Source organism: Grampus griseus (assembly GCF_964374135.1).
Source record: "Grampus griseus genome assembly, chromosome: 13".
Lineage (NCBI taxonomy): Eukaryota > Metazoa > Chordata > Mammalia > Artiodactyla > Delphinidae > Grampus > Grampus griseus.
In genome coordinates, this window is record NC_139007.1 from 56,981,126 (window position 1) to 57,125,304 (window position 144,179).

Here is a 144,179-nt window from a genome sequence, read left to right on the forward strand (position 1 = left end):
AGACAGCGACGCGCCCCCCGCCCAGAGGCCGCCGCCGCCACTCCCCTCCGCCGGCCCGCACACCTCGCCGCCCGCCCCCTCGCCTGACTCATCCGCCTGCCGTGGCAGCGCCGCGCCCGCTGCCCGAGCCCCGCCGGGATGGGGAGCGAGACCGCGGCTGCCCGCGGCTGCCGAGCTTCCTGCTGACGCCCCCGACCCCGTCGCCTCCTTCGCTCGGCTCCGGAGGCGCCGGACGTCGCACCAGCTCCGGGAGTGAGAGCCGCGACAGGCGACCGGACCCCCGAGGCCCCGAGCTCAGGACAGGTGAGGGGGAAGGAAAGGGTGCTGCCGGCGGTGGGGAGGTGGGTGGGCAGTCAGTGCAGCTGAAACGGGGCGCTGCTTTATTCCCCCTCCCCCGCCCCGCTTGGGACCCCGGAGTTAGGGTAAACACTGTCTCCTGAAGTTTGCGAAATAAACCAAGCCCGCCGTCAGTTCCGGACTCCCCAGTCCTCAGAGCGCAAGAGGAGCCGCGAGGGGCAGCCTCTCAGAACCCGGAGCCTTGGAGCGCCTGGCTGGGTTTCTCCAAGCTACACCCTCCTTTGTCTTCATTCCAGAGACTCAGCATTCTCTGTAAAGATGTCCACAGCGTAATTTATGGTAGTCCTTGGCAAGAGCAAAGTGTGGTCAGGGTTTCCTAAAGCAATATCTGTATGTGGTAGTATCTTCGTAGGCGACATGGAGACGCGAAGCAATTGTTTGCCAAGTTCAGCACTATTCTTCTCCCTATGGAGTCTGTCCTTAAGAGAAAGGGCTGAGGGTTTGAAAGATTTTCTCCATTAATCATTCTTTTGCTATAATTAATTGCCCAAGCCAGCATTTCACATTGTGTAGGTACAAGCTCTCTGTGTGTATTTGCTGCTGCTAGATTTCGACTAAGAAGTATGTGTATGTGTGTGTGAGGTGATATTTGTAATAAGAACAGTTCACTATTTCAATACCAGTTTCAGGCATTGGTAATGCCAGATAGTCAGATGCTTCACATTTATGTAATTTACTCATTGAAGTCAGACCAAGTACACCTGAGTCTGGTGTTGGACTAAGTATGTTGGGCTAAAGTGTCTCTTACCCGGATTTTTCTTCTAAAGACCTTCAGAAGTACTTGTGGACAACTGTACATACAGAAAACATTTCAAGAATCAACAACTATTCTTATTTGTCAGTAAGAATATTGAACTTTTAGGTTTTGCTGTCAAACCGAGTTCTGAGATACACTTTCTGTAGTGCTTTATGAATAAATTATTACCAGCTCCTATGAAAGCTATTTACTTTGCTGGTTTGTCACGTCTTGCGTTATGGAAACTCTTATAAAATGACCTTCAAGTTTGTTATTTGGCTACTGATACTAGAATGTATTACCATTTTGTAAAAAGTAGGCTAAATTTCAAAACTTCTCAAATCTTACTTTATTTTTCCACTACTTTTTCCCCATACAGAAGCATCTGCTTTAGTTTCATGCTTTTCAAACAGCTTAAGTGAAGAATAGGCATTCTTCGTAACAGAAAGTAATGCTTCTATTAAGTAGAAACTATAATTAAATGCTTTAGTAAAGTAATGTTATGAGATATTTTTCACTCAAAATATATATACTGAAGGGTTAGGAATGATTTTCTCTAATGAAGTCCTACTACAGAGCTCATAATTGTGAGATGATTTAGGTATAATTTGTAACCCTGGTTATAATTAGCTTTGTATCCTAGGCTGGGGAATCTTTCAGTGAAAGAGAGTTGTGTGGGGAGCTTCTGTATGCAATTTCCAGGCAGCTGGCACATAGAGATTCACCTGCTGCTTCTGAGTCAGGTCCAGAGAAACACATGTAGTATTCCAAAGGCACCCACAGCAGAATGGATTCTTCAGGAAAGATCATTGTAAAGAATGATGGCTGCACTTGTATTCCAACTTGGAGGAATTATTAGTGAAGCTTTTGAATCTTCCCAGAGTGAGATCGCAACACCTGGACTTTTGTAGTTTCAGAATTTTGACAATAGCTCATTGGACAGAGAAAGATAACTACTGACATACAGAGGGAGTGGATTTGAACGGTTTGTTTCCCATGATAATTCTCAGCATAAAGGAAAAGAAATTCATTTTAATTTAGGAGAATAGATAAGAGCAAAAATAAAAGCAGATGTCACTTTTTACATTTCTTAAACAAAATTAGTAGAAGATAAAATAGTCTTCATGGTAATGCATATTACTTATCAATAGAATGTACAGTCTAAAAGAGGAGGCAGTTTTAAAATAAATTTCATTTAGTGTTGGTCTCCCTAAATGAGAGGCTGCATGGGGAGTTCGGTCAAGCAGAACACATCTGCAAAAAGAACTTGTGTAGAGATGGAAAAAACAAATCTGCAGTGAGAGGGACCCCTCATTTTATGACGCAAGATATGATTTGCAGTTTTATCAAGTGTATTCATTTCAGGACTTAAGATATGTTTTGTCTGCTAAGGTCTGATATGTGCCCAAGCATTCAGAAAACATGGGTGAACCCTTGTTATGGTGCCAGGCTTGCTGAAGGACAGCAAAGTAGCCTCTCCTATGGGAGCTTACAGGCTGGCGGGGAGGGGACTGGAAAAGTGCCATAGATCGCGGAGCACCTGGAGGAGTCCTTGAGCATCAGGGGACTGCTTCATACTGGGGAGCAGGATGGTGGATTTCCAAGGACACTGGATGGGCAGTTGGAAAAGCCAAGTTGTTGTCCTGGCTGAGACACTAATGATGTGGCCCTGGGTATGTTTCTAGGCTTTTCTGAGCCTCTCTGCTTTCATCGACAGACCAAGGACTTTGGACTGTGATCTTTTCATCCTCTTTTTAAAATGCTGCATTATGAGGAAAAATCAGGATGAGGTGTGGGTGGTGGTGGGGTGGGTGAGTAAAGTCTGGGTTGGGGGAAGACAGGCTGTGCTGTACACAGGGAAAGAACAATGACCATGGTAATAGAAGGTCAAGGAGATCTGACCTGGGGCATCTGGCCCATCGTTGATTATATGAGTTTAAAATACATAACAGGGGCTTCACTGGTGGCGCAGTGGTTGAGAGTCCGCCTGCCGATGCAGGGGACATGGGTTCGTACCCCGGTCTGGGAAGATCCCACATGCCGCGGAGCGGCTGGGCCCATGAGCCGTGGCCGCTGAGCCTGCGCGTCCGGAGCCTGTGCTCCGCAGCGGGAGAGGCCACAACAGTGAGAGGCCCGCGTACCGCAAAAAAAAAAACAAAACAGAAAACAAAGTAATAAATAGCAACATTCACTTAGTACCTGATGGTTTTCGATGAATTTTCACACATAATGCCAATCGATTTTCATTACAACCACAAGAGTTTATTCAAGCAGAAAGGTGATGAAACCAGGACTAATTTCTCAAAGCACGTTTGCACCAGTACACTCCATTGCCTTTCTGTAGGAACAGGAAAAGCTAGAACACACTTTGGAAACCCTGTGTAAATGGGAGAGAGATATAAGGGTGGCATCAGATTTTAGTGGAGTTTCAAATTTCTGAGTAAAAATTTAGGTTACATTCTGGAAGATAAGAATCTCCAATTGTGAGATCAAGACCTGACACATCTGGAATTCTGATTGTTAATCTTTCGTTTGATTACTCCTGTTCTGGGCTTCCTCCTGATCTCATCTCCCTCCCCATTCCCAGCAGGAGTTCTGGTGATTTGATTATTACAGTCATTGATAAGACTTTTCCAAGAGTTTTGAGTGCAATTGGAAAAAGGAAATTCTCATATGAAGCTGGGGATTCTTGGACCATTGTACTGTTAATTAATGGGATATGTTCCAATAGCAAATTATGCTTTGGAAACTGTGACCAGAGGTGAAATTACACAAAATTCATGGGAATGTGAGCAAAGTGTGAAGAGGTGGATGTGTGCATTCCTTCCTACAGTGTCCTTGTCGCTCTGCTCCAAGCACTAAAGGGGTGTCAAGTGCACTAAAGGGGGTCAAGTCCCCTCCCCCTCCCCCTGTGTTCCTGTGGAAGGGAGCTGATCAGGATTCATCTGGTTATACACTCGAGGGACCTACATTTAACTGCGTTAGGCAGAAAAAGTAGATTTATTGGCTCATGTGACTGGAAAGTCCAAACATGGACTTTGCTTTAGTCATGGCTGGAACCCAGAGCCTCACATGACTTTGTTAAGGTTCGTTCTGTCTCTCCTCATTTCTCAGCTTCTCTTCTTTCTGAATCAGCTTCATTCTGAGGCCTCTTTCTACGTGCTAAGAAAGGTGACCATTGGTAGTTCCGAACCTGCATCCTTTGGCTTTTGATCCATAAGAAAGAGAAGTCTTCTCTCTTCCAGGTCCCATTTATAGAATCTCCTGAAAGGGCTATGGTTGGCCCTGCTATGGAGGTCATTGAATCAGTCTCTGTGTCCAGCAGAGAGTGCTACTGTGATAGTCTTGGACTGGATCATGTGCCCAACCCTGTATATATGTGATGCTAGTGGTGGGATGGGGAAAAGGAGACCGGTAGAGGCACCATGATTGACATGATCTCTGTTAAGATCATATAGATCTCCCAAGACAATGAGGCTGCCAATCAAAAACAACATGTCTATTATTGCGGAGAATTGCCCCCTCCATTTTGAGACAGCCACTTGCACAACGATGTGAAGTTTGCACATGGAAGCAACTCAGGTGACCACGGCCATGCAAATTCCAGAAGTGGGACCTTCCTCCCAGCCAAGGCAAAGCTAGGTGATGAAATAATTCCCTCCATGTCTAGACTTTGCTAAGAGGATCTAGAATTTTTTTTTTTTTTTTTTTTTTTTGCGGTACGCGGGCCTCTCACTGTTGTGGCCTCTCCCGTTGCGGAGCACAGGCTCCAGACGCGCAGGCTCAGCGGCCATGGCTCACAGGCCCAGCCGCTCCGTGGCATGTGGGATCTTCCCGGACCGGGGCACGAACCCGTGTCCCCTGCATTGGCAGGCGGACTCCCAACCACTGCGCCACCAGGGAAGCCCCCAGAATATTATTGAATGAGGAGCCCACCATTTATCCATGTCCATGTGCTTTTAGCAAATACCCCTGTGCCTTATTTCCAGCCTAGGGATTTTATTTCCTGAAGGCCTGGTCTTCTAGGGATCATTTGATTAGAGACTCCTACTTTGGGCATTATGAGATTAGAGACCCAGTGACACAGTGACAGTTTGAACAAGGAAGTAAAGTGATGAACACAGAACTGTTGTTTATAGAAGTTCATTGAGTTTGTGAGAAATGGGCAGAGAGGAGGCAGCAGGCACAGATTAGGGTTACCACTTAGGAGACCTAAGGTAATAGGTCCTAAATTAGAATACTGGCATGTGTGAGCAACATTATTAAGGTCTGGTGAGGATGAAGGAGCGTCTGTGTTGACAAAAACATTGGTAGGTTGAAACAGATCAAGGGGAACCAAACCAGGAAGGTAGGCTGGGCCAGTAGGTGAAGTGGCTGTGTGTTGCAGGTAGATTCATAGCAACTGGACTGTATCAAAAGGAGGCCTGTGGCCACCACGTGTCCTAGGGGCAAAACCTTTATATGTGTAGCACTGACATTTATTAAAGACCTACCTAGTATGCCAAGTACCATGTTAAATGCTTTACATTCATTATGTTATTGAAATCTCAAAAAAGCCCTCTACTGTGAGAAAGCTGAAAGTTAGGGAGGTAAATAAGTTGCTCAAGGTTATGTGGTCATTAAGTAGTAGACCTGGGATTCAAACCCTGGCAGTCTGAAACAAAAGCCTGTGCTTAAACTACGCAACACCACCTCTCAAGGTCAAGGTCAGAATCTAGTATATCAGGCCAAATTGAAGGGTGGGCCCCATATTGGGCCTCCCAGTAGGCAACCAGAGTGCCAGGAGTCCAGGTCAGACAGAGGGGATGGAATAGAGGCTGTCAGGGTGAAGGTGTAGAGCATTCGTGCTCAGTGGCAAACTGGACAAGAGTGCCACAGTAAGAATAGAACAGGGGTAGATTCTTGGTTTGGGGTTTGGGTACAGGGAGGAAAGTGAGTGGGAACAGCATCAGGAAGTTGAATAGGTGGGCAGATCAATAGAACTAGAGCTTGATTGTTGATCTGAGAACAGGAACTCTGCCGTCTGCCCTGCTTTAGATATCCTTCGTGGTGTAAGTCAGTAAGAATACGGCATGGGCAACGGGCAACTCCTTAGAGGGAGACGGAGTTCTATTAGTTGTCAGGCACTATTAAGGGGAAAAAAGCTAACATTTGTAGAGCATCTGCCATGTGCCTTAGATACATAATCTCACCGAGTCTTCATTAGACTCCTGGGAGGAGATATATCTCGGCTTTTTTTTTTTTTTTTTTGAGCAAGGAAATGAAGGCTTAGAGAAGTTAAATTACTTGCCTGAGCTCCTGGAGCCAGACTGGAAAATCAAGGAGCTGTCATGGAAACCGAGATATATCTGTATCTCCACCTCATCCTGGATCTTCAGGGAGACATCCTGGTCCTGGCAGGGCAAGGTCAATTTCAAGTCTGGGCCATAGACAGGGGGAAGTCAGCAGGGTTGTATGGTTGGGAAGGGACATCGTGAGTGAACGTTTAGACATCTTAATGTGAGCTGAGAGCAGGTCACCTGAATGGCGTTGTCCAGCAGGACTATATCCAGCTTTGGCAGAAAACTTAATAACCTAGTAGGTTTTTCCCCCTCAGCGCAGGCTCGCTATCATCATGCAGGATAGATACGTCAGCAAGTCAGATGTTTGGAGGGCTTAATTTTAGTCACTGACTTCAGTTGAAGAGAAGGGACCTTTGCCAGCTGCCATGGCCTGAATTTACCTTTATACACAAAGGTACTTTTCCCAGAAATATGATAAATAAGAAATAGATACATATATGGAGAGAGTTGGAGAGAGAGGAAGAGCATTAGCACATACTGAATGTAGCAGGTATGTGGAATACACTCCAGCTATAAAGGTCTATACTGGAAGATGCTCTAAATGAAACTATTTCCTGATGAAATATGAGTGATATATCATTCCCCAACAAACGCAAGGTCAAATCGGTCTCTGTGTAATTTATGACTGGATGTAGATGTTCGCTGTGTGCAGTGAACTGTGTATACATATGATAAGAAGAAAGGGAATGAAAAGGTAAGTGAAAAGAAATATTTGAGACATAGTTTTGAGAATTCATAGCCTGTTTGGGGAGGTAGGACAACCATGTGTAAACTTTTAAAGCAGCACGATGGAATAATATGATTTCAGAGTTGGCAGTATTTTTCAGAGAGTCATCAGGATCACAGTGCCAGCCAGTATTATAAAATACAAACTTAATAGTAGCAGATGAACGTAAATGTTATGGAAACTAAAAGGAGTGGAACCATCTGAAACCTGGAAGGCTGATCAGGGGAAGCTTCTGGGAGTTCTGATAAGTATGTGTGGGCAGAAAGAAGAGACAAGCGTGTTCCAGGTAGGATGACTAAACTTCTCAGTGAGCCAGAGACCACTGGGAAATGACTTGTAGTTGAACAGGTTGGGTTTGCTACTTGTTACAGTGAGGGAAAAGGTACACCACAGGAAAACATGGGGTGTCGCAGTAAAAGGGTGTTAGAAATGCGTGATTATAGGATTTGGTCTTGTAAGTGATTTGGGAGAGGGTTTAAAGAAGCAGGACTGGGCTTCCCTGGTGGCACAGTGGTTGAGAGTCTGCCTGCCGATGCAGGGGACACGGGTTCGTGCCCCGGGTCCGGGAAGATCCCACATGCCGTGGAGCGGCTGGGCCCGTGAGCCATGGCCGCTGAGCCTGCGCGTCCGGAGCCTGTGCTCCACAACGGGAGAGGCCACAACAGTGATAATGCTATGAGTTTGTATCTTAATAAGTCTTCTCTAGAAGGAGCAAGACTAGAGAGGCTGACACTATAATTGGCAAAGATGCAGCAAATACTCATTAGCCAGATTAGGGGAATATTGGTCATTTTGGGGGTTGGATAATATTTGTGTTTTTGTTTGTGTTCAGATAGGATTACACAGTGGTCTTGTTTCTGTCCTGATTCAGCACGGTCACAGAGTGGCCTTGTCTGGTGCGGATGCTCTGTGAAATCATTTCCATCTAACAGGAGGACCCCAGGGCCAGCTCCCCGATATAATGTCTACTGTGCTCTTTCATAAACTGCAAATGATATTCCAAAGTGTACCTGATTTCATGCACCAACTGAGATTCCCATTACAATATGATGCTGTTAGTGAATTCTTCTCTTGGAGTTATGGAGGTGATTTTCTTCCTATTTTGTAAAATTTTATTTAATAGCATTTATTAAGTTCCCACTGTTTACCAGGTAGCCTGTTAGATTCTGGGGAGGTCAGGATGACAAGGATCTCAAGAATCTCATAATCTAATGAGAGAACTGCATGCAAGTCAGTGACTATGATGCCTTGAAATAAAGCTGGTAGAGATATGAGAATAGGTAAAGAAGAAAAGGGGCTCCTGGGATGAAAGTGATGGTGAGAAAAGTGATCCTCTTTTACAAACAGTGAGCTCATCACAGAGGTGCTGATAGGTGGGCAGCTGCTAAGGTATGTTTGCAGTTTTGAGAATCAGCATCTTTGGGCTGAAACGCAGTATGAACCCCAAGATTCTCAGTCCTCTCTCTAAGCTGATCTTGGTATAGAAGAGGCATGCATTTTTGGCTCACTTGGCAAGGCAAGTATCAGATCAGCTCAGTGCAAGTATGAGAACATACATGTGCAAGTATTTGTGATACAGTAGACTTAGCATTTCTGAAGGGGTGTTATTATTTCTAATAAAAGCAATACATGCTTCTAATGAAACTTTGGAAAATACAGTAACTATAAAAAAAAATCAGGGAGACAATTTGCCTATAATCCCATGACCCCAAAACACCCATAAGAGTCTGGCATTTTTCTTCCCCTTTATATTTAATGAAGTTTTTCCATAGTTAATAACATATTACAATGAGCTCTGTTTGCTTAACCTTGTGTCCTAAATATTTTCCAGCTTCTCGGCAAGCTTTATTAATGTTGTATAATATTTGATTGTATGATTTACCATAATTTATCAACTATTCCCTTAAGATTGGACCGTTAGGCTGTTTCCAAATAACTGGTCTTATAACTGGCATTTTGATGAAATCTTTGTTCATATTTCAGATTACTTCTTTAAGTGAGATCCATGGAAAGGTAATTCCTGGGTCAAAGAGTTTAAATATTTTAAGACCTTCGGTACTTAATGCCAGACTGATTTTCAGAATAAGTGAACTTGTGGTTGACAGTGCAGGGGAATCCCGCCTCACCGTGCCTGCACTAGGGGTTTATTTATTTTTTTCTTAAATGAGAAAAGCTACCATTTCAAAATGAGTAACAGTTCCACCAACTGCTGATTTGGTTCCTTTGTACCCAAACCTCTCTTTTAAAGTGGAGGTTGGTCCAATGTTGTGATGAACCACTCGATTTAAAAAAATTTACTCACGAAGTGGTCCTGAATATTCAGATAGGGACCCATGACAGAGAGAAAATTAGCTTGTGAATGACTTTTTAAAGCCAATGACAGGCAGGCACATCGTGCGAGGGCACACTTCAGACGGTGGCGTGGAGAACCTGTGAGTGAAGGTGATGCTGGACAAAGGCCCCACTTTTGGGAGCAAACGCTCTACCAAGCCCGCCTCTGTGGCCTGGCAGTCAGGTTCTCGCAGTCCTGGAACTGTGGAACATTTGGAACTGTTGAGCTCGTGGTCCCTACCCTGTGTGAAGGGGCTGTCACCCAGGGAGCATGGTCTGTTTTGTTCAGGGCCGTGCTCTCAGCAGGCGACCCAGGAGCAGTTAGTGCTGATGGGTAGAATCTGAGGTCGGCTGTGCCCTAAGGTAGGATGTGAACACCTGGGAGATCGCTCCTTCCCGAGGCCCGAGGCCCTCTTAGTCACTGATCCGCGCAAAACGAGCCAAACAAAGATCCTGAATGTGGAACCTTCTGGTTTTACTCCCTTTCCCAAAGGCAAGCCAACCATATCGAAGTGTCTAGTTTTTTGTTTTTGTTTTTTTTTTTTTTTTTTGCGGTACGCGGGCCTCTCACTGCTGTGGCCTCTCCCGTTGCGGAGCACAGGCTCCGGACGCGCAGGCTCAGCGGCCATGGCTCACGGGCCCAGCCGCTCCGCGGCATGTGGGATCTTCCCGGACCGGGGCACGAACCCGTGTCCCCTGCATCGGCAGGCAGACTCTCAACCACTGCGCCACCAGGAAAGCCCGAAGTGTCTAGTTTTCAGAGTGATAAAGCTTGCCTTATTGCACAAGAAGGAGGAACTTGGAGTTTATTCAGACCTCTGTGGGGTGTTTACTGCAAAGGAACTATTGAACTTTACCACAGCAGTCAATTCGAGGTGGTTTCTCAGTGCCTGTCTCAGTTTTTCCACAACTGCTCTTTTGCTGCAGAAATAATTCACAACTACAATAAAAATACTTCTGGTTTTCTTCTAAAAGTTGGAGAATATTATCATAGTGTTACGACTCCATTTTCTTCTGTGGATCTCAGTCAATAATTTTGAGCAAAATTATTTTCATTCATTTGTTCACCAAATCATTATTTACTGAGATTCATTCAGTAGTTGCTGTTGAATTATATTTATGACCCATTTTGTCAAATGTGAGGTGTGCCTTACACCATGATAGTGTAGAAAACCTGGTAGGAAAGTATGACCTATACATTTATTATTTGCTCTCTGATGAAACATATAAAAGTTCTCAAATCATCATGCATAACGTAGTAAATGCAAGCTCTGTAGGAAGTTCATTCATTAATAATTGATTCAATAAATGTTATGTGCCAGGGGCTTCCCTGGTGGCACAGTGGTTGGGAATCCACCTGCCAATGCAGGGGACAGGGTTCAAGCCCTGGTCCGGGAAGATCCCACATGCTGCTAAGCCCGTGAGCCGCAACTACTGAGCCCACGTGCCGCATCTACTGAAGCCCGTGTGCTCTATAGCCCGTGCTCCACAACAAGAGAAGCCACCGCAGTGAGAAGCCCGCACACTGCAACAAAGAGTAGCCCCCTGCTCGCTGCAACTAGAGAAAGCCCATGCACAGCAATAAAGACCCAACACAGCCAAAAATAATAAATAAATTTAAAAAAATAAATGTTATGTGCCAGGATCTGGGGATAGGGTAAAGATCAAAAGAAAGGTTGTGGTGGAGTGTACATCCTAAATGAGGAAGACAAGTCAGTTTCAGGAAGTAGAAAGTCCTATGAGAAAGGGAAGGAACCTGATGTAACAGAGTGCCTGGGGTTCTGTAGATCAGAAGGTCAGGAAAGACCTCTCTGGGTTTGTCATTTGAACTAAGGCCAGCCTTGCATATTGGGGAGGGGAGGTAGGCTTTATTTTCAGGGAACTGGGAAGCCGTTAGAAGGTTTTTCTTCTGGAGCATGATGTTTGAGGTCATTTATTAAAAATAGTGGTTGAGGTTTAGAATGCTAAGCAATATTGTGATGATGGTGTTGGAGCCGGGAATGAAAGCAACGTTCACGTTAGAAACTCCCTGTGTAGTTCCGCTCAAGATGTGCCCTGCATTATTATGTGGCTGAAGGCATCCCGTAAATAGTATATCCACCTTCAAAGGGTTTTTAATGTGACTACAGATATTCTATATTAATATAAGTATAGTTCTGTCCATAAAATATAAACAACTTAATCAGTCCACTGTGAAGTTTTTATGTAAAGCTTATATTTTTTTAACTGTGCCTAGCATAGTGACTTGTGTATTGTACGCATTCAGTTAATGTTTGCTGAATTAATTATATTGAATCTTCTATACTGTCAGTAAAATATCACCCTACGATATAAAATCACATTTAAGACAGAGTATTTTTATGAAAAGACCAAATTATTTCTTAGAAAAAAATTTAGATAAAATGTTAACTGTACTCTGAATATTAATTTTCAATTATAGTCAAAATTAAAAATTGAAATATTGAAAATAAAAATCTAATTCACAGCTATAATTATCTTCTTTATATGCAGTATAGGTGGAAGTCTCTGGAAAGTCCACATGTTAGATAAGGGTTTCATTAGCAACAGTTGGTTTTATCACACTCTATTTAACACATGTGGAAATTCCTTCTTTATTTTATGAGTCTCCCAATCGTTGAACCAACCTCTATTCAGAACTCTTCTACCAACACTGGCGTAGTGGAACGTAGATGATAATAGCATATAATTAGTGATGTTTGTTAAGCTCATTGTCTTACGGGAGACCGAGTTCAAAATATACTTATTGAGTCATCAGACATTTATGGAGAGTGGGCCAAGTGCCATCCACTGTGGTTGGTTCTGGAAGTTAACAGGCTTCTCGCAAGGAACTCACAGTCCAGAGAGCAATCTGGTACGTACTTAGAGCAAGGGTGAGAGTTTTGAAAGATGATCTTTGGGTCTCCCTGAGTCTAAGCTTGGGGAAAGGAGATGGTAATGAGTGAAACTGGGCATTATTTCACAGAAGCCTTCAATGTGGAATTTGGTTAGGTTTTTTTTTTTAAAGACAGATTACAAAAAGGAGACAAAGAAAAAAAAAGGCAGCACGTGCCATCCATCTTCTGGCAACAAGGCCATCTACGTCCCGATTCTCATTTCTACTGATATTACCCTGGGGGTTCCCCAGCTGCCAGTGACTCAGTGTTCACTTGGCAGGAGACCCAGGGACTGGCAACATCCCCCTGCCTCCTCCAACACACAACCCCATGAACCCTGCCCCCTTGGCTCACCAGCCTTGGGGTCTAGGGACCCAAGCTTGCCCTGCATGTCCTCGTGGGCACCACTCCTCCAGACCTTCACATACTCCTGCAGCTTTAGATCTGCTGTCTCCTCGGTTGCTAATAGAGCATCACTTATTCATTGCTTTATCCATTCACTCATTCAATAAATATTTTCTGAATACCTACTAATTTAGGCACTGGATATACAACAGGAAACAAAATGAAGTCCCTCGGGAGAGAGACAATACACGTATACTTCCTTGTGACAAGTAACGTGAAGAATGAAGCACAGCTCAGGGACAGAGAGCGCTGGGATGGGCGTAGTGTAGCCTGGTCACGGAAAGCCCCTGTGATCAGGCCTGATGTTTGAGCAGAGACCTGAATGAAAGGGAGGGAAGGACTCATTAGAACGTCTGGGGGAGAGGAGAGTGCCAGGCAGAGAGCAGAGGGTGCAAAGGCCAGAGGAGGCCGCAGGAGAGGTGGGAGTTGGCTTGGAATGTTTGAATAGCAAAGATGCCATATGGGAACATGTATATGTATATGTATAACTGATGCACTTTGTTATAAAGCAGAAACTAACACACCATTGGAAAGCAATTATACCCCAATAACTGTATATGTATAACTGATTCACTTTGTTATAAAGCAGAAACTAACCATTGTAAAGCAAGTATACCCCAATAAAGATGTAAAAAAAAAACAGAGCAGGGGCTTATAGAGGGCCTTGGGGCCACGAGGGAACTTTGGGCTTTCCTCTGAGTAGCATAAGAGGCATCTGCCAGGGTCCTGACCTACAGTGGGGGCTTTGCTGGGCTCAGTCCCAGTGGTCCTTGACTAGTCTCAGAAGGGAATGTGCAGCGAGTGGAGGCCTAGGTGTTCTGCCCCATCAGCTGTAGGCCTGACTTGATGGGCCTGAACTCCAGTTCAGGATTCTCAGCAGTGATGTGATCAAATGAAAGTGACACGGATAAGGACTTTGAAGCAAGAATAACCCAGAGAATTCCAAAGGAGATGTTTTACTTTGGGTGTGAGCCGAATTTTGCTGTAGATTGGAAACGGCATTCACCGATCCAGAGTGTGAGAGCCATGAGGAGACTTTTTCATACAACAGTAAGAAATCTGAAATCTGGAAAGGCAGTCCGCTTTTGCTAAAGTTCACTTACTAAGTATTAGGTGCAGATACAGGATTAAAATCCAGGCCTTCCGGGGCTTCCCTGGTGGCGCAGTGGTTGAGAATCTGCCTGCCAATGCAGGGGACACGGGTTCGAGCCCTGGTCTGGGAAGATCCCACATGCTGCAGAGCGACTAGGCCTGTGAGCCACAACTACTGAGCCTGCGTGTCTGGAGCCTGTGCTCCGCAACAAGAGAGGCCGCGATAGTGAGAGGCCCGCGCACCGCGATGAAGAGTGGCCCCCGCTTAAAAGAAAAAAAAAAAAAAATCCAGGCCTTCCTCCTCCTGACCTTGGCTCTTGAAGAATGGGGTGACATACATGGGTTAAGGAGGAGAAACACTGTGATATTTGGCCTGAGATTAGCTACCTAATAAGAACCAGGACTGTCAGGGTTAATGACTTGGAGCATGCCCAGAAAACCTCCTTAAATATCAGCATTCATTTGGTCAAGAGATGCTCATGGAGCAACTCCTGTGTTCTGGTTACTGACTGCGTGTGGTGCAGGGGGAACAGCGAGCTGTGTTCACAGGGTGGACAGGGAGCTTATGCTCTAGTAATGGGGGCAAAAAATTACATCATAAATAATAAGTGTGGGACTGCCCTGGTGGCGCAGTGGTTAAGAATCCACCTGCCAATGCAGGGGACATGGGTTCGAGCCCTGGTCTGGGAAGATCCCACGTGCCACGGAGCAACTAAGCACGTGCGCCACAACTACTGAGCCTGTGCTCTAGAGCCCGCAAGCCACAACTACTGAGCCCGCGTGCCACAACTACTGAAGCCTGTGTGCCTTGAGCCCATGCTCCACAACAAGAGAAGCCACTGCAATGAGAAGCCCACGCACCGCAGCGAAGAGTAGCTCCCACTCGCCTCAACTAGAGAAAGCCCGCAAGCAGCAACGAAGACCCAACACAGCCATAAATAAATAAATAAATAAAATTTATATTAAAAAAAATAAGTGTAATTCGTGGCATGAAGACACACAGGTTGCTAGGAGAGAGGTTCGTGAGTCAGAGGGTCAGTGAAGGCTCCCCTGAGAAATGTCTTGTAAGATGGGACCAGAGACGAGAGGAACTTGTCTGGAGAAGATGCTTGCCAGAAAGGAAAACCCAAGCAGGGAGGTTGAGGAAAGAAGGAGTTGGGTTGTTTTTGAAGGACAGAAAGCAAGCCCTGTTATTGGTCAAAGTGAGCAGGGGAGAGACGCTGGGCCAGCCATTATGCTGTGCCCTGAGGGAAGTGGTAAGGGTTTGATACTTGATCCAAAGAGCAGGCTTTGCAAAAAAGAGGAATGACATGAACTGATTTGCATTTAGGTATCATTCTAGGAGTTTCCTGGTGAAGGAGTTGGAAGAAGCAAGAATGCATAAAGGAAGAGATAACAGGGCCTTCGATCGGGTGGTGGCAGTGATGTTCAAGAGAAGTGGACAGAGTAAAGACAGGTTTTGTGGGCAGAACCAGCAGACATTGGTAACTGAGAGCATGTGGGAAAATGTGGTCCAAGATCCTCCAAGATTTTAGCATGGATGGTGGTAGCATTCATATAGGTGAGGAAGACTTTTCCTAAGTTCCGTTCATGAGTTCAGTTTTGGACATGTTACATTTGAGTTGCAGGTGAGATATCCCAGGGGAAAGGGCAGGTAGGCTTTTGGACAGATGAGTGTGGAGCTCAGATGATAAATTTAGAATGGAGACATAAATTTGAGAGTCCTTAGCTTGTAGTTGGTAATAAAGTCCTGGAGAGGATAGAGACCAAACAAAGAAGGTGACTTAGGAGCATGCTTTGGGGATTTCCACATTTAAGGGTGGTTAGAGAAACATACAGAGAAGTAGCAGCCCTGGAGGTAGGAGAAAAGCCAACGGTGTGATGTCATTCATGAAAGATATGTGTTATTAGCGAGAAAACTTTGTTTGCCTGCTCCTTCCTGAGCCCTTTCTGAAGATTTAGGTTCAATTTCTTTCTCCAATTAAACTTACAAGTGCAACCGTGATGTAGTTTAACCTATAAACTTTTGGGTGAAATGGGATTAGAAATTGCTGAAAATCTTTTTTTGAATTCTATGTCATAGTTGTTGATGCTAAATTAGAACAGAATAAATGCACGAATCATACCTTCACAAAAAAATCATGATAGAATAGCATATCTGAAGGTCATTTTCATTATCATGCTGGTTACTCATCTATTCCTACTATCAATTCCACTGCTGCCTTCCAATTTGGTAGGTCTTTGAACTTTTAAAAGCATTTGCATATACATTTTTTATTTAAATTTTTAAAAAATTTTATTTATTTTTAAAATTTTATTTATTTTTTAAAGATTTATTTATTTTTGGCTGCATCGGGTCTTAGTTGCAGCATGTGGGATCTTCATTGTGGCGTGCAGGATCTTTCGCCACGGCACGCAGGTTTCTCTCTAGTTGCAGCGTGCAGGCTTCTCTCTAGTTGTGGTGCACGGGTTTTTCTCTTCTCTAGTTGTGGCACGCAGGCTCCAGGGCGCGTGGGCTTTGTAGTTGTGGCGTGCGGGTTCCAGGGCTCTGTAGTTTGCAGCAGGCAGGCTCTCTAGTTGAGGTGCGTGATCTCAGTAGTTGTGGCACACAGGCTTAGTTGCCCCACAGCATGTGGGATCTTAGTTCCCTGACCAGGGATCAAATCCACATTCCCTGCGTTGTAAGGTGGATTCTTTACCACTGGACTACCAGGGAAGTCCCCATATATACTTTTTAAAAATTGAGACATAATTGATGTATAATGTATGAGTTAGGTATACAACAAAATGATTTAATATATGTATGTGTTGTGAAATGCTTACCACAATAAGTCTACTTAAATTAACATCCATCAAATTAACGCATAGTTACAAATTTTTTTTCTTGTGACGAGAATTTTTGAGATCTACTCTCAGCTACTTTCAAATATACAATACAGTATTATTAACTATAGTCACCATGCTGTACATTACATTCCCCAGGACTTATTTATTTTATAACTTTATTTTAAAGCATTACTAGGTCATATGTTATCTATGTGACAGGCATTTTAAAGCTATTTTCTTTTCCAGGACACTATAAGGAAAGTATATAATTTAAAAGAGAGTTGCTTGGATAGCTAGCAGAAGACTCAGAGGATTACCCTGGCTCTTATTACAATTGCATTTTAGCTCGTTAAAAGTGAAGAGAAAAGACACCTGTTATTTGAGGTTGCCTTTAGCCTCCCCACTTGGGAGCTCAGCTTAGCCCATTCCGTGTGTGACAGTGGACCCTGAGGGAGCATCACATCCTTGTTTTTGTATTTTCCTACAGGAAAAGACACAGTGGAAATTCACCAGTAGTACATGAAACTAATGTGCAAAATTAAAAATCACCCTTGTGTGCGCATTGTCAAATTAGAGGGGATTAACTACATTTATACTTTCTCTAATCTTCTAATGTAGTCTTTTCATTTTTTAACATTTTTCTTCATATTAAAAGATTATTTAAGATTCAGGAATGACCTTATTTATAGTATGAAGTTATCAAAACACTTAATAATGCTATTATGTCCATAGTACTTTCTTAAGTTATGATTGAAAAGTATATAATAAAAAACTCTCCTGGACTTTGAGTCCTTTGGGAGTTTGTACCTTGCTACCCAGGGTCCTCTGTGTCAATGAGAATCCTCCAGACCTCCTTCGGCACCTTTCTTTTGTTATTTGAATGCTTAGAAGGTGAACTTACCACTGGTTTTATCCGTCCTGGCATAAGTGTCCATCAGTTACATAAGACCTTCACAGCAATGTGTCCTAAGAAGTAGTGCCAGATACTGCTGGCTATATTTGATGATATGTCTTCTTGCTCGCTCCCAACCAAAAAACAATTTTTTTTCCCACATCTGTGCCTCTGCGTGAACCATTTCTGAAGATAACCTTTGAGGAGAGAAGTGGGGCCGTTTTCTGGTTCAGAGAGGACTTTTTATAAACTAGTCATGGAAGTTGACTTCCCTGTGGATAACTATGTCTGGTGCAGAAGATGAATGAGAAATAACTGTCAGCCCTGGATTACTGTGCTGGGGACTCCAGTAACTTTTCTGCAAGTGCAGTTCTTTTAGAATGTCAGCCATCTTTCTGTACAACTGCAGTACATTGAGTGACAGTCCCTAAGCTGCCTTGTGCTATGTCAGACACACATTATAGCATGATATTATTCCTGCAGAGTGGGAGAAAGCCTTTTTTTTTTTTTTTTTTTCTGTCGAGGTGCACATATAAAAAGCAGTCTGTGGAAAGAGGCAGAGTGCCATTTTTAAATTTAAGTGTAGGCACCAGAAAGGTTTATATGGTTCTTATCCTTTAGTTCTATAGTTTAGCCGATGAGATTTGAGGAATTGCTAATTAAAGGTTAACTTTTGAAAGGCTGGCTCCCGGACCTGCTGGACCATCTCTGAGTGGGATCCCATCTCTTACCTGCATTTTCTCTTCCATTCATTCCAGAATCCCTATCACCTGGCTGAAGTGGCTCCCCTTCAAAGATATTTTTTAAATATAGAGTCAACTTTTGATTATCTGGGCTATTTATGATTTAAGTGAGATTTTGTTTGAAAAAAAGAGTCCCATTGCCAGGGATAATTTGAAAATCACTGGAGAATTTGAGCTTTACACCCTAAAAGCTATGTGATCTTGGTCAAGTTACTTAACCTCTCTGAGCCTTAGTTCACTCTCCCTAGCGTGGGACAGCATGACTTCCTTGGAAGCATGGTTGGGTTATAAAAGGTCATGTAAGTAAAGGGTCTGGCACAGTGTGAGGCACGAAGTGGAAACAGTATGAGGTAGCAAGTCTGGGCGTCCTGTCATTCCAGAGCATAGCCAGAGGGGGAGTGTTCAATGACAGTAGATAATCGAGTCCTTTTCTTGGTCTTTTTCTCCACTGGCTCCCACCACCATGCCTTTGTTTTGCACACACAGTCTGTGGGATACAACTGTTATCTCTGCCTGTTACCTAAGATGAAATCCTTTCTTGGGGTGTCGGGGGGAGGGTGGAAGCACTTTTCGTTCTAGACCCACCTTGATTACACCTCTTCTGTGGCATCTTCCCCTGCCTCTCCTGGGAGAGTTGGTTGCACTTTCCTGCACCTTCAAGATGCTTTGCTTATGCCAGCAGTTAAGCCTGACCCACAAAGAGTGACTTTTCTACCTTCTGTCTCTGTTCTAGACTGAAGTGTATAAGTAGTGAAAGTGGACCTAATGCCTCCCCCAGGACAATAAAAAGAGTTGAATGGAGAGTGGAAGGGGAATTATTTTTTTCTATTGGTGGTGGTACCACCAGGAATGTTACCAAAAAATAGAACCACTTCAGCTTTTTGGAGACCAGTGGACAGGGGTCTCAAGAAAGGCAGCAGCCCCACAAGCAGTAGGGGTATAGGATGAAGAGATACAAACTAACTACTATGCATAACATAGATAAGCAACCAGGATATACTGTATAGCATGGGGAGTTATAGCCATTATCTTGTAATGAAACTAATTCTGAAACTAATATAATATTGTAAATCAGCTATACTTCAATAAAAAAACAAAAGAAGTACCTCCTCCCCACGCCCAGAAAGGTTCTTTCTCTGTCTTCTCGGGGCAGGGGCAAGGTAGACGCACCAAGCAGCCAAGTTTCTGCTCCTAAGTCTGCTAAGATCCTGCTATTAAGTTTCTTCTGTGACCAGGCTCCTCTAGACACCTGCTCTGGCCCCCTAGGGACTCCATACCGGAAGCAAGCCCTCTTACCTGATGAATGGTGTGAGCTCCTTATGGCCAGTTGTGGTGTTCTATTATGTTTAAGACTCCTCTCTAATTTTTGAATTGTCAAATTCAGTTGAATTAAAACAGCAGCTCTGAGGGGTTTATGAACCCCTGTAGTAGCATCAGGTGGGATAGTGTCACCTTGGTTGACGCACAGGTCTTATCAAGCCAAAGGTATTATCTAGTTCAGAGGAAGAGCTACCCTAGACTTAGTAGCTTTCTTCTCTTTTCTGTAAAAAAGAGTCCCATTGCCAGGGATAATTTGAAAATCACTGAAGAATTAGAGCTTTACACCCTAAAAGCTATGTGATCTTGGTCAAGTTACTTAACCTCTCTGAGCCTTAGTTCACTCTCCCTAGTGTGGGACAGCATGACTTCCTTGGAAGCATGGTTGGGTTATAAAAGGTCATGTAAGTAAAGGGTCTGGCACAGTGTGAGGCACGAAGTGGAAACAGTATGAGGTAGCAAGTCTGGGCATCCTGTCATTCCAGAACATAGCCAGATGGGGAGTGTTCAATGACAGTAGATAATCCAGTCCTTTTCTTGGCCTTTTTCATTTTGATGTTTTGAAACATCCATGAAGGTATCTTAATAAAACTGAAAGTTGAACACTTGAATGCCTGGCAGTGACAAATATTCGGCTTCCCAAACATAGTTCATAACTCAGCTGTGTATCTAGATATTACTCCCCGGTCTCTCTGAAAATACTGATCAATAAAGTATGAGCTGTCAGGCTCAAAACCCAATAAGTGTCTTCAGTTTCAATTTTTAATGTTTTAGCAAATCACATTTGGTTGGCATAGAGATAAAAATGAATATCAGAAAGTGGTGAATACTGTCTTCATTATGAGTACAGAGGATTATCATTCTCTTTTAAAAATTTTCTGAATAATTCTGACAAATATTAAAACTTTGAGGGCCAATGGACCCAAAGAATTTTACAGGAATAATATATTCAAATAATATGAAAAAAGAAGAAATCATTTCTTAAGTACTTTCTCAACATTGTAAGTTGTCTTTATCGGTACTTTATAAAAAGTAAATTTATTCTTTATGAATTATTTTTAGTTTATTATAAACATTTGTCATGGTACTGAAGTTTTGATAAACATACCTTTCTAAAGGCTGCTATGTGGTCTGCTACCAACGTTTTCAAATTATAGTTTTTAATTAATTAAAAAGGAAATATTGATTCTTGTGATATTTAAAACTTTCCTTTGCAATTTCTTTGCAGTCTTGGGAAAGAAAAGCATGTTTTTCAGATGTATCATTGGATATTTTGGAATTATTTTAATGAAGCTTAACATTTAGAGTGAAGATCGGGTCACACTTGTTAACTTGTCAAGGGGCAGATAACCATCCCCGAAAGTTTTCTGAAGGAATTTTTTTTCTCTTAGAAGCTTCACGGTGTCAGACACTTGGGGATTATTTTTGCTTTTCTTCTAATGTTACAACAGTTAACATCTGGAGTACATTTATTATCTTTTCGTAAAAGGATTTATCTTTATTAGCATCTCATCCAGTGGTAGAGAGAAACACAGGAAGACTGTCAGGTTTAATACAATCTTTTGGATATAAATATGGAAGAAAGTAGTCAGAAAAAAGTCTTTATCTAGAAAGGGGATTTTCTTTGTTAACATTTTGCTCCATGCATGCATTTTGGAGGAATTATCAGTTATGGAGACCACATGATAAAACTTTTAATTTCTTATAGCCTGAAGCTAGTGCAAGGTCTGATGGGGACCAGGGCTCCTTACTGGGACTCTGTGCCTGGAGGTGAGTGAGCGACAGTGTGGGATGACATCAGGGCCCTGGAGGACATGGTCACCTGGAAGGTGGCTTTCTATGATTATTTTTATTATCTGTTTATTCTTTCAGGGATCTAACAAAGTTCCTTTAAATTCCTAACAGTCTATTGTCAGGGATTTGGCAGGCCATTGCTTTTGTTAACCTGATTATATAAAGCAGTTGTCTTATTTTGCCAAAGCTTCTCCAGTAAATACTTTTAATGCACAATAAAGATAGGCTGCTACTCTGGTGAAACACTCACTGTAAAAAAGTTTGCAGATCACTTTGTTGAGGAGGCTCTTTAGCAGGATTGCCTCTCATTCCTCCAGGTCTTTGCTCTCCACCCAAATCCCCAAAAGGAAATGCCCTTAGTTAGAAGCTCATTGTCGAAAAGAAAAATTAATTTCTCTGCACTTCTGTAATTGTAAAACTACATTATGTTCTGCTTGGAATGAAAGGAGGTCTATAACCTTGCAACCACTGATCTTGCCTGTCATTTTCCTTTTTGAAAACCTTTTCTAAGAGTCTGAGCCTCAACTAACTCATAACGCTATGTAATCTCACATTATTATAAATAAACCATAAGAAGAATTTTCAGATGAGTTTTTCGGGGCGACATTTTGCCCTTTGGTCATGCTTTGAAATGCAAAATGAACAGCTGAGAATATTATCCTTCAGTTGAGAAAGAAACTCCTGTTCTTCTGAAATCATATTGATATTCTAAGGAAAATTGTTAATATATTTGCGAGCAAAGGGCTCTTACATTTACATTATCTAGAATTTTCCTGTATTCTTTATTTCACTCCTGTGTATGTATCAGGGTTTATACAGCAACTGTATAGTCGTTGGGAAAAATATAAAGTATGGAAAAGTATTTCACCCTTTTAGGGCAGAAAAGAAACTGTAGGTCTTTTTTTTTTTTTAACATCTTTATTGGGGTATAATTGCTTTACAATGGTGTGTTAGTTTCTGCTTTATAACAAAGTGAATCAGTTATACATATACATATGTTCCCATATCTCTTCCCTCTTGCATCTCCCTCCCTCCCACCCTCCCTATCCCACCCCTCCAGGCAGTCACAAAGCACCGAGCTGATCTCCCTGTGCTATGCGGCTGCTTCCCACTAGCTATCTACCTTACGTTTGGTAGTGTATATATGTCCATGCCTCTCTCTCGCTTTGTCACAGCTCACCCTTCCCCCTCCCCATATCCTCAAGTCCGTTCTCTAGTAGGTCTGTATACAGACTGCCAACAAACACATGAAGGAATTCTCAACATCATTAATCATTAGAGAAATGCAAATCAAAACTACAATGAGATATCATCTCACACCAGTCAGAATGGCCATCATCAAAAAATCTAGAAAGAAAAAAAAAAAAAATCTAGAAAGAAACGGTAGGTCTTTAAAAGCTACTGGAGGCCATTAGCATTGAAACACTTTTTCTCCCACCTCCCCACAGCCAAAAAAAAAAAAAACCAAAAAGAAGAAGAAAGAAAGAAAAAAGAAACTAGTAAAAATGTAATCTCAGCAGGTATGACCTTAGAACATTTTATAGTAAATTTGCTTTGCAAATTTTGCTTTGTTATTTTAAAACTTGGGCTCAAAAGTCAGTATTCCTTTTTCTTCAGCAGCAGCAGTTGAAAGCCAGATCCTTTAATAGATTTCCCTGCAGGACTCCCAGGCACTCCCTCACTGAGAACCTATTTCTAAATCGGAAACCTTTCAGCTGTGTTGAAGGCAGTCTCACAACATGGCTCATTCATCAATAATCGTCTGATGCTAAGTGAGTGGGTAGGAGAAGGCCCTTTAATTATCAATTCTAAGAGGATCTGACCTTTATGATCCATTCTAGCTCTATCATCTTGTGATAGTATGTCTTCCTTATGTGAAGTTGGTGGTGCAAGACTCTGAAATGCATGAAAAGAAAGAAGGAGGGGTTCCCTGTCGGTAAGTGTCCCCCAGCCCTATTGTGTTTATCATAAAAATATCAATCATATAACAACATTAAAGGCCTTTGGGAAAATTCCCATAATTCCTTTGTAGCAGAAAGGCTGTTTTGTCTGGGTAGTGTTGTAAAAGGATACGTCATTGGGTGTGGTCTTTTGAGTGTGGTCATGTGGACTCAACCACATGACTTTTCAAGTTTGTTTACAAATGGTTGAGCCAAGGGGACTCAAATCTGTAGAGGGGACTCTAGACCAAAATCATGGTACAGTTTCCATACCCTTAACTGTGTTTCCCTGGAACAGTCATAGGTGAGGCTCTTTGGCTACTGGATTTGGGAGTATTTAGGTTTAAACTTTTTTGTTTTGGAGATTTTCTGATATATTCATTGTTTTGTATATTTATTAGGTTTAAATTTTCTGATTAGAGTGACTCAGAGTGCTGTCCAATTGTTTTCTCTTTGGAAGTTTCAAAAATTCCGTTTCCCTTTGTGAAAGTAAGAAAGAATGCAAAGATGTGAAGGGTAGGTATTCCAGTGTCTCAGAGAATTGAAAATTTACAGTTAGTTTCCACTTCTCAGGATAATTTTCCCTTCACAGGTGGACATTTTCATAATGAGTATATGGGAGTGGAAGGGAGAAAGGCAAGTTCCACCCAGGAAAGAGGAGAGTGAAATTTTAAATGTCAGTAACATCCTTATACTATACACTAGTGGAGATCATCATGTCCACTTCAGTAATCTCCAAATGAAGAGGCCGTGAGGGAGTTAATGTTCAGGTGAGCAATAAGGCCTGCTTAAGATATTGCAAAATGTGAAAGGAACTAGGATTATTCTGGAAAAGAGAAAGTATATTAATAGCTTTCAAATGTAAGAATCAGATACCTCCCTCTTTATTGAAAAAACAATTCGAAAGGAAATGTGCTTAAATTACAACATTAGGAAATTAGCTATATAGACACTTCCTAAGTTGATAACCTACAGAATGAATAATCAAGAGAGGTATTATATCTGTCCTTAGGGAAAATGGGACCTATTTTCAGAGTATGACAATTCATTGCTTAGATAAGTTCAGTGTCTGTTGATGTTACATGTGCATTCTTGATTATGTGTGTTTTCACTCCCTAATCTAAACTCATATAGCCCTATTTTTTCTACTTCTGATAAGGTGATTGATTTAGTGAGTGGCATAATTAGATAACCATGCTTTCTCAATCTTGTCACTAGAAACAATGACTATTAATTTTTATGTACATTAAGTACATATTTGATTTTTTAAAATAATTCCAGTACTTAAAAAATATGTGCATCAATCAGTTCTAAACACTAAAATCACTAAGACTGAAAAAAAGAAGCATTTCAGTATCCTTCCAGAAAGCATATTTATTGCAGTTTATGTGAATTACATCAACCTCTGCAGGTATGTGTGCTTACAAAATCATATAGCTCATGGCACTCACTGAATGGTGGTAATTTTAACACTGATCACTACGTTAAAGGAGAAGACAAGAAAACTTATTAAAAAAGCAACAGCTCATCATTAATCTAATAAAGGTAAATTGAATATAAATATAAAATAAACATAATTTGAAAATACTACTATATTCTAGCTTCATTATGTTTAGGTAATTAGATAAGCCAATGATATCTTCATGGCCTCTCAACAAATTAGAACCTTAGGATAAAATTTTAGGTTATAACTATAGATTGTTAGATTTGGGTAGACTATAGAAGACCTTCTGATATAGCCCTCTGATTTTACATATGAGAGAACAAAGAGTTAGAATTGGGATCCAGTCATACTGCAAGATATTAGTGGAACATTAGTGGAAGCAGGAAGCAGATTGGGAAGGGCCTGAGGGGTCTCCTGATTCTCAGCCCAGGGCATGTTCTCCTGTAGTGCATTGTCCAGAATGCCAGGTGTAGACTTTGAAAAGGGCAGTGACGGCACAAGCTGGGAGTAGTTATGAGCAGAGTAGATATATCAGTGCTTGTACCATTAGGGGAAGAGGGAGGTGTGAGCCTGCAGAAAAGGAGTAAGGAAAGCTTGGAGCAGGAACTTTGATTCACCAAGCCAGCTCCACTGTACATGACCCCTGTGAAAGGTGGCCTTCCCAAATGGAAAGGTAAATATTACTTTAGAACTTGAATTTCATCTTTCTGTGAAGGAAAATACCTAACATTTGTTAGTATGTACTCTGTGTACCTTGCTAGGTACTTTGTCCATGCCTTCTCACTTGATTCTCACTGTACCATGTGAGGTAACAATTGTGCATCTAAGAATATTCTAGAAAAGTGAAGGAACTTGTCCTTGGTTGCTCATCGAGTAAGGGGTCTGTCACTGGAGCTCTTGCTCCTTTGACATTATGTTGCCTCCCTCAACGCACAACTGTATCATCATCTTATAAAAAATTGAAAGTAAACTTTATATACTTGAGAGTAATATATAAGGTTAATGTGGATCCCAGGGCCCTCCACCAAAAATTGTTGAGTATGAAGGAGGAAAGCAGTGATACAGCTGCAGAATTTTGAGAAACCGTTACTTTTAGATATAGGAGGTCACAGCCAGATTTTAACACCATCAATAGATTCTGATGATTCACTGAATTTCAGATTTTCCCGGAAATTTCAAACTTTCTCAATAAAATTTCCAGGTTAGTTGTGCTAAGTAAAGGACATATGTTCAAACTTCTGTGGGCTCATTACATGCGCCCACTTTGTCACAATAAAGCTATAAATTCTCCACCCAGTTCTTTGTGAATATGCGTCCTTAGGAAGGTTTAACCAGGTAAAAATTGCTCGTATTGACAATTGAGTTACTAATAAAAGTTATTCTGCTTACAAGTACATTAAGCACACCTCGAGAATGGCCAGAAGTGTTTTGATTTCTTGGGTGTTCTGCTTAACTAAAAATTACTCTGAATGCTTTATCAGTTTCCAAAAAACTGTAGGAAAAATTAAATGCCCAACAGCCTTCAAACTATTTTTGACTACATAATTTAATTTTTCTTTGATTATAAAATTTCAGCCCTAACAGACATAATTATAAATCATACAATTTTACTTATTTTATCTCAGTTATTTGGATTCTGGAGAAACGAGATCTTATTCTACCTCTCAGTCATCTAGTTATTTTTGTTCTTTCTTTTCTTTTCTTTTACTTTATTTTCATTGAAGTATAGGTAATATATACTGTTGTGATAGTTTCAGGTGTATACAGCAAAGTGTTTCAGTTATACATATATATATTTATTCTTTTTCAGATTCTTTTCCATTATAGGTTATTATAAGATATTGAGTATGGTTCCCTGTGCTATACAGTAGGTCCTTGTTGTTTATCTATTTTATAGGTCGTAGTGTGTATCTGCTAATCCTGAACTCCTAATCTATCCCTATCCCCAACCCCCCAGTCATCTAGTTTTAACCAGGAAGCGTTCTGAAGTTCTTCACTGTAGCTGAATAGCAAACTTGACTGAGTCCCGTTTTGGTGAAATGCCGGGTGCCTTGTGTCATGTCGGGTGAGTGTGAGCTGCGTTCTGCAGGGTGCTATCATGCAGAGGGCAGGAGAAGCAGAGGGTGACATCAGCGTTTGGAGCAACACCACCACGTTCTGTGTGGTCTGCAGTATGTCATTTAATCTCAGTGAGCCATTAATGAACTGACAAAGTGAGGCTCGTACTACCTGCTTCACTGGATTACTCTGAGGTTTATTTATCTTTTTTTTTTTTTTTTTTGCGGCACGCGGGCCTCTCACTGTTGTGGCCCCTCCCGCTGCGGAGCACAGGCTCCGGACGCACAGGCTCAGCGGCCATGGCTCACGGGCCCAGCCGCTCCGCGGCATGTGGGATCTTCCCAGACCAGGGCACGAACCCGTGTCCTCTGCATCGGCAGGCGGACTCTCAACCACTGCGCCACCAGGAAAGCCCTACTCTGAGGTTTAAATGATAAAGTATGTGAAAAAGCTTGCTAAGTTAGCTTTCTTTATACCCTTAAGAGTGTGAACCCTGCCTTTCTTATGAATATTTCTCCTCCATATCATGGGGGGATTGCATTGCGTATACTAGGTGCTTAATAAATGCTGATAATGGATTGGGACTGTGAAAAAAAATACGGCTCGGCAAGGAACACGGGTCCACTAAGATCAGATATCCACTCATTTCCTGGCAGATTCCTTCGGCTGGAATCCACTCCAATGCTGAGGTTGCTCTGATCCTCCAAGGCAGCCCCTTGAGTGTTCGGTCCCTCTGCCCTGGACTTTGCTCTCCTTCATTAGAGCAGGATTTCTCAACCTTCCCACTATTGATTGTTTGGACCGGATAATCCTTTGTTGTGGAAGGTCGTCCTGTGCGTTTTCGGATGTTTAGTCTCATCTGCCAGTAACTTCAGCGTTAAGAGCAGACCAAGTTGAACAGTAAAAAATATCTCCTGACATTGCCTCTTGGCCTCTGGGGACAAAGTTGCCAGCAATTGAGAATCACTGTATATCCAGCATCCCTGGATTTGTATGTAATAATCAGCTTGCCTGTATCTCCTCCCAACCGGACTGCCAGCCCCTAGGAGGCTGCACTGTGTCTTTCTCTGAGCCTCAGCTCCCACACAGGGCAGAGGTGCATTGAATATGGAAAGAAAAGGAAAAGACACTTAAAGAACTAATCAATTATAGTAACTGTGTTGGTTCATCATATGAATTTTTTGTTTTCTTCTGGACCAAAAGGGCAAGGACCCGCCATAATCTCAAGTCTCTTTTCTGAAACCATTAGTGCTACCACCTTCTCAATCTTCCTTTCCCCCATGCCCTGATAGTTGACGGAATTATGCAGTGTGTTCACTCAAAGTGGCATTGGATACTTGAGACTTTAGGCTTCAAGGTCCAGGCAGAGATCAAAGGTGCCTCTTTCTCTCCACCTTTTTTTTTAAACTTTATAACACTTTCTGCACCCAGTCTTCAAATACCACCTGTACCCTGAAGATTCCTAAAAATGTATCTTTAGCTTAGAACCTCCCTATTAACTCCAGAATCATGTTTCCTAGCCCTACTAGAGATCTTGTCTTATATATTTCACAAACTCTGGAAACAAAAACCCAGCGTGTATCCAGTTGAAATCATGATCTTACTTCCTTGCCCCTTTTCAACTTCCTTCAGGATTCTTTATCCCAAGGACTGGTGCAGGGCTCTGGAGTCAGAATCTTCCTTTTTTCTTTGATAACTCAGTGACCTTGGGCATATTATTTCTGCTCTTGTTGCCTCCTCTGTCAAACGGATACCAATCTTCCAGGGTTATTGTGAAGATCAAATTAAGTAATGCATGTAAATCACTTAGAAAATATTGCCTGGCCTGCTTAATAAATGGTAGATGTTGTTATTGTCCAAAAACATGCCTTCACCAGGTACCTGAGAACCGTCTCTTACTCCTTCGCTCACCATTTCCCTGGTCCCACCCAGCAAATCCCTACAAATCCCTTTTGTTAATCCCACCTGTCATTTCAGTTCAGTGAGGCCCATTCTTATCCATTTTAAGTGCAATGGCTGCAGTGAAGGCTTTGGGCCTTTCTTGCTTAGATTGTTACAGCAGTCCTTAAAACCAGCCTTTCTGCCTCTAATTCCACCTTCAGCCTATCTATTCGTTGTCTTGCTTCCTGGGTGGGGATACTCCTTAGTGTTTCCCATTGCCTTTATAATGAAGGTCAGCCTCTCAAGCATGACGTGGATGGCCCTCGGTGACCTGCTTACCTTTTAGGCTCACCATGGGTAATATCCCAACGTGCTTTAGCAATCAGACCCTAACATGCCAGGTTCACTGATGCTTGCATGCCTATGCCAACTGTTGCCTCCTCCTTGTTTTTTCTCTTTTCTTTGTTAAGCTAACATCTATTCATCTTTAAGTCAAAGTTCCACTGTCTCTTTATCTTAGAAGCAGTACTTGACCACCCTTTGCTGAAATAATTTGTCCACTATGTGCCTGTGCTCTTACCATAGTAACACTCTGCATAGGTATCTTCTGGCACTTACTATGATGACTTATGTTTCTTGATTGTGTTTCCCACTAAATTGTGAATTTTTTTTTTTTTTTGGCCTTGTCAAACAGCTTGTGGGATCTTATTTCCCCGACCAGGGATGGAACCTGAGCCCTCAGCAGTGAAAGCACGGAGTCCTAACCACTGGACGGCCAGGGAATTCCCTAAATTGTCAATTTTTGACATTGCATTCATTTTGATTTCTCATTCATTTTGGTTTCCCTAGTGAGTAGCTCATTTCTTGGCACAAAATAAGGTGACGACTGTAAATAACTACTATTTATAGTTGAGTAAAGCCAGGATTCTATAAGATTGAGTCAGGCAGTGTAGACTCACAAAACTGCAGGAACAAAACTGAATCAGAATAAATGGACAGAATTAACCAGCAAAATTAGGAATGAAGAAACCATGTAGGTATCTCTATTGGATGGAATCCAGCGGTCAGTAGATACAGAAGCTTAAAGCTGAGATCAGGTTAGAAGTCTTAACAGAGAAAGCTCATCTGTAATAGATAACAGAGGGAGGAATTCCAAAGGGTCTGGGTGTTCAGGCATGCTGCCTTCTCTTACTGTCGCTGAGCACGAGGGAGACACACCAGAAGGAAAAGTGAATCAATGCTTATAATAGAGTGCTATTTAAAAAGGTATACACCTAGTGTTATGGCAACAGAGATGAAGTACTTTTGCAACAAATGGAGTCATTGCCTGGGGGCCAGAAATGACCAGCTCAACCATCAAAGGCACATGCGCAGTGGGCAGATGTTATACAGCAGTTTCGAGCCTCCAGTGCCAGTAACAGCTGTGTATAAAGAGCTGATCAAAGATGGTGTTCAGCGGGCCACGCTGCCTTGGGATCACATGGCCCGAGCCACAAAAGGTACCAGTGTTTTGTCATTTTCTACCCAAGCGTTTTTAGACTAGTTCGCTGCCAAAAGCAGTAGTCTCAAGAGTCCTTTTTCAGGAAGACCATTTTTCAGTCCTGACATACAAAGTGGGGAAACGTGGTGTACAGCTTTCTCAACATTAAGGAGGTGACCAAAATATCATTTAGTGACATCACTAATTATTTTAACCCATGATTCCATCGAAGGAACCATGTTGTTTTCTGGTTGGGCAAAGGAACACATTTCTTTGTTGTTCAAATATGTGCCTTTTATAAATTACATTTGAAAATTCTCTAGTCATGTTTTATCGTTTGAAATGTCATCTCATCTTCTCAGGAAGGATTTCTCTCCCTCTTTTTGATTTGACATATCGAACAGCACATGTTGCCCTTCAATTAGAGTAATGAACAAGTTTCCACGCCCGTTATTTGTACATTGCTTTGTCACTGAGGTGAAATAGCAGTGAATTGCATCCCTGGTTTTATTTAAGGGATTCAGTAAACTGTATTTGTGAGTCAGCTGTTAGAGTTTGACGTCAAATTTCATCCATTTCTGAAAAACCTTATACCAACCCCAGATTTGGGTCTCGACTGCTCTGTGTGGAAAATGCCAACACCCTTCCTCTAAACCCAGCTGAGAATCTGTAAGCCTGGGACTGCTTCAAGGGAAATGCAGAACTGCTGCGCAAGAAAGACCTTTTATCAAGGCTTGATCTGATTTTGCTGTTTCACAACTGTCACACTGAAATTCCCTTCCGTTCCTGCAGAAGGGGATACTTCCTTCTGCCAGCAGGTTCCTGCCAGGAGCTGGAATGCATCCCTGTAAATACTCAGAGTAGCGGGGGTGGAAGAGCTTTCTTCTCTCCCCACGCTGCTTCTGCTTCGGGCAAAGGTTTGGGTATTGGCAGGGACGCCCCGCCTCTGCACAGTCTGCTCTTGGAGGTGGGGAATTCCTCTTACTTCCAATTACCAGTTTCTCTACACGTGGGAGGACATTTCTGGGCACAGATTAGCCTCTTTGCTTCATGTCTGGCTGACAGCGCTCTTGCTGATTTATTTTTTGGCATTTTTTATGCATTTGTTAAGATGTCAAATGGTACATACAGAGCATTGGAGTGAAGGCTGAATTTACATGCTGGAGCTTCCAGTAGGTATGGGATGTTAGAAGTTCTGTCTTGGGAATGAAAGTTATAGTACTGCGTAGACAGAGGGTAGTGGGTGTGATTTACTTGCCGTCTCGCAAAAGTCTCAAGACCCTTTAGTGAACAGTGAATCACAGAATCCTAAGCTTGTAAGTGGGTCAGGATTTGAAAGTTCATGTGATCTATTGCCACGTGATCTGTTGCCTTCATGGAGGCTGAGAACACTTAAGTGACTTACCGATGGCCACCCAGCTGGCCCATGCTAGAACCTACGCCAGAATACTGGTCTTCTCTCTTTGTCTTGCATTATTTTCACTATATCTCAATGCTTCGAAAGTAGTACACTGAGTAGAGCACTCAGTACATTTTATTAGGTATATCGAATACCTTCATGGTTGTTTCTGCATATAGGATGAAAAAAAAAACCCTCATCCCTTTCCCCCCCGAAACAATCCTGGCTAGCTGCATAGCCATACTGGATGGATTGGCTATAATTCTTGCAGCTAGATTGAGTTTCCTGGAAAAAGGGTCATGTCAGTAGTTTTCCCTTCTCCCAAGTGGTTGGAACCCCTAGCTGAAATGCCAGCCAGCTGAAACATGTCAAAATCAATCTGTAATTTTGGAGCAGTTCCAATCGCCTGCCCTGGACAGTCTGTTCCATTATACTATCTGAAACATTAACAGCACATTTGTGAAGGCATGCTCAGGAAAAACAGATCTCACAAACTGTTTCTTCAGAGGGAATGATCACATAAACAACTCATCTGAGTGAAAGTAGCTCAGAAAATATTTCAGGTTCTGGCTGAGAATCTCAAATGCTTAATTAAGTAATTTTTACAAAGCTCTTATGAAACCTGGCATTAGGAAGTGTTTTTTTTTTAAATAAAAGGTTAATAAACTATATATCTGTTCATAACAATGGCTTTTAAATTCACTGGTCAGCTGGGGAAGGTTTTGCTGGTAGTGATGTTAGAAGAGGCTCACCACTCATTTCCTTGACTGCATGGTGTTATGTATTCAAGAAGGTTACTAGCTGGATCAAAGTCTGATTGAATTTTTTTAAAAAAACACTGATCTTCTGACTTGCAGTTTAGTGCCCTTTACCTTAGAGCCCATGATTTTATTTTATTTTATTTATTTATTTCCTTTGGCCACTCCGCACAGCATGTGGAATCTTAGTTCTCCGACCAGGGACCGAACTCGCGCCCCCTGCATTGGAAGCACGGAGTCTTAACCACTGGACCGCCAGGGAAATCCCCTGATTGAATTTAAAGCAAATGCCGCATATAATGGTAGTTAAAATATAGAGACCATAATGGTGTGGCCTTTTTTGACGGCAGTTCTAAAAAGCGCAGGGATATCAATTTTGTGATGGTGTCCTTAGTGGCTAAAACTTAACACTTTAATGTCTTCATCTTCCTCCCTGGACTAAGTATGAAAATGCTAATAAGGGACATTTGGTGTTGAAATCATTTTCAAACAAAAGTATCAGACATACTTTAATTATGAACTTGGGTGCAAAATCTATACGGTTTACATTTTTAGGGGCCTTAAAAATATCAGCGAAAGCTTTAAAAAACGTTCTCTACTCTCAGACTTTATATTTATTAGTGTTTCTGACATTTATGGACGTGGGGCCAGCAATTTCTTACACATAGTGGGTGTTCTGCAGATACTGGCAGGTGATAATATAAAAAGATTTAAAAAATTTAAGGAAAATCTTTTGCACCAACTTTTTCTCTATGTATTTTCTAAAATTTACTTTATTGAAATATAGTTGATTTACAGTGTTGTGTTAGTTTCAGGTGTACAGCAAAGTGATTCAGTTATACACATATATACGTTCTTTTTCATATTCTTTTCCATTATGGTTTATCACAGGATATTGAATATAGTTCCTTGTGCTATACAGTAGGACCTTGTTTGTTTATCCATTCTATATAGAGTAGTTTGCATCTACTAATCCCAAACTCCCACTCCCTCCTTCCCCCACCCCCCTTGGCAACCACAAATCTGTTCTATAGGTCTGTGAGTCTGTTTCTGTTTTGTAGATAAGTTCATTTGTGTCATATTTTAGATTCCACATATAAGTGATATCATATGGTATTTGTCTTTCTCTTTCTAACTTACTTCACTTAGTATCATAATCTCTAGGTCCACCCATGTTGCTGCAAATGGCATTATTTCATTCTTTTTTATGGCTGAGTAGTATTCCATTGTATATATGTACCACATCTTCTTTATCCATTCATCTGTCAATGGACATTTAGGTTGTTTCCATGTCTTGGCTATTGTATTATTTATGTATTTTTGTTTGCTTATATCGTTATTGGAATTTTGAGGAAATCATCAGACATTTTGGGCTTTGACCAGTTTTATTTTTGAACTACGAATATTCCAAATTGGTGAGATAAAAGTTATAAAAAAAATCAAATTTCCCAAGAGGAAATGAGGGAGTTGGCTTTTGAGACTGTTGTTGTTGGTTTTGTGAAAATAATACTCAACTTTTCTCTTAAAAAACAAATCAGACAATTTAGAAAAGTATAAAGAAATAAATACAAGTCAGTGCAACCTTCATACTCCAAATCTGCAGTGGCTTAATGTCATATTATTTCTGTCACTGGCAGCCTTGCTTCTCTCCTTCTATCTCTAGGTACAGCTGCACCAGGTAAAAACATTTGGGAAAAGCACATGGATGAAACATTCTGTCTTGTATTCCTCACACTAATGGTCCCCCCCATGCTGAGAGGTATCTGACATGTGACTGCATTAGTGATCACTAATTACTACTTTGAATTCTGTTCATAAATGTAACAGAACATTCACAATAATTAATTTTTGATGACAGCAGATCACAGATTTCCTTTCCCATTGTTCAGACAGAATGCATGACCAAAGAAGATATCACTCCCATACCAAGCAAATGCTAGATATGTAGAATAATGGAGTCTTCTTTATTATTGTTATTATTTTGATAAATGGTGTTCAGACATAGTTCTCTCTTTTTTTACCTTTGAGGAAATTTTTCTGGCTAACTTACATTGGTGATCCCTTATATGATCACAGTGTTATTGGAAGAAGCAAATTGTATGTTTAATACTACAAAATTTTGAAAGAGAAATGTGTAATCTTTGATAGCTTGTATTTTTAAATCCAAAAGCATGAATCATTCTATGATTTTTGAGTGAATCATTCTTTTTTTTAAAAGAATTTAATTAATTTATTTATTGGCTGTTTTGGGTCTTCATTGCTGCACGTGGGCTTTCTCTAGTTGTGGCGAGCAGGGGCTACTCTTTCTTGCAGTGCATGGGCTTCTCATTGCGGTGGCTTCTCTTGCTGCAGAGCACGGGCTCTAGGCACGTGGGCTTCAGTAGTTGTGGCTCGCAGGCACTAGAGCGCAGGCTCGGTAGTTGTGGCGCACAGGCTTAGTTGCTCCGCGGCATGAGGGATCTTCCTGGACCAGGGCTCGAACCCGTGTCCCCTGCATTGGCAGGGGGATTCTCAACCTCTGTGCCACCAGGGAAGCCCGAATCATTCTTATTATGGAAACTTTGAAGAATTGCTTTACTCACTTAAATCCACTACTGCAGCAGTTTGTTTTGATTTCTTCTTACCATGCACTTTCCATTAGTTGATTTGGTGTCATGGTGGGAGAGTCACTTCAAGATGGAGAAATTATGTGCATCACATCCTTGTGAACAGTCACTCACCTCTGACAGCTGGATTGCTCAGGGCTGCTGGAGACAATGCCACAACCTTGCACATCACTGCCCTTACACAGTTGTGGTCTCCAGCCCTGGGTGTGCTTTCAGCACTGCTCAGAGGTCCTCTTGGGAGCCTTTTGTCCTCTTCCTATGCCAGCTCATACCGACCTCCCTAGGTTTCCTCACCCACTGCTTTCTGGTCCAGATGACAGACTTGCAATGCGTACCACCTCACTGGACCACAGCCTCTCCACGTATTGGACAGATCCATATGAAATTGTCAATGTTTGACTGGTTTTGACTTGCAAAGTCAGCAGTTGCATCTGCATCAAACTAATGTGTGCTTCTTTTCATATTTTCATCCTTCTGTCATTCCCTGACTTCTAATAAAGAATAGATGACCCTCTTTTCCAAGGTTCATTCATCCATCTCAGGAACCCATAAATCGTTGCTCTTCTGGGATCCACCTCCAACAGTTATGCTTGTCTTTTCATAACTTCCATTTCTAACTTTCACCTTGGCTCCTTTCCATTAATATATAATATAGCCAAGTCATTTCTGTCCTTTTATTTGATTTTGAAAACTATATACAACATACCACATGTATAAAGGAGAAATATAAAATGTATGCGCAGTTTAAAGATTAACACACACAACCTAGCTTAAAACTAGACCGTTTCCAATACATCTGAACCACTTGTGTGCTCTGATCCTCTTCCTTCTCTCCCCCAAACAATATCCTGAATTTTATATTATTTTCTCCCTTTTCTTTATCGTTTATTCACATGTGTGTGTATCTCTTAAAAATCTTTTTGCATCTGAAAATGCTTAAACATATTTTAAGTAACTTCTGAATAACTATGATAGAAGCAAAATTAATTGGAAAAAATCTTACCGAATGTTTCCTTTTATCCAGGGATTCAATCACTTTGGAATGTGACAGGTATCAAGATTGTGAAATATGACACATGTTTGGCACATGTTTGGCATCACGTGTTTGACTTCTTCTCATTTGGGCCAGGGTCTTACTATAGTAGGATTGCTGTACTTAAGAGATATATTTTGTCTGCATTAGCAAAGATTATTAAAATAATGATCTAGGTAATTCAAAACCAAACCTTTGTTGCCTAAATTATCTCTATTCAAATAATTATCTCAATAATTTAACATCAGTTACACCTTTACATGAAGATACTCTTTACATCTATGTACACCTATGTACATGAAGATACCTATGTACATGAAGATACTTGATTTGGCCAATATCATAAATGCCTACGATGTTTAAAACACTGATTCGGGCTGTAAGAAACCCAGCAATGAATAGGAGAGACAGCCCTCAAGTTGCCACCAATCTAGAGGAGAAAAAACCCAAAGTAGACAAATAATGTATATTGCAAATCAGCCTACAAATGGCATTTAATAAACAGAAAAGGTATATAAAGGTTCATGTGAAAAGGGAGCTTGACTCTCACAAACTTTGAGACAATTTTCTTTTGAAGCAGATTTAAGACTACATCTCAGACCTGATTTTTGAATTTTCTGTCCTCTATCCTTTTATTTTTATATAACAACTATGTTGATGTATTACTTACATACCGTCGGTATTCTAACACTTGTGATAAATTCAGTTCATTCATCAAACTTGTGTTGGTACTTACTATGCTCCACTACAAAGTGCAGGCATACAATGCTTGATAAGATGTGGCTGAGAAGTTCAGAGCAGTAAGGAGATAGATGTGAAAACCGTGGGATGGAGAGCGGGGGAAGGATTAGGAGTTTGGAATCAGCAGGTTCAAACTATTATATTTAGGATGGATAAACAACAAGGTCCAACTGTATAGCACAGGGAGCTATACTCAATATCCTGTGATAAACCATAATGGAAAAGAATATGAAAAAAGGATGCATATATGTATAACTGAATCACTTTGCTGTACAGCAGAAATTAAACACGACATTGTAAATCAATTATACTTCAATAAAATTTTTAAAAAAGAGACCATATTCCTAGTACAGTATAAGTGCCCCAGTGTACACAATACTGTAGTGACCCAGTGGAGAGAGGCAGGCGGGAGCTCTGATTAGATCAGGTTGCACAGGCTTCAGGACCCAGTGGGGCTCTTAAAGGATGAATAGAAACTTACCAGAGGGACACAGAAGGGGAGTGTTCCAGGTTTTCTGCCCAGGTGGACATTTTTCATGGATTTTTCTCCAACTACACCTGGGGCTGGCGAAAGTCTATGACAGACCTCTTCCCAGACATTTTGATTAGTTCTAGCCTTGCTCTGGTCTCCACCCTGCATCCTCAGATCCCGACCTCCTATTTCTTACCTACTTTCCTTGAATTCTGACTCTAGGTTCTGGATGCCTCCAGAGCCCAGAATGGATTTGTCAGGTGTTGTGGCTTAGATGGGGTTGGGGAATCAGACACAACAGGAAAGAAGGGAGCGTGTGAAGAGTCAGAGAAGCAAAACTGGCATGCGGCATGTGGGGCATGAGTAAATACGCCTGGCTGGAGCACAGGTAGGATGCTTATGAAGAAGAGGTGGAAATGGAGTTGACCAGAAAAAGCAGGATCCAGATCCTGAAAGAACATATGTGCTTTGCTGAGGAGTTTGGACATTATTAGGTCGAAATGGGAGAACCCTGAAAGGCTTTCAAGTAGCAGAATGACATGAAAGACTTGTGTAGTAAGTATATTCATACTGTTTAGCTAGTTTTATTGTTTCTGCATTGAAGCCGTTGATGAGGTTGCTGCTCTGACCTCCCTTCAGGAGGGGACTGCTGTAGGAGTAGTTAGCCAATAGCCTGCAGGTGCCACATCTTCTGATCTGACACAACATCCTCCTCAGGGCCACACTCTCCGTGGGCTGCTCCCAGGGTAATGACTGAGCGGAGCCTGGGGCCAGGCCAGTTCTGCCCAATGGGGACTCTTCCAGTGGGTGGTCTGCTTGAGGCTGGGCTGGCAGAGGCTTTCTCAGAGCCGTACACATCCGAGCCTCCTCCTATTCAATCCTTCTCCTTCTTTTCATGGGTGCCAGGGGTTTATGATAGTCTCAGCCTTCCTCTGTCTATTCCTGAATCCCTCGCCCTTTATCTTCAGGAGTTTCCCCCAGTGATCTCTTTTAGTTCTAATTCTGTCTTGACATTGGCTTTCCATAGGACATGAACTGACATATGATGCCTCAAAGCCTACTTTTAAATTTTAGCATGTACCTTTAAGCGGTTCTTTATATTTTTACTCTCTGAACTAGCATGCTTTCCTTTATATGAAACACACTGTTTTATGAAGTCAGAGGTAATCTTAAATAAATGATCTCAGGACAGTTTGGATTCCTGGGCATGCCAAGCTTCTCCAAACAAGTTTGTCATTACAGCTACCTGGGATCTGACAGGCTTCTGAGGAACTAGGGCAGAACTGGCAGCCTTGCTTAGTTCTACTTAGTAATATATTTCCTACATCCCATCGTGGCAGGATTGGCTCAGGTTCAAAGAGTTGATTAACAGGAAATGCTTCAGACAGAGAAGACTTTTTTCCTGACTCTCATTCTTATAAAGTATTTTGATATCTCATGACTAGCAGGTGGTTAGATAAAAGAGGAAGATAATTCAGCATCTTAAAAGCCCGTGACCTAGCATTTGGGAGGACAGGATTAATTATAGCAAATCACTGTATGATTTTTGAGGCAGTGTTTCTCTCTAGAATATGGTGCCTTATATATGAAAAGCACTACCTCTCTCTCTCTTTAATAAAAAAATCACTTTAAGTAAAAACAGTGAATCCTGTTCTTGAAGTAGGTTGTGATCTTCAAACATGAGAAATCTATGGAAGTTAATTTTTTGTTTTTAGAAGGTCTGTCATATTGCAGTTTATATAATATGGCTAACAGCAAAATTGTGTACTACATTTACTTAAAATGAAATGCTAGGTTGAGTATCAAGATTTTTGAAACTAAAATAAATTTGTTTGAGTTAAGTTGTAGAATTGAGCATTATCTAATCTCCTGGGCAGACTTTCAAGTGTTCCTGTGATCAGAGGTCTTTTGTGAATTCTCTGTGAACGGGGATTCCCTGTGTGGTCCAGGATTTAAGGAGGGATTGAGGACCAACCTCATGGTTTTAGCTGCACTACTTTGCTCTCATTTTACACACAGAATCTCTTCAGTAAGTGACAACTAAAAGGCTGACAGAAATTCAAATGGATTCAAACTATGCAGAATGATAAAATGCTAAATACCTTTAACATTAACTTTTCTATTAAAAAAATGTATATCTATTAAGGCCTAATGATGTAACTGGAGTTGTGGGCATTATCTAGTAAGTTTTCATTTAAAGATAATACATAGTAGTTGCTTAAATGTGAAAAGAACCATGTGAAGAAAAATCTCCTATTTCTCTGAACTTACTTAATAGTGCTAAGAAGTTTATCTGGTGAAAGGATTTTGTGTGATATAATTTTGCATTATTAAGACCCATGCACAATTGAGATGTTGCTCCTGTTCATGTGGCATATCCCTTCTTTAAAAAAATCTAAATGATAATCAGTGAACATGACAAGAGTGATTACTTCAAAAGCCCAAGTGAAATACTGATGAACTTATGTCTTAATTCTGATAAGACTGAATTTCGGGGGCATGACCTTCTTATTCAATTAAGAATAAGTTATTAATCATAAAGATCAGATCAGAAATAAATGAAAAAGAAATAAAGGAAACAATAGCAAAGATCAATAAAACTAAAAGCTGGTTCTTTGAGAAGATAAACAAAATTGATAAACCATTAGCTAGACTCATTAAGAAAAAAAAGGAGAAGACTCAAATCAATAGAATTAGAAATGAAAAAGGAGAAGTCACAACTGACACTGCAGAAATACAAAGGATCATGAGAGATTACTACAAGCAACTATATGCCAATAAAATGGACAAACTGGAAGAAATGGACACATTCTTAGAAAAACACAACCTTCTGAGACTGAACCAGGAAGAAATAGAAAATATAAACAGACCAATCACAAGCACTGAAATTGATTAATACTCTTCCAACAAACAAAAGCCCAGGACCAGATGGCTTCACAGGCGAATTCTATCAAATATTTAGAGAAGAGCCAACACCTATCCTTCTCAAACTCTTCCAAAATATAGCAGAGGGAGGAACACTCCCAAACTCATTCTATGAGGCCACCATCACCCTGATACCAAAACCAGAGACAAAGATGTCACAAAGAAAGAAAACTACAGACCAATATCACTGATGAACATAGATGCAAAATTCCTCAACAAAAGACTAGCAAACAGAATCCAACAGCACATTAAAAGGATCATACACCATGATCAAGTGGGGGTTTATCCCAGGAATGCAAGGATTCTTCAATATATGCAAATCAATCAATGTGATACACCATATTAACAAATTGAAGAATAAAAACCATATGATCATCTCAATAGATGCAGAAAAAGCTTTCAACAAAATGCAACACCCATTTATGAAAAAAACCCTCCAGAAACTTAGAGGGAACTTACCTCAACATAATGAAAGCTATGTATGACAAACCCACAGCCAACATCATCCTCAATGGTGAAAAACTGAAATCAGTTCCACTAAGATCAGGAACAAGACAAGGTTGCCCACTCTCACCACTCTTATTCAACATAGTTTTGGAAGTTTTAGCCACAGCAATCAGAGAAGAAAAAGAAATAAAAGGAATCCAAATTGGAAAAGAAGAAGTAAAGCTGCCACTGTTTGCAGATGACATGATACTATACATAGAGCATCCTAAAGATGCCACCAGAAAACTACTAGAGCTAATGAATGAATTTGGTAAAGTAGCAGGATACAAAATTAATGCACAGAAATCTCTTGCATTTCTATACACTAATGATGAAAAATCTGAAAGAGAAATTAAGGAAACACTCCCATTTACCATTGCAACAAAAAGAATAAAATACCTAGGAATAAACCTACCTAGGGAGACAAGACCTATATGCATAAAACTATAAGACACTGATGAAAGAAATTAAAGGTGATACAAATAAATGGAGAGATATACCATGTTCTTGGACTGGAAGAATCAACATTGTGAAAATGACTACACTACCCAAAGCAATCTACAGATTTAATGCAATCCCTACCAAACTACCAATGGCATTTTTCACAGAACTAGAACAAAAAATTTCACAATTTATATGGAAACACAAAAGACCACGAATAGCCAAAGCAATCTTGAGAAAGAAAAACAGAGCTGGAGGAATCAGGCTCCCTGATTTCAGACTATACTACAAAGCTATAGTAATCATGACAGTATGGTACTGGCACAAAAACAGAAATATAGATCAATGGAACAGGATAGAAAACCCAGAGATAAACCCACACACATATGGTCACCTTATTTTTGATAAAGGAGGCAAGAATATACAATGGAGAAAAGACAGCCTCTTCAATAAGTGGTGCTGGGAAAACTGGACAGCTACATCTAACAGAATGAAATTAGAACACTCCCTAACACCATACACAAAAATAAAGTCAAAGTGGATTAAGACCTAAATGTAAGGCCAGACACTATAAAAATCTTAGAGGAAAACATAGGCAGAACACACTATGACATAAATCACAGCAAGATTCTTTTTGACCCACCTCCTTGAGAAATGGAAATAAAAACAAAATTAAAAAATGGGACCTAATGAAACTTAAAAGCTTTTGCACAGCAAAGGAAACCATAAACAAGATGAAAAGACAGCCCTCAGAATGGGAGAAAATAGTTGAAAATGAAGCAACTGACAAAGGATTAATCTCCAAAATTTACAAGGAGCTCCTGCAGCTCAATATCAAAGAAACAAACAACCCAATCCAAAAATGGGAAGAAGACCTGAATAGACATTTCTCAAAGAAGATATACAGATTGCCAACAAACACATGAAAGAATGCTCAACATCATTAATCATTAGAGAAATGCAAGTCAAAAGTACAATGAGGTATCACCTCACACCAGTCAGAATGGCCATCATCAAAAAACCTACAAACAATAAATGCTGGAGAGGGTGTGGAGAAAAGGGAACCCTCTTGCACTGTTGGTGGAAATGTAAATTGATACAGCCACTATGGAGAACAGTATGGAGTTTCCTTTAAAAACTAAAAATAGAACTACCATACGACCCAGCAATCCCACTACTGGGCATATACCCTGAGAAAACCATAATGCAAAAGGAGTCATGTACCACAATGTTCATTGCAGCTCTATTTACAATAGCCAGGACATGGAAGCAACCTAAGTGTCCATTGACAGATGAATGGATAAAGAAGATGTGGCACATATATACAATGGAATATTACTCAGCCATGAAAAGAAATGAAATTGAGTTATTTGTAGTGAGGTAGATGGACCTAGAGTCTGTCATACAGAGTGAAGTAAGTCAGAAAGAGAAAAACAAATACCGTATGCTAACGCATATATATGGAACCAAAAAAAAAAAAAAAAAAACGTCATGAAGAACCTAGGGGCGGGACAGGAATAAAGACACAGACCTACTAGAGAATGGACTTGAGGACACAGGGAGGGTGAAGGGTAAGCTGAGACAAAGTGAGAGAGTGGCATGGACATATATACACTACCAAATGTAAAACCGATATCTAGTGAGAAGCAGCCACATAGCCCAGGGAGATCAGCTCGGTGCTTTGTGACCACGTGGGATAGGAAGGGTGGGAGGGAGGGAGACGCAAGAGGGAAGAGATATGGGGATATATATATATCTATAGCTTATTCACTTTGTTATACAGCAGAAACTCACACACCATTGTAACCAATTATACTCCAATAAAGATGTTTAAAAAAAAAAAGAATAAGTTATTAGTGATGTCACAGCTCTAGGGAAACCACAGTGGATTGTAGACTTGGCTACTATTGGGAGGCTGCCTTTGTCAAGTGGAATTTTTGGAAAACTCAATATGGCATCTCACATTGACACTCGAGATTTGTTTCAAACCAGTAATTGACTATGTTGGGATGACTGGATGGGGCACTAAATCAAATCAATGCCATTTTGGGAAGTGTTTATTTTTTTTTAAATCTCATGCTTACAGAAATTTTTCAAGTATAGTACAAAGAACATTTTTTCCTAAGCCACTTGAAAATAACTTGTTGGCATGATACCTTCACCTATAATATAACCATCAAATTAAAAACATTCCCATTGGCACATTACTACCGTCTAATTTTCTGACCCTATTCAAGTTTTGCCAGTCGTCTCTATAACGTAAAGGATCTAGTCCAGAATCATGTGTTGGATTCAGTGGTCATGTGTCTTTAGTCTCCTTCCATCTGGAATGTTTCTGTAGTCTTTCCTAGACTTTCATGATCTTGAAAGACCAGTTACTGTAAGATGTCTCTCACTGTGGGTTTGTCTGATGCTTCCTTGTTGCTACATTCAGGTTTGGTGGGAATATCACAGAAGTGTTGTTGAGGTGGAAAATCACTTCTCCTTTATTGTCTTTAGTTCAATGTTTGGAGGCCTTTGAATTAAACTAACAAAAGACAGATTAGCGAGAGGAAAGAAAAACAGATTTAATGCACATATGCACAGGAGTTCTCAAAGAAATGTGACTCAGAGAGGCAGTTAGGATTTGGGGCTTACATACCATCTTAATAGAGAATCGGAAGGGCCAGAGAGATACCTCTGGGAGAGCAAATAACTTCTTAGAAGGGAAGTGGAGAGAAAGGGCACTTAAGGAAAAACAAATGACATTTTGGAAAGATAAATGGGCCTTAGGAGAATAGATAGGATATGTAATAGTTTTGTGACAGTATCTGTTTGGCGGTAGTGCCAACTTCTCTTTCTGAAAGAGAAGATTGGAGTTGTTCCCAGGGATGGGATTTATGACAATTGAATTTTTTGAGTTCTTTTGAGAAGCTCTGCTTTTAGGCCGATAAGGGATTTCAGGAACTCAAATGGCTTTAGCTTAAAATAATTTTTATGCCACAGTGGCTTATTCTGGATCCCTTCATGGTGCTGTGTTGTGTCATTTGGTGTGTGATTTCAGTTCATCTCATGATAATGATGTTCACTTTGATCCCTTGATAAAGGGGTATGTGCCACTGTAAAGTTTCACATTGTTTTCCATTTTTAGTTAATAAGTATTTTGTGAGGGGTACTTTGAATTTATGCCAGTATCTTTCAATTTACACATATGTGAGTTTATATTATTGTGGTCTCATGGTTTAATGGGTTATAATCTGTTACTATCATTTATTTTGAGGCTCAGTTATCCCTTATTTGGCCAGTGGAAGCTTATTCAAGCTGACTTTTATGTTGACACACCCCCATTAATCTTTGAGCATTTCCTTGTTTTTTGGGAGGCACATGTTGCTCCAAGATCATCTTATACTTTCCCTGCCTTAGCTCTGAAATGAGCCATTTCTCCCAGAAGCCCTGATTCTTTTTAGTGGAGAATGGTATTTAGAAACCAAGATCTGGATGATAGGTGTGCTCATCGCTATCAGGGTGTTGCTGCTGCCCACAGACTCTCTCAGTAGGTACACAATCTCTCATCACTGCTGCTCCCAAGCCACCCCTTGGGGACTCCCTCCTCATTGTCAGTGCTCTGATTCCCTGCACTAGGCTACTGTGCAATAGCACTCCTTCCTCGTGCTGCCCAGGTCTCAACACCCACGTCAGGCCACCTTGTCCCCTCCCACAGGGAGTCCTATCTCACCTTGCTCAGGCTCTGATGCCCTGTGCTGGGCCACAGTCCCAGGTAGAAATGCTTCTTGCTTTGCTTGGGCTCTGAAACTCTGTGGCTAGACACCTCCCACCCCACAACCCCATGCCCTGCTCTGGCGATGCCTTCTTTCTTCCAATCAGATTTTGACACCCTGGTTGGAGCTGCCACCCCTGTGAGTGTACATCGTCCTCATCCTAGCCAGCTTTTGACACCCCACTCTCTGTCATCGTGGCTCCTCTACTCCTGTGTGGATTTCTGCCTTCCTTAGCGCCACCACATGGCTTCAGGGATGAATTGTTCATGAAGGGGAATAGAGCTCAATGCCATTTTAAAGTGTGGAGTTAGAAGTTACCTAATAATTTACCAAAGTCGGAAGATCTGTGGTCTTATTTTTTAACCAAGATTCTGGAACATATAATTGAAGAGAAATGATTTCTTGAGACTCCTTATGTCGATTTTTTTTAAGATTTATTTTTAATGTGAAAATACATATTTTAGTAAGGCAAAGGTTTGATGTTTGATTCTGCATTCAATGAGAAACTAACATATATTTATAGCATATCTTCTCCAAAATATACATGTGCATTAATTACTTAGGAGTAAGTTCTCTTCAGAGGATTCTGTGTCCAAAATCCATGATGAAAATTTTGGAATCCAAGTACCAGCAGTTCCTCATTTACATTCCATCAGATCTGTACTTTTTTTAAAATTAATTAATTAATTAATTTATGGCTGTGTTGGGTCTTCGTTTCTGTATGAGGGCTTTCCCTAGTTGCGGCAAGCGGGGGGCCACTCTTCATCACGGTGGGCGGGCCTCTCACTATCGTGGCCTCTCCCGTTGCGGAGCACAGGCTCCAGACGCGCAGGCTCAGCAGTTGTGGCTCACGGACCTAGTTGCTCCGCGGCACGTGGTATCCTCCCAGACCAGGGCTCGAACCCGTGTCCCCTGCATTGGCAGGCAGATTCTCAACCACTGTGCCACCAGGGAAGCCCAGATCTGTACTTTTAAATCAGACAAAAGGTCTAAGGTACTCTCTGTTCTACACGTGGGATGTATACTAAGGACCCTGAGTTTATATTTCCAGCCCAGATCTTGGCCCTAGAACTACCTTCAGACTCCCTCTGTTTTGGACTACCCTTTAGTCTCAATGGTGCTAAAACTTTGTCATTGAGATGGCTATGAGCTATAAAATGCAGATGTCAAGCAGGCATCCCCTATGCTTCATGCTCCTATAGCCAGTGCCTATGTGACATCTCCATTTTGATGTGTCACGGGCATCTCAAACTCAGCATGCCCACACCTGAACCCTTGAATCCTGATACTTCCCTCCAGAGCACAAATCTTCTACTTCTTCCCAGTCTTAGTTAATGGCACAACCATCCCCTCTTGCCCCCCACAGAGCCCCAGCCAGAGATCTGGAGATGTTCTTGGCTCTTCTCCTTTGTCCTTTATGTAGAATGGATCAGTGTATTCTGTGGTCTGTTCTGTTCTTTTCAGCACTTCCTGTCTCAAGCCTAGTCCAACCCACCGACATCTCTCGCATGGTCTATCTCTTACTCCATTCTTGCCACCTTGTGATTCATTATCCTCACAGCTGCCAAAGTGATGTCTGCATATTGGATCATGTCACTAACCTACTTAAACACACTTAACAAATTCTACAATTCTTATGTACACCTGCATGACTAGCCCCCTATTCATCGCTGCAGCCTCACCTTGTGCTATTCACCCCCAAGCACTTGGCCTTCTTTCTGTTCCTGGAACATATCAAACATTTTGCTACCTTAGAACTTTTGAATATCATCTGTCTAAAATATCATTAACTTCCCTATTCCAAATAGAACCTTTGAATCTTTACACTAGAGCCAAAGGCTTACTGATGAGTGTGATTTGGGGACTAATCTCTGTGCTCTTACAGATTATTTATTTTGTACTTGAAGGAGAATCTCAGTGGCAATTAGTACGAAATAATTGTTAAACTTAATTTACTATTAAGAAAACAACAAGAAAGAGTCTGCTTCCAACTGCTTCCAAAATAAAAATCTTAATAAAAATCAATGTAATTATGACATTTAAAATGTAAAAAGGAAAAAAAGGCACTATGTCTATAAAATATTCAGTATATGAAACACTTTGAAACCCTGGAAGAAAAGGGAATTCAAAGTATTATTGTTACCAAATTATTACTAGTTTACTTTTCACATGACTCATTTCAGTAAAGATGGTGAATTTTTATTAATGGTGTTTGTAAATACTATAATTCCTTACATGTACGTTGCACAGTCCAGTGTACAAGAATGTGTGCATGCATTGTTCTTCTTGAATTCCAACCTCTTGAGCACAGAGAAGTGACTTGTTGTAGCATCACTTGGCCAAGTCCAGTTCTCTAGACTTATCTTCATTCAAGAAATGTTATCTGAGAGGATATTGTGCATCAAGTGCTATGCTAGGAAGTTATGAATAAAAATGTTCTCTTAGAGCTCCTGGCCTAATGGAGTAGACGCATAATAAACAAGTCAGCCAGCAAATGCATACATGTGGCTAGAGGGGTATTTTTCCTTGTTCATACACACCGTTTTTCTGGAGCCAGGAATGTACTGAACTTCCAAACCAAACTTTGGATATTAAATACAAAAGAAGGGAAGAGTCAGAGACTCTTTTGGCATTATCAACTCATAGGAGGTAAATCATTTTATGGCATTATGAAAGATTTTATTGTTTTGTAAATTATTTGGGGGCATTATAAAAGGTTTTATTTTTTTTATAGATAATCTATCCATGAGAGCTAAAAGCCCATCCCTACCGCCCCATTCAGAATAGAATTCAGTGGAATGTAAGGGCTTGCAAATTTAGCCTCTGAAGAAGGAGGAGCAAGGGGAAGAGAGTCAAGGAGTTAGAGACAGTGGGGGATGTAAAGAACAGAGGTCTAGCCCAGACAGGGAGGGATTTTTTTCTCCTTCCAAGTGCATGATAAGGTGCCAAGTCAGGAGGATAAGCAGAAGAGAGTACTTCCCCCTGCACCCTGTAGAGACGACAAGATGAAATTGGAAGCTGAAGAGATGAACCATTTAGTACGTGCTTCTCCATTCTGTGTGCTTGACTTACCAACAGCAAGCTTCATTATTAATGAATTGCATCATTACTTGGTGAAGAAGTTAGCTCTTTATAACTTAAAGAAAACTACATGTCAGTAGTTAGAAAAAAGAGAACCAAAATCTCCATAACGTAATAGACCCTTAACTTTTGAAAGGACACTGGGACTCGTTTGAACACCATTTTTATAGTTTACTAAATAATTATGATAAATGTGTCACCCCTTTCCTGCTCATGAGATCTATTTCTCTCTACTGAAGTGTCATTAGATGCCTCCTTTCCTGCTGCCCACAAGACAATTTTTAGAGGGTGTCTGGGGTTGTGCCCTTATTTAAAAGAAAACTGCAATCTGATGTATAAATGAGTTACTGTGCTATATATGTGTAAGGAAGTATTATAGTATTTATAAGCATCATTAGTGAAAATTTATCTTGATTGAAACAAGTCATTTGAAAATTAAACCACAAATAATCTGGTAACAGTAGTACATTGAATTCCCTTTTCTTCCAAGACTTCAAACTGTTTCATATACTGAATATTTTATAGACATTGCTACTTTTTTCCTTTTTGCATTTTAAATGTCGTAATTACATTGATTTTTATTAAGACATGTATTTTGGAATCAGGCTTTTTTGGGTTGTTGTTTTCTTAGTAGTAAATTAAGTTTAACAATATTCCATACTAATTGCTACTGAGATTCTTTTTCAAGTTATAAAATAAATAATACTGTAAGAGAACATAAATTAGTTCCAAAATCACATTCATCATGTAGTATTTGACTAGTGTAAAGATTCAAAGATTCTATGTCACTAAGAAAAACAGCATCATTATGATTCAGTCATTAAGCCTCATGCTTGTTTTATCGATGGATTAAATTTTCAGCTTTTGATGAGTGTGTGTGTGTGTGTGTGTGTGTGTGTGTGTGTGTGTGTACATGTATCGTCAGTTAACAGTAAGTCTCTAGGAATGTAAGATCCAATGTTCAAAGCTAAAATTTCCCCTCCAACAGCTTCTTTCTATTTGTTCCTTATTTTTCTAAAAGGTGCCATTATCCACATCCAGTTGCTCAAGCCAGCAACTGGGCATCATCTTGACAAGTGTCTCTCCTTTATCTCCCACATCTACTCTAATGCCAGGATCTATTTATTCTGCCTTCTAAACTGCCTTCTCAGTTTTGTCCACTCATTGATCCCATAGCCGCCACCTTCATTCAAGTTACCACCATCTCTTACCTGGATTGCCACAGGGCTTCTTAACTAGTCTTCCTAGATCATTTGTACCTCCTTTCCGTATGGCAATAAGAGTCTTATAATAATGCAGATCTGATCCTAGTCTGTCTCTGCATAAAGCCCATGCATCTTGTCTCCTAAGATAAAGTTCAAAGCCCTTAATATGATCTATGAAACCTCATGTGGTCTTGCCCTTACTATCTTTTCACTCATCTCCTTGCCTGAGCCACATTGTTTCTGTTCATTTCTTTGAGAACCTGCTACTCAACCATTTCAGAGTCCTGGAACGTGCTGTTCTTCCCTCCCTTCTCTACACTATCGCAGTGTAAAGTCACTTCCTCATACTTCTCGGACTGAGATAGGTCACCTTGATATTCACTTCCATGTCATCTTACACTTTCCCTTCTTAACACATGTAACTCAGAATTATTTATTCAAAGTCTGTCTTTCCCACTCAACAGGTAGATCCAAGGAGGTGAGGATCAAGTTTGAGTTGTTCATCATTTTATCCTTTTTGACATTATACTTACTTTTGACATAATGACAGAGTTCAAAAAACCCAAATAATTAAAATTTGAACACAAGTGGGTAGTGCTTATTAAAAATTTGTTTGAAAGTATCATGAACAGTCGTGTTTATTCAGGTTCAAATTGACTTGGCAATGTATGGGTACATATGGAAAGAATCTTCCAGCTGAAGAAATTTCAATATATTGGTAAGCCCTGAACAAGTGGCCTCTTTATGAGAATGTATGTGGAATGTAAAATCTAGAAGAGATTTATTTTCTTGTAGTCATGCTGCATGTATCTAAACACATAAAAGAGGTTCCAGTATACTAACTTTACACTCACTGGAAATTTGCAGACAGATTAAGAGCAGCAAAACAGGAAGTAGACACACACCCCAAAAGTCAAGTAGATGTCATAAAGCCCAAAGCGTATGTATCCTCAAAGCCTTCACTCCAACTTTGCTTGCTCTTTATTTGTAGATAGTATCAATAAATCTATTTGCTTGGATTTCTCATTTCTAAGGCCAAAGCCCCAAACAAGAACTGGACAGGGAAAGACGGTTGCAGGAACCCACTGTTCCCAATGGCAGTGTCGGCTAACAGCAGGGTCATCTCGCCCTCCTCCAGACTTTGGTGGGACCTTACTTGTGTGACAGCACTAACCATATGCTTTCAAAAAGTGGCATGATTATGCTTTCAAAAAGTCACTTCCCATTCTTGATCATAAGCTCTTAAGGGGAAACCTTGACTTTTTACAAGACTTTCAGAGCATCACACAAAACCATGTCATAGTTGATACTCATAATTAAAATAAAGCAAAACAACTCTGAGTCATCAAGAGAAAATTGAATTATGTTTAATATTGTTTGAGGAACCTGGAATGAAATATTATATTTTAGAAATGTTTTCATACCTAATAATGGAAATGAAAAGCTTTTCTTCTAAAAGAACTGAATACAAAGTTATTACTTCCATTTTTTAGAGCCACTTATAAACCATGGAGTGTCTCAGAGCTGAAGTTTTACTATTTACTACTCCTAATTCTATTGATGTATAGTTTGCAAACCCTTTAAACAACCTAGCTGACAGCAACCTATGAAGAAGAGAGGGTAAGTGTTCTCACTTTACAAATAAAAACCCTGAAACTATAACATAAATTATTACCTCAAGATTACAGCTATTAAGGGCCAGAACTTTTAGTCTTTCTGGATACATTTAGCCATAAAACCAATGTAGCGCTGTGGTAAAATAACAAGCTTTAGTGTCAGAAACATCTAGATTTGTCTTTCCTTTAGCCACATACGAACTGAGTCACAGTGGGTGATGTGCTTAATCTCTTTAGATGAGGGCAAACTGAGCAATTATTAGTCATGTGATATATCAGTTTGGCAAAGTATGAACTGGAGCCACAAGGGGGAATCTTTGAGGAATCAGCTAATGAATTCCTTTGGGTTTTGAAGCCAGAGGATCAGGTATTAAACAAAAAGACATTTCCTGGTGACACCGACCCTCTGTGTGTGTTTTAGTAAGGTATTTTTCAGTCCATGTGACTCTCAGCTTCTCTGGGTATAACACTGGAATAACAGTAGTACCTATCTGTATCAGTCAGAATAGGTTATGTGCAGTAACGAAGACTCCCCAAATCTCAATGATTTAAAACAAGATGTATTTCTTACTCACTCATGTCCGTTGTGGGTTGCCCAGTAGCTCTTTCACATCACCCTTATATGAGAACCTGGGATGATTGTCTTTTTATTATCTGGAAGGTTGTCATTATGGCATTATGACCATTATGGCAAGGGGAAGGGATCACAGCAAATCACACACGGGCTCTTAAAGGTTTTTGCCAGGAAAGGACATACATCTCTTCACTCACATTTGACAGACCAAGGTAAGCCACCGCTCTTGCCTAACTTCATGGGGTTGGGAAAATGAAAACCAACAGTGGGCCTGTGAGCCTGGGAAGAGAACTGAAATATTGATGAACAGCCCTAATGATCACCACCTGGCCCTAGTAGGATTGCCAGGAGGGTTAATTTAGTGAATGTAAAACACTAAGCTTAATGCCTGACACCTTACAAGAACTAAGTAAATGTTAGGGATTGTTATGACTTACATTGGTTACAAACTTTATTCATAATGATGATTTGAACCTTATATCAGCTTGTTACATGTAGTGTGTCTTAGGAAAATAGAATTTTTGAAATAGAGCCTGTGTCTGGAAGAAAAATAGAGCTGCGTGACTTCCTAACCTTGCATGAGGGAAATGTCTCAGTGTGCTACACAGACACAGCATCAGGACTCAGCTGACTTAGATGGAACAGTAGTCAGTTATTCTTTTCTGTCCAGATGGGAAATTTGTTATTTATAAACTGCTAAATAACAAAGAGGATTGGAATTATACATTTCATGTTATAGAGCCAAGTTCATTATTTTTGAGTGTCCAACCCTGTTTCTGCACATTCCTTTGCACTGTGTTAACCTGCAAAGCCCTGCTTATGGTTCATAGGTTCTTCCAGGTTGATGGTAAGCAAGTCCTACTATAGTCAAAGCCATTTAGGCAAAAATAGGTCCTCTTGGTTTTTAGAGTCCTCTTTTGTCTTCCTTCTTCCTTGGGAGGAGACATTTCTCTTGCCTTATTTTTTCACTCTTTTCCGCTAAGCAGGAAAGAATCGGTCATTGGGTCATTGTGGTGGATGGTTGATTGATTACATTTTACCACAAGTGACTTCGTGTGTTAGTTGGCACTTTGATCTTAAATGTGTTATTCTGGCCTGTGAGCTTCTCTACAGTGAAGACCCTGTCATCCTTTAGCCTTGGGTCCCCAATGCCCAGAAGCATCTGGAACTTAGTTGGTCTTCATTAACCGTGAATGAAGGACAGAATGACAGTGCAACAAAGGTACAGTCCCCAATTAAAGGAATTTCAGGCATAAAGAGAGAACAAGGGGACATTTTCTCAGTGCAGGGACCCCTGCAATCCTATGCTAATTATCTTTTTCCTTTCTCCTCATTTCTTTCATCCTCACGGCTGGCAGTGACCACTGGGGAAGCAAGGAGGGGTCTCCCAGATCCTACAGCACTGCTGGACATTGTTGCCTCGAGCTATATTTCTCTAACAACAGCATTGCCTTCCCCACCTCCTTCCATCCCTGAAAAAGCATCCTGTTTTAGAAGAATACAGTCAGCCGTCCCCTCCCCACTGTTGCATCGGAGTAAAGACTGGGTCTGTTAAGGAAATTCCTCCATCTCAGTGGCTCTCAAACTTCAGTAGCATCAGCATCACCTAGAGGGCTTGTGAAAACAGATCGCTGAGCCCATCCCCAGGGTTACTGATGCAGTAGGTGGCAGAGGGCCCATGAATCTGCATTTCTAACAAGCTCAGGGGTTATACCAATGCTGTGTTACTTTGAGCAGCACTACTCCATCTGAACTGTTCTGCTGCTCCTTCCAGAAGGAGCACCAATTTTCCAGTGCTAGTTTCTTTCTAGGTACTGGTTTTGCTTCGTTTTTCATGTTGCTTTTGAACTGGTGGAATGTTCCTAATTATTTATCTTTCTGATATCATAATACTTGTCTTCTCTTTTATGTGTCTACCCAAATGTTGTTTTGATTGTTACGGATTATGAATTCCTACGCACGGGAGCTGTCTCATCCCAGAAGACCTTGTAGAGAGAGAAAGCTGAGGGAGTTGCCTGCCCAGCGCTTATGAAGGCTGTATTTGGTCAGTAAAGGGATGGTTTCCTTGTAGCAAACATTTGGAGCCTTTAACCAACTAAGAAATTCATGAGGTTTTTTCTTTTTTTATTATACTCCTGGTATCTAGCTAGTTAGCTGGTCAGCCTTTTTGAAATCATTAAAAAGGAATTACTTCAGCTATATTGGTAGGAGATAAAATTAATGTGTCTGCAGTGTTGCACAAGGAGTTTTATCATTTAGTTGACTGCTTCAAGCTTTAATTTCATGGTATTAGCTCTTAAGTTGATCTTGACGTAACAACAGAGTAATCTGACTTTTGAGAATAAAGACACACGTGAGCCTGAAGAAATGAAAGTCCAGATTTTAAGCAATTTTCTGTTTGGGATGTTTATTAATAGATGAGCAAACTAGAAATTACATTAGTTAGACCATAAAATCAGCTCTTTTCCAAATGGCTTATCTGGGTATTTTCTTTATGTATATCTTTTCTCTGTGTATATCTCTAGTTACAACAGGGGAACTTGTGTAGCTCAATCAGTACACTATAAACAGCTGTGTACATTTTGGTGTCTGTTCTCCAGCCATGTGTGTTTGGGGTGTGTGTGTGTGTGTGTGTGTGTGTGTGTGTGTGTGTGTGTGTGTGTGTGTGTGTGTGTGTGTGTATGTAAAATATAAATTTTCGAGTAAATGAGATTGCTACCACATTGTTCTTTTTATATTCAATTAGCATATTTATTGAACATTTCTTCCTGTCATTAAATGATTTTCTAGATTTGTAAAACTGACTACATGGTATTCCTTTATTTGAGTGTATCATAATTAGTTGATCAAATCATTGTGTTAATATAATTGAAAGGAAAAAAAAACCATGTTGTCAAATTACCCTCTGGAAAGAGAGAAAAAGCTTTTGTATAAACAGTGCTAACAAAAGCCTTTTGCTAACATTTCCTTAGTTTATACTTCTCATCTGATACTTTAGGTGAAAAGTGAAATCTTTAAGCTGATTGGGTTTTAAAATATTTTCTATAAGTTTAGGGTAACAGGAGTCAGTTTTTCATATCCTTAGTTTTGGAGCAAGATGGTAAAATCTGTAGCAGTAAAAAGATAAAATACCAAAACTTATGCCTCAAAGTAATAAGATATATAAGAAGCTAAATAGATTGAGTGTTGCCATCCGTTACTTGCTTTTGGGGATATTTGATCTTTCTTTTATCTATGTATTGGGTGATGTGGTATTTGGGTATTTGTGGTATTTGGTTTTGTTTTGTTTTTTGTTTTTTTTTTTTTGAGGAACTTGATTACTTCCCACATACTATCTTGAAAATTTTTATGTAAGTGGTTCTTGTAAAGGTTAGAAGCTGAACTCATTTTGTCATCACCAACAATCACAAGTTATTGAGGGCGTGGCACTATGCCATGCAATTCAGAGATGCATATGATTTTTTTCTTTAAATAATGTATTTTTTCTTTAGTGACACCTTTGTTTTTTCTATAAATAATGTATTTTTCCTCACTACATCCTAAATTCACGATGGTAAACTCTTCTTTCTCCCCCTCATCTCCTTGTTTACTCTCAACATTTCCAATTATGCCTCCTTCCCCTAATCCTATTTCTGTTAACAAGCAATACAATTGAAGGAGAAATCACATGATTTTAAGCTAAACAGATTTGGGCTTGAAATCTTGCTCTTCTACTTCCTGGCTGTGTGGTGTTGAGCAAATTACTTACCCTATCTGAGCCTCAGTGAAATGGTACAGCTTTTCCTCTCTTACAGACATTTTCTGAAGATTAAATATGATAATATGTATTAAGTTCCTAAAAAAAAAAAAAAATCAGAGCTCAATAAACACTAGTACCTTTCTCATTTTTAACTTTTTATTCTTTTCTCAATTTACATCCTCTCCCCCAAAGTCTCCAGATAAATCATTTGAACTTCTTGGCAGTTCTCTTGGAAAAGATTCAGGATAAAACTTTTTCCCTTCTTTCTGGGATTCATTAGTATTAAAAAGTCACCATTTGGGCTTCGCTGGTGGCGCAGTGGTTGAGAGTCCGCCTGCCGATGCAGGGGACACGGGTTCGTGCCCCGGTCCGGGAAGATCCCACATGCCGCGGAGCGGCTGGGCCCGTGAGCCATGGCCGCTGAGCCTGCGCGTCCGGAGCCTGTGCTCCGCAACGGGAGAGGCCACAACAGTGAGAGGCCCGCCTACCACAAAAACGAAAAAAAACCCCTCAGATTGAAGTCATGTGAATTTATAGGAAAGCTCATCCTTGGCATAAACTCATCTTAAATAAGCCCAGGGTTGTTAATGCCTTGAAGAAAAGTTCAATGTAAATATACCTTCTTTAGGTTCCGATTAAGCAGGGGAAAGGCACGTATGAGGTAATCCTTGAGTGCAAGGGTGGTCTCCTTCCTGCCCCTCCATCCAGCTCCTGCCATAAGGCCCTGCCCAGACAGACCCTCCCACTGGAATGACTCATGGGTCTCTGTAGACACTGGGCTGTGCTGCACACAAAGGATGAAACAGGGTAAATGGAGGGGACAGACAGAGATTTCACTGCAGAGCATGAAAATTAAATAAAATTCCGTCTTGCTCCGTCATCTTTACGAGGAGGTAAATATAAATCAGGCTAAGTGGAAGACCCCGTTCCGGAGCCCCAGCCCAGTTTCCCCCTCATAATGAAGCTGAAGATCTCTGTCCAGACTTGGTGACTGCATGCTTTATGAGAATAATAATTTTGAAGTTGCCAGATAATCGCCACAAGAAACCCATTTGCATAATTGAATCAAAGTTGGAAGGTGAGAGTAACCAAAGGCTCTCAGCAAGGACTGAGCTCTGGGGAAAGAAATCAAGCCACACCCCCTCTGAAAGCCAGAAGGGAGTTGTGTGAATAGGTCAGGATGACCCAGGCACAGAGAAAGCTGATCAATCCTGATAAAAGATTTGCTTTACAATATACAGCATTATCCTTGAGCATGTTTTAGATTATAAATTGTTTAAAGGCAGATACCAATTCTTAATTCATGCTTTATGTTGCCTTGCACCCAGTAAATGCAAGCGTTGCCCGGGTAGGTAAGAATTGTTTCCTGTGCTTCAAGATTATGATGTACCATAAGTAAATATTTCATTCCTGAATTTCTGGTTTAGTCTGGTTAGTGATTTTTGCCATTTCCTATTTTTTTCAAGTTCTGCATTTTTGCCTCAAAGGCTACATTACACCTGTTTTTAAATTAGCAAGTCCAACGAATTACCCAAATGTCTATTGGGTTGGTCTACTTTTTAATCTTATTTGACAAGTTACAGCATCCTTTTTTTTTGCTCTGTATTTAATTAAGAGTCCCAAAATGGAAATGAAATAAAATCAGTGCACGCTCCTTGCAAAAACGTGAATAATTTGGATATGTAGAAAGTGAGCGTTCTGTTAGGTAGCCCCCGCACTCCCACTCTTCAAACATAAGCACCGTTAACAGTGAGGTTGCCTCCTGCGTTACTTCAGTGCATATTCAAACACGGCTGTATGTTTGACACCAACAGGCCTGGACTCTTATTTCTGTTGTAAAATCTCAAAAATATGATGTGAAAAATTTTCTTTATTGGTCTATATCAATCATTTTTGATATCTGCATAATATTCTATTATACAGATGCAGCACAATCTTCTGTTGATGAAACTTAGTTATTTCCAAGCTGTTGCCATTACTGTAGCACTGAATGCATGATTTTATGTGTACTTCTGCAAGTCTTTCTAAAGGATGTCTTCATAGAAGTGAAATGGGGGGTGTGGCAAGGGGAATGGACAGTTAAACTTTGGAAAGTCATTCCCAAATTAACCTCAAAAAAGTACCAATTTGTCCTCTCATTGCCAGCTTATTAGAGTTTATTTTCTTCCACTTCACCAATAAGGGGCATAATCAATCCCTCTTTTTTTCATTTGTGTCAATTAGTAAGTGAAGTTATAACTTTACTTTTGATATTGCTTTAGTTTGCATTTCTTTGCTTGCTACTGAGTTGCCCTTTTCATTTGTTAGCTGGACATTTGTATTTTTTTCTTCTGTGAATTGACTATTAATGTCTTTTGTCCATTTTTCTCTTGGATTGCTATCTCTCACAGGAAATGACCAATGAAGCAAACCATTCTAAAGTATAACTGATATTTGAAGCTGAAAATATCTTAGCCATGCTCCCCAAATACCCTACCCTTGTAGAAAGTCGTAATGTGCCTGTGTAATGTTTTTAGAAACACAGTTTTATCCCCGTTGATGTTAGGTTAGGTCTCTCTTGAATCATTTTTACTGCCAAGCATTCTTTCCAGTCTTTTTCATATTGCTGACATTTCATACAGTCTATCATTCTTCTCAACTTTTCCCTTTTAGCTAATATATTTATTTAGAGTCAGGATTTGTAGAAGATTCAGTCATCCCAGCAAACCCAGGAGGACAATTCCTGTCCTTATATAAATGTTTCTTTAAAAGAAGAGATGAAAAGAAGTAAGGACCTTTAAGGAAATATACAGGAGTTGTTCATGCTTCCAGATAGTTAATGTTTGCACTAATAGCCCATAATTTTCTCCCCCAATACGTTTCTCCATCTTGTCCTCCACTTTTCCCACCTTTCCCTCTTCCTTCTTTTCTGCCCTTTGCCCATTTTCTCTGTCGTCCTCTCCCTCAGCAGCTCTGAATCAGTTAATTTTGTCTCCTGGAATTCTAGGTAAAAAGTCTTAGTTAAAACAGGCATTGATTGGTACTTTTTCAGGGTGAAACAGTAGGCGTTCCCATTCAATAGGAGCGAGGCAAGGATGTCCATGTCATTCCTGTTGTGTACTTGTTTACCTTTGCTCTCTGGGTAGTGGGGGATAGTTAGATAATAGCAATTGTAGGTTTAAAATTGGGAAAGGGGGGCTTCCCTGGTGGCACAGTGGTTGAGAGTCCGCCTGCCGATGCAGGGGTCGCGGGTTCGTGCCCCGGTCCAGGAAGATCCCACATGCCGCGGAGCGGCTGGGCCTGTGAGCCATGGCCACTGAGCCTGTGCTCTGCAACGTTAGAGGCCACAACAGTGAGAGGCCCAGTACCGCAAAAAAAAAAAAAAAAATGGGAAAGGGGAGGCAAAAATATATCTGGATGACATAATTATATTTCTAGAACTAAGAGAATGAACTGAAAAGTTTTTTATTTAAGTGAGCGAGTTCAGTAAAGTAGCTTAGTACTAAATTAATGTACAAAAATCAGTAGCCTTCCTACATCCAAACAACAATCACTTGAAGATAGAAATGATACTGACAGAAAACACACCAATGAGCAATAGAAACCCAGTGACAAAATACCCAAGAAATAAAAAGTAACACAAATTAAGAAAGATCTATGTTTAAAAAAACCATAACATAAAATAAAACCTTTTAGATAAAATGCTTCTGTGGTACAACAATGCCAAGTTTCCCTATAGTTAGGTAGAAATTTAGCATGATCCCAATAAAAATACTAACCGGATTTTTAAAAATCAAATTCTAAAGTTCGTAGGCAACATAAAATGTGTAACAATAGACAAGAAACTTTTGGCAAAGGAGAATGAGAATGGGCTAATCTTATCAGATATTCAAATATGTATTTTAATACAAATGGTAATTAAATGAGTTTGGTTCTGGCAAACTAATAGACTGATTAATGGAACAGAATGGTAAGTCTTTTTTTTTTTTGAATTTTATTTTATTTATTTTTTTATACAGCAGGTTCTTATTATTTATCCATTTTATACATATTAATGTATATATGTCATTCTCTTAATATTGATCCATATGCACATGAGATTTGGTATATAGTACTGATATATGAAAGTAGTACGTAATGGAAGTAGCATTTCAAATCGAGAAAGGAGTGACTGATTACCTGTGAACAAAGTAGATCCCTATCTCAGTTCTTACACAAAAAGGAATTCCAGATACATCAGAAAATTAAAATGGAAGAGAATTGGCATATAAAATTATTAGAAGAAAACATGGGAAAATTTTTAATATAATCTAACATTGAAGAAGGTCTTTCTAATGATTATATGAGGCCATCAATCAACATACTGATAAGGTTAACCACATACAATTGGAATCTTCAGTTTGGTTAAAGATACAATGAAAAAAAGTAAAAATATAAATTGAATATGTTTGCCAGGCATATCACTACCAGAGAGCTGATTTCTTCAGTATATAAACAACTTGTATAAATCAATTGTGAAAAACCAAATGAGAAAATATTCTCCCCCCTCTCTGGAAATAGCTAGGAGAAATCCAACACTCTGCTTACCTCTGGGAAAGGGAACTAGAGAAAACAGGGGTGGGAGAGACTTCTTCACTTTGTACTGTTGGGTTTTTACCTTGAGCACAAGTAATTCCCAAATAGAGAAGATAAGAAAAACACAGACTGGCCAACAAATACTTTTTTTTAAACTGGAAGCCTAAAAATATGTTTTCCTCAATTCCCCTTGCTGCCACTAACCTGTACAAATAGGAGAAGAGAGGGAAGAAAATGAAAATAAAAATAGTTACATGCATCCCCACTGCCTCCTGTATTGTTTTTTCAATACGTTTACCAATAGTAGAGCTTCTCTAAAGGACCTGTGGCACATGTCCCCTAAATGCTAAGGGACTTCTGTATTTCCAAGCTTAATAGATTCTTTTTTAGTGTGAGCTGTGGAGTCTGGTCTTGCCATCCCTCACAAGGCCTCTCTTCATACCACTTTCTGTTTTGCCTGAAAGGCAATCCTGCTCAGATTTTACTTATGGGGAAAAAATGTAAATTCTCTAGATGGACTTTGAACTATTTCCTAATGTTTTTCTAGGGTTTTAAAAATGCTATGTAGCTTAGAGCTACTAAGCTATGGTTGGAAAACTTGATAAGAAATTTGATGTACTACCGTACTGTTAGTATGGATTAAAAGATGACATGGCTCACTGCTAATTCAGATGGTGTTTTTGCTCTGGTGAGAGGTGGTTCCTTCTTTACAGTAGAGAAGAAGGTAAGACCTTTTGCATCCTTAACGGTGTTGGCACAGCTGTGTTCCATGCAAAACTGACAGACGTATACAAGATATTGGCTAGAAAGTGGAGCAACTGGGATTGAAACTTCCTACTGCCCTCCAGCTTTTTCCCTTGTCCTATAGGAATGTCAGCATGTATTTGGATTTTCCAGACATTTAAAATCACTGGAAAGGACATTACTACTTTTTAGAGTCTCACTTTCCAATATCGTCTTCAAAAACATGGTCACCTTACCTGTACGTGAAGTTACGAAATATGTTCTTCTGCAGAGCAGGGATCTATATAAAAAGTCCAATTTGTGATTTTAAATACTTCAGCTCTTTATGCAGGAATATCTCAGCTAATTTCCTGCATCTTAGTAAATTTGTTACTTCTTTAGTGATAGCTTCTTTACACCAATTTCAAGTCGACTTCCTGTCAGGAAACAAAGTGAACAGGGAGTGTGACAATCCTTCTAAGGACTTGTCCAGATTTGAAGAATTGGGATCCAGGGCAGGAAGTATATTTCTACTTTGGGGAAAGAGGTTCTGATTTCTTCTGTTCCTGTGGAAAATGTCTCCCACTGGCTCTCAGCAGAGTTTTTTCTAACAGCTCATTATGGATCTGTTATTTGGCCTCCTGAAGATTTTTGTGTTCCATGGGCTTCCTGGCTTTCAGTCCTTGGAAAGAAATTGTTCCACGTCATTGTTACACAGCTCATAATTGGTTTAGGCCCATATTTTATAGTTTGTCAGGCTGGCAGGTTATGAAAGCATCAGTAACAAAAAACATATATAGATTTCCAAGTGCATTTTCCATTCCTAGCATTTCTGCATGTTTAGGAGGTACTTGACCATAAAATGATATTTTATCTTTAATGACTGGGTATCATGCTGCTAATTATCAAAAAATTCTGTATTTCCCTTTAGTTTTAGCATTCACGTGGAAGTAGAGCTATACTAAGTATTAAGAAACCATTCTCTCCATGGTAGGCCAGCAAAGGTCTTCAGAATGTACATAAAATCATAGCTTAAACTTTTTGTCACAAAATTCACATATTGTAAATTTTCACTTTATGTCACCCTTTCAGCATCTTCTCTAGTTCTCATATCCCCAACCCATATTCTTCATTTTCAGTCTGTTTTATGTCCAGGTGTCCCAATGGAAACAGAATGGTGCTTGCAGAATTCATCAGATTACTCAGGCATACGATTTAATTGCATCACTAAGTAAAAACAGCAGATGAACTGGTTTGGGTTTTTCTACCTTGTTTTTATTATTGCTATTATTTTTTGACAGAGACAAGTCTCCAAATCTCAACAAATAGAATGAATTGAAAAGAAAATCATGCTTTATTCTTTCTGTAACATATTTCCCACCTGTCTCTCTCTTACATACACTCAACTCTTCTTTGCAACCACCAAATTATTAATGCTTCTGCCACTAAAATACACAGACGCCACTCAGATAGTTTTTGACTCTAAATCCCAGGACAAACTTGCAGTCATAATTTCCTTCCCATGTACAGTGACCCATCATTAATTATTTAACTCAATATATTAAAATATATTTTTAGTTTGCCTACCTGAGCAATGAATAATAAACAATGAAGAGTTAATAGCTATTGTTTATTGAGGAATTACTGTAAAGTGTAATAGTGAACACTTTATATGCTTCATTTTATCCTCAAGAAGACCTTAAAATCAGACACAGCTGACATCACTGATGTAGACCTTAGTTCCCAGACACTGAGCTGTGCTTTGCATTTATCATTTCCTTTGCTTTACAACAACCTTATTGGTACTATCCTCGTTTTACAGATGAGGAAACTGAGGCTCCAAAGGTTGAGCCAGTTTTTCAAGGATGGCTATTAAGTGGTGTGTAGGGATTCAAGTCCCCCCAGGTCTTCTGCCCCCAGTGTACTGTATCCTCTGTATTAAAGACGGGTTTTGCCATTTTATACATGAAGGAACTGAGAGGAGAAAAGTTTAAAACAACACGCCCATGGTTGCATGGCTATCAAGTGATGGAGCAAGGGTGTGAACCCCTGTCTTTCTGATTTCAAGGCCCATGTGCAAAACCATTATGCTACACATTAAAAAATGATTTCTATTCTATTCTTATTTTTTAAACTTTAATATGATTGAGCTATCTGTCACCCATAGGCATTTTCTCTTTCAGCTCTGGTAAAGATATAGATTAGAAATCCTCCTCTAAAAGTTTAAAATGTCTCTACAGGGAAGGAAGTCCTAAAACTGTTCTAGCTTGAACAGAAAATATTTCCATCTGTCACATCTGTGGGTACCACATGGGGTTTTAATATAATGCTTTTGTTTGGTTCTGAAGGCATAGATTAATTTTCACCTCCTTTTGGCGGATAGCCTCACTGTCTGGCAACTTTTTAAACCTCGAGATTAGAATAAAAATTCAAAGTATACGTAAGACAATATCAAATATATTTAAAATAATAGGCACACTTCAGCTGAGAAGATGAAGAAAAACTGTAGGGCGAGGACTCTCGTGAAACAGTGAGGAACGAGAATGACTTAGAATCTGCATGGCAAACTCCTACTGATGCACCAGGTCTCCATGACTTGCTGCTGTTTCTTGGAAGCTTCCCTTGATTCCTCCAGATGGTGCGGAAGAGCATTCTCTAGTATAGCTCCATCAGAGCAATTCATTCATTCTACTTTAAACGTGTACTTTGCTTTCCCACTGGACCCCATACTCCTTGAAATCAAGGATCGGGTGTCGTTATCTTTGTGTCCCTAGTTACTAGCATATTTCAGTCATAGTCAAGCCTTCATCAAGGCAGTTCACAGTCAACAAATAAACTTGCTGAGCACTTAACTACATTCCAGGCACTGAGCGAGGCATTGGAAGATAGCATGAAAAATAATACAAAGAGGAATATCTAACCAAGAATGAACATTGGCCTGGGAGTCTGAAAACTTAAATTCCAATCCTATTCTTTCTGCTGATTCATTGTTAGATCTTAGACAACATTCCTGTTTTTAGCTGGCTAAAAGGAATGTCTGGATTCAAAGTCTTCTAAAGCTTTCAACTCTGCAAGTCTATTTACTTACCATTACCTTAGATATGAGCATGTGAATGCATTTAGAATCACATCTGGTGTATAAGAGGCTCACGTGTGGTGAGAATAGCAGGTCAGTGTGGTCAGAAGAAGACTTAAATGTACAGAAATAAACTTCCATGGGGCTGTGAATATTCAAAACTTGTATGGATTAGGGCTGTGAAAAGCGAATTCCAGAATGTGCTTAAACTTGTAAAAAGGGTAAAGGACAACAAAAATAAGACTTTTAGAAGTATAATCAGAGCAAGAATAGGAGAGGATAAACCTGACAGTTAGATGTGATGGTGTAGTGTTGATACGTGATACACAGGCAGAAATCCTCCTAGTCAAGGAGAAAGAGCTTTCAGCTGAAAGGTGTACAATAAACATGGTCCAGAGGAGAGATGAGCCCAAGGTAGACGAGTAGATGTTAAGCGTGCTTGAAAGAATGCAAGAGTCTGCGTCTGTAGTGAGAAAGGTAGCAAATGAAATTGAATTCCTACTGATGATTTCTGAGCTCTACGACGAGTGGGTACGATGGCAAAGGCCTGGAGATAGCCCAACAGGATCCTGGTTTGCACAGTGAAGAAGCAGGTGTGTTGTGTGAAATTTAAGCTGCTGATCTTTATAGCTGTTGCTAGAAAAATTGTAGCTGATTTATGAACACTGAGGATGAAAAATAGGACGATTGATATGTAGCTAAAAGTTAACCCGAACTAATTTTTTTTTTGTTTTGTATTGTTAACAGAAGAATATCTGTCTTCTAGCTTGGCGTTTGACAAAATCGTGATATCTCTTTGGAGAATACGGAGACACTGAGTGTAGCTGACTCTCTCGTTAGGCTAGTTGAATGACCCCCTCAAAAAAATAGCTGCTAATCATTATATTCTTTAGGCCAGGACACATATTTTGAGCCCTATATCTACTACAATACCAGATATCAGTCTTTACTGATTACGTGAATGAATATTTACATAAATTAACAATGTCCACCTAGGAGGCGGTCTCTAGGGGAATACCACAGGGCTTTCTTCAAGTTTCAGAAGTTTGGGTGAAGCCTTGGATCCAGAGAGACTGATAAACAAAAGCTCTGTGCCCAAGTTAACAAAATGAAGTTCAGTGTAGAAAAATTCTTCACTTGGATTTTTGAGGAAATAAGGCCCGGTCCTACCCTACCCAGGATGGTAGAGTAAGGAGGGGAGTCAGGGTGGAGAGTGGTCTGTTCTGAGTCTGCACCTTCCTATGCTGAAGGTGATCTAGACAGATGTGAGCGGCCAGTGCTCACCCAAGGACGGGTCTTCACCCTCATCTACTCCCCATGAAATGGAAGTGGAAGTCAGTTGGTTCATAGTCACAGTTCTAAAGGCACAAAGCATTCTTTAGGGTCTGGTGTTCTGGCAGAAACAGGAATCAAAATAAGAAAACGGACAGGGAAAGAAGACCTCAAGCAAAAGCAAATTCAGAGCAAATTGAGAGGCCCGTCCCCGTCTCAAATTCTGTAAGAGCATACGCTCTGGAGCCACCTCTGAGCTGTGTGACCTTAGGCAAGTCACCTAAACTCTCTGAGCCTCAGTTTTCTCATCTGCAAAATAGAGATCATAATGATCATAATGATTGTGTCCACCTCCAGAATTGCTGTGAGAATAAATATGTTCTTATACCTAAAACACTTCGAGTGGTGCCTATGAGCACTGTGTGTTAGCTATTATTATGATTATTGTTATTATTAAAACTTAGAAGGATGCTATGATTTGTTACAATAAGAAAACTGTAGTGAACGGGGTCCCTATACTCCAATCCCTTCACCACCAGCAAAAAAAGAAAAGTCATAAAAGTGTAGGATGGAAGAGATGTGGCTTTGCAGCATAAATAAAGAAGTAGACTTAGCTGTTTTTGCATGTACTGAACACATTGGACCAAGCTGACATTGCAGTTTGAAGATGCTGAGGCCTGTGCATTCACTGCCTCTAGGTTTTATAGTTTCACTAAGTTTCTTATTGCAAAGCTGCCTTTAGCATCCTCATGCTATTTCCCAATATCAGTCCCTCATTACGGCTTTCATCTACAAGTTGAGATTCATTTTCCTAAGATGGCAACAACTGTGTTTTGCATCTTCCTCCAACTCCACTGAGTGTGAGTGTAGCATTCAAGCATTCGGGAATGACTCTTACTCCCTCCCAAGACCTGGCCCTCCCCCTCCCTCTCTAGCCTTGCCTGGTTCCCTCCCTCAGTGCCGCGCTGGGTGCCAAAGGCTGGGCAGAGCTCTGTTCCCCAGCCTTTCTTTTTCTTGACCTTACCCGAAGTACCATTCACGTGATGTTTTTACCGTGATAAATGTTAGAATGCTCTCGCCTGCATGAAGCCTGCTGTCAAGGTCCTCCCTGATTGAAACTTGTATTCTAGGGGTTACCACCTTATGTTTTATGTAGGTGTATGAGCCCCTTCATTAGCTTGCAAGCTCTTTGAAGCAGGGACTGAGTTTGCACACTTTTGCTTTGCCAACTCAGGGTCAGCTTGGGGTCCTGAATCCCAAGAGAGGCTCACGTAGTGTTGAACTGCCTTGATTGGAATTGAGGGAGGACAGACACCCACCCTGAGCTTGCCGATCCTTGGGCGTGTTGGTGCCCCTGTCCGGCTGGCCAGGGCAGACTGGCTGAAGAAGCTGTGTGAGCCTCTGTCTCCCCCTCAGTCTCATCTCGATTTATCAACTCCTCCAGGAATCTTTCCTCCCTTCACTCACACTCTTAAACGGCCCTTGCTTTTTCTTCCTGTCTCTTCTGACTGGCTTTGCTTGCTTACAGAAGAGCGCAGTCACTCACTGCACTTTTCCACCTTCTCTCCTCATCTGTATTTCTCAAACTATTTTTTTTCTCTTCCATCCCCTTTTCCTCTATCAGCTTCAGGAATAGAAAATGGCATCACTAGCAGAAAATGTTTTCCCAAGTTGGGGAGGACTGGGAATGTGTATGGAATGGGAATTCACCGAGGCTGCTTTTAAACCAGATGCGAGTCTTTTGCCCTTGTTTTCATTCTATTCAGAAAGAGTTTAGACAAATTCTTATCCTGCCATTATGGAAATAATTGAGTTAGATGGCTCCTATGTAATCTAAGCATTTTTTTCAAGAGCTCGAAACTGTTTTTGGTTCAAGAAAACGTAGGTTGACACTAAGCTTTGTTTTAGCCAAGGTTTGGCAAAGGTTCTAAGCTACAGTATGTATACTTTGATAAATTTCACAGACTAGAGCTATGGGTTATAATATGGTTTGTTCTTCCAATATTCAACTAACTTTAATCTAACTTACAATTCCAACGAAGGCTGGATTTACTCACCAGCCAGTTCAGCTAGCTAAAACTATAGATACCATCCATGACCCTGTTATTTAAGGACAATTCAAAAATCATAAATAGAAATTCAAAGGGAGAGCTTGATTTTGCAAGACAGAATTCAACGCTATGAAGCAACCCTCTCAGAACTTTGCCAGAGACCTTGTGGGTCTTAAAATATTCTCTGTTTTCTACCAGCCAGATCTGGCCGCTTGAGAGCTATTCATCACAAATGATGACAACCATTTTACCAAGTCACAAAATGTTGCTGTTTATTTTGGTATTAAATTTGTTCAAATTTTTAACTAGGAAAGTTAGTATAGTAATATTATGATTATATAGCAAATCTCAGGAAAAGTATTACTCCCTTACTGAGCATTTTAGCAAATATCTCTTGACACTAGCTATGTGTAAGGTATTATATTAAATATTTCTGATAATAATAATGTGGATTGAACTGGATGTTTGACCACAAGAAGTGGAAAAACTAAGACATTATAATATGGTGAGTGCCATAGAACACTTGCTAAAGTGTTCTGAGGAATGAACTCGTGTAGGAGTTTGCTTAGTGAGTCAGAGAAGGCTTTACAAAGGAAGTGGAATATCAGCTTCAGTGATTAGCCAGATGATAATATGTGAAATATGTGAAAAGGGGGATCTAGACAGATGAAACATTATTAACGGAGTCTCAAAAATGGTATCGTATGGAGTACAGGCAATATGGTTGCGTTTTAGTTTTTGTAAATGAAAGAGAGCAGCTGGAGATGAAGCTAAAGGCAGTAGTTGAATTCATGGGTTTGAAATCCCAGATTAAAACTTTGGTAGGTAGTGGAGAATATTTTATCCATTCTTCCACTCTTTAAACAACTTTGGAACTGTATTTTAGGATAATTAATCTGCCCTCAGCGTGTGAGCTTGATTGTGGAGGAAGAGAAATGGAGTTTGGAAGACCAGTTGGGAAGTTATTATAATGGTCTAGTAAGAGTTCATAAGACCTGCACTAGGCTGGGAAAAGCAGGATTGGAATGAAGGGGTAGAACTGAGAGACATTCTATAGTGAACATTTCTAGGAGTTAGAACCTGATTGGAAGATGAGAGGAAGAAGGAAGGGAGGAGTTAAAGGTAACTATGGAGAGTCAAGCCTGAGAACTGAGAGCATTGAAAAAGTCAGACAAGTCAAGTAGTATGGGTGGAAGGTGAGTCCAGCTCTGTGTGCTGTGGGATGGAAGGTGAGTTCAGCTTTGCTAGAGGAGCATCAATGTACATATATATGTCCCCCAGTGGAGAGCTGGAAATGTGAAATTGAAACTCAGGCTACAGTTTGAAATACAGACTTGGGACTCATTAGCTTAAAGGAAATGGTGGAAAGCGTGGGAGGGAAAATGAATACCAAGGGGGAGCATAAAGAGAAGATGGCCAAGGACAGGACACTGGAGGGAAGGTGGTCTACTCGTAGGTGAGAGAAGATGAGCCAGAATCGAAATAGTCAGTGAGGTCAGGGAAGAGGCAGAAGACTTAGTAGCATAAAAAGCTGGACAAGAGAGAGTTTCAAGAAAGGAAGGGTCAGGTAATATCCATGGAAAGAGAGAAGTGAGGAAGATGAGAATTGAGCAGGAAAAATTAAACGTGGTAGGTAAGTGTTCATTGGTGACCTTCACAAGAATGGTCTTAGAACTGTGAGTTGCTGGAATGTATTCTATTTGTAAATCTAGAGTTTGCTTGGGGCCTATTAAGTGTTCTGGATTTTTCTGTTTCTTTAAAATAACAGATAATGAAGGATGATGTGTGTGTGTGAGAGAGAGACAGAGACAGAGAGAGAGAGAGAGACAGAGATAGAGAATATGTGTATCTTGTGACCAAGGAACTGTTTTATATGATAAGTGATAAAATTATTTAAGTAAAATATACCTTGAGCTCACATTTCATTAATAATAGAAACACTAATTCAGCCAAAAAAGGAAATCTCCAGAATTTTACATTAGTCAATAAACAAAACTTCTACCCAAATTAAAGCCTTATTCCTCGGCCCCATTGCATTACATGAAGCAATAACAACAATATACAGCGTTGGCCAAAACGTTCGCTCGGGTTTTTCCATAACGTCTTATATAAACAAGTGCTGAACTGCTGTGCATACCTCAGAACATACTTAAGACTGTCGTCTTTTTCTCTTCTTTTCAGCATAAAAGACTGAACTATGATAGCAACTGGTGGAGTGATAACAGGCCTGGCCGCCTTGAAGAGGCAAGACTCCGCCAGATCACAGCATCATGTCAACCTCAGCCCGTCGCCTGCCGCCCAGGAGAAGAAACCGGCCAGGCGTCGACCTCGGGCCGATGTCGTGGTTGTTCGCGGCAAAATCCGGCTTTATTCCCCATCTGGTTTCTTCCTCATTTTAGGAGTCCTTATCTCCATTGTAGGAATCGCAATGGCAGTCCTTGGATATTGGCCTCAAAAAGAACGTTTTATCGATGCTGAGACGACATTGTCAACAAACGAAACTCAGGTCATCCGGAGCCAAGGTGGTGTGGTGGTTCGCTTCTTTGAGCAGCATTTGCATTCCGATAACATGAAAATGCTTGGCCCTTTCACAATGGGGATTGGCATTTTCATTTTCATTTGTGCTAACGCCATTCTTCACGAGAACCGTGACAAAGAAACAAAAGTCATACACATGAGGGATATCTATTCCACAGTCATCGACATCCACACGCTAAGAATCAAGGAGCAAAAGCATATGAATGGCATCTACCCTGGTCTAATGGGGGAAACGGAAGTAAAACAGAATGGGAACTCCTGTGCCTCGAGACTGGCAGCAAATACCATTGCTTCTTTTTCAGGTTTTAGGAGCAGTTTTCGGATGGACAGCTCTGTGGAGGAGGACGAGCTGGTGAGAAATGAAAGTAAGAGTTTTGGACATCTTATGCCACCTTTGCTCTCTGACAGCTCTAACTCTGTTTGTGGCCTCTATCCACCTCCTTCCCAGACAACTGATGATAAGACCAGTGGCCCTAAGAAATGTGAAACCAAGTCAATTGTGTCATCGTCCATCAGTACTTTTACATTGCCCGTGATCAAACTTAATAATTGCGTTATTGATGAGCCCAGTATAGATAACATCACTGAGGATGCTGACAACCTCAAAAGTAGGTCGAGGAATTTGTCAATGGACTCCCTTATGGTCCCTTTGCCCAATACCAGTCAGTCCTTCCAGCCAGTCAGTATGATGCTCCCAAGGAATAATTCCGTTGGGGAGTCACTGTCAAGTCAGTACAAGTCCTCTGTGGCCCTTGGACCTGGGGCTGGACAGCTCTTGTCTCCTGGGGATGCTAGAAGACAGTTTGGGTCCAACACATCCTTGCATTTGCTCTTGTCACACTCGAAATCCTTAGACTTAGACCGGGGTCACTCCACCTTAACCGTTCAGGCAGAACAACGGAAACATCCAAGTTGGCCTCGGTTGGATCGAAGCAACAGCAAAGGATACATGAAACTAGAGAACAAAGAGGACCCGATGGAGAGGCTGCTTGTACCCCAGGCTGCAGTCAAGAAAGACTTTACCAATAAGGAGAAGCTTCTTATGATTTCAAGGTCTCACAACAATTTGAGTTTCGAACATGATGAGTTTTTGAGTAACAACTTGAAGCGGGGAACTTCTGAAACAAGGTTTTAATGTTGAAAAAAGATCTTATTTTACAAGGCTATATATTCTAAACCTATTTTCACCAGTGTTCCCTTGTTAAAGCCTTGGTTATAAGCCTTTTTAACCAAATGGTTTGTAGTGTATTAGACCTGGCTGCTTAATTCTGTAATGGAGATGGTTATATGTTTGGATTACTTAGGATTGCAGTACTCTATATTACTGCATATGAATTTATTTTTTTCCGTTCCCTTGAGCGCATGGGTTCTTTCATTAATATGAATACAAAATACTTCCATCCAAATTAAAGTTCCTATTCTTTACTTTAAAGTTCTTTCACGGATGGTCATATTCATGGAGCAAAGTGTCCAGTTTAGAAGAGGCAGGGTACCAAAGTGTAGACTAGAAGTGCCAAATTCAATGCCAATCTTAGGTGTCATTTTCTGAAAATTTGCTTTTATATAGGATTGGTTAAATTATTTAAAAGGAAAAAGATCTAGCTTCTGTGCAAGCTAAATAACGTGAATCGGGTAAATTGGCTTAGTACTGAGTAGTTAATTGACAAGAATTGGTTGAGTTTGGTTGTGACTAGTACCCTGAGCTCTAGGTAGGCAGTATTTTTTTCAACATCAGTTCTATTTTAGTGATATTTTATTAAGAAACCATGTATTCAAGAGCCATGGCTGAGAATGCCAGATATTCTTAGGGGTAAATATCAAAATGCTCAGCTATAACTTTAGATATTCAGAATCAAAATTTCTTTGCAACTGACTTGAAAAATGAATGAACCAATTTAGTGTTTAGACGTGCTATCTTGAAATAATTATATATATGAAGAAAAGATTGACTAATGAATAAAAATACATGCTAGTTAATGCTAACTAGTCTCAGTACCTTTTCCTAGCCGTCTCTCTTATCATCTAAGATCCACTCACTCCCACATCCTTGTTTTCCCCCAATATCTTTTAGATCCTGTTATTTGGAAGATAATCAGCTAACCTTGACATTTCTTTTATCTTTGCATATCACTAAGTTGGTGGTTGAAGAAAATTTAGTCCTTGATACATTGCCTTGACATTTACCTTATGCTAGAAAGCCTTATGGTAACTCCGAAGACTTTCTTATGGTGTAATAGATATTTTGGATTGTGGTTCTCAGTTATTGAAGATAATAAATATTAAAATGCATTTTCCATCAGAAAATTTTCATGTTTTCCATTAAGGTAACCTAATTTTAAAAAATTGTTTGACGGAACACTCAGGAAATTTTACAAGTTTTTCCCAATGCATACACATTTCTGAACATCAGTATTGCAGTTGTTGTGGAAGAGGAGAAGGAAGATATCTTTGTATTTGTAGCTCCCCACAATTCCACCTTGTATTAGCATCACGAGCTTCCTTGGACTGAGGCACAGTGTTACTTGTTAGAACATCAAGCCTGTGTATTGTAATGGAGTGGGCTTAATACTTTACGATAAAGCATTTAATAAACCTCCAGTCTTAATACTAGTGTGTGTTCTTCATACATTTCTATTATATTTTGAATAAAATACACTTCCGTTCAAAGTACCATTTTTCAAACTTTCAGATACATTGTACTGAAGGTGCTTGATACCCTAGCATCTGCATCGGGTGCTCTGGCTTTTTTCTTTTGCTTCTATTAGGTTAAAGAGCTAGGTCCATCCACCTGTTGTATTGAGCTATTTTCATATTTTGTTATTTGGACGTGATGGTTAATTTTATGTGTCAAGTTGACTGGGCTAAGGGATGTCCAGATTTCTAGGTGTGTCTGTTAGGGTGTCTCCCGAAGAGACTAGCATTTCAGTTGGTAGACTGAGTAAAGATAATTGCCCTCGCCGATGCAGGTGGATCTAATCCAATCCACTGAAGGCCTGAACAGGACAAAAAGGCAGAGGAAGGATGAATTCCCTCCCTCTACTTGAGCTGGGGCATCCACTTTCTCCTGCCCTAGGACATCAGTGCTCCTGGTCTTCAGGCCTTTGGACTCAGACTGGGACTTATGCCATTGGCTCCCTTGGTTTTTTGGTCTTTGAGTTTGGGCTAGAACTACCACTTGCTTTCCTGAGCCTCTCTAGCTTGCAGGCAGATGGCAAAGAGTAGGATTTCTTGGCTCCAGAGCCAATCCTTCAAAATAAATATATGTGTGTGTGTGTATATATATAAATGTCTATCTACCTATCTATCTATCTATCATCTATCTATCTACCTATCTATCTGTCTATCTATCTGATCTTCTATTCGTTTAGTTTCTCTGGAGAACGCTAATACACTTAGGATGATTTTCACTTAAAATTTCATTGACTTTCAGGAAGATAACCAGATACATAGCATCTAGCAAATGTCAGTGATACTCCCAGATCTGAAAACAATGGCTCACAACACCCCTGATGTGACAAATGACTAAAGCCATATAATTTGTTCAGCTCACCCCTGAAAGAGCTCTAGCAATTTGAAGAGGATTAAACAGCATGGGTCTTGGAAGATTTGAATAAAGGAATTGGGAGCTCAAAGCAGAGATTTCTGTTCAGCCTCCACTCCATCAAAAAGCCTGAGTTTTTACTTACCAGACAAACCAAGTTTATTAAACAATAAATAATTTTCTTATTTTAAATTAATCAAAGACATGTTGCTAAGTAAAATTTTAGACGCATATGAAATAGCTGATGTCGCCATATTGACTTGATGTAATTCCACCCCAAAGCAATGGAACCTGGAATTTTAGTTAGACTCTATTTTGTGCATTTCCCTTAGGCTTTTATAAATATTGCAGATTACTTATAAACTCCATTTCTTCCTCTGGGAAACCCCAGGAATCTGGACCATGAACTAGCTGCCTCTAGTCCAAAGAGTTTCTAAGGCCTGTGGCCTATCCGGGGTATATTAGTTTGCTCAGGCTACCATACAAAATACCACAGATTGGGTGGCTTAAACAATAGAAATTTATTTTCTCCAGGTCTGAAATGCAAGATCAAGGTATTTGGCTTGTCCTGAGGCCTGTCTTCTTGGCTTGCAGAAGCTACTCTCTCACTGTGTGTCTCTGGTGTATCTTTGCCTTATGACCACACCAGTCATGTTGGATTCAGGCCCTACCCTAGAGGCCTTATTTCACCTTAATTACCTTTTAAAAGGGCCTATCTCCAAATAGGGTTACATTCTGAGGTACAGGGGGTTAGGATTTAAACAACGAATTTGGGGTTGTGCCCATCACATGAGGTGTGCCCTTGAGAAGCAGGAAAGCTGCGTGTTCTTAGCCTGGATTAGGTGACAAGAGCACAGTATGCCCCCAATGGCTTTGCCACCCTCGCTGTGTAGCCTTGAATAAATCACTTCATCTCTGCATTTCAATTAATTCAATTTCAATTAATTTCTTAATTTCAAGCCTTCATTCCTCAAGTGGGAAACGAGACGGGTAAGAACATAAATTTTAAAGTCCTTTCTAACTCTAAAAGTCCCGGGTTCCTGGTGCCTTGGGATGAAGAGCCATTGCTATAGATTAAATGGTTTGATGCTCACAGGGGATCCAGGATGGTGCCTGCGTGGGCCCATAGCAAACACTCAACATATGTGAGCTATTACTGTCTGAAAGTTTCACCTAAGAGTTCTTCAAGCTTCACACTGCCCCCACCCTACCCCCCAAGTATACCCCCTGTGGTAGGGTGAATAAAAGTCCTCTAAAAGTGTCCATGTCCCATATGGCAAAATGGACTTGCAACTCTAAGTTAAAGATCTTAAAGTGGGGGAGATTATCCTGGATTATTCAGGTGGGCCCAGTGTAATCACAAAGGTCCTTGTAAGAAGGAAGCAGAGGAGACGATGATGTGACCCAAGCAGCTAGAGAATGGAAGGCCAAGATCCTGGCTTTAAAGATGGAGGGAGGAGCCATGAGCCGAGAAATACAAGGAAGGAAGCTCTAGAAGCTGGTAAAACCAAGGAAGTGGATTCTGCCCTCAGCGCCTCTCTAGGAACCAGCCCTGCTGGTTGACCTTGACTTTAGCGCAGTGAAAATGATTTTGGACTTGGCGGCCTCTGGAATTGTAAGAGAAGAAATACATGTCGTTTTAATCCACTATTTTTGTGTAATTTGTTACAGCAGCCATAATAAACTAATGTTTTCCCCCAGTCCAGATGAACTGCTTCAGACCCATGAGCCAGTAGTCAGCAGACTCATAAGCAGGATCAAAGGTGTCTATACTAGGTGATGGCAGGTGGCCCAAAGCAGAATGTATGGTCAATTTTAGATTTATGTTAACACTGATAATCTTAATGTAAGTATAATCATTTAAACAAAAGTGATAGAGCTTTTTTGAAGCAGGAAGTACTGTTTTTTATACATAATAAAAAATAGAAAACCCTATAGTTGGCTTAGAAGTAACCATCGATTATAAAAGCTTTCAGGCTCAAATTAGTGTTTCCATCTACATAATTTTAGAAGAAACAGTGGTAATCAGTAAAAATCATTAAAAAAAACCCATTTTTAGCACAACTTTGTATCAAAGTGGATATTACGCCAGCATCTAACAATTTACTAGATGAAGATAAGTTTTTAGCTACTTGTTTTAGCAGTTCAAATTTAACCCTTTTTAATCATTACAGGAACACACCATGAATAACTAAAAGAAGTAAAATAGGTTCTTAAAAAAATCCGCCAGTTTACCGAAATTTTACTTATAGCATTTTAAATATTAAAACGTTGACCTGCCCGGTGGTATATATTCAACTGCTATGGTATTTAGATTGTTCAAAGATCTTAATCATTTGTTCCCTAAGTAGGAACCGTAAGAGCCATACACAGATTATTCTGTCTCTTACTTTCAATGAATTGCCCTGTTACCCTCCCCCCACCTTATATGGAATCCTGTTTTAGACCTTATGTCAATAATAGGGTACATAAACTTGATATAGGATCCCCATTGGATGAGTTAAGTGCTTTGTGACCTGAATTCAAACTGAAGTAATTCAGTTGGTTTCTCTCTATATGCTCTTTCTCCCAGGACGATGGCACCAGGGAAAAAAGGCCCACTTCACTGAAGCGCCTTTTACTCAATAGCTGATGTCACCTTGAAATAGTCATTTAAAAATCAAAGAATGAAATACTGCCATTTGCAGCAACATGGATGAACCTAGAGAATATCATACTAAGTGAAGTAAGTCAGAGAAAGGCAAATGTTATATGATATCACTTATATGTGAAATCTATTAATTCATTTACAAAAGAGAAACAGACACACAGACATAGAAAACAAACTTATGGTTACCAAAGGGAAAGGCGGGGAGGACAAATTAGGGGTTTGGGATTAACAGATACACACTACTATATATAAAATAAACAAGGACCTACTGTATAGCACTGGGAACTATATTCAGTATCTTGTAATAAGCTATAATAGAAAAGAATCTGAAAAAATATGTATATATCTGAATCACTTTGCTGTACACCCGAAACTAACACAATATTGTAAATGAACTATACTTCAATTAAAAAAAATTTTTTTTAATAATAAAAATCATGTCTGCTCAAGAATAGGGCTCATTAACATGACAGAATTAGGTCACTCAACCTTTATATGTTAATATAAGTCAATTCCTATTCTTGAAACACATTTCTGGTAAACTTATTTACATTTATGTTTGTTATTTGCTGACAGTATAAGAAAAGAGAAAATAAGTCATAAAGAAGATATAGGAAATCTCTGCACATAGGATCTTGTCATTCTCACTTCAGTTTGGCTATCCTCATAGTCTTAAACTTTATGTATACTCTTTCTATTGTTTCCCTCTGCTACTGGTTGATCCAGCCCTTGTTTTATACCAGAAATGATTAAGAAAATTACTTTTATTTCTGTCTCTTCCCTTATTAATTCACCATTTAATAGTTTGAGACTTCTAATAATTCTCTAGTTCTTTCTCATCACTGAAGAGTATAGACTGTGTCTCCAGGACGATGTGTACTCTACAAATTAAATGCAGAGATTTTGTTGGCAGTGCAATGGTTTACAATCTAGGCAAGGCCACAATATTTGTGGTACAAATGATAGAATACTTGCTAATAGAAACATGCCAATCTGGAATCAAGAAGCAATAGGACATGTGAGCTGACACACAGTGGAACACACAAGGTCATGGCAGAGGCAAGACTTGAATCCAGGACTGTTGATTCCCAGTATCACCATCAATTAAAACCAAACCAAACTTTTTGAAAAAACATTTTTAAAAAACATACATTCAAAATCCAATGAATAGATTTTGGGTTTATTAGGACTGGTAAAGAGAAAAGTATCTAAAATTTCGGGCAGAAAATGTAACTTGAATGCTTCATCACATCATAGAAGTGCGTGTGAGGTCATGGGGTGATATACTAGGGGCTGACGTTAGAGAAGGCACAGAGTTTGGAACAAGAATTTTCAATACTTATTTTATAGCTTGATTTCCTGTGTTTGATTTATTAACTATGCAACTCTGCCATGAAAATTATGCCAGTATGCCCTTCTGAGCCATTATATTATCTTTGAACAAGATCTATGGAACTAAAATGAGTCATTTGCACCCGTATCCAATAAACCACATGTACTAGAAGGAAGGCAGGAAGACAAGGGGGAGGGAAGGAAGAAGTGTGGGATCTGGGGGCTAGAGAGAGAAGAGAATGCCATATGGTTTTTCTGTTTTGTTTTGTTTTGTTTTTCTGCTTATTGAAAACTCATGCCCAGCAAAAGGCATTCCATTTACACTTTATTTTGGAATAAAACCAAGCTTATAATTTTTTTTTTTTTTTTTTGCAGTACGCGGGCCGCTCACTGTTGTGGCCTCTCCCGTTGCGGAGCACAGGCTCCAGACGCGCAGGCTCAGCGGCCATGGCTCACGGGCCCAGCCGCTCCGCGGCATGTGGGATCTTCCCGGACCGGGGCACGAACCCGCGTCCCCTGCATTTTTCCCTAAAGCATTTCTAAATTCCAAATGTGTTACCTTGTGTTATCAGTTACAATGTTAATAATCTGAGAAGTCACATTAACTTTCCAGCCAGTTAGTTGAAGAGTTAAGGAAATGTCTTTCAAAGGCTCTTGCATTTTATGAGTTCGCTATTATAGTCTATTACTATGTCAGGGCATTAAGAGGGCATATGAGCAAAAAATATGGAAGACATTTAGAACCTGGATCATATTCAATATAGGCTATAAATAATTGTCCTGTAAAGTGTAGCATGCTCCTTATCATTTAACAGAGAGGAAAAAAATATTATCTTATGAAGTAATCTAAGTGAAATATATTCACTTTGCTGTGTGAATACCACATTGTATTTTATATTGGCTAAGAAAATATTCAGCAGCTTACAAAATAAATTTAATGTAAAACATTCTTTTCTTACTCTAGAGTTCTGGCAATGATATACACTAAGAAATTCGGACACAAATTTATTGTATATTTATAAAATTATACCAAAAGGGTCTAGTCCTACAAGTATAGCCTGCTCTCAAGTATTTAATTATTTAGTGTTTAATCTGTGGATTATTCACACTCTTCTCTTTCAACTTTTAAAATTTATTTGTATATTTTATAATTTACTTTCATTAACACAATGTTATGGTTATGTTCTCTTTGGGTGATGGGTTAAAGGAGAGGTAACATTGAGTACTGACCATTCTGCAACATAATGATAACACTGCCATGGGTTCACAGTGGAAGCAAAGGAAGAAAATCTGAGAAGGTGCTACAGTGGGGTATTCAAATTATGTATTTCATATTTGTTATTTTTGTTCTTTCACTTCTGTTGCCACAGTCTACCAAGAGTTGACTCTTGGTCAGAATGGAGGTTATTGTCAATTCAGGTATGTCATTGAATTATTTGTATGTTGGAAAGTTCAGGAAATTCTGGAACTGATTTAAACAAATTCTTTGTAGACTCTTTTCTCAATATTTCTATTCTTCTAGACTTCAGACTTTATTCATCAAGATGCATCAGTCTTGCACAATGCTGGTACATACTGGGCTCCCAGTGGAGACTGAGAGAATTAATTTACTTTTTGTTCATGGTGAAAAATATAGGCTGTATTTCATTGCCCTACACTTATGGATAGGTCAGTTCCCAAAAGACCCTATGATAAGAAAGGGAGAATGTATGTGGCTGGTTATAAAATTTTAAGTTTTACTAGAATATAAGGCATGGACTGGCCTATAAACCAACTGCTGGAAGATAAAGAAGGAACTAATGCAGTGGTACTCTTGGTATTTTGATCCTAGAATGAATAAGGAAAGTAATCTCAAAAGCTGTGTATATCTTTTTAAAAACATGGAACATATCAATAGAAAACTATTTTTGTAATGCAAAAGCAATTCAGTACCTGTAGAGTTGGTCAATGGCCTTCCTGAAACATTAACTTTGTATTATCTTTGTGTCCCATATACCTGCCTTTTAACTTTAATGCCCAAGCCCTATTTGAAATAAAGCAGTTATTTCCATTTCATCAATGAAACAGTTACCCAGGTATACATAATGTTTCAATTTCATGAATTTATCTGTCAAAATGATCATCTGCGGTTAGTGTTTCTAGAGAGTCGGAGGTTACAATCCATTTACCAAGGTCTTGTGATTGGTATAGCACATCTTCCTCATTCTCCAGTCTCCCAGGAATTCCAACATTACCTGAGCATGCAAATTACCTTCATTTCATAGATGTAAACCTGAAATAGAAACTTGCTCTTACTGAAATTTTATACCTATGAGCTAACAGCAGATACCAGAAGAGAGGGAAAATAGAAATTTAAGATGTAAATATCCAGTCTTCCAAGTTAAGTGAGAAGGAATCCAGATGTTATTCATTTTATTAAATAAAGAAATAGATGTTTTAAAAGACTCTTAAGAATCTTATACACATTCATGAGATGCTGTTGACGGCATTGGGAACCAGCTATGAGAGCTGCCCTATCCTTAACACCCTGAAGGAACATCAAAAAGAAGGTAATGCTTTCTGGAAAGAAACAACTTGAGGTATACTCTGAAGGATTTGTATGAATCAAGTAAATAGTTCAAGGGCAATCTTTTGGAGGGAAATACCTCCAAGGTTAAGACCCAGAACCAGGGAGAAGTAAAGCCTGCAAGACACGTGGCCTGTCTGGAGCACTGAGTTTAAAATGGAGAGAACAGAAGGTAAGTTGCAAAGGAACACGGAGTTCACATTCACAATAACTTCAAAAGCCAGGCCAGGAACTGGTTCCTAGACTCATGGTAAGACCTCCTAAGCATAAGAGGAATACATCAAGGGAGGTTTTCTAGAAGTACATGCTTAATGGTGATCTGCAGAGTGGTTTGGGAAATATTGGAAGGAAGGAAAGAGTAGTTAGGACCTGGATCAAGGTAGTAGCAAGGAAAATGGGGAAATATTGATTCTCAGTCATTGTCTTACTAATTTACCAGCTTCATTTGTCTGTTTTTCTCTCCCTCATCTTTGGTTTCTTGGACAACATATCCTCCTGACTTTTTTTCCTGCTTTGCTAGTCCCTTCTTCTCAGTCTCCATGGCTGGTCTTTCCCTTTCTTCACTAACATTGGAGTGTTCTAGGGCTCATTCCTTGGTTCTCCTCTCTTCTGGATCTACCCTCACTCACTTGGTGATCAGATGGCTTTTAAAAACATCTCATGCCCATGACTCCCAAACTCTCCCTTTTATTCAAACTCTTGTCTTTTCCACTTGGCTGTCTACTAGACAAATGAAAGTTGACATATCAAAATTGAACTCCCATCTTCCTCTAAACCTGGTCTATCTGTAGTCTTCCCCTTCTCAGTTGATGGTGACTCCCTCATTCCATTTGCTTAGCCCCAAAACCTTACCATCATCATTGATTCTAGTTTCTATTTCATTACACACACCCAATATTTCAGCAAATGCTGTGGGCTCTGCCCTCAACATATATAATCCAAACATTTCTTACCCACCTCCACTGTTTACTTCATCATCTTATCTCATCTGGAATTCTGAAATACCCACATAACTAGTCTTCCTACTTCCATCCTGGAGTGTAGTCTATTCTCAACATGGCAGCTGGATTAGTCATATCACTTGTCTTCTCATGCCCTGCCGTGGCTTCCCAGCCCTGGCAGGACCTACATAATCTGTCCCTTGTTACACCTCCAGCCTCATCTATTACTACCTGCCTCACTCAGCTCCACCCACTCACTTTCTTTCCTGATCATTGAACAGAACAAGCATTTGCCCGTCTCAAGGCTTTCCACGGTGTGTGCCTTTTGCCTAGAATGCTATTCTTTCAATATCTGCGCCTGCCAGAAATCAAGTGGCATGACGTGCCTGGGGCTTCCTTGAGCCACTTCTTCATTTCGGAGCCTGAGATAAGTATTTATGGTTTACTCTTTTCTCATGCTCTCTTTCTTCCCCTGTCCCCACTAGGCATAGCTTGAATTCGCATCTGGGTCCTGACTCATTTGGACAATGGATGCTGATTCCTACCAGAGCCGTCTTCCACATCTCTCTCTCCTGCTCTTCTTGCCAGTTACTATATTCCCTGTTTATTTAGTCTCTCATTCGTGTCTAGGTTTTTCCTTTTGATTTGACACCCCAAGCTACTGCTTCACCTTTGCTTTCAGGACTTTCTTCAACTATTATTCATATATTTAAAATTATTTGCATGGCATTACTGGTTATAGAAACAATCTTCAGTCATTATTTTTAAAAAACACACACATTCCAACAAAATGGAACTGTAAAACTAAGAAAGTGAAATATCTCCCATGATTGCATTCTCGGACAGCCACGGTAACAATCACTTTCAGAGAGCCCAGGGTGCACTAGGCATTGTGTTAAGTGCTGTAAAAACAAAGCAAATTAAGACATTGCCTGTCCTTCAAGGAGTTTACAAGCTCAAATAACCAAGTTCTCCTTTACTGCATGGGAATAGCCACTGTGCTATGACCTTTAGCTCACACCTTGCTCTGGACACTACCAGATGGTATCTACCACCCACTCTGTAGATACCCGTGCTAGCCCTGCAGATACACAGAACCACCTGCTGACAGCAAGAGGGACGAGGAGGTGGAAACAATGGGCTTAGAGTGAAGAGGCTGGATGAGGCCAGGAAGACCAAAGGCAAACAGTTTTGAAAAGACTTTCTGAGATGATCCAGAAACTGAAAAATTATTGTCAAGTCACCTATACTTGAATGGATTTGAGTATATTCTACGTTTCTTTCTTTCTCAGTGACAGATCTTCTCAGAACTTTAAAAATCATTATTTTAAAAAAAGTCCCTTAAGCCGAAACAAAGTCTTCTCAAAACAGAAATAGACTCACAGACTTAGAGAACGAACTTATGGTAGGGAGTTTGGGATTGACACGTGTGCACTGCTATGCTTAGAGTGGATAACCAACAAGGACCTACCACTGTATGGCACAGGGAACCCTGCTCGATATTATGTAACAACCTAAATGGGAGGAGAATTTGAAAAAGAATAGTTACATGTATATGTATAACTGAATCACTTTGCTGTATATCAGCATTGTTAATCAACTATACTCCAATATAAAATAGAAAGTTAAAAAAAACACAACTTGAGAAGCAGAGTGGCACACAGTCTTAACTACACCTGAAAAAGCATCCAGGCTAGGAGGGGTACTTGACCCAACCCAAGGGGGCCCTAGGACATTTTTAACACATGTCTGTTTGCAAGTCAGCCTTTGCTACTCTCCTCTTCCTATCTCTACACGTGGCTCTTTGGAACAATATCCTCCATCCTCTGTGCTTCCAAGAGGAAAAGATCTAAAATGATAATTCATGCTAGTTAACTGATTAATTGATTACACTTTGATTTTTAGCCTTTTTTTCTCTAACTGTGGAATGAATGTCTTTGTTCTCCAGTAAATTATCCCAGTCTTAGCAAGAAGTTGGGGCAGAGGGAAATAATACTTCTGCAGGCTCTACTCTTCTTGAAACTTCTTTCTCAAGAAGGGAAAACCAGGGCTGGCTTAGCTGCCAGAGAACTTTTCCAGGAATTGCTGGGAATGGAGGAGCTGAAGTCCCAGATCACCTGTTCTTCTAGGACCTAGAACCAGTCTTCATTCCCTCCATGCCAGCCCCTCCCCCAACTCCTCCTCGTCTCTTCTCTGCCTCAATTTGGATTCCATTCTATCTTCTCATCCCTTCGCCTCATTTTCTCCTCCAACTTCCTACCTCTCTATTCCAAGTCTCCTGAGCATATGATTTATGGTTTTCATTACCACTACAGACTGACCTAAGCCAATGTGGGCGCAAATAACCATGAAGTTCTGGGTCTGAAAATTAAACTGACAAAGGCAGATTAACAGGAGAAAAACATACAAATTTTATTAAATTTTTACATGTACATGGGACACTTCCCAAGAGAATGAAGACACCTGAAGAAGTGACCAGAGCAGGATGATTTTATAGCCCTTTTAGACAAACAAACAATAAATATGAGAAGAATTGACAAGACAAAGGGGTTTGGGCTGGGGATAGTAAATGATGAAATAACAAAACTTGTTCATACAGCCTTTCAGCCCTATGCTCCCTATCCGTGGGGACATGTAGGGAACATAAGAATGTCCCTGTCCTTCCAGATACAGAGAGGGTGCCTTTCGCATGGGACATTTATCTCCTGCTTTCAGGGAAAATAATGTGAGTGGAGGGTATCAGGGTGACCTTCCTGCTTCTGCTGTTTTCTCAAATTTCTTCATCTTAAGATATTCAATATGCTGAGGTGCCCTATTTTGGGGTAGCGTGTCCTGAACCCCCTCAATATCCTCCATGACAGTTTCACTCAAGGCAGACACGACAACGATCTAACTAAGGGGTTCTCAAACTTTGGGGGCTCAGGAACCTTTACATTCTTAAAATTTATTGAAGACTGCAAAGAGATTTTGTGTATGTATCTTATATCTATGGGTATTTATTGCATTGGAAGATAAAACTGAGAACTTAAAAAAATAAAAACACACCTTCCTCTAGCTGCCAGAGCAATGATGTCTTCACATATCATGGAGACTCTGGAAAACTCCACTGTATACCCATCAAGGAATGAGAGTGAGAAAAGCAAACAGAACCTTTTCATTAAAAAAATAATTCTGACCTCATGCACCTCTTTCAAGCCTTCAGGGCCCCCAGACGTCCCTGAACCGTACTTTCAGAATCACTCTTCTACAGTCACGATCCAGTTATTCAAAAAGGAACAGACGCAACCAGAATCTTCTGAACCGATATCTTGGCTGTGGGGCAATTTAAGAATAAAATCCTCAGGCACCATCCCTATGGGTAAAAGATGAAGAATGAAATAAAACAGATCTCAGGACTTTAAAACCTGTTCATGAATGTGTAGGAATAACGCCAAAACATGTCAGCCAATCCTCTTGTCTTGAACACCACAGATTTCACAAGCAGAAGCCCATCTCTCACAGCCATTTTGCTTTTAGAAAGCCACTGATTTTAACAATGGAAACTCATTTCTAACATCATAATACTAATTAGCAAAGTCTCTGCTGCTGAGCGATTGAAAAAACAAAAAGGTAAAGGTCTCATCCCAACTACCGCTACCTCTGAATTATCTTGGAGCAAGTCCCAGACACACCATTTCTTCCGTAAATGTTTCAGCATTTAGCCCTAAAGGAGTCTTCTCTCATCTTAATCTAATCACAACATCATTATCACACCCAAAAGTGTAACAAGAATTTCTTAATATTATCAAATACTCACTTGGTATTAAAATTTCTCCAATTGTTTCATACTTTTTTTTCCCTGTCAGTTTCTTCATATCAGGATTCAAATAAAGTCCACACCTTACCATTGATTAATATATCTTAAGTCTCTTTTAATCTTTAGATTTCTCCTCCTTTTTTTTCCTCTTGCAATTTCTTTGTGGAAGGAAACAAAGTATTTTTCCTGTATCATTTTCCACATTCTGGATTTAGCTGATTGCATCCCTCTGGTGTTATTTGACAGGTTTCACTGCCCCATATGTCCTATGTATGGGTTGTCTGATCAGTGAGGTTTTTTGGCAGAATATTTTATAGATGGTATTGTGTACTTTCCACTGGATCCCCTTAAGGAGGCACATGAAATCCATGGACTCTTTTTGTAAATTGAAATAACAGGAAATACCTGTAAATGGTCTCTGCTCCCAGTTCCTGGCACAGGGCTCCTGAAACCCTTGTCGTTTCCTAAGTGATAAGAACACTTAGGAGTATCTTTTGTTCTGATGAGGCATCTCTGGGTGGGCTCACGTATGACTCCTGTGTGGGGACTGGTCACCAGAAAGACCAAGCCATGATTAGAAGCTTGGAACTTTCAGCCCCAATCCCTATCCTCCAGAGAGGAAAGAGGCAGCTGAAAATGGAGTTAATAATTGATCATGCCTACATGAAGAAGCCTCCATAAAGTCCCAATAGTAGGGGGTTCAGAGCTTCCATGTTGGTTGAACACATCCACACCAGGAGGGTGACACGTCCCAACTCCAGAGGGACAGAAGCATCTGAGCTCAGGGCCCTCCCAGACCTCTTCCTATGTATCTCTTCATCTGACTGTTCATCTATGTCTTTTATCATATCCTTTAAAAAACTGGTAAGCCTGAGTGCTTCCCTGAGATCTGAGAGCCACTCTAGCAAATGAATCAAACCCAGGGAGGGTCTTTGGAACCCCTGATCTATAGCTGGTTGGTCAGAAGCACAGGTGAACCGGAGCTTGTGCCTGGCATCTGAAGTGTGTGTGTGCAGGGGCAGGGGGTCTTGTAGGACTGAGCCATTACCTGTAGGATCTGACACTATCTCCAGGTAGATACCATCAGAATTGACTTAAATTGTAGGACACCCAGCTGAGGCTGCAGAGAATTGCTTGTCATGGGGCAAAACCTCCACATACTTGGTGACCAGAAGTGAAGTGTTTGTGTGAGTAGTAATGGTAGACTCACAGGGGAGAGAAACACAGAGGGAAGAACTGGGTTTTTCCTTACACAGAAAGGAAAAAGAGCTGAGTTTTTCCAAAATAGTAATGTTACGACTAAGTGGGCTGTTAAAATTGGATTGTGTAGGAATTGAGAAATAATCTTTGTTGAATTAAACCTCTGCAATTTCTCAGATTTTCTGCTACAGAAGCCATGTTATTCCTCAATATTAATACACCTAAGGTAATATCCCTTCATCCAGGAGGAAGTATTATAAAGTAAATTATAAACCTCTCAACAATCATCTTTGACATTATCAATTTTTAATAATATTTTAATAATGTAACCCTCTTTACCTGAAACACACAACTATTTCTATAATTATTTCTCTCTCTGATACTTAAATTTCCAAGGGAAATATGTAACTGAAACAGTATCTTTGTTGATAATGACTTTATGGTCTTTTAAAACCAGAACAGTCTAATCTTTAACCAACCATGCCCAGTGACAAAGATTTTTTTATTGTCTTGACATTCCGTTAAGAACTCTTTTGTTTACACAATAATAATTTCTTCCTGTCCAATAACAGACTTTCTTGATAACATCTTAGTGTATTTGATTGTTTTGGCAAAGCTCTCTCAAGCAGGGCAATCTCTGTAAAAGCCACAAACTTTTAAAACCTCAAAGATCATAATAATCTAGATTCACCTGATTCTCAAAAGATAAGGATGTATAGAAAAAGGAAAAAAATAATAGGAAAAAAATGCTTGAGAGTTTTCCTTTATGAGGTGGACTTTCTTTTCTGCACCCTGACAGAGTCATTCAACACCCCCTACGTTTGAATGAGAAAAAAGTTCTTCAGTAAATTGAAATATAACTGTTTACCAGGAGACTTCTTTACTCACAGAGAACAAAACTTGATAATACTTACATGGTCTGGAAAAGAGGATTTGGGCTCATGGGCCTTTATAAAAGTGTTTGCTTCTCTTTATTTGATCATGATTAATTTGGCCAGAAATGATGTGATTATAGCCTCCACTGTTAACCCTATGGGTATTAATCATCTCCAAGGTGATCTCAGTTTCCATGACAACTGCAATATTTAGTTTTTCACTATAGCACTAGCTGGTCTCCAGTGGTTGGAAGGGCAGAGTAATCCTGAAATGTTAAGTCTCAGTCATAAGTTTCTCATTGCTGATATTATTAGAAAGCCAGTTCACTTCCAAGTATTATTATTAATCTGTATTCAGATAAGTGAATTACAAAGGTGTTCTGAGACAACTCTGTCCTTCAGTTCCACGTTCTCAGGCTTTAAGGTGCAAAGGGTTTTTGTGACTAAAGAAGCTCCTGGTATTTGCATCCAGATTTTCATGATAACGTTAAACATACATAACGTATCACTCTCATATTTATATGGAAGTAGACTGAGGAGGTCTAGGTATAACTCTCTCAAGGAAAAAGAAAAGAAATATTAAGTATAACTTTATATATTCTTCAAAACAGAGATATCAATAAAGCCCAACGGACATTGAATTAAAGTTTCTGAATTTCTTTAAAATGAATAAAATTCAAGAGTGAATTGTAAATAAGAAAAATTCTCCAATCTTTCCTGTCTTCCCCAGAAGTCATAAATATTGTATCAGTTATCAAAATTTTCCTAGAAAGAGTTTCCAGAACAATGAAATCGAGCAGGCTGTCTTACACCTAGGTGGACTCAAAGGTGGAAGAAAGTCTTTTCTGAAAGATGGCCTGGGGCAAAATTATAGATTCTTGGTCCCTTGAATTAACAGTGTCGGTATTCCCGGCACGTTTCTTCAAGTTGTTTTCATCCTGTGTGTCTTCTAAAATATATGATTAACTAGTTAGACTAATACATGTTAAAATGATAGTTCTCCTAGGATTTTAAAAACACATGCCATGGAAACATCTTCCACCGTGATCATGCACAAAATTGGCCCCATCTTTTTCCCTGCCAGAAGGTACTGCAGATTGGCACACTGCCCTCTTAGAAACCTGTTTTATCGTCTCTGGGATAGGAGGTGGGGAAAGCTGCAGCGGGGGCAGAGAGGGGTAAGTGTAAGGACAGAGGGTGAAGTCATTAAGATTCATTCACTTTGTGGGGCCTCACTGCTGTGTGCACTGGGACTCCTATCCTGTTCTCTAATGAGCTCTGCCTCTGCTAAGTTCAGAAGTGTCCATGTCTGGTGCCTGGTGGCTGCAGAGGAGACGAGGGTTAGAGAAACTGAGCGCCCAGAAGAGGGTCTTTACACAACACGTGCTCAGAGGACAGGCTGCAGTAAAATGTAAGGAAAAACTTTAGTCCAGCCAAAGGGCACAGCTTTAAACAAAGAGCTCTTGCGGTACATGGTACTCTCACTGTTGTGGCCTCTCCCGTTGCGGAGCACAGGCTCCGGATGCGCAGGCTCAGCGGCCATGGCTCACGGGCCCAGCCGCTCCACGGCATGTGGGATCTTCCCGGACCGGGGCACGAACCCATGTCCCCTGCATCGGCAGGCGGACTCTCAACCACTGCACCACCAGGGAAGCCCTAAACAAAGAGCTCTTAAATTGGGAGACTGGGGTTGACATATACACACTACTATATATAAAACAGATAACTAATAAGAACGTACTGTATAGCACAGGAACTCTACTCAGTACTCTGTAATGACCTATATGGGGAAAGAATCTTAAAAAAGAGTGGAAAGAACTTCCCTGGTGGTGCAGTGGTTAGGAATCTGCCTGCCAATGCAGGGGACACGCGTTCCAGCCCTGGTCCATGAAGATTCCACCTGCCGCAGAGCAACTAAGCCCATGTGCCACAACTACTGAGCTGCACTCTAGAGCCCACAAGCCACAATTACTGAGCCCACGTGCCACAACTACTGAAGCCTGTGTGCCTAGAGCCCGTGCTCTGCAACAAGAGAAGCCACTGCAATGAGAAGCCCACGCATCGCAATGAAGAGTAGTTCCCGCTCTCCACAACTAGAGAAAGCCCATGCACAGCAAGGAAGACCCAACGCAGCCAAAAATAAATTAATTAATTAATTTAAAAAGAGTGGATATATGCATATGTATAACTGATTCACTTTTCAGAGCACAACATTGTAAATCAACTATACTGCAATAAAAACTTTTAAAAAAGAAAAGTGACCCCAAACAACTAGCTAAAAAATCAAAACAAAAGAAAAAACTCAAAGCAAACAAACAAAAAGAAACAGTGAACAATCTCAAAATTCAAACTTTTGAACTTTTTCTACTGTATTCCTTAATTCAGACACAGTGGACATCTCCAAATATGAAAATAGGACCATGCAAAATGAATCCCAACCTGAGTCCCTGCTCCTTTCTCCAAAATTGGAAACTCAACAATTAAGTGGTTCTATTTCTCTTTCAGTGCTTCCAATATAAGTAGCGGGGTGGGGACAATAAAATACTGCCAGCATTGGGACACAGTAATTAGGTCTGCTTCTCTGTGATGTCTTTATGCTCCTATTACGGAAAATCCCTGTAGAATCTCAGACTGATTTCAAAGTCTGCTGTCATCATGATAAAAGGAATCATTTGAATTAGACATGAATGTAATTAGCTCAGTTCTCTTAGAGGGAGCGCTGTACCTTTGAAGTGGCTATTCAGAGAGTGGACACTCCCGGAGGGAAGTCTTTGCAATAGACAAGATTGATGTGATTCTTTAAAAGCACATTATTTTATGGAACAAACTCTGGAGTCTGGGTTCCTAGTGGTGGCTGCTTTCTATTGGATGAAAGGAAATTGGGGTTTCCTGACGTCGCTCTTTCAGGGTGTGTGTGCGTGTGTGCAGAAAACGAGTCACTTCCTGTGTGGAAGCCAAGTTCTGCCTCCTTTATTTCTCTTCCACTTTGAGCATTTTTCTTCTTGTGTAACTGGCAGGTCTCTGTCCCAAACATGGAAGCACAACTATACTTAACTGATGTTGGAGTGAAGCGCTCACACGGCACAGGACACAAGCGCCTTGGAATGAAACTCACCCTCCCCACAGACTGGCACTTTGCACAGGAAAACAGGTCACTTAGAGCCAAATCCTCCCCAAAGATAATTGTAAGCGCACCAACCTGAAGTGGTGAGAGATCCTGAAGTAAATACTAGAAAAGCCCTCGACTGCAGCATTTTGGATTTGCAGGTGGCTTACAGGCTGAAGGAAGAAAAGAAGGAGCAGTCATTGGTGGCCCTGTTCATGGCAGCTCTGTCTGCGGCCTCAGACCAGTACTGGCCCTCTCGGGGTGTGTCCCACTGTAAAGGCACAATATGTTCTGAAGACAAATATAGCTCAATTTTAGGTTCTGATTGACATTCCCTACATGACTTGAGGAGATGGAATTTGGGGGACGGCAAGCAGTATACCACGCAATACAGTGTGCCAGCAACTGGAAAAGTCACATTGGCTTAGGTCCTGCCTCTGAAGGTACCAGTTTTCCAGACCAGGTGAGATGGGAGAGCAAACACAAAGGAGGTAAAAGATGACAGAATCATGGAGGCACAAAACAGAGCAACATAAATAAATCCTAATGTTAATACACTTGAACGGACATTAAAATCCTACTGTCTGATCAGATACCGTGTGTTCCCTCTCTGGCTCCTGTTTGAGACACAGCCAAGCTTGCTGACACTTCTCTCCAGGCACTCAGCTCTGACAGCCGCCTCCCTTTCAGCCCTCACCTCTCTCCCACACTGTCAGGTGACTGACAGCCTCCTCTGGGGTCTCTGCAGGGCTCTAGAGACTCAGCCTTCCCTGTGGGGACGCAGAGCTACAAAATTCACTTGGAATCATTCTCCTCGCCTCCCTTTTATTTTTTTTATTATTTTATTTTATTTTATTTCTTTTTGCGGTACGCGGGCGTCTCACTGTTGTGGCCTCTCCCGTTGCGGAGCACAGGCTCCAGACGCGCAGGCTCAGCGGCCATGGCTCACAGGCCCAGCCGCTCCGCGGCATGTGGGATCTTCCCGGACCGGGGCACGAACCCGTGTCCCCTGCATCGGCAGGCGGACCCCCAACCACTGCGCCACCAGGGAAGCCCTCCCTTTTATTTTTAAGTGAGTGAACTCAGATGAAAGAGAATGTCTTAGAGGGGAAAAGAAGGCACAAAAGGGAGTATCCAGCAGAAGGGCGGAGCATAGAAAAATAAATCGGATGCCTCTGAACTTTGTCAAGGGCTCCAGCCTACGTTGGCAGCAGCTGGGAGAAATCCCTCTTGTTCCACCATCTCTGAGATGCCCGGTCTTGCTAACTCCATCTGCATTCCTCCTGTCCCCATCTCACCCCCGGGACCGCTCTGCTCCTTCATCCCACCACCCACCTCCATCTCGGCAGGCAGATATGACGCAGATAACATAGAAGCCCAAATTGTAAACCAAATCAAAAGCCATGCTCGATCTATAGAAGCCTGTGAACCTCTGCCCCCTAGAGGGTGTTTTCTAAGTCCAATTCTTTGGAATCTAGGCAGCCCATCCTGCAGGGGTAAGAGCATGGGTTTGAGAAGAGAGGTCTGCATGTAGGCCATGGTTCTGCCTCTAAACTGGAGTTTTCTCATCTGCCAAGGGGAATAATAAGAGTGCCTGCCTCCTAGGGCTGTTGAGAAGATTAAACGCGATAACGCCCATTAAATACGTAGTAAATGCATTACAAATGTTAGCTGTGGTTATTGGCAGAGTTAGCCGTAGGCAAAAATGGAAGGCAGGCTCTGTTAATTTTTAGAGTCTTTTTGTTCTACTTTCAGTTCTCCCACATCTTAGTGGGCAGCTTCCATCTTCCAAAGCCCAGAGGAATGTCTGTAGACACATTCCCTGTAACCACCACAGCTAGGACTCATAACGTAAGCCCCTTTCCAAGTTAACCAGGAACATAGCGCCCAGCCCCCCGTGAATCAAAGAATGTTAAGACTGAGGCTGCCTCCACAGAAGTATCTTAAGAGATTGTCTAGTTAAAAAAAAATTAATTTTTATTCAAAACTCAGAAAACATCTTATCCCTCACCTAGATGTAAATGTCTATTTACATCCCTCTATGCACTATGCTAAAACTAACCTTAAAACTAAGTGGTACTAAGTTTTAAAGAGTTTCGTCTACCAGGTAATATGTTTGCATAGTAACAGAGGATTTCTCGCCCAAACTTACATAAACGTCCAGTGGTAGGATTTGCAGGCTTTGCTGACCAACTAGAGTAGAAGGGACATTGATTAGTGTAGTAAGGAATGTCAGAGCCAGGTAGATGACTGCATTTTATTTTGGAAACTATTATGTTAAGGGACCTGCAAGGGTTAGTTATGATATCAACAAGCCCTCACCTTGAGACATGGAAATGTTTTCTTAAACAAAATTCTGTATTTAAAGGAAATTCATTAAAATAGTTTTACTTACGGCCCATGTATTATTGAATTATCAAAACAAATCCCTATTTCAAATATTAGTGAAGACGATGGTTTGCAAATTTCATGTATATAAGAATGTCTTAGGACACTCATCAAACATACACACGCTACCATCCCAGTGATTCTGGAATGGTCTCTGGGACTCTGTATTTTAATGAGCACACCAGGTGTTTCTGATGCAGGTAGCTTAGAAAAATGTCTTGGGAAAAACTGCTGTCAACACATTCTATGTACAGTCGTTCTCAGTTGGAGGTGAATTTGCCCCCAGGGAACATTTGACAAGGTCTAGAGATATTTTTGATTGGTGGGGTGGGGAGCGGTGCTGCCGGCATCTAGTGAGTACAGGTCAAAGATGCTACCACACATGCTACAGCGCACAGGACCGCTCTCTGCAGCAAAGAATTACCTGATTCAAAATGATAATGGTGCTGAGGTTGAGAAAACCTGCCCTATAACCACACTGACCTTGGCAGACTTGGGTCCCAAACTCTGAACATTCAGCCTTTAGTTCCAGGTTCCCCCCACGCCAAGCCTGGCATTGGTGACTGCTCACCACTCAGCCCCTCCCACGTCCGCTCAGTCTCAGGAGTTTACTATAGAGCATTTTGACAACCTGGGTGCCAAGATTTAGGATGGAAAATGCCAACTCGTCTCTGACCCCTTGGAGGCAATTAGACTCGGAGGCTTGAAGGACGATGGGCTTGCTCTGTGGCCACTCCTGAGTCATCACTGCAGTTGTCAGACACAGTCACGCTGGAGACATTTCTCTGTGAATTTCAACTCCGATTACAGTTCGGAAACAGTGGAGTTGGAATCAAAGTAGATGATCGAAAAGCATGGTTAAGCTAGAAAGCTGTGGAGGCTTTGCTGACCAATTACATCTGTCTCGTTTCAGCTCAACAATTCAACAAAGGATTCTGTGCCAGGCAAAGTGTAAGACAGAGGGAAAGATTGAAAATTGGATAAGACCGTCCCTTCCTCAGGGAGTCACAGCCTCAGCGCCCTCTGCCTTTCTTCTCTCTGCTGTGTACTTTCTCCCTCACCCACCTGAAAAGCCCTTCCTTATGACTGACTTCGATTTATTGGCTGCTTAGGATCTAAGAAGCTAAAACGACCTGAAGAGACCAATCTAGAAGTCCCAGAAAAGGCAACAGAACAATATCCCTCTTTATAGAAAGCTTCTGGTAATTTATCGTTTACAAAGAAACAGTCTTCAATGGGGCTATTAAATACTGACACTATATAAGAACTATCTCAGTTAATGCCTCTACTTTGTAGACAGTGACTGTTTGCAAGTGAGGTTACTCTGCTTGCTTAGGTGGAATAGCCATAGGACCTGAGTTTCGCTGGGAAAAAGATGCAAAAGACATTAAACTGTAACATACTGGAGTCAGAGTAAGAACAATAACACCTGCCAGCCCACTCAGACCTTACCAATATACCCAGGAACCACCCAGCTGACTATGCAGAAGATACAAAAACTCCATGACATTTTCTTGAGAAAGAAAAGTTGTTCAAGGAAACCCTATCCACTCCCCTTTCACTCACATCATTTACTGTCCTTTGCAGTCTTTTGAAAAGCTACCTCATATTGCTGGGCTCTAAGTTCAGGATAGAGGCTTCCTTCCCAGGGCAAGAGAGGCAGTCCATGGAGGGCACCCACAGAGCTTCAACAGTAGGCAATATCCTTTTCCTTGAGCTGGGGGGTGGATATATGATGTAGTATAATGCATCAATCTTTAAATATTTGTGACCTGTATTCCTTGGGATATGTAAACTATTTCACTGTAATGAAAAACAAAAGTTTCTAAGGTAATTCTTACAATCGTCCAGATGTACATTCTGTATTGTTTCTCCAACTTTCATCGCTCTTCTCTGCTTCTTCCAAACTCCTATTCCTCTGAACTCCTATTCCGTCCTGAACTCTCTGTCTGTCTTTCTCAATCCTGTATCTCCACCTGCCACTTCCTCCCACTGCCTCCTCTTCCCGTCTGGCTCCATGTCCCATTTCTGCAAAACCTCCTACTCTTTCTTCCCACAGTCTGGGCATCTGTGAGGAGGGAGGGGCTGCTGTGAGCAGGCAGTCAGGTTAATTCTAGACCAAAAGCGTCACTTTGAGATTGCCCACATGGTCCCCCAATCCTCAGATGTTTTCATAGCTATACTTCTTTAAAAGTGTTCATTACTTAACTTTCTGCACCAAGGATTTGAGATTAATTACCAAAATACATAGACTATAGAAAGATTGAATAAACAGTTGAGAGAATAAGAACAAAGTTCCCACCATTTTGTCACGCTGGGTTTGTATTACATCATTCTGTTATCATCTTAATTAAGCTGCAACTGTACTTCTTAGAATCCCCATCCTTAGATGACTCCAGGTTAGAATTGGCCAAAAGAGAACCTTGTATAAGACAACAGGAGGCAGGACTTAGCAGCAGCCTCCCTCTCTTGGCGTTGTATGGTCAGAGGTGCCAGTTGGTTCTAGTTTCAACTCACTCTCCTCCGCTTCTCTGTCAACCATCCTTCCTGACTTCTCACCGTTGACCAACAGTAGCCCAAGCCTATCTCCAGACACCTGCTGTGTCTAGACTTCTCTGCTGGCTCCGTCTGTGCCTGCTTGCGTTTGGCTTCTCAAATTAACTGGTCAGGCACTCTGTTCATCCTTCAGCTCCCCCGTGAGACCATCACTTCCCCAGCACCCTCTCCCTCCCCACAATTGTGAAAGGTCTAATTCCTGTAGTAAATCTATTGCCCCCTAATTCTTAGAGGTTTGGCTTCTTGGATAGACACAGTGAGAAACAGTGTTCAGAATCAAAAAGATGAAACAGATCAGCCATTGTCTGTGAAGCACTGACTGTGGCACAGCAGAGGTAATCTAGTCCACTAATCTCATTTACAGATGAGAATATGAAACCCTGAGACATTAAATTACAATCATCAACCATCGAGGTCACAGCTACACTGGCAGACATGGGAATAGGACCCAGCTTACTGACTTGTAGAGTTTCAATTTTTATTTTTATTTTTTGCAGTACACGGGCCTCTCACTGTTGTGGCCTCTCCCGCTGTGGAGCACAGGCTACGGACGCGCAGGCTCAGCGGCCATGGCTCACGGGCCCAGCTGCTCCGCGGCATGTGGGATCTTCCCGGACCGGGGCACGAACCCGTGTCCCCTGCATCGGCAGGCGGACTCTCAACCACTGCGCCACCAGGGAAGCCCTCAATTTTTTTTTAACAGTGACTACTGTCATATTTTAAATTACTATTAAATCAGTTTGTTTTAAAAAAAAAAAAAAAGAAGAAATGATGTGTCAAAGCAGGAATTAGGAGACTTCCCTGGCGGTCCAGTTGTTAAGACTTCGCCTTCCAGTGCAGGGGGTGCAAGTTCGATCCCTGGTTGGGGAGCTAATATCTCACATGCCTCACGGCCAAAAACCAAAACATAAAACAGAAGCGATATTGTAACGAATTCAATAAAGACTTTAAAAATGGTCCACATCAAAAAAAAAAAAATTAAAAAAAAAAGAAGCAGGAATTAGTACTTTGACACTGCTTGGATCATTCTTTTAGAAAATAGAGAACTGTTATGATTATTTTGTTTAATAACTGACAGGAAGCTAGACGGTATATCATACAGATGCTGAATTTCATTTCTTTAAAAAAATCAATAAAAAAAAGTTTTTAGAATGAAAAAAATTCTGAGCATATGAGAACCTCAAAGTTGATCCTGAATCTACAGTTACTATGGCAACATTACTTAGAAAAATTGTATATATTAATTTTGTAGTTCATTGAAGATATTAGCATCTTTAATATTTAAAAATAAACAGTCTCAAGCTGTTCCTGTTTATATATTTTCTTGAATTTTTGAATTTTATTTTATTTATTTTTTTAATACAGCAAGTTCTTATTAGTCATCCATTTTATACATATTAGTGTATACATGTCAATCCCAATCTCCCAATTCATCGCACCACCACCACCACCCCGCTGCTTTCCCCCGTTGGTGTCCATACGTTTGTTCTCTACATCTGTGTCTCAATTTCTGCCCTGCAAACTGGTTCATCTGTACCATTTTTCTAGGTTCCACATATATGCGTTAATATACGGTATTTGTTTTTGTCTTTCTGACTTACTTCACTCTGTATGACAGTCTCTAGATTCATCCACATCTCTACAAATGACCCAATTTAGTTCCTTTTATGGCTGAGTAATATTCCATTGTATATATGTACCACATCTTCTTTATCCATTTGTCTGTCGATGGGCATTTAGGTTGCTTCCATGACCTGGTTATTGTAAATAGTCCTGCAATGAACATTGGGGTGCATGTGTCTTTTTGAATTATGGTTTTCTCTGGGTATATGCCAAGTAGTGGGATTGCTGGGTTATATGGTAATTCTATTTTTAGTTTTTTAAGGAACCTCGATACAGTTCTCCATAGTGGCTGTATCAATTTACATTCCCATCAACAGTGCAAGAGGGTTCCCTTTTTCCACACCCTCTCCAGCACTTGTCGTTTGTTTTCTGATGATGCCCATTCTAACTGGTGTGAGGTGAAACCTCATTGTAGTTTTGATTTGCATTTCTCTAATAATTAGTGATGTTAAGCAGATTTTCATGTACTTCTTGGCCATCTGTATGTCTTTCTTGGAGAAATGTCTATTTAGGTCTTCTGACCATTTTTGGATTAGGTAGTTTCTTTTTTTAATATTGAGCTGCATGAGTTGTTTATATATTTTGGTGATTAATCCTTTGTCCACTGATTCGTTTGCAAATATTTTCTCTCATACTGAGAGTTGTCTTTTTGTCTTGTTTTCAGTTTCCTTTGCGTTGCAAAAGCTTTTACATTTCATTAGGTTCCATTTGTTTCTTTTTCTTTTTATTTCCGTTACGCTAGGAGGTGGATCAAAAAAGATCTTGCTGTGATTTATGTCAAAGAGTGTTCTTCCTATGTTTTTTCCTCTAAGATTTTACAGTGTCTGGTCTTACATTTAGGTCTCTAATCCATTTTGAGTTTATTTTTGTGTATGGTGTTAGGGAGTGTTCTAATTTCATTCTTTTACATGTAGCTGTCCAGTTTTCCCAGCACCACTTATTGAAGGGACTGTCTTTTCTCCACTGTATATCCTTGCCTCCTTTGTCATAGATTAGTTGACCATAGGTGCATGGGTTTATCTCTGGGCTTTCTATCCTGTTCCATTGATCTATATTTCTGTTTTTGTGCCAGTACCATATTGTCTTGATTACTGTAGCTTTGCAGTATAGTCTGAAGTCAGGGAGTCTGATTCCTCCAGCTCCGTTTTTTTCCCTCAAGACCACTTTGGTTATTCGGGGTCTTTTGTGTCTCCATACAAATTTTAGGATTTTTTGTTCTAGTTCTGCAAAAAATGCCATTGGTAATTTGATAGGGATTGTATTGAATCTGTAGATTGCTTTGGGTAGTATAGTCATTTTCACAATATTGATTCTTCCAATCCAAGAACATGGTATATCTCTCCATCTGTTGGTATCATCTTTAATTTCTTTCATCAGTGTCTTATAGTTTTCTGCATACAGGTCTTTTGTTTCCCAAGACAGGTTTATTCCTAGGTATTTTATTCTTTATTTTGCAATAGTAAATGGCAGTGTTTCCTTAATTTCTCTTTCAGATTTTTCATCATTAGTGTATAGGAATGCAAGAGATTTCTGTGCAATTAATTTTGTATCCTGAAAGTTTACCAAATTCATTGATTAGCTCTAGTAGTTTTCTGGTGGCATCTTTAGGATTCTCTACGTATAATATCATGTCACCTGCAAACAGTGACAGTTTTACTTCTTCTTTTCCAATTTGTGTTCCTTTTATTTCTTTTTCTTCTCTGATTGCCATGGCTAGGACTTCCAAAACTGTGTTGAATAACAGTGGTGAGAGTGGATATCCTTGTCTTGTTCCTGATCTTAGAAGAAATGCTTTCAGTTTTTCACCATTGAGAATGATGTTTGCTGTGGGTTTGTCATATATGGCCTTCATTATGTTGAGGTAGGTTCCCTCTATGCCCACATTCTGGAGAGTTTTATCATAAATGGTTGTTGAATTTTGTCAAAAGCTTTTCCTGCATCTATTGAGATGATCATATGTTTTTTCTTTTTCAATTTGTTAATATGGTGTATCACATTGATTGATTTGCATATATTGAAGAATCCTTGCATCCCTGGGATAAATCCCACTTGATCATGGTGTATGATCCTTTTAATGTGCTGTTGGATTCTGTTTGCTAGCATTTTGTTGAGGATTTTTGCATCTATATTCATCAGAGATATTGGTCTGTAATTTTCTTTTTTGTAGTATGTTTGTCTGGCTTTGGTATCAGGGTGATGGTGGCCTCATAGAATGAGTTTGGGAGTGTTCCTTCCTCTGCAATTTTTGGAAGAGTTTGAGAAGGATGGGTGTTAGCTCTTCTCTAAATGTTTGATAGAATTCACCTGTGAAGCCATCTGGTCCTGGACTTTTGTTTTTTGGAAGATTTTTAATCACAGTTTCAATTTCATTACTTGTGATTGGTCTGTTCATATTTTCTATTTCTTCGTGGTTCGGTCTTGGAAGGTTTTGCTTTTCTAAGAATTTGTCCATTTCTTCCAGGTTGTCCATTTTATTGGCATAGAGTTGCTTGTAGTAGTCTCTTAGGATGCTTTGTATTTCTGCAGTGTCTGTTGTAACTTCTCCTTTTTCATTTCTAATTTTACTGATTTGAGTCCTCTCCCTCTTTTTCTTGAGGAGTCTGCCTAAATGTTGATCAATTTTTGTGTGTGTGTGTGTGTTACGCAGGCCTCTCACTGTTGTGGCCTCTCCCATTGCAGAGCACAGGCTCTGGACTCACAGGCTCAGCGGCCATGGCTCACGGGCCCAGCCACTCTGCGGCATGTGGGATCTTCCCGGACTGGGGCACAAACCCGTGTCCCCTGCATCGGCAGACGGACTCTCAACCACTGCGCCACCAGGGAAGCCCTGTTTATCAATTTTGTTTATCTTCTCAAAGAACCAGCTTTTAGTTTTCTTGATCATTGCTCTTGTTTTCTTTGTTTCTATTTCATTTATTTCTGCTCTGTTCTTTATGATTTTTTCCTTCTGCTAAGTTCGGGTTTTGTTTGTTCTTCTTTCTCTAGTTCCTTTAGGTGTAAGGTTAGATTATTTGAGATTTTTCTTGTTTCTTGAGGTAGGCTTGTATTGCTATATACTTCCCTCTTAGAACTGCTTTTGCTGCATCCCATACTGTTTATATTTTTAACAAATAGATATGTAGTCTATGGAGTATATTTTTGCTGTCATTAAAATAGACACACAAACAATGGAATCTCCTCAGTTCCATGTTCAAAATTTTCCCTCCTAAAATCGAATTTACATTAATGAATATATAAACAGAATATGTGTTGATTGAAACAGCAGTAGTTGCATGAAATTATTTTCCAGGTATAAGAAAAGAGACAGAGATAGTGTAAACCACTGTTTCTACATCTCCCAGGTAAGATGTGGAGCCCAACAGTCAATGGGGCTGATCTTCAGGTGGCTTATGGTGGGAGAAGGGGCTCTGGCTACCAGCCCCTCTGTGTCACTCACTAACTGGGCAACCCTGGGAAAATCACATCATCACCACTCTAATCTGTTTCCTCATCTGCAAAAAAAGAGAGGACATCTGGATAATCTCTGAAGCACCCTTCTCTCTGTAAGTCTCATTTTTGTGTTGTGCCAAGACATAGAATGATGGTATAACTGAATTTTTAAAAATTGAAGTATAGTTTACAATGTCATGTTAGTTTCAGGTGTACAACACACTGATTCATATATATATATATATATATATATATATATATGTTCTTTTTCAGATTATTTTCTCTTATAGGTTATTACAGAATATTGAGTAGAGTTCCCTGTGCTATACAGTAGGTCCTTGTTGCTTATCTGTTTTATATATAGTAGTGTGTATATGTTAATCCCAACCTTTTAATTTTCCTTCCCTCACCTTTCCCCTTTGGTAACCATAAGTTTGTTTTCTATGTCTGCGAGTCTCCTTCTGTTTTGTAAATAAGTTCCTTTGTATCTTTTCTTCTTTTAGATTTCACATACAAATGATATCATATGATATTTGTCTTTCTCTGATTTACTTCACTTAGTATGATAGTCTCTAGGTCCATCCATACTGCTGCAAATGGCATTATTTCATTCTGAAATTTTATTAGGGCTATTGTACTGGTATAGATATACTCTTTGGTGATTCATATAATTATAATTCTGACAAATTTCTAGATACTTCGGCAATCATTATCAAAAATTGACTTTTTCTAGGCATCTATGATGGAAGCAGGATTGACCATCAGATCAGCCTTTGGTCTAAGATAAACTTAGCTCCATCTCAGATAATATAGATTTTTTTCAACTCAAGTACCTAAAATTCCCTCTAAAGCACTTCTGGAGCATGCTGATGCACATGCTATGGCTTGGCTACCCAGAGCCATTCACAACTCCTTCCCCTTCCTTTTTTCCTCTACCACGAGAATCCAGAAAGCCACAACACCCGCCTGCCCAGGCTTTCTTATGTCTGCAGTGACAGTATGATCCAGTTCTGGCCAGTGAAATTCGGACAGAAATCACTGAGAAGAGTTTTTGAAACACATTAGAGAAGAGACAGGCAAGCTGGCATTCTCCTCTGTCTGTTGGCTCACCTGCCTCCCACCTGAGATCTGGACCCAAAACTGAGAGGTGCAGTAGTCCTCCTGCCACCACGAGGCCAAGGCCACACGCTAAGGAAGGGGAAGCAGTCAGTAGGAATCTGAGCCTTGATGGCCCTCTGAGCTGTTATCCGAATTAACGCACCCCAGACTCCTTTTTGGGGAGAACAAAGTCCTGATTGGTAGAAGCTTTCACTGTGCTATTACTTGTAGCCAAGCACAGTGTAACTAGTACACATGGACTCTGTGGATAGTGTTAAAACAGGGTCTAACTTACATGGCTTAAAGTGGAGAAAGGTGACCAATAAGTTTGGACCACTACACCTCAGTGCCATCATCCACAGCCACAGATTTTTACATATATGTAGTGAGAGCTAGAAGAGTCCCACAAACAGAACTGCAGAGAGAATACTGCTGCTTTGTAGAGAAGATGAGGGGCAAAGCCACAAGAGAAGTGGAGGGAAACAATGATGAGGCTCATCCTGAGAGAGGTGAGGAAGTTAGTCCTGCTCTTCCTTCCTTTCCATGAGGACTGCACCTAAAACAGCAGAACAATTGGAGGAATGTCTGTTTTTGAATTGTCAGTTAAAGGGAAATACAAGTTTTTAAAACTTTGATCATAATAATTCCTATCTATTCATCACTACTCCTAGGTTGTGTAGGACAATTCTCATTTCTCCACATTCTCAACAACACAGATGATTCCCAATCTTTGTGATTTTTTTTTTCCAACCAGGAGACTGGATTTACAGCACCTTGGATTTTTACTGACTATGACAGGCTAAATAATGGTGCCTCAAAGATGTCCACATCGTAACCCTTACAACCTGTGAATATGTTACTTAGTAAAAGGAACTTTGCCCATATGACTAAGTCAAGGATCTTGGATGAAGGATCTTGAGATGGGTTACTTCCTACACAGATTATCTGAATGAGCTCAATGTAATCACAAGGGTCCTTATAAGAGACAGACAAGAGGTTCAGAGTCAGAAAAAGGCCACGTGATGACAGAAGCAGAGAAAGAGATTGGAAAATGCTATGCTGCTGGTTTTGAAGGTGAAGGATTGGGCCATGAGCCAAGGAATGCAGGCATCCTTACCAAGCTAGAAAAGGCAAAGAAAGAGCCTCCAGAGAAAACAGAGCCTGGCCAACATCTTGATTTTACTACTCCTGACCTCAGGTACTATAAGATGATAAATTTGTGTTGTTTCAAGCCAGTAAATTTGTAGGAATTTGTTACAGTAGCAGTAGGCAACTAATACACAGAAGTTTTGCACCTCAGAAGAATCTTCCTTGACCATGCCAAGCTGGCAATACCAAGCTAAGTCCAGGGTGAAGCTCAGACAGTTTTTTTGTTTGGGGATTGAGAAATACTTAACATAAAATTTGGGTTTTTTCTTTGTTTACCAGCATTTGAGATATTATTGACATATAACATATATAAGTTTAAGGTGTATATTGTGATTATTGGATATATGTATATATTACAAAATGATTATCACAATCAAGTTAGTTAACACCACTATCCCCTCACATAATTACAATTTGTGTGTGTGTGTGTGTGTGTGTGTGTGTATGTGTACGCTATGATAAATATAAGATCTATTCTCTTAACAACTTTCAAGTATATAATACAGTATTGCTAATTATAATCGCCATGCTGTGCATTGGATCCTCAGATTCTATTTATCTTATAGCTGGGTGTTTGTACCGTTTGACCTTCATCACCCCATTTCTCCCACCCCCAGCCCCCGGCAACCATCTTCTCTACCAGTTCAACTTTTATTAGATTCCACATGTAAGTGAGAACATATAGTATTTGCCCTTTCTCTGTCTGACTTATTTCAGTTAGCATAATGCCTCAAGGTCCATCCATGTTGTCACAGAAGACAGGATTTCCTTCTTTTTTATAGTTGAATAATATTCCACCATATACATTTTCTTTATACATTCATCCATTGATGGACACTTTGGTTGTTTCCATGTCTTGGCTACTGTGAATAATCAGACAGTGTTAAAGTAAGAACTGGGCGGGCTTGTTTCAGAGGTCTTTCTTTACCTATACGTGATCCTTTCTCTCCACAGGTGCCCCAGGTCTCCCTGCCCTGTCTCTCTTACTCTGTGAGTCCCAGGCCTCTTCTTCTACTTTCCTAATATGTGTTCTCTGTCCCATTTCCTCAGGAAGATGTGCTGCCTTTTGTCCACCCAAGGTCATAAACAAACTCATCAATATAAAGTAAGGTTTAGGAGTCCCAGCTTTGGAGTTGGACTGCTAGGATTTACTAGCCTTGTGGTCTTGTGCAAATTCACCTAAGGCAAAGTAATAATCTTCTTCATTTATGAAATAGGGATAAGAGCAAATATCTTACAGGGATAGGGTGGAGATTTGAACTTGTGATGTGTTTAGTATGGGCACATAGTAACACTCAGTAAACATTAGCAATGAACGCTGATGATTTGGTGTTATTTCATTCAAGTCATTTGGAGTTTTAAAAGGGCTTTTTCAAAATATCACCTTAACACCAATCACTTCATTTCTTATTACAGAATTTCCCTTGTTGTGACACATTAGTTTGGATGATGTTGGGGAAGCAAGACATTCTCTGGCCCATCATATCTATCGGTCAATCTATAACTATTCATTAGGCATCTTCAATGTGCTTGGTGATGCAATAAGCCGTGTGTGTGTGTGTGTGTGTGTGTGTGTGTGTGTGTGTCGTGAGGAAGCACAGATGAATAAGAATGTCCCTCTAGGAGTTCACTGTGTTACAAGCCATCTGGGCTTCTTCCTCTAGGGTCATTCTGCCCCCATCGATCATCCAGTGCCCTGGGTGAGGGAGGATGATCATTCTGGCTGCAATGAGGCTATCAGGGAAGTTAACCTGCTGCATTTGGGAACTCAATGGCAGGAACAGAACTGGCTCTGCTTTGTGCAAGTCAACTTTATTATCTACCTACTGTGGGACCACAAAGGACACCTCAGATGCTCCCACAAAAGGAGATGGTTTTCTGAAGTCCACAGCATAATCACCTGTATTCTTAGCCTCTGACGGCCCTTTCCACTAGTAGGGCGATTTTCCACATTTTCTAGATTTTAGTCTAACCAACTTAACTGCCCATAGGGGTAGGTTGGAGATGGAATGAGAGACTATGAATCAAAAGTAGGACCATTTCCACTGACATGAAACAAGAGTGCCAAACAGGTAATTAAGCCTAGCATGTTTCTAATTAAAACTCTGATTGTGTCAAGCTCTTCTAACCCAAATAGCTAAGGGACAATTCCTACTGCTTAATGAAAGCAAAATTCTTACCAATCGATGCTCTAGCCTGATGCTCATTCACGTATACAAAGGTCAATTGCCACATAATATCCACTGCTGCTTGCCACCCACAGAAAAAGTAGTAGGAGGGAAAAAATTCATGTGATATTGGTTACTTTCGCCTAGTTTTCCAGCTTTTAAAAATACCTGCGTCTGTGTGATGACTCCACCAGGAGGCCTCGATTGCAGCCCATTTTTATATAACAGAAGGGACTGTGCTTTTTAGCTGTTCTAACATAATATTGGCTTGTACCTACAGGACAGCGAGTCCTTTTGTTTGGTGTCGTTATCATGGTTAGTCATACAGAGCATCCAGCACAATTTCTTAAAATGTCTCCATTGCTCATTGGAAAAGCCTTGTCAGACATGATTCATGTTCCCACCTGTCAAATTTCAATCTGATTTTCAGACAAACACTTATGGAGCAAGATAACATAGTATAACCAAATCAGAAAAACACTAAGATCTCAAAGGAACCAGCAGCCGAGTCATGAAGCAAAACACTTCTCTCCAGATGCTTACCTGATTATCATGCTAGAAATTGTAACTGCTCTGCTAATTAGCTGATGCCGAAGGGCAAAGCAGCATCCCACAACTCAACGGAGGATGGCAAAATCTTACAGAGTATAATGTAAGGAGCCAATTTTTGTTTTTAAATCAGGGAGAAAGTTATTGGTGAGTCAAGTTTAGCAGTGAGAGGTCGTACTTGTGTTTCTGAGGCAAATTCCAAACATCAAAGAAAATTTACTGGAAAGTACTCTGCTGAAAAGCAGAAGGGAAGTCATACAAGTGGGTTTATTTGTCCTGCAAACAAAGATAATGTTCTAGAATGGAGTGAGAGAATTCAGAGGTTTCTCTAAGATACTTAAATCATTCGCATGGGGGCATGCCATCCTGCGATATAGTTGACAGATGCATGTTTCACTTTTCACCTGCTTCTTTGGGGACCCTTGTTTCCTCTCCTATCTGGAGTCCATTGTCATGGTTACCCGGGTCTCACTTCAAATACCTATGGGCTCTTGTCCCATTTCCTACCTGTTCATGGTTTCACACTACAGAACACCTTGGACTTTTCTTCACCCAAAACTTACTGCTTCTGTTCAATTTTCCTCTCAACAAATGCTCTTATTCTCCAAACCTCAATGAACCTATTTCACTTAAAGTGTGCATGGTCCTCCATGGTTTCACTGTGTTGTTACACGCCCGCTGTCCCCCTACCCCCCATGACCACCAGGCACTGGACTTGCAGTTAGAAAGGAGCTTTCTCAAATTAATATCTTAATGTCACCATATCTTTTTTTTTTTTTTTTTTTTTTTGCAGTACGCGGGCCTCTAACTGTTGTGGCCTCTCCCTGTTGTGGCCTCTCCCGTTGCGGAGCACAGGCTCTGGACGTGCAGGCTCAGTGGCCATGGCTCACGGGCCCTGGCTCACGGGCCCAGCCGCTCCGTGGCATGTGGGATCTTCCCGGACCGGGGCACAAACCTATGTCCCCTGCATCGGCAGGCGGACTCTCAACCACTGCGCCACCAGGGAAGCCCCCACCATATCTTAAAATAGAACCTGTGGATACAAATTGTCCTGTGAGCAAGCACTTCCCCCCCACCCCGGAGCTCCACACCAGTCTCAGGTGGAGCTTCTGGAGTGACTGCAAATACCCCCACTGCAAAATGGGGCGGAAGGCGGGAGGGTTTTACGGGAGAAAGAATGAGGAAGAAGGAAGAGAAAAACAGAAAATGAATAAGGAAATAAGTATATAGCCCAGAGCTGGCCTGGTGTTTGGGGACTGGCTGGATAGGCTGCGTTTCTGGTCAAGCAGAGCATTTACAGGGACACGGAAGTTATCTAAGCTTTGGTTTGCTGACATGACACCCCGTGCAGGAGAGGCTCCATCTTGGGCTTAAAATTTTATTTCAACAGCCCTCACTCATCTTTCCCCAACTCCTTGCTCTCCTTCCTGTTAAGGGAAAAAAAAAAAAGATCTCATACTTGTTAAAATGGTAAGGAACGCTTTATTCAGGACTATTGCAGTTGGTGTCAAGGCTATCGGGATAGGGAAGCTGGCCCAACTCTGAATACAACAAGGACAGTGGGAATTTATAGCCAAGGGGCCGAGTGAGGAGATGTATGGATAGAAAACTATTAAGAGGGGATATCAGGGTAGGGGGATTCTTGCTAAACTGACTTAGCAGAATTCTTTCCAAAACTGGGTTAGGCAGATCAAACACAGGGCTGGGGAGGGTGGAGCCAGGGGCAAGGTCAAGGCCTATTCAAGGAGAGGGCTCAGCAGAGACTGACTAAAATTTGGTCAAGGAGAGGGTCATGGTCACTTCCCCGCCTCCCAGCCAGCCTCCCTTCAGGCCCTCCTGTTTCCTGTTCTCCCTCCTTATAAGGAGTATTCTTCACTGCTTCCTCTCCCCCAGCACCTACTCATCACTAAGATGTCAGCTCACGGGTCCCCTGTCCTTGGAAGTCTTCCTTGATCTTGCAGACCCCAGGCTAGGTCTTTGTAACTAAAGATCACCTAGAGACCTTCAGACTGTCTCCTTCATTAGCAAAGTATAGGATGGGGTCTCTTTATTACAATCTGAGCCTGTAGTCACAAAGGCATCACCCACCACCAGAGGTACTGTGAGCAGAGCATAAGTACAGATGACGCTGTACAATTCCTGGAAGCCTGCTTGGGTATTTGTTTAAAAGTCTTAAGTTAATGAAAATTATTTGTTACAATATTTTGCAATTTAAAGATAAGGCAGTAAAAAATTATGCAGAGGCCTCAATTTTTTGATAAGATTCAAAACCAAGTTAATGTGCTGCTTTGAACTCCTAGTTCTTTATCTAGCTCTATGACCACACCAAAAACTGCACTAATTTAAAAAGTACTCACAGATCGTTTGCCTCATTTCTTGTAGAATACAGGTTTTTTTGGTTAATAATAATAAAATTAATTTTAAGGAAAAAATGCAATTTTTTCTCCACTGTTTGATGGTATTTTCATCAGCATTTAATGACATTATCTGAGGTGACAATGCTTTTCAGGATTATAACCTTCTAAGGCATCTGACAAGGAAATGCTTGTAGCCTTTTTAATTAAAAAAATTTTTTTTCTAGCCAACCTACTTTATTTGGTGGGAATCCTGGAGGCACCAGGAAGGAAGAGGAAAAGTGAGACAAAGAATGGAAGTCAGCCAATAAAGGGTGTGTTACCAAGCACATTACCACTGGGGTACCTGTGCTTAATCCCCCTGGGAACTGTGGAGGCCAGTGCAGAACACATGCTTTAGCATGAGCTTGTTCAAGGGATGAGAGAGCTAGGGAATTTATACCTCAGCCCATCAGTCACGGGATGAGTGCGCCTCCTGGGGTGTCAATTCCCTGGCACTTGCAGCCACCTCTGAGGCAGGCAGCCAGAGGAGGCCCAGGGCAAAGGGTCACAAGAGACAGAGTGGGGTCTACTGGAAAGGGAATGTGTGGGGTGAAAGGGCACTGATAGCACCCAAATAACAAACCCTTATTTCCCCACTCAAAAGGTCCAAAGGATGTGTGACCTAATTGAATATATGATCTTTTTTCAAGTCGATGAAATAGTGAAATATCTATTTATTACAATTAACTTACTTGCCATCCATGCCTACGATCACAGGTTACAAGTAATGAGATGTTAATTTAGAAGAGTTGCTTTCTTCACCTTCAGTCCATGACTCAATTTCTTGCCACCTCTTCCAACACATCTGTGGGCTCAGGGTCTCTGTCATCATTAAAGCCGCCTTTTGAGTCATCTGAGTTTTCTAAGCACATCTTCCCTCCCCTCTTGCGATGCAGCATATTTGGAAGCTGTAGGATCTTATAGCTTTTTTAAAAGAGAGGTGATTGAGTGTGGTCTCCAAATTTATCTTTAGATGTTGACTCAATTTCTGAGCTTCCTTTCCTAGTAATTATAACTGAAAAACTTCAGAAGAGTCCCATTTTGGGTGCTCCTAGGCTCATAATTATTTTACTATAGATGATTTTTTACTAAGTTGCAGTCAGTGTTTGACATCATAATTTGTCCTTTTGTTACATAACCCCCATTTAAGATCATTGAGTTAGAAACATCGAAATCTTTTCTCTTGTGTAGACTCAACAAGTCATGTGACTCGTTTGACATGTTTCCTATAAGATGACATATTGGTGGTCACAGTTGAACAATTTAAAGTTTTGAAGTGGCTATTCACCTGATTTGCTGAACTATCAGTTAAAGTATCCTTTATATCTCTTTCAGTGTGAAAATACTCCAATTCTGAACCCACAGTGATGCCTACAAACGCACAGAGTTAACTCACCAGTTACTCACATAGCACTAGCTTATGACATCCTCCCTTCTGGGCCACCGTTTCATTTATTCTTCAAGCCCTACGCCATGTCATAGAAAATGTGGAGTGATTATTACTATAATCATTATTGAGAAGACATGATCTTAAATTGGCCATGAAGTAAAAATTGGATTATTTACTGAACCAGCCGGTTGTGAATATTGCAAGAGTTGACAGTCCTGTTCACAAGGAGGTAATCATAATCATAAAAACACCTAACATTTATTGCACATATATCATGTGACAGGTACTATGCTTAACTTTTATATATATTTCTAGTATAATCCACTAGGGCTATAATTATCAGCCAATGGAGAGATTCTGTCAGGGCCGTTAGAGTTTTAAAAAGCATAATCAATACTATAATTACTTTGATTTCTTTATTCATCATGATAATTCATTTCTGTTGCTTGCTTTTGTTTTAAAATAAAACATCATTTAACTCTCAACTTTAGGAATAAGGCATCTTTGTCAATTTTTGCTGTTTGCAAGTTCACACAGTATCTCAAACTTGGATTACTGGATAAGAATGATGTATAATTACCCCCTCACTTATTTATTCTGTAAATGTGTACTTCAGCCATGATAATTCCTTTCTTTTGAAATCCCCAAAACATTAAAAGAAGCATATTGGATTTTTTTTTCCAAAAGGGAGCATGGATTAAAGAAATTAAGACAGATTATTCTGAAGGAACAAATAACTATAACACAAAGCAGAATAAGATAAATGTCATGAAAGATGCATGAACAGAAGGTTTCATCTGACTCAAGAAATGGTCAGAAAAAAAATCTTAATGAGAGAGGTTTCCGATGAGTGAGGTTTTGCATGGCAGGTGGCATTTTTTTTCACAAAAATGGCATAAAATTGGCATAAATCAAAAAGGGAAAGTAATTGATGTAGAAGAAACAGTAGAGTTATGGAGGCAAGAAAGTGATGGGGGGGTTCAATGAATGGGAAGAATATTGAGTCTGGTGGATACTTGGAGGAGAGTTAAACAAGAAGTGAGAGAAGATTCTGGAAGAGGAAGTTAGGAGAGTGCTGTGAAGCAGACTGAGGGGCTTGGGTTTAATCTGTTAAGTAGTGGAGCTACATCAAAGCTCCTGAGCAGGGCTTCCCTGGTGGCGCAGTGGTTGAGAGTCCGCCTGCCAATGCAGGGGACGCGGGTTCGTGCCCCGGTCTGGGAGGATCCCACATGCCGCGGAGCGGCTGGGCCCGTGAGCCATGGCTGCTGAGTCTGCACATCCGGAGCCTGTGCTCCGCAACGGGAGAGGCCACGGCAGTGACAGGCCCGTGTACTGCAAAAAAAAAAAAGCTCCTGAGCAGACATGTGACATGGTCAGCACAGTGCTTAAGGAAAATGAATCTTGCAGGGGTATTTTGAAGGCACAGGTCCAGAAGGGGACTGATTTGGAGGAAACCAGTTAGAGGGCTATTACTACGGTCCAGGTGAGAGGTAATGAGGGCCTGAGCCAAGGTGGTGGCAGCGATAATGAGGAGTGGGGAAAGAATGAGCCCTCCTGTGGCTGAAGACACTGCACCCTGGCCAGTATCAGCCCTTCCGTGAACGGGTGAACGACACAGAATGGTCTCACAAGATGTGAAGACGCCTCATGATTTTATGTTTCATTCAGCAGATCACTTTCCATTTTCAGGTGAAACTCTTCCTGGTTGCTTACTGGAAGTTGCTTAATGGAAATCATTGACATTTTTCTGAGTCATAAAACAATAAGAATTCACATTAGAAAAAAATACAAAGACATTTTTAGTTGATTTCTCCGAGGATTAAGAGAATGGGCCACGTGTTAGGTCCAAGCTTAAGTGAAGGCTGCGGGCACAAAAGCCTTTTATATGGTCCTTGTGTGTGACTGTGTGCGCCACGGATCACAGAGAGTTGTGCTATATTTAACTTTCAGGAAAAAATATAGTTAAGAGGAGACAATTGTTTAACTAGAGTGTCCCTTTGTTGAAAATAGCACAATTGATTTTGAGTCATCAAAATGCACAAACAAGAAAATTGAAGTTTCTCAGCAGGCCTGTAACCGCAGGAAAGTCCAGGCCCTGCAACATGATTAATTCATATTGCAGTTGAGTTTTTAATTAACTTACTCTCACTTTCTATTCTAATTCCTAAACACGTCACACTTTATAGACTCAGTTATCAACACTGATCGCCTCTGGTTTGGAAAACGTTGAATTTGACCATTGCCGTTAATTTCTGACTTCAGAGGAAACCTCTGATGGGTAATGGAAGCAGGATTTTACAGCTGCTTTTTAATTTTCTAATTCTCCCACCAGTGGCTCATGCTGTGAAGCTTGTCTCTAAATCTCCCTGCGAAGTTTCTGTTTTTCTTTTCAGAAAAGAAAAAATGAATGTCCGAAAGTTGAGGTGGATGTGGATGTCCCCTTTTCTTTATTTACTTAGTAACTACTTTTTCTCCCCTTTAACTTCCATTACTAACTATATCTTTACGCTGTGAGCAGGTAAACATCCTCTGAGAACATCAGAAAGCTGAACACTGCTGAACAAGAGTCTGATATTATAATCAGATGAAATTTGCATCCAAAAATCTCTGAAACCCACTAACTGGTTGAGCACTGTCAGTCACGAAGGGTCAGCCAATAATCTGTATGAGATTTGTACAAACTACTTTTAAGGGGTATTTGTTTTTTGTTTATCTGTTTATGAATCTGCTCCCTTGCTCTTTCCAAATCTTGACTCACGCACACCTACATATGCTGATTTGTATTTCTCCAATAAATCTCAAGTACAGCAGTCTCTTTGTCCAAAATGGAAGCTCTCTTTCCCTTCCTATCTCTTCCAAGACCTGCTTGCTTCCCTGTATTTCATGCCTCGGCACCACCACTGTGCTCTTAGAAATTATCTGAGAGCACTCCCTTTCCTTCTCCCTTACCCTCAGCGTCCAACTTCTAGCAATTTTACTTTCTAGATTTACATTCCAGATACTTCTGGAATGAATAACTTTTTGTTAATTTCTACCATCACTCTCGTAGTTCAGGCTCATCTTACCCTTGACCGTTGACAACTGTCTCCAGCCTTCTTTTTGTAGCCAGAAATCCAACCAAAACCCAAATCTAAACTCCCCACGAAAACCCCTTCAATTACTTGCAAATCTAAGGCTCTTCTCCACAGCATAGCATATGAGTCTGTCCATGACCTTGTCCTGGTCTTACTTTCTGGTCTCCATCTTGTGCCTAAGATGGGGGACTAGGACCAAAAGTGACTGGGCTTTATGGTATCCCCTTTATGGTATCCCAAATGTATCCCCCCAAGATACCCATCACCTTGTTATTCATTCAGTACTAATCTGGGTACTGCTGGAAGGGCTCTGCAAATGTAAGTAAAGTTGCTAATCAGCTGACCTTAAGACATTATGGATTATTCAAGGTAATCACATGAGCCCCTTAAATCAGAACTTTCTCCAGCCACAGGTAGGACACATGAGGAAGAAAGATTTGAAGCATGAGAAGAACTCAACTCACAGTTGCCATGAATCCCTGGGCATGCAGGCTGAGAACAACCCCCAGCCAATAACCAGCAAGAAAACAGGGACCTTAGGCAGAAATGAATTCTGCCAATTCAAAGGAGCCTGGAAGCAAATTTGCCTACAGATAAGAAGCCAGGCTGGCTATACCTTGATTTCAGCTTTGTGAGACCTGGAGCAGAGAAATCAGCCAAGCCCACTAGACTTCTGACCTACAGAACTGTGAGATAATAAGCTTGCATTGCTTTAAAATATTAAGTATGTTCATACAGACTGTCTTTTCAATTCTATTCAATTTACTGTAATTTAAATACTGAGATATAAAGTTAGCTCTAGTCCCTATCTCATGTTAAATACTAGAAGAATGGGACAAGAGAATTCAAATATATATTTTTATATCAAAGCAAGGAAGAAACACTCCAACTATTATATTTTTTATTTCTGTCACTGGTCTTGTGGTCATGGTGATTAAAATTACTATCTTCCTCTACTCAATTCCCCGTGTCCTCAGCAAGCACTTCAGATGGCTGTGGTTCCTTGTCTGGTGGGGACACCCAAACCTTTGTTCCTACGGAGTCATTAGTCCTGCCTGAATTGAGCTGATGTGTTTTTCATTGACTTAATCACAGAATTTGGGAGTGCTAAGAAGTGCCCTGTCTCTTGCATTCCAGACAGAAGTCCTTCTTATTCCCACTGTGTAGAAGCAGCCCAGTTTCCCCTTAATAGTCAAGATCAACCATCTCAGACAATTCAGTAACTCCCTTCTTTGCCTAGCGATTCGCTGGCACATCGCCTAAGGCAGTCTCAACTTTTCAGTTTTGTGGAACCACTGTTGTGTCATCAGGTGGAAGCAATCCTTACTTGGAAACCAAAATGCCCAAAATCGGGCTTCCCTGGTGGCGCAGCGGTTGAGAGTCCGCCTGCCGATGCAGAGGACACGGGTTCGTGCCCCGGTCCGGGAGGATCCCACATGCCGCGGGGCGGCTGGGCCCGTGAGCCATGGCCGCTGAGAAACCTAAAATCACCAGAGCCATAAGTCGTGAATATAGGAAGCAAAAATTTCACTAATTGATCTTTTTTGAGAAGAGCTATCCTATTTCTAGCCCCTTGATTCCTAGACCTGCAAGTTTTGCTATGGGAGAAATGGCACTACTTACTGGCTGCTGATTTAGGGAATACACTATAACCTAAAGGATATTACTCCAACCCTGGTATTGCCATCAATAACTGAGTCTTCAAAAACTCATTCCATCATTTCTATCAGGCCAGATGCTTCAGGATGATACAGAACGTAATCATACCAGTACATACTATGAGCTTGAGTTCATTGCTGTACTTCATTAGCTGTTATCACTGGGAACAGGTCATTAATGACTTTAAAGCTAATCATATCAGAGAGTCAATCCCAGATAATGTAAAACCAATTCAGAGAAACTACCCCTAAGGTTTTTTTCCTATGGAAGCACTTCTAGTACCAAAATCTACATCTGTCAGGGTTCAACCAGAGAAACAGCACTGAGATTTTTAAAAACAATTTGACCTTACATATTTGTGGGAGCTTGTTAAATAGTTATGTAAGGTCATTGTCTTACACCTGGTACTGGAGTCTGAGGCCAGTGAGAAGGGAAAATGAATGTGGAGAGGGAGAGAGAGAGGAAAACGTGGACCCCACAAGGATAGACTAGAAACGGTTGGTCTTTGGCTCTAAGCCTCCAACTTGGGTGACATGGGTGTCCCATAGGATCTAAACATGCACCTGGCTCAGAAGTCAGAGATGCTAAAGGAGGATCTTGCAGGAGTTGGAGTAGGTACATGCCCAAAACCAACAAGGTGAGCCAGTAGGTAAGTGATAATATGCAAAGCTTGGTTCAACATATCTCCCAGTGTAAAAGAATATGGCTGTGGCTCCACTCCCACCTTCCAAATATCAATCAAAATATTTACTGTGGCCCATGCTAACATCAAACTATTTAAAGAAGGGGATTCTGGAAAATATAGCTCCATTTTAGCTAAGCTGGAATAAAACAAATCCAGCAGAACATGTAATCTTTCTAGCTAACACTGTGAACTGAAACTGATCCTACAAAACAAGACAGCAGTCTTTCTGATTAGTTTGAGATAGCAGAGGTATGCTGGTTTCACTCTTTTCTGTCCTATTTTAAGCACTTTTTCTGTCCTAAAATTAGTCATCCTGATTATCAGGTTATCCTGATTATTTTTAGAACTGCTATTACTAGTAGTCAAAATCCATATTAAACAACCAATGTCTATGGCTTATGGTATATTTTGTGGAACAGACAACATATGCTGAGTTCTGAACAGAACATGGAAGTACAATTGGACTGAGGTCAGCTGACTTTATGTCTAAATATAGTTCTATGCAGATAGCATCTGTTTCTTGGTAAAGGTTTTTACATCTAGCTCTCTAAACAGATTTTTTTCTCTCTTATTTTATTTTCAAAGGGAAAGTGATTGTAAATTTACCTTTCCAAATTTACTCTTCCTTTTTGAAGATTTAGCATCAGTAAAAGGCTAAGAGCGGTGAATGTTTGAGGATCTTGTTGATCCCACATTAGAGATATTGCTGCAGACTGAGGGAAGAGTGGGGCCATGAAGAAACATCCCTCTTCCTTTCCAGACTCCAATCAAATAGAGAATAAGCTCACAATCCTTCAGCTCCATTAGTGGTTGGGTACCCCTAGACTTCACGACTTCTGTAGACTATGGTGGTCAAGTAGCTTAGATTAATGGGACCTTCTTCCCCTTCTTATAGATTGGCTGTGAGGACAGCTGAACCTGTAGGGCAGACACCAAGTACACTTGTCTGTTCTAACTTGCTGCAAGATTAGCAGGGTGGCCCCATGTACCTGGTCACTGGCAGAAGAGGGAAGGAGTAACCAATAATAAGCTTATACATGTGGAGACATAGATATGCTTATGGTAACAGGGTAACAGGAAGATAAGAGGATGGCTGGAATAAATGAGCATGAACCTCCTCTGATACCCTGGAGATGACTGAAAGTCAGGAACCGTGTGCTCTACCCACTGAAAACTTGGGCCATTCTGCTTCCTATAGGGAGGAGGAATAAGGGGCTCAAAGAGGTCTCCCCAGTACTCACCACTTGTAGGTCGAGGAGACAGAAGTCTCTAGGTACACAAAGGTAAGGTAGAGGGATAAGCACTGACCCCAATGTATAGATTTGTATAGTTGTACAGTTTCGAACTGTTTTCATATAAACATCCCAGTCAACCCTTGCAATCATTTGGTGAAAAAAGTTGTTTTTCGTAGAATCAAGCACATTTTATCCTCATTCACTAAAAAGAAAACCATCGTTTGAGAAGGTTAAATGGCTAACCCATGGTCACACAGATATCATTGTTAAAACCAGGACAGAAAACTATTTCCTCTGACTGCAAGTCCACTCTCTTTGCAACCACCACATGTGATTTTCAGAGCGTTAAGGAATCTTGGAGGTCATCCTGCACAGCATGCAGAAAGCAAACCTCAGGCAATGGTGTATCTGTTGAGGTTTTCTTAGGGAGTGCAATCACAGGGAAGCAAGAGTTAGGGAAAAGGGAAATTAGAAAGAAGAGGAGTGAGAACCAATGAGTGTGTGTCAGGCACCGCTGCGTAGCAAGCTGACATTTATTGAGTGCATCTTCTTTGCCAGGCACTGTTGTGAGGATCTGAAGTGTAATAACTCCCTTCACCCTTGCAGCAACCCCATGAGATATGTACTATTATTATCCTCGTGTAATACACTAAATATCCCCCCCAATACATATGTGGAAACCTTATCCCCAGTAGGATAGTATTTGGAGGTGGGGACTTTGTAAGGTGATTAGGTCATGAGTGGGATTTAACCCTTATACATGAGATGGCAAGAGATCTCCCTCTCTCCTTCTACCACGTGAGGACACAGTGAGAAGATGGCTATGAGCCAGGAAGTGGACTCTCACCAAACACAGAATCTGTTGGCACCCTGACCTTAGACTTTCTAGCTTCCAGAACTATGAGAGATTAAAAAAATAATTTGTTATTGAAGCCACCCAATCTATAGTTTCCTTTCATAGCAGCCTGAATGGATGAAGACACATTGTTTTATACAAATAAGGCAGCTGAGGCGCGGAGAGGTTAAGTAACTTGCTCGTGATCACTCAGCTAGTATCTGCCGTGCTGGAATTTAAAGCCTGCAATATGCCTATAGAGGCTGCACACTCAACCCCTGTGCTCTGCTACCTCTCTAGTAATGGTGCTTTCACATAGGTAGTTAATGGGAGAGGCAGGATTTAGCCCATTCTCCCAAGACAAGACTGAGGCATTGACTAGTATGTGTAAAACTTGCATGCCACTCAGCCTTGAATGAAAAATGCTTCAAGACGGAAACTTTGATTTAAATCTACTGTATGAAATCTACCTAATCACTGTAGAAGCAAGGACTTTCTATTATATTAAAGATTGGTTTTATAGATTCTACTTTGGTAGGCGTTAGGGAGCAGAGAACAAATGCAGTTTTCATACTTAGAATAAATTCTTTTACAAGTGGCATTTGAATCAAAATTCTTGTATAATCATAAGAGTTTCCATTTTCAGCCATCAGCCCACTTATTTCTCCTGGTATTTTATGTAACACAATCCTAGAATAAAAAGTAAATAAGACAGAATCAAGGTCACGGAGTCCTCTTAGTGATGAAAAGAATAATAGTGCCACATGAAATCCCCAGATCACCTGGTATGAATTTAAAGAAGCATTTTCATTGACATGAACCACTGTGGAGTCAGTGGCTCAGAAAGGTCTAAGCATAAAAGGTAGTTGAGAACCACGCTAGAAATCTCCCAGGAGCAGATAGCACACAAAATGGATGACATTTGGTGTATGAGTACAATAAATGCTACTGCGCCTTCTGGCTTACAGGGCTTCTGCAGAGATTTAGCCACTCTTCAAAGAATTCAGTGGCCTATGAGTTAAGAGGAGCTACAGGAATACTCGTGAATGTTACAAGATAAAAACTGCCTGAGAACTACTTTAACACTCCCTCCATCAAAAGCAGGGATCTTAACTATTTTTATTTGTATACTATTATGTTTGTAGTGCTAGAATAGTCTGGCCATCAGAGATGCACAATGTATATTGAATGAATGAATGTAAAAGATTCTGAAACAGAGAAACATTTTCACGTACTGTGTATGGTATAAAAATGGCGGTGGTAGTCTGTTCTCAGCACTGCCCATTGGACAGTGAGCAATGACCAAGGGACACCACAAACAACAGCCCCAGTTCTAACCCAGGGAGGAGGACAGTCTCCATCTCTCTTAAAAGAGGCACCTCAAACTAAAGATCATTCCAGTCCTTTGTTTGTGATTCATACCGACCAAGCAATATTTTGAATATAATTCTGCTTCCCAGGTAATGCTTTCAATTTCGGGAGAGAATGCACTAAATTTTTGATTCAAGCACTCTAGTCTTTCTTGTCAGTTTTATATCCCATTGTATAGTTATCAACAGGAACTCTTTAAATAAACCAGTCTCCCATGAACTTTAATAGTATGAATCTGTCCTTAAAGTTCTTAATTTTTGATGTACTGATAAGGGTGACCTCCTAGTCTTGCAAAGTTGTAGAAAGAACACCATTGTTGGAGGAAGACATATCTGAGTTTAATTCTTAACTCTGACGTAATCTGTGAGCTTCACAGTGACAATTCTTCTGAGCTTCAGTTTCACTATCTCCTGTTATGTAAATGTGGACGTCAAGTGGGGATAAGATGTAATATAAGCAAAGTGCCTATAGATGGCCTACAGTAAATGCAATAAATGTTCTTTTTCTTTCCTTTCTTTCAGCCAAGAAAAACTAGACAGACTAATACTTGCTGACCCCAAATGATGCTACCTGCCCATATGTCACCAGAAAAGCCTGCAAGTATTCCAGATGACACTGTTACTCTGTGTTTTCCAAATTGCCCTCGATGACGCAGCTGAGTGTGCATGACTTCAGGTGACAGCCCCGGCTTGATCTCATTCCGTTATTGAAGAGCCCCTGCTTCATCCACCGTCAGCTTTGTCTAGCTTCTGTCTGCCAGTTTTGTTCCTACCAGCAGGTGGATCTATAAATAATCTCTTTGCTCTAAGCCTATTGTGGACCTTAAGTTCCTTCATGCCTGTATTAGTCAGGGCTCTCCACTGTCTTCTAGACTGTTAATTAGAACCCTTATTTTGGAAAAGTCTTAAATATGTTATAGTGTGAAAGTGAAATTCAGCAAAGACAGGAAAATGTGAAAAGCCTCAAGGTGAGATCAACTATTTTAAATAACTAGATATAAAAATTCTTCAAAACTAGACTAATTTGGGGACTTCCCTGGTGGTCCAGTGGTTAAGACTTTGCCTTCCAATGCAGGGGATGTGGGTTCGATCCCTAGTTGGGGAGCTAAGATCCTACATAACTCGCGGCCAAAAAAACAAAACATAAAACAGAAGCAATATTGTAACAAATTCAATAAAGACTTTAAAAAATGGCCCACATCAAAAAAAATCTTTAAAAACAAAAAAGAAAAAACAAAACAAGACTAATTTTTGTTCAAACATGATGCACTAAAAGCTGTTTGGTGCTAAGTATGTCGTGTTTGTCTTCTGTCTAAATCGTTTTCTAGATTTCTAAGCTTTAGCACTGTGACCATTTTTTCCTGGGGGCATAACTTTTGTGTCTTTAAGGAGTTCAGTTGCTTAAGAAGGGGCGATTCTTCTGCATAGATGTTTTATTCTTAGTCATGCCAACTTCTGAAAATTGGTAGCTTAGTCCACTATTTTTATTTGGCTACATACGGTTTTCATTTCAGAAGCTCTAAATACACGGTATCTTTAGTTTCCCTTGTGTTACAACCCTTCTTTATCCCCTAAATGACAGGCATCTCGAGGTACTTATTTTTCAAGCTGGAAGGCAGTAAATATGACAACTAAAATTAAAAGCTGTATCCCAGCATCCAGTGAGAATTTTAAAATTTCTGGACAATTCATTTGATATCTAGGTTATCTGGACCATGTCTGCCAATTCCATCTCAGCTGTTAGTCTGTACCAAATTAAAGTATTTGGTTTATGTAATTGAAAGAAGAGCGTGGTATTTTATTTCTCTTCTGCTCTACCCTTCATGCTTTTTTTTTTTTTACTTAAAATTCCCATGCTAAAAATAAAATCCAAGCCCTCTGGGGAATAGCACTAAAATTGTTGAGCTACTTCCCTTTATTCAAGACATTTGTTGCTATTCAGGCTCTCTCATCCACATAGGTATAAATGATAGATTAACTTAATAGACATTTTATTCCATAGTTTTTATTATCAGTACAGGCCAAGTAAAGGACACAGGCCCATTCATCAACTGACTCATCCATTTACTCGCTCAGCAAGAATGCACTGAGTCGCTGCTATGGTATGCAGTGATGAATTAAACAAATCGTCTCTGCCCAATAGATCTTATAGTACCAAGTCAGAGCTGAATAGGTAACATATCAACACAAATTGAATAATTACAAAATATGATAGGTTGTGAAAGAAACAAAAGGTCTTGTAATAGAGACGTACAGGAGCCAGGAGGTAGAGTTGTCAGCAAGGACTTGAGAGGTGACATAGAAGCTGAGACAGAAAGGATTAGAAGAAGTCAGCCATGCAGAGATGGGAGAACTTTCCAGGCAAAGGGAACTGCATGTATTAAGACTAGAAAGACTTGCCATTTCAAGTACCTGAAAGCAGGCATATGAACCGACTACAGTGGGCAAGTGAGAAAGTAATTGGAAAAGTAAGCAGGTACCAGATTATTTAGGACCTTTTGATGAAGGTAAGATGACTGGATTTTATTATCAATGCAACAGAAAGCCTCAGAAAGAGTTAAGCCAAGGAGTGAATAATTTATATATTTAAAAGATACAACCTACAGTATGGAAACTGGATTGGGAGGAAAGGAAAGTGAAAGAACAAAGCAGGGAAGCAGTTATTATAATAGTCCATGTGAGAGGTGACAGTGCAGATAAAGTGTTATAGCTGTAGGTGTAAATATGTACACTGCTGTTTGTGGCAGTGGGGAATGGAGAGTGAGGGCATACGGGAAGGAGGGGAGGAAGAGGAAAGAAACAGGGATCACTTCCATGTTTTTAGATTGAACAAGTAGGTGGAAAGAGGTGCCGTCTACTGAAATGGAGGAAAAATGGGAAGGAAGTGATGAATGGACCATATTCTGAGTTTTCAGACTCATTTGAAGCAGAATTAACATCAGCAACAGAAATACAAAAGCATCCTTTTTCTCTATTTTATTTATAATCACCAATATGACTCACTTTTGTATTTATTAAGAGTCATCTCGGGGGCTTCCCTGCTGGCGCAGTGGTGGAGAGTCCGCCTGCCAATGCAGGGGACACGGGGTCGTGCCCCGGTCTGGGAAGATCCCACATGCCGCGGAGCGGCTGGGCCCGTGAGCCATGGCCGCTGAGCCTGTGCGTCCGGAGCCTGTGCTCCGCAACCGGAGAGGCCACAGCAGTGAGAGGCCCGCGTACAGCAAAAAAAAAAGAGTCATCTCAAAGAGAAAAACAACACATGCAATAAATGTCATTAATTCTACCCGAAGTTCTAAATCTCCATATAACCAAAATTATAGTTATTTTTCACATTACATGACCTCTACCCAAGTAGTTCATAATCCTCCAAAGGGTATCCATATAGGTTAAAACTAACTCTCAAAATATCATAAAGGTCTAAGGCATTTTGTTGTGCTGCTTAAGTCCTTCATATTTTCCTTTGTTTATAAACTTTGCTATAAGAAAAGGCATCCTGAGTGACAAAGGTTTAAGCTACCTGAGAAAGTTTGGAAGGAGCCTCCTTCAGGTGATTTCCATTTGTAAGATGATTGCGTGCATTCTACTGGTGATAAAGAGAGAGCAAGCATTTCTTTTTTTTTTTTTTTTTTTTTTTTTGGCCTCTCCCATTGCGGAGCACAGGCTCCGGACGCGCAGGCACAGCGGCCATGGCTCACGGGCCCAGCCGCTCCGCGGCATGTGGGATCTTCCCGGACTGGGGCACGAACCCGTGTCCCCTTCATCGGCTGGCGGACTCTCAACCACTGCGCCACCAGGGAAGCCCGAGAGCAAGCATTTCTCCTTCCAGATATATGGAATACAGTATCATTTTTTATATGATAACAATATATACTATTGCCTGACTTGTGTAGAAATCTTAACATAAGTGATATGCACATTTAGCTGAATACTCATTAATCGAATGTATTTATTTATCTCTTGCCACCATTGACTCACCTCTCTATTTCCGGGACACTTGTATCAGAGACAATTCCACACGTTTCAGGTCTTACCTCAGACATAACTTTCTCTAGGAATCTTCCTTGATATTCTCCCTTCTCAACACGTGGCTGGACTAGATGTCTTTTTTCTATGCTTCAGTAACATTCCGTTTATACGCCTCTCTGAGTACAAGCTGTAAGGTAATTACTGGTTAATTAGGTTATACTCTTTGAGGTCACGGACTATTTTTATATACTGAGGACCTGACACAAAATAAATGCATGTGGTATGCCTGAATGAATAAATAGGCTAATAGTAGAGGGTTTTGTCCTTGCACTATAATTTTACTTATTGTTTACAAAGATAACATGTATAAGAATATAGACAAAGGCAAGAGCATCTTCATTATACTCATATTGAATCACAACTTCCTTTCCTATGCTGGAGTACAGCAATATGGTGGGAGTGGGTGACAGTGGGTGGAGCTAGATGGAGGTGGGTAAGAACATTTTTATAACAAGTTTTAGCAGGTGGATTAAGCCCATAATTAATAGACTATCATCTCTGAAAATATATGCAAGCTGATTCTTTACCAAAGCATTTATCTGATATCTTGTTCACATGAATTCAGATAGAATTTTCTTGTTTCAAGGTTCATTTAGCTATTAAGGTTTGCAAAATCAGTTCTGACAGATTTATAAATCAGATTTACAAATTTATTAATCAGTTATATTAATCTGATAAGGAAATGTGCTCTTAGAATTTGAATTCTATGGCATTTTCTTCATTCTTAAATTAATAATTGCAACAAAGTTTATCTTCTGCTTTTCTCTTCCCATACTAAAGCAAAAATAAGCCAAATTAGTTAGTATCTGAGTCAGATTAATAGAATAATTTTCCCCAAAATTCTGTTTTTAATAATGGCTTTAAATTAAATTTTGTCAAGCTGACAAATGTACTTCCTTTTATGGTTTCAAAATATTTTCTCTGATTACTAATAAGTTGGAGCATATCTACAATTCCTTTGTAGCTGTCTGGTTTGCCTGTCTATAATTTGCCTATTGTATGATATGTCAGATGCCCATTTTTCTAAGTTAGGCTCTTGACTTAGTTTTGTTGATTTGTAGAAGTTCCTTTATGGTCTAGATCAGGAGTCATCAAACTTTTTTAAAAAAGGGCCAAATAGTAAATATTTTGGGCTTTGGGGCCTTATGGGGACCTCCATTGCAATTAACCTGTGCCATGTGGTGACAAAGACAATGTGTAATTTTCTTTGTTAGTGGAATATAAAGTAGTATTAAGTCCTACAGCTGAAAACTGACTTGGATTCTGTGATATTTGATAAAGGTTTGCCATAGATATTTGATTCATAATCCTTACTAAATTGGAGAAATTTGCTTCTATTCTTAGTTTAATAAGAAGTAATCATAATTAGATGTTGAACCTGAGCACATAACTTTTCCACTTTCAGTAAGAAAACAAGATAACGTTTCCTCTAGTCGATTAATGTGGAGATTACATTGATAAGTTTTCTGATATTTAACCATTCTTGCATTTCTGTGATAAAACCCTTTGCTTGTGCTATGGTATTTTTTAATATACTATTTATTTTGGTTAGCTGATATTTTATTTAGAATTTTTGCGTCTGTGTTTATCAGTGAAATTAGCCTCTGGTTTCTTTTCTTGTGTGACCCTTTTCTGGTTTTGAAATCAAGTTACATCATGCTCGTGAAATGAGCTAGAAAGTGTTCTTTCTCTATTTTCTATAAAATTTTATATGTTACCATTAAAAATTTTTTTTATTGGAGTATAGTTGCTTTACAATGGTGTGTTAGTTTCTACTGCAAAGCAAAGTGAATCAGCTATACGTATACACAGATCCCCTCTTTTTTTGCACTTCCTTCCCATTTAGGTCACCACAGAGCATTGAGTAGAGTTCTCTGTGCTATATAGGAGGTTCTCATTAGTTATCTATTTCATACATAGTATCAGTAGTGTATATATGTCAATCCCAATCTCCCAATTCATCCCACCCCGCGCCCTTCCCTCTTGGTCCCATACGTTTGTCCTCTACGTCTGTGTCTCTATTTCCGCTTTGTAAATAAGATTGTCTATACCAATTTTTTCAGATTCCACATATATGCGTTAATGTATGATATTTGTTTTTCTCTTTCTGACTTACTTCACTCTGTATGACAGTCTCTAGGTCCATCCACGTCTCTACAAATGACCCAATTTCATTCCTTTTTATGGCTGAGTAATATTCCTTTAAATTGGTAGAACTTCCAAAATAAAACTGTCTTAGCTTGTGGCTTTAGAGGATGAACTAAAAAAAAAAAAAAGTTTGTTTTTCTTTAATACTCTTTGTCTATTCAAGTTTTCTATTTCTTTTTGTGCTCATTTCTGGTATTTTATTTTCCTTCAGAAATGTGCATGTTTTACAATGATTTTCAATTTTATTAGCATACAGTTATATACTCTTAAAAATCATTTAAAAACTTTTTTTATCTGTGGTTGTCTCAATTTATTTATTCTGTAATTTGCTCAACTTTCTTTTTTCTTAAAGTCTTGCCTGGGTCTCTGTATTTAACCAATCTTTTCAAAAAACTATTTTTGTTATTCTACACAATTTTTTATTTCACTTATTTCCATCCTTATCTTTACTTCTTCTTTCTTGCTTCTTTGACTTTGCTCTACTGCTTCTTCTGATTGCATTAATTGAACGCTTAGCTCATTTTAAAAGATATCTTTTGTTTCCTGATAAACATGCATAAAGTAATCAATTTCTCTTATATTGGTACACCTGTGCCACACAATTCATGATAAACGTGTTTTCATCCTCATTCAGTTCTAAGTATTTTGCAATAGGCTTTATGAATTCCTTTTACAAAAGAGCTGTATAGTAGTATACTTTATAAGTGCCATAATTGAGTGTTTTCTAAACAATCCACTTATTTTCTAATTGTATATAAATTATTGCCAGAGAATATAGTCTTTGTTATTTTGGAATTTATTGCTGCTTCCTTTGTTCCCTAGTACATGGGGAGGTTCTACAAATTTTCTATGTGTGCTCACAAAGAGTTTATTATTCTATTTGTCTATTTATTGGATGTAATACCTTAGCATGTTTCTTGTGTCCTATTATATAGCTGGTTTCAGCCTATTAGGGATTGAATTATTCATATATTCAGATCTTTGTATCTCTTTGATGGGGGGTGGGAACATGTAAAAAATTTCTAACTAAAATTGGTGATAACTCTATTTCTCCCTGCTATTCTAACGGTTATTACTTTTCTATGTGTCTGGTTATATTGTTATGTGCATATGTATTCATAATACTCATACCTCCTTATTCTGTTGTTCTTATTCTTTTCCATTTTTAGCAGTATAAAACTGTACATTGTTCCTCATAATATTTTTTGTCTTGAATTCTGCTATATCAGACAACAACGTATCCACTCCAGTTTTCTTTTGTCTGGTATCTCATCTTCTATTCTTTAATTTTCAAATGTTATTTACATATTTGCTTAAATTATGTTCCTTGAACACATTTTGCTAGATCTTGCTTTCTAATAGATTATTGGTAAATTTTATCAAACATTTAAGAAATAAATAATATCTATTCTATACAATTTCCCCTAGAAAATAGTAGAGAAGGGAACATTTTCCAACTCATTTTAAGAACCCAGAATTACCATGATGGCAAAACCAGACAAATATGTTGTAAAGAAGAACACGAGAGACCAATATCCTTAACGTAGACACAAAACTCCTCAACAAAATTTTAGCAAATCAAACCTGGCAGTATATTGAAAGGCTTATACTTCACAACCAAGAGTAATATTTCACAACCATTCACACCCTGGGAATGAAAGACTGGTTTCAAAATTTGAAAAATCAACATAATTCACCATATTAACAGCCTAAAGAAGTAATACCATATGATCATCTCAACAGATGGCAGAAAAAGCATTTGACAAAACTCAACTTCTGCTACGAGTGAACAAGTATCCATCCCTCCCTGCAGGTCCTCTCTCTCTTTAAATTTTGGGCTATTTGGTTGCCCTGTGACCCCATCTCCCTGATAGTTCAAGAAAACTCAAACTTGAAGTTTGCTCAGGTTTGTGGTGTTGGTGGTGTTACTGTAACATACAATGGTGAGAGCAATGCCTCTTTCAGCTCTCTACATGCTAAGCAGAAACTAAAAGTGGTAATAACCGTCTTTTTATTTCTAATATTTATAATATAGTCTTTTTCACATCTACCAGAACATTTTTATTTCTGATGATTTTGACTCAAATTTTCTTACATTAGGATAGAAGTTACAGATTTCTGTTTCCAGGAAGATGAAGTTGACATAATATTCCCTATTCTTGCTGCTAAGCGCAACTAAAATCCCTGGATATTATATATGAAACAAAGGTAACACAACTCTAAAAGGGGGAGGAAAGAAGGCAGATTGCCAGGGACCTTGACATGCAAGGAAGAACAGAGTACTGAGTTCCCTGGAGTTTCTTTTTGCCTCAAATATATCAAACTTGAAGCTGAAGAAGTTGGCAGTCCAGATACCATCAGGTATAGACAAAAAAGGGCCAAGAAAAGCCTGCTCTCTCTAGCCAAAGGACCAGAAAATGGGAAGCCTGGCAAGACAGAATGCTTTTAGGCAATAAATTGCTTTCCTCCAGCCAAACGTCATAGGAAAAACTGGTTCTACCCAATTCACGCCAGCAAAGGCCAAGTGCAGATCCTTCACTTCCACCTTGCCAGGCTGTAATGAGGTGCCCCATCCTCTGGCTGGGGTGGTGTCAGAGAAGCAGGGTTCATCCTCATGGGGTGGTAATGACATCTGTCCCTGTACTATCAGTGGAGACCATGTGGGAAGCCTGGATTTTTAACTCCCTCCCCAGCCCCCAGGAGTAAGGAGGTGCCCTTCCCCCTCCCACTGGAGTGATTCTGGAGCAGGGTTAACGGAGACTCGGGACCTTTACCACCACTCAGCAACAATGAAGCTACCAATCCCTTCCTAACTTACCACCAAAAGCAAGAGCCACGAAAAAGAAAATTGAGAAATTGGACTCCCTCAAAATTAAACATTTTTGATCTGTTAAAAACCATGTGAAGAGGATGAAGAGTCAAGTTAAAGACTGGGAGAATATTTTGCAAACCACATTTCCAACAAAGGATTAGTGTTTAGAATATATAGAGGACCCTCAAAACTCAACAGTGAAAAAGCAAACAATAACATTAGAAAATGGGCAAGGGATATAGACAGACATTTCAGTGCATGGGATATACAGATAGCAGCAAGCACTTAAAATGCCATTAAAAATGCAAATTGAAACTACAATGAACTATCATAATACACCTGTCAGAATGGCTAAAATAAAAAATAGCGACAACACCAAATGCTGATGAAGATGTAGAGAAAGTGAATCACACATACATTACTGGTGGGAACGTAAAATGTTAGCACCACTCTGGAAAGCTCTTTGGTAGTTTCTTAAAAACTAAACGTGCAACTACCATATGATCCAGGAATTGTATAACTGGGCATTTATTCTAGAAAAATTAAAACCCTTTAATTTTTGCTCCCACAAAAATGTAGACATGAATGTTCATAGCAACTTTATTTGTAACAACCATAAACCGAAAACCCCTAGATGTCCTTCAACAGGGGAATGGTTAAACTGTGGTACAGCCATACCATGGAATTTTATTCAGCAATAAACAGGAACAGACTATTCATAAACACAGCAACTAGGATGACTCTCCAGAGAATTATGCTGAGTGATAGAAGCCAGTCCCAAAACATTAAATACTGTACGATTCCACTTATATAACATTCTTGAAATGAAAAAATTATAGAATTCAGAACAGATTAGTGGTTGCTCAAGAGGGGATTGAATGTTGCTGTAAAATGGGAAAAACAAGAAGGGTCTTTGTGGTGGAAATATTCTGTGTCTGACTATATCAATGGCAATATTCTGGTTGTGCTATTGTACAACTGTTTTTGCAAGATGTCAACATCAGGGAACACTGGGTAAAGGGTACGTGGGATCTCTCTGTATCATTTCTTAACAATTGAATGTGAATCTACAATCATCTCAAGACAAAAGTTTAATTCAAAAATAGAAGTTACATATTCTTCATCTCTTTAAGCATCCCGAGCACATTTAATACTGCATGTAGTGAACTCACATTTTGTTGTTAGTGTTCTTTATCATTTTCTTCATGTATTTAGAGTTTTGTTTTATGTGTTTATGTGAAAAATGTGTGATTTTTCCACCTCCCTTTCCATCCTCCCTCCATCTGTCCCTCCCTTCTTCTGTCTCTCTTTTTCCCTCTCCGCTCCTTTCTTCTCCTCTCATTTTTCTTCTCTACTCACTAAGAGCTGCCCCCCAACCCCCCACCAACATATACAAATCTGACCTCATTCTTTCCTGCCTCTAAGTTTGGTTTTTTTCTCTTAATCACTTCCACCAAGGAGTTTGGGGTCCTAAGCCAAAACAAAGACTCATAACAATGTGTTGGGATCCCTATGCTGTGACAGTATTGGAGACATTACAAATGCAAGCACTGAGCCAGCAGATGCATTAGTTCAGCTCGTGGTCATGAAGTTTGGCTTGCTCCAACCGTTTCCCTAGATCAGCTTCACACAAAGCTGCATGTTAGCAGCATTTATTTATTTTCATTTCATGGGTCAAAGAGCTGTACATGAGCCCATGGCCTCACTCAGCAAGCCTCTCTCCGATCCCTCACTGTGTGAGGACTCTGGCCCCGTTGCCTGGCAGGAATGGGACTCCTGGACACCACTGCTGGCTTCCGGAACCAGATCCCAGAATACAAGTGGCTTCAGACCCACTTATGTATTCATTTCTGGGCAGTTTCTGGTTCATGCACATGTTCCTCTTGTTTTTGAGCCTGGACATATATTTTCGGTTTTCTATTTTATCGCTGCTATAGGTTGAGGGCATAAACTCAGTGTATACACTCGACGGTACTGTACTCTCTTGACCTGAAGCACAATCATAGGAATTTGCTTTTCACCTGCATTTTTTATTTAATGTGTATTGGTGATCTTAGCGAGTAGAAGAAAAATAGTCACCAAATAAAAAAGGAATGGTTCATAACATATCATAACCTGCTGAAGACAACATGTCAAATGTTTTAATTCATTATATTTATTAAAACTTTCTATGTAACTGGACTTTCTAATATTTAAGGGTGTTTTCTAGGGACACACTTTTTGTATCATTTAAAAAATATGTTGTAAGGTATGAAGTATCCATGATTAATGTCTTATCAAAATGGTTCACAGCTATCTGCCAACCTTACAAAATATGTCATTTCTCCTACCCATGGACAACCAATAAATTACTACAAACTCGTGTGGATAAATACTCAAAAAATGAAAGCAGCTGTGAAAAGAAGCCCATCCATGCCACATAAACAGAGTATCAAAGGTAGGGAGACCACGGCAACAAAGGGTTGATGTACCTGCGAGCTCCACACACATTTCATCCCTGATCCATGTTTTAAAAGGACTGTGCTGAAATTGTGCAGGAGAAGAATTGGGGGAAATGAACTGACAGTTTTGCAGTATATCATCTATTAGCATACAATCATGATATACGGAGCATTCTGTCACATTTCCCTCCTCATTTCCATTTCTCTCAAGTTACATTCTTGGCTAAGAACAATAATACACCTAGATAACGATCTCTCCTGCCTACCCTCCATATACTGCAATATCTAGTATGTGTCTGCGTTGCATGGAGAGAAGATTTGGCGCTCCTTCAGTTCTCATAATAAGAGGGGACAGTCAACCCAGATAATTCAGGACAAATGTTCCACTGGTGCCCTGAAGTGTCTTGCTTGTTATCCCCATTAATCACGTTAACTACATCATTGCCAAATTCCATTTTGTTCTGGGTGGTATTGAGACAATCAAAGTTTTATTATTATTCCATGTAAATTCAGTTTTTACCTGTTTGCTTTGCCACAGCACAAGGTAAGTGCCATCACTTAAGGAACTGACAGGGTCAGAAACTGATCACATATTTCTAGGATATGAGCCTCACATCTTATGCATTAATAAGCAAGTTAAGCAAATTTGCTAATAAATCCTATGTTCCCGATTTGCTTTATCCCTATGCCCAAATCAATAAAATATATCATGTTTTATTGATTTGGTCGTAGGGATAAAGTTGTATATATTCCCAGTTTTAAAAAATACCTCATTAATTCATGGTCTCTCAATATCAACACTATTCACATTTTGGGCCAGATAATTCTTTGTCATAGGAGCTGTCCTGTGCATTACAGGATGTTGGTCAACATCTCTGGCCTCTGCCTTCTAGATGCCAGTAGCAACCTGGTATCCCAAGTTAGTTAGGATAATCCAAAATGTCTTTAGACGTTGGAAAATGACCTCTGGGTACAAAAAAATTGCCTCCCTATTAAAATCCATTGCTTAAACTTGATGTCTTTTTAGGATATTGGTGCTTTTCACCTTCCAACCCTTCAGTTCACTGTTATGAGTATGACCTTAGAATTTGTCTATGGAAACCCAGCTGTTACAACACTACTTTTTTCCTATTCTACAGGTGGATAATGTTATGAATTAAGAACTTGAGATGTTAACCTATTAACAGCTGTTCTGGTCTGTTTTCTCACCCCACATCCAGTTATCCTCAGATAACAAAATAACAGCTACCATTTGTCCAGAGACTAAGAGAGCAATTTTCACCAGTCAGCAAAGATACCAAATTCCATGTTCCTCAGGCTTTAAAGCTATCTGTGGAGAACCAAAAACCAAGTTTAGATTGACACTTCAGTCTCCTTAATGACTTAGAACTTCATTGATGCTGTATTTGAAATAAGAATAACATGAATTTTGTGACCAGTTTACTGAAGACATTTACATGTCAAGAGCCTATTGATCCATATAAAATCTGTGTTGCTAGTAAGTTCATGCACAAGTGATTCACATAGAACTCTATAATTCTTTACATATCTAACATTACTCAGATGTTTTATATCTGAAATGAGTGATTCAAACATACAATGTTTTTCTTGAACCTTTGAAACCGATGGGCTTAGTTTCCAAAAGTATATTGACTGCTATGGCTTTCACATAAATATGAATGCTGTTCTTATATGCCATTTTTTAGGCTTCTGTTCAAAAATCTTGAAATGTGACTTAATGTAATTTGCACATCAATATCCTTAGATGACTCTGTAGCTCTTGACTCACTGCTTTGAAGTAATTTTCTGAAGTGTGTAGGAATAGTCCAGGAGCACAGTCTCTAAACACTGATTATGTGTGGACAACAGAGTGAACGAGAAACACTATAACACAAAGAGTTAAAAGTAAGTCCACAGGAACATGGCCCTGTTGGATAGTGTCCATTCCATGAATATGATGTTTTATAAGACTCTCTAAATAAACAAACTTGTTGAAAAGGATAAACATTTAGCACTGTATGTGAAAAGATAACTCACAGCTTTTTTTACAGATGTAGAAACATATAAGCGTGAGGTTGGAAACAGGGAAATAATTATAACAAATACATGGATGGTTATTACTATTTATTACTTCTATGTTTTTTATTATTTTCCTAGAATTTGATATTTAAAAAAGCAAATAGGCAGAGAACAGAAAAAGGTAATTCACAAATTAAGAAATACAATTAGTAAACAAACTTCAAAAGATATACAACCTAGCGGGCAATCAAATGTATGGAAATTAAACCAAAGTGCCATTTTTGTTTTGTGTCTACTAAATTGGAAAGAATATTTTAAGCTTGTAATATCAAGTGATGATGACAGGTTCTCTCTAACTTGCATATATTGGTAAGCCATCATTATTTCTTTTGGAAAACAGATTGGGAATGATGACATGTTCTCTCTAAATTGCATATATTGGTAAGCCATCATTATTTCTTTTGGAAAACATACTGGGAATTGTTTAGAGAGCAATTTATAATAACGATTCAGTTTTCAAGTAGACATTTAACTTGATCTAATTTACAGCACTAAAATTTATCTTACAGACCATGTTCCTAAAACTAGGATTTTCGAGTCAAGTTTTTTTTATCTTAATCTTTAAAAGATTGTAGCAATTTATTTACCAGGAACTTCACCTAGAAATCTACAGTATATTAAGGAAAATATCAAAGATATAGAAAAACTATATGAATGATAATATAAATCATCAATGTTAACAAAACAAAACAAAAAAATCTGAGGCAAGCCAGGTTTCCTACAATAAGAAAATGCTTATGTAAATTATGGGACATCTACTCGATAGAACATAATACAGCTATTAAAACATGTCAGGATCATTTGATATGTAGGATATAAAATTGTAACTAAAATTAAAAAAAACAAAGAATAAAAAAAAAAAAAACAAAGAATAATAAATTAGAAGAAAGAGAAAGAGGAAAAATAGAAGTGATGTCATACAAAGGTGCATGCCTTCCCAACACAGACCACCGATCTGCTGATATAGAGGCAAGATGTAACACAAGAAAGGATTTCAACTATTTAGCATGTGAAAGCCTCATCCTGTTAAAGGCAGCCTGATACATTTTTACCTGCTTTGCTGAGAATTTCAAGATTTAAGGAAAGAACAAGAAGAATGACTCACCCTCCAGGGGGATATAACACATTAAGGGCTTTACATTTTGCAAATCAATTTCCTTCACATACAAAATCACAATGTGTCATCTCAATTTTGACCAGTCTCAATAGTGAAGAACTACACAAGTGATTGAAATCTTGGGAAGTGGTGACTATACCATCCCAGGAGCCACAATAGCCAAAGAAGGGGATGTCTGGGTATAAAGTTATATATTTTGCCAGAGTTTGTAAAAGTGGGTTTCCAAAAGTGGACTGTAAAGTGAGAGGACATGGATCGAGTGAAAAGGTAGGTTGGCTCAAGAGGTTTGGGGGGGATTCTACAGAGCTGAATTCTGATGATACAGTCGTCACAACGAGGAAGAGTACGTGAGGGCTTTTAAAAAGCCAGTGGGGCTCACAGTGGTGGACACACTGAGAAATGGCAAAAGAAGAGACAAAGGCAAGGAGGATGAAAACAAAAGGGGGACAAATAACAATTAGTGAGATTCAATCCTAAAATGATCTGAGGTCTGCTATAATACTAAGGACAAAAAAGTATTAAAAACAAAAACATAGGAAGGAGAGGGTCACATCCTGGGTCATGTGGCATAATTTAAACACATAGCAGTCAGAAGACAGCATCTCAACTTCCCCTCTCTTTCTCTCTCTCTTTTTTTTTCCTTAGATCTTCTCCATCAAGAAGAATAATTTTCAAATTTAAAGGTAAAATAAACATAGGAAGGAAGTGAAGCCCAAGATTTGATAAGACAGTAATAAGGCATCTGAATACTGTGCTGTGACCTGGAGACCAACAACACAGGCACATCCCCTGGAAGCGTTTCAGAAACACAGACTCTCAGGCTCCACCCTGGGTCTCTTGAATTAGGATCTGCATTTTAACAAGATCTCCAGGTGATTCGTATTTTTAGAAGCACTGGTCTAAACAATTTAAATCTTTAGACACTGATGAAGCTGTGATCGCTTAAACATTGTAAAAAAAATCAGAATGATTTTTTTCTTTATGCTTTATAGTATTTTTATAGAAAAACGTCTTACTGTCATAATCAGAGATAAATGGACATTATTTTAAAATGTATATATCATATGTATAAAGCCTGAAAATATACCAAATTACTGCCAGCAGTTTTCCCCCTCTATGTACTGAGATTATGGTTAATTTTATTTTCACATTGCCATATATTCTGCCTATATTTATAAATTATAATAAATATTAAGTGTTAAATTCATTTATAATCAGAAAATACGCTTTTAAAAGGGAAGTCATAATATTATTCATAAATTATCCCAAATACAGTTGTGTAAGAATTTTTAGGTTTGTATTTGAGAGAAACTCATTATTTACAGAGTGCTTTCATTTTGGCTCAGTATCGGGCTCAAGAAATACTTGTGCAGTAATGGATACTTAATAAAGTTTACTATAATCAGAGAAGCACATAAGGCAAAGGAATTTTTAGCTGATTAAAGGACCTTGTCCAAAAAGTATTGCTAAATGAATTCCTGTCAAACTGAAGGGAGGTTTCTGATGTTCATGCCACATGGTTTTGGCCTTATTAGACTTTTTTCGTTGAATGATGACAGAAGACATGTTTAGCTAATACTGCTGTGAAGCAGTAGTGGGAAAGCTAACTTCGAGGCTCTGTGACAGGTCAAGATATTAAAAAAATCTCAAATCGATGAAATAAACCAATACAGCAACATTAATATATAGAAAACCTTTAACATAAAGGAAGCATTGTAAATCAATTAGGTACAGTTGTATTAGTCAGTAAATGATCCTAGGGAAAATGACTATGGAAGAAAATAACAAATTAGATTCTTACTCATACCATACCCCTCAATAAATTCCAGATGATTTAAAACAGTTAAATTTTAAAAGACAAACACTATATGAAAAAAATTTAAGTGACTACCTGCTTTTGTAACACATAAAACATTTAAAACATTCAGGAAGAGTCAATAGATTTGTTCACTAAAAAGTTAAAAACCTTGATGCCAAAAACTATCACAAACCTAACAGGCCCCAAAAAAAGTTGGGGGGGGGGGCAGGGAGGGAGGCATGTGCTACAGTAGAACATGGGCTGCTATACTTAATATACAAAGATTACTAAGACACTATTAAGATCCCAAGTAGACAAAAGTAGAAAATCAGCCAAGGACACAAATAGGTCATTTATATAAGAAGTAGGAATGACTAAAGAAAAAGATTTAAACTCACTGCATATCAAAGAAATGCAAATTAAAATGAGTAACCATGACTTTTCACACTTAAAAAAAAGAGGGGGGGAGTATAAAAATATAATCAGTGCTCCATTATGGGAAAGGTAGAGTCAGATAAAGTACCAATGAGAGCATAAATCTCTCATGAAATTTGGCTGCGAAAATTGATTGCAGTTCAACCTTTCCAAAAGACAATGTATCAGATTTAAAAATAATCATCTTTGGCCCAGTAATTTCATTTACAAGAAATTTTCCTAAGGGAATAAGCAGAGATCCAGGCAATACACAAAGATGTTTTCACTAAAAAAAATAATAATAATGATGAAAAAATGAAAACAACCCCCCAAATTCTATCAGTAGAAGAGTAGCTAAATCTATTATAGTTCATGAATATCATATCATGCAGATATTAAAGTTCTTTCAAATAATTTAAGTAAATATGAAAATATGCTTGTTATATATTTAAGAGAATAAAATAGACTCTGTATTTGATACTATAATCCCATGCAATACATTTATAAATACCAAAAAAAAAGAGAATCAAATTTCTTTGGATTATAGGGTTATCTTTTCTTCTTGAGAAAATTTTGAATTTTTCTGTAAGAATAGCTTCTAAAATTAAAAAAGAGGCTAGTAAAACACCAAAAACCAAAAATAATAATGAATATTTATTCAGTGTTTAGTATGTTCTAGAGGCTGTAGTGGTTTAGATGAATGTCATTTAATCCTCAGAACAACAGTCTCGAGAAGTTATTATTATAATCCCCAATTTACAGGCTCCTAATGTAGACTCTGCTATTAGACCTTTTTAAAACAAAATTGTCTGACTCTCAAAATATTTCCTTTATTGCTAGTACCTGGAATAGTGCTCAGTAAAAGTATGTTTAATGAAGATATTTAAACCAACTGTATGGAATTCAGAGAATTACCTGTCAGACTCTTCACTTAGGTTTAAAAAAATTAACCAGGAAGGACAGGGTGAGAGACACCTGGCTCAGCCTTGCTGTGCTCTCAGCTAGCCTCGGGTACCTCGGAAGGAACGATGTTCCCTACACTGGATGTGCTCTTTGATCTCCAGACTGCAATGCTGAGATGAATTTTCCTTGGAGTGAAAACATGATTAGGTTTCCTCTACCTTTGAAATCGCTTTAAAAACTGTTTAAACACTGGAATCGAGATCTCATTTGTTCTCTGCAGTTTCACATTACAAAATCACAGTTAACCTCAGAGCCAAATGCTTCTTTTTTTTTTCCCTTTGAATTTTTCCACTAAAGGAAGTTTTTCTTGGAAGCAGATTGAAAACTCTTACTCTTTTCCAAAAACAAGAGAGACAAAAGACACTCACTGGCTGAATTCCACATCAAGTCCTGAAGCTTTATCTGTCGAGAGAAGAGGGAATACTTTTCTCTCAATATCCAAAAAGGAAGGAAATTCTCTTAAGCACTCCCAGCCACATAGAGAGGAAGCAGTTATAAATCTCAAGCCCAGGGTTATAGGAAATATTACTTCGTCCATTTTCCATAAATCAGCTTCATTTTTGATGCTGAGGCCCCATATTTCCTGCTGGCAAGACATGAGTCACTTCTCCCTCAACGTGGTATGTGTGTAAGTTCTGGATGGTAGCATGCAGAGCAACCACCAAGGCACGTGTGCAGTGCATCACCCATCTGCACGGCTCCCTGTCTGCAGCAACACTGCTGTGCTTCTTATGAGGGCATCGTTGGGGATTCCGGTCACCCCACTGCTACACTTTCAGGTCCCAGCAGGCCCCATCGGGCCACACCTGCTGCTTAGCTGCCCCACCCAGTGCCTGTACCCCCTGCTCAGGCACTCACCCAGTTCTCAGTCTGCCCTCACTGGGTGAAGTCCTTCTCTGCTTGAGGTGGGCTTTAAGAAATGCCCTTTTCTTCCTTCTGTTTCCTCTAAGCCACTCTGCACCTTTTGCAGTCTGTCTTCATTGCATTTTGACCCAAGTCAAGAAGTCTTAGGAGCCACATTTCCTTCATGCCCTGTCTCAAAACTCCTTTGCACAAGAACGCTCAGAAGGTCTCACACGCCTCAATCCTGAGGACGCAAAGTGGAAAATGCGGGAGGAGAGACCATCCAGTCATTTGAGTGACAAACAAAGATGGTCAGGATTTTAAGTCTGGGTGTAGTATCAGTACCACATCCTATATGGCATGGTACTGCCCAGCTTCCCCCTTGGTACCTAAATGCAGGAACCTGTGAGATGTTATGGAAGCCCTAGCAAATGAACACACGTAGCGATTACTCCTGAGGCATAATTTTCATAATCACAAGACATGAATTAGCGTTTTAAAACAACTCTTAAATATATGAAAATAATATAGGTTGTATGCATGTTATAACGGTTTAAACAATGTGAAAGTGTTAAAAACTGAAGCTTCTCCTTATTACAATTCCATTCTTCTGAGGCAATTTACACTACCTATTAATATGTTTTCTTCAATATCAAGTAATCATATATGAACATATAGAAAGAAAAACATAAAAATGGAACCATACCTCACATATTATTCTTTGACATGTGAGCTCCTTTAGATTTACTTCACTTAGCAGCAGAGTATCTCAGAATGTGGATACGTTGTAATTTATTTAGGCTGTGACCTGTGGGTGGATATTCAGTTTGTTACCATATTTTAATATGGCAAGCAACGAATCAATAAACATTCTTGTACATATATTATTAATTACATATGCCAGTTTTTATTTCTATCATAAAAATTTCTAGAAGTGGGTTAGAAGTTATGCACACTTCAATTTTAATAAACCGTACAAGAATTACTTTCCAAAACTGCTATGCACAAATTAATAATCTCACTAAGCACATATGAGAATATCCATTTTCCCAACATCCTTGCCAGTACTAGATGTTATCAATCTTCTTAATTTTTGCCAATTATTATAAATGATAAGGAATGTTTTTATGTTTCCCTGACTTCTAGTTTGGCAAGCATCTTTTAATATATTTATTGTCTATTGCAATTCCTTTTCTGTGAATTGTCTTATTTATGTTCTTTACCAATTTTATATTTTACTATCTTTTCATTAATTTCTAGAAGGGACTTAAACCTTAGGGATTTTCTTCTTTTATAAAAAAATGCTTTTCCTCAGCGTACCTGAACTTAATTTTTAAATAATCTTTTACCACATAGGAAGTGTAAATTTCTATGTAGAAAAAAAAAATCTATCAATTTGTTTCCCTTTTGGTCAGTGGGTTTCTTCTCTTCCTTAGGAAAGTTGAGCCCAACCTGGAACAATAATACTCACCTGTTTTTTTGTTTCAATACTGGTATACATTTATTCTACATTTAGTTTTTAATTCACAGGGAAACTCCTTTATATGTGGTATGAGGTAGAGCTCTAGATTTATTTTCTTCCAGATTATACCAACAATATTTACTTTATGCATTTTACAGGAATGGAAAAAGGTGCAGAAGAAGAACTTGCCTGAGTGACTGAGTTAATAAGGCAGAGCTGGGATGTAAGCCCAGGGAGCCTCTCTCTTATTCCTTTAACATAGCCACCATCCTTGTTTTTACATCACGTCTGGGTTCTGAAGGAGTGTTCTGATAGAGAATCCAGGCTAGAAGTCTGCATTCACACTTACCAGTCACTGTCTTCATATAGTGAGGCAGTCACCTCAGTGTTTTTGTGCCTTAATTTCACATTCCCACAGTGGCCCGAGCATGATCCCATTGTATCACTAAATACACTGCATATGAGTTGTGGGTTTCTTTTCTGTTCTCTTTCTACATATTGGGAATTTTGAGGGCAAAGACTTCTTCGTACCCCCAGAGATTAGCACTGTCCCTGATACACAGTAGGTACTTCATAAATGTTTGCTAAGTGGGTAAATGAAGGGCAGTTCCACTTTAAATTCTTTTAGAATTCTTCATTTTACTAATACTAAAATTATCATTTACCAACAATACGGAAATCAGTAAAGTTGCTAAAGACGTACATTCAACGTATGGTAAAGTAGGTACAGGATCCCTTGTGTCCAGAATCTGCATGCAGTGCTCTTTTCACTGTGAATAACTTAAATCGATGGATGTAAATAGGAGGAAAGAGGGGCCCTGCCCATAGAGTGAAAAATCCCAGACATTTTCTGTTACCTAGTGACACCAAGAGGGACATTTCACTTCCGTTTCATCTCTCATAAAAACAAGGGACACCACTGTTAGTATCTGACTCATATCAGCGCAGTGACAACTTCACTGTCTTAGCACCTGGATGAAGCAAGGAGCAATTAGTAAGTGCTCCCATTATAGAAGCACTAATGAGGCAATTTCTTAAACCACTACCCCCCTGCAAGCCAAAATCAGACAAACAAGCTGGTCCATTTGAAGGCTTAGGAAAAGAAAAATTCTCAGTAGAAATAGAAATGAGGCTATGCCAGGTATGTGTGACAGATTCAGTTCATCGGCAGCGAGTACCACAACACACTATCATCTGGAAGACCCAGGACATCCAGCCTGTCCTGTGGAGAATGTGGTCATGACGGTGCCAACAGGCAGGATGGCTTTATTTGGGAGGACTCTCTCCTTCTCCTAACCCATTGAGTAACAAGATATGGCCAGTAACGTTTTCAACAGAACTATAGCTTCACCCACCTAGTGGGTGATGTTGCGACCTAGGGAGTGTCTTGTCAGGAGAAGTGACCTCGTGTGCTGCTGCACATTCCTTTTCATTCGCCTTATACCAATGTTTCGGAAGAACGTGCACAATCACTCTATGCAGGACAGACTTCAGGCTCTCCTGAGTCTAGACACTCCAGTGATGCCTCAGATTCACCAGGGGAAAGGGGACGGGACAGCCAGTGCTGAGGCGCGCCGACTTGCCTTTCTGCCTCTGGCTACCCTGTGTCCCAGAAAAGACATTTCTGCACACCAAAAAGCAAATAGTCACATACGCACTTTCTCTTTTTCTTAACTCGGCACCGAGGAAATCATTTGGAGGAGGATGCTAGTAAAGACCCGCTAGCTCCCCCAGACAGGTAATTCCAGAACAGAGCACAGGACTGCCAGGAGGAAGGTCCAGGCTCCACATTTTGGCTTAGACTCTAATTGCGACGATAAAACTGCTACTCAACTAAATGTTTCTTTTTGTCTCTTCTTTTATAAAATAAGGAAAATAAAATTCACCCTATCAGACAGATGAGCAAACTGAGGATAAAATCAATGATATATTTGACCTGACTTTGGGATTGCAAAAAGCACAATGGATCAGGTCATTATTGGGATAATAATGATTCTTGCAGAAATATTAAAAAAAAAAAAAAAAAAAAAAACCGTCTCTTCCTTAAAGCCAAAATAGCTTGTGAAACTTCACAGAGTGATTATAATTTTTGACACTTGTAAAGAGTTTAACAGAGCACTTTCACACAAATCATGCCACTTAATCCTCACACTGGTATTAACGTATGTATGATTATTTTTCTCTTTTAAAAAAACAAAAGAAGAAACTGAGTTCAAAAGAGGTTAACCTGCTTTAGAAAGCCCAACTGGTTACAAGTGGACATTAACTTTGCCCTTCTGATTCTCATTTTCTTTTTATAATTCTACTGTTTTAAGAAAACAGTTGCATAAAAACTTGTATTAAAAGCATTACATTTAATACTTTGTTATTTGTGCAAGACAAAGTGCCCCGTGGTATATAATATTCTCAGATTCCTTTCTAATGAAACCAAATTATCCTTGAAAATTATTAAAAGATTTCATTCAGATTCATGTATGCATTATGCTGATCAATATTTCCCACAGGTGTTATTAACTACTATAAAAAAAGCATTTTTACCATTCTCCGACTTAAATAGCCTTCCTCATTATAGAAACAAAAGCAATATATGGAATTAGATGCAGCTTTACTAATTACAACTAAAACCAAATAAAAGACATAGATGAAATAAATTATATCCAAATGGAATTATTTTTCAGAAAACTTGTATGAAATATCAGTAGGCTTTTAGTAATAATAGGTTTATTTGGTGATGATTCTTAAATATAGGCTCATTAAGAGATTTATTATTGATGAGTAAGAACATAGTGCAAAAAATAAACTCAAAATGGATTAAAGACCTAAATGTAAGGCCAGACACTACCAAACTCTTAGAAGAAAACATAGGCAGGACACTCTATGACATAAATCACAGCAAGATCCTTTTTGACCCACCTCCTAGAAAAATGGAAATAAAGACAAAAATAAACAAATGGGACCTAATGAAACTTAAAACCTTTTGCACAGCAAAGGAAACCATAAACAAGACGAAAAGACAACCCTCTGAATGGGAGGAAATATTTGCAAATGATGCAACTGACAAAGGATTCATCTCCAAAATTCACAAGCAGCTCATGCAGCTCAATATCAAAAAAACAAACAACCCAATCCAAAACTGGGCAGAAGACCTAAATAGACATTTCTCCAAAGAAGATATACAGATTGCCAACAAACACATGAAAGGATGCTCAACATCATTAATCATTAGAGAAATGCAAATCAAAACTACAATGAGGTATCATCTCACACCGGTCAGAATGGCCATCATCAAAAAATCTACAAACAATAAATGCTGGAGAGGGTGTGGAGAAAAGGGAACCCTCTTGCACTGTTGGTGGGAATGTAAATTTCCACCAACTGTGGAGGTTCAGTATGGAGGTTCCTTAAAAAACTAAAAATAGAACTACCATACGACCCAGCAATCCCACTACTGGGCATATACCCTGAGAAAACCACAATTTAAAAAGAGTCACATACCAAAATGTTCATTGCAGCTCTATTTACAATAGCCAGGACATGGAAGCAACCTAAGTGTCCATCAACAGATGAATGGATAAAGAAGATGTGGCACATATATACAATGGAATATTACTCAGCCATAAAAAGAAACGAAATTGAGTTACTTGTAGTGAGCTGGATGGACCTAGAGTCTGTCATACAGAGTGAAGTAAGTCAGAAAGAGAAAAACAAATACCATATGCTAACACATATATATGGAATCTAAAAAAAAAAAAAAAAAGGTCATGAAGAACCTAGGGGCAAGACGGGAATAAAGACACAGACCTACTAGAGAATGGACTTGAGGATACAGGGAGGGGGAAGGGTAAGCTGGGACAAAGTGAGAGAGTGGCATGGACATATATACACTACCAAACGTAAAATAGACAGCTAGTGGGAAGCAGCCGCATAGCACAGGGAGATCAGCTCGGTGCTTTGTGACCACCTAGAGGTGTGGGATAGGGAGGGTGGGAGGGAGGGAGACGCAAGAGGGAGGAGATATGGGGACATATGTATATGTATAGCTGATTCACTTTGTTATAAAGCGGAAACTGCAGAAACTAACATACCATTGTAAAGCAATTATACTCCAATAAAGATGTTAAAAATACATATATATAGTGCAAATCCTAGAAAAGAATACTGTGTTTATATTACAGAAATAACTTATAAAACTATTTTTAAATAAGTGCAAGTTTTTATTAAGAAAACAAATTTGGTATTTGAATTAATAAGACCAGAGCTGCGGGATTTGTTTTGCTCACCACATTAAAAGGGTGATTACTCATCCATCCCTTGTCCCCAGGAAAGAGTGAAATATGTGTGAAAATTAAATGGGACATGGCAGGTGGACATTTCTGAGGCCTGGTAACAAAAATAGCAGACTAAGTATACACAGAAGCCCCTTCTCTGATACAGGAAAGTTGTTTTAACAGGATCTTCCTGATAGGGTCCATATCTCATTGCTCTTTGCAACACTGAGTGGTTACAAATTAGTTCACAGAATCAGCCTTCAGTACATCTTAGCCTCCTTGCATCCCCAGACTAGCAACTCATCCTTGAGTTTAGAAAAGAATACAGCAGAGAGATGAAGGCAATACCCCTCTCTGCCATCTGCTGAAACAAGAAAACTGAGAATAATGTTCAGAAAGTGGGCTTTAAGTCTTGCCTTTTATTTCTTGAAGCAGAGAGCACGCCTTGTTTCAGTGTCCTGTTAGGATGACAGTACACAAAAAGGCAAAGGAGAGTCAGGACCCCGTTTCTAGTTCTAGTTGTTTTACACATTGTATGGCCTTGAGCTAATCTCCAAAATCCAGAAGCATCAAGAGGTTTGGAAAATACATGATTTGTGAATTAATGGATCAAACTGAATCATCTCTGCCTCATTCCAGCACTAGTATTCTATTATTATGTATGTGTAAAGAATTTTATCTAAAATACTTATCTTTAAATTAATATTTTTAATTTAATAAGCCATTACTGACTTCAGAATCACCATGGAACTACCAAGCCTCTGGGTGCAATGGTTCCCAAGCCTCACCCACAGCCTATGTAACAAGGATCAATGGCAGTGGGCCCCAGAATCTGCTTAGTATCAAAGTTCTACCTGTGATTTTAATGATCTGCCAGGTTGGGCAGTGCTCCTTTACCGGTGCTTTTAAAATGATCCCATTTCATAACACAACTCTACCAAAAACTTGGAATCCATACCGAAAGACAAAACGCTGAGTTTTCCAGAGAAGATTAATACTTGACAGACAAAAAGAACAACAGCCCTGGATCTCTGAGAGTCAGATTATTTAAATGCCTTATCAAAGGACAAGGTGCAGGGCTTCCCTGGTGGCACAGTGGTGGAGAGTCTGCCTGCCGATGCAGGGGACACGGGTTCGTGCCCCGGTCCGGGAAGATCCCACATGCCGTGGAGCGGCTGGGCCCGTGAGCCATGGCCGCTGAGCCTGTGCGTCCGGAGCCTGTGCTCCGCAACGGGAGAGGCCACAACAGTGAGAGGCCCGCGTAACGCAAAAAAAAAAAAAAAAGAAAAAAAAATTAATAAAAAGGACAAGGTGCAGGTGACTAGCAGAGGTAGGGCAGGGGCCAAGTTCTTCTGACTTCAAATCCAGTGCCAAATTCACTGTATACCAAACATTCTCATCATTTAAATTCACACAGTAATTATTTAATCAAGCACCTACTATGTCAAAGACCCCATGCTATCATATATAGCAGTAGGTAACATGTGTCCGAGAGGGCAATTTTCCTCCTTACCCCTCTTGAGTTCTTTTGGCTGGTCTAACAATTAAATTGACACAAGACAAATTAACAGGAGAAAAAAAAATTAATTCATACGCTTGGAGGTCTTGTGGAAATGGGACCCCAGAAGTGAACAAAGCTGGCTGTTTATATATAATTTTTAGGCAAAGAAACAATTATCTGGGAAGATTTAAACAAAGGGGCTTGTGCTTGGGGTAGCAGACTTCTAAAGAAGTAACACAGTTTGTTCCTTTATACAGCTTTCTTGGCCTTGAATTCCCTAACTCTGGTGATAAGGATGCTTTGTACCCTCCTGGAGTAAAGATGATACTTTCACATGGGAGATTTATTTCCCACTTTCAGGGGGAAAGGGAGAAATGAGTGAGTTTTTTTAATATCATTCTTTTCCACCGGCTGTTTCTCAAGTAACTTTCATTCAAAATAAGCAATATGCCATTGTGCCATGTCTTGGGGCAGCCTGCTCTGAGTCCCAGCACATGTTTTTTGAGTTCTATGTGCCGGGCACCATTTTAAGCCTTTAAAAAAAATTAACTCCTTGAATCCACAGAACAAACCTATGGGGTAGATACTACTGCTCTCCCAATTTTATGAAACAACTAAGAACAACAAAGGCACAGAAAGGATAAGCAACTTGCCCAAGGACACACGGCTATAAGGGACAGGATTAAGATTAGAACCAGGTGCTCAGCTCCAAAACCCAAGCTCTTTGAACAGTAGGCAGTACTGTGCAGGGAATTATCGTTTGTTGAATACCCTGGAGTTGAGGGTGCTACACGTATTACCTCATTCAATCCTCCTGATGCAACAGGTTCAGGAGTGGCAGTCACTTACCCAAGGTTGCATAGGGCAATAAATAAACTGATCGAACGCTGTACCACTTACAACGTTTTTAGAAGCAAATGACAGAAAACTCGACAATAATGGACTTAAACAAAAAAGGGAATGTATTGGTTCAAACAACTGGAAAGTCTGGTGATAGTACCAGTTTCAGGTACAGCTGGATTCAGGAGTCAAATGATGTCACCAGACCTGATTTTCTTGGTCTCTACTTCAGCGTCTTCTGTCTTAATTCCATTCTCTGTCCCCATGTGGAGTTTCACGGAAACATCCACTCAGTCAGAAAACAATCTACTTCCCAATAGCCAAAAACCAAAAGTTTTTACCCTGAGACTATGTGTCTACTACTGAAGCAATCATGCAGGGCTTATAATACGCTGACTGGCTAAGTAAGCCTGGATACAGATGCTGAGAACCAAAACTAACAGCTGTCCACTGAAAATCAAATGCCAGCCTAGCCTGACTCCCCATAAATACAAATTAGTTGTGAGTATATTGATGTGTTTTCTGTCAGAGTCCCACAGCACTTGCTTC

The 144,179-nt window shown here is 39.9% G+C and overlaps 1 protein-coding gene across 2 annotated transcripts; it reads left to right on the forward strand.

Annotated features, from left to right (window-relative positions):
* Positions 1 to 241: 241 nt before the first annotated feature.
* TMEM200A (transmembrane protein 200A) lies at positions 242 to 70,442 on the forward strand (the record flags this gene model as incomplete). Of its 2 annotated transcripts, none has more annotated exons than XM_082669382.1 (2): positions 242 to 303; positions 68,951 to 70,442. In XM_082669382.1, exon 2 carries the CDS (start codon positions 68,967 to 68,969, stop codon positions 70,440 to 70,442), a length of 1,476 nt encoding a protein of 491 aa, XP_082525508.1. In that variant the 5' UTR covers positions 242 to 303; positions 68,951 to 68,966. The 2 variants fall into 2 exon arrangements, with proteins under 2 accessions (XP_082525508.1, XP_082525507.1); XM_082669381.1 differs by lacking the exon at positions 242 to 303 and adding an exon at positions 6,805 to 6,925.
* Between the last annotated feature and the right edge of the window lie 73,737 nt (positions 70,443 to 144,179).